The sequence below is a fragment of the Ambystoma mexicanum genome, chromosome 5p (assembly GCF_040938575.1).
Source record: "Ambystoma mexicanum isolate Mex_15411 chromosome 5p, UKY_AmexF1_1, whole genome shotgun sequence".
NCBI classification, from domain to species: domain Eukaryota; kingdom Metazoa; phylum Chordata; class Amphibia; order Caudata; family Ambystomatidae; genus Ambystoma; species Ambystoma mexicanum.
In genome coordinates this window covers 1,029,950,723-1,030,094,901 of record NC_090930.1, presented here as the reverse complement: position 1 = coordinate 1,030,094,901, position 144,179 = coordinate 1,029,950,723, and the positions used below count along the sequence as shown (strand labels likewise).

General features: G+C 44.4%; 1 protein-coding gene across 2 annotated transcripts; it reads right to left on the bottom strand.

Moving 5' to 3' along the window:
- Positions 1-46,854: 46,854 nt before the first annotated feature.
- IRF4 (interferon regulatory factor 4) lies at positions 46,855-125,315 on the bottom strand. Of its 2 annotated transcripts, none has more exons than XM_069613518.1 (9): positions 125,263-125,315; positions 108,068-108,323; positions 84,507-84,693; positions 81,973-82,064; positions 76,740-76,884; positions 75,992-76,099; positions 70,472-70,825; positions 65,349-65,461; positions 46,855-51,829 (listed from the first exon to the last, which is right to left on the bottom strand). In XM_069613518.1, the coding sequence occupies exons 2-9, from the start codon at positions 108,278-108,280 to the stop codon at positions 51,686-51,688; spliced, it is 1,356 nt and encodes a 451-aa protein (XP_069469619.1). In that variant the 5' UTR covers positions 108,281-108,323; positions 125,263-125,315; the 3' UTR covers positions 46,855-51,685. The 2 variants fall into 2 exon arrangements, with proteins under 2 accessions (XP_069469619.1, XP_069469620.1); XM_069613519.1 differs by having other exon boundaries at positions 76,740-76,881.
- Between the last annotated feature and the right edge of the window lie 18,864 nt (positions 125,316-144,179).

The window sequence follows — 144,179 nt, the reverse complement described above, 5'->3', positions numbered from 1 at the left end:
GAGTCTGTGTATGAGTTTCTATGTGATTGGAAGGGAGCGGGGGCTGCCTGGGGTATGGAGCTCTTGGGTAACTTAAGCTGGGAGCCTGGGACCGGGGGGCAAAGAGGCTGGGGGAGGGGTTCACACGCTGGTATGGCTAATGAACTCAAGGTATTGACATGGAATGTTCAGGGTCTGGGAACATATATGCGTAGGAATCGGGTGAAATCCTTCCTCAACAGGAAAAGGGTGGCCATTGCGCTGTTGCAGGAGACCCACCTGACACAACAGACTATGTCTGCGGTAACAGAAATGGGCCGGGCAATGCTAGGGGGCTCCCTACTCAAAATATGCTCGGGGGGTGCACACCTGGATAAATCCAGTGGTTCCCTTCAAATTATTGAGTTGGGTGGCAGATGCAGAGGGCCGGTACTTGATAGTAAGGGGATATGTTGACCAAGTGGAAGTGTGTATAATAAACTCGTACTTCCCCAATCACAGGATCCCAAAATACCGAGACGCACTGGGTGCCAAACTAGCCCAATGCCGAGAATGTTTTTTTATATGGGGAGGTGACCTTAATTGAGATTGGGAGCTAGACAGGTATAAACCTGCGCAGTTAGAAATGAGGCAGCAACGGGGCCACTAAATGCGCTGATAGAGGCTCTGGACCTGGCAGATGTGTGGCAGGAACTGCATCCTACAGACAGGGGTTACTCATACTTCTCCTCGCCACACACCTTGCACAATAGAATCGATTACTTGTTCGTGACTAAAAACTACCAAACACAAATAGAATCGGCACAGTACTTGGGTAGGTCAGTGTCAGACCACTTGCCACTATTGATGACCTGGAAAACACAGGGCCCTAAACCACCCATACCACTGTGGCACATGCCACCAGATGCCCTAACAGACCAGGCTTTTATGGAGGAACTGCGAGGCAAACTAGAGGAATATGTAGAGAGAAACGTAGGCAGCGCGAAAAGATGGGGCAGAGTCTGGGAGGCACTGAAAGTGGTGGTGAGGGGAGAGGCCAGTGCAGGAGTGGGTGGCATGAGGAAAACACTGAGATCAGAACTGAAGAAACTGGAAGATGTAATTAAACACAAATAGTCTAGCATACAGGGGACATGAGAGGAAGAGCTAGAGCTGGCACAGCTGCGAGAGAACTGCCAGGAAGCATGGGGAAGGCTCTCCAAGTTTGATTACTCAGTGAAAACCACCAAATTGCACGGAGAGGGTGATAGGCCAGGCAGGTTACTAGCTTGGCTGTGCAGAAGGGAATACCCACAACATCCGACCATGGAACTCAAAGATACAACAGGCACAGTACACAAATCACAACAGGGGATTAACGACACATTTTGAGATTTTTCTCCCGCCTCTATAACCATGACCAGCAGGTGCCACAAACGGACATACTAGACACACTAGATGGAATAGGTCTTCCCAAAATAAGCTCATCACAGCTAGAAGCTCTGGAGGCAGATGTAATGGGGGAGGATATTTCAGAGGCGATAAAGTCACTTGCCTCAAGCAAAACGACGGGAAGCGACAGACTCACCCCGGAGTTCTATAAAACATATGAGGCAGTTCTGACTACGGTTTTGCTTGAGGTGTTTAGAGAGGCATACACCAAAGGGGTGTTACCAGAATCCATGAGGGAAACCCTGGTCATACCAATACCCAAACCGGGGAAACCAATGGACAAATGCGACTCTTACCGCCCACTGGCAATGCTGAATTATGATGTTAAGATCCTGACTACAATACTAGCTAAGCACCTGAGTAGGATAATGGGGGGCCTAATCCATAGCGATCAAAATGGTTTTATCCCGGGGCGCAGCACGGCGCTGAACCTACACAGACTACAACATATCCTTGCACAAACAGAAGGATCCCAAGACGAATATGCTATACTTTCCCTAGACACAACAAAAGCGTTTGACTCAATATATTGGGAGTGGCGACACTAAAAGAATTCAGATTCGGGGAGGGATTTATTAAATGGGTACAAATACTGTATACGGACCCAATAGCTAGGGTAAAAACTGCGAGGTTGGTATCATCAATCTAGGACATAAAAAGGGAGACTAGACAGGGCTGTCCGCTGTCCCCAATGCTACATGTGCTGGACCTAGATCCAATAGCAATATACCTCAGGAAGCAATACCTGGATGCTGGCATATGGGTTGGAGGAGTGGGACACCTACGATCGCTCTACGCAGGCGACGTGTTACTATATGTGAGAGATCCGCATCTAAATGTCCCAGTGATCTTAGACATACTGGATAATTATGCCAGAGTGTCGGGAATCAGTTTCAGCAAAATCAAATCTTGCATATTCCCGATTACAGGGCTGAGGGGGAGGAGTGTCGGTGAACTACCAGTGGTGGGACTCAGTTGGGAGGTAGACTTGTTTAAGTACCTGGGGGTAAACATAAGACATACTCCAGAACAGATGCATGAACATAACACGGCAAAAGTGGTGAAAGGTTTGAGGAAATCCATTAAATTTTGGTCTATTACTGTTAGGTAAAATAGCCATCACCAAAATGATTATCCTACAGAGATTTCTGTACCACTTCAGCAATGTACACTGCCATGTTAATGCGTCCTTTTTCCGATCACTGGAAGTGCTGCTCCAAGAATTCTTATGGGGCACAGCCCGCCACAGACTCTCGCTCGCAACGCTATACCTACCATACGACAAAGGAGGGGTAAAATTGCCAAACCTTGTAAGGTACTACCTGGCAGCCCAACTCAGTCACGTAATCAAATGGTTGGCTGACGAGTCCACCTCAGAAACTGAACTATTGCAACAATTGTTGGCTCCCACTAAGCTAAAAGAAATACTGTGGGTAACACAGGGTGGTCTGGAACGCACCGCATCGGTGGTGGTATTGGGAAGGAAGGTATGGCGGCGAGCACAGACCTTACTGAAACTTGTAAACCCCTACTCGCCAGAGGTGCCAATAGCGGCAGACACATGTAGAGGTAGCACAGACATGGCAGTGGTGAGAAGATGGGAAGGATGGGGAATATACACATGAGGTGATGTATATCAAGACAGGGTCTTCATGGAGTTCAACCCAATGCAGGAAAAAGAGGAGGTGCCGGGTGGGCAGTTCCTTTATTATGAGAGAGTCTGGAAGGTGGCCAAAGAAAAATGGGAGGGTTGGCCAGAGGAACCACCAGCAGACCCATTGCTGACCCTGATGTACAACCTGAACGATGGTTGGTGGCCGGTGTCCAGGCATATAACATGCTAATAGATACACCCAACCCCAAAGGCATAGCACTGAAAGGGCAATGGGAGAAGGACTTGGGCACGCATATAATGGAGAAGGAATGGGAGAGAATATTGGGATTCCTCAAAGCAGCATCAAGAAACCACTGATTCAAACCAATACAGCTGAACGTGCTGTACCGCACATATATGACCCCGCACAGAATAGCCACATTTAATAATGATGCGAGTCTGCGATGCCCATGGTGCAGGGACGAGGAAGCTGATCTAAAACACATGTTCTGGGGTGTGTGCGTGTGTGGGGGTTTTGGGTACGCATAGAGCAAGCCTGCAGGGATGCTGGGATAGCAAGGTATGAGTGGTCACCGAAGGAATGCCTGCTTGGTGCATACCCCAGAATCAGCAAATATAAACACGTGGTCAAGTTTATGGATAAGGCTTGCATATTGGGCAAGAGACCCATTGCCAAGGCCTGGAAAACTGCTGGGGGGCACAATACGCAAAGTGGCGCAGGGAGTTTGAATGATGGGCAGAGACCAAGGCGTGGATGGAAGGGGCTAGCAGATCAGAGCCTGACAGCAACGATAAGTGTGCGGCCTGGAAGGCGCTGGTCTGGGACATGTTCCACCCATCCGCTGACAAACCCCCTAAACATCCCCAACTAGGCAAGAGACGCTCACTTTTTGACCGGGCGGTGACCCTAACGCATTTAGCCAGCAAAGGCAACCCTTGGGACCCAAGGTGGGAAAGAAAAGTTGGGCCCCGGACACTGAAGCGCACGCTCAACCTGACATTATAAACAAGGAGTAAGGCACATGTAGGAAGTTTGTTTGTTGTTATCTGTTGTTATTAAATACACTGATGTAAATGCATGATGCGAATTGAAGATGAAACATTGAAATGCATGGTTGTATTTATATAAATGGCAATAAAAACATGTTAAAATAAATAAATCACTTTGGAGTTTTTTTTGTGTTGGGTCACTCTCAGGAGCTGGCAGATCTCAGAGCGCATCATATGGAAGATACGTTAAAGTCCCTTGGCATTGAAGGGACGAAGACAATATGGTCTCATGCCCAGGTCGGATGCAGATCCAGAGGTCCTGGGGGGCAATGCCTCAAAGATCAACAGTCTTGGAGCTATGCATGAGAAACATGTGAATAGTGTGGGGGTGCACTACCTCATGTGGGCAACTATCCAGATTCGGGATACACATGTTGATGCTACCAAAAACAGAACCATTTCGCTAAAGTATGCAAATCAAGTTTTCCTATGCCGAGAACGCTGAGTTGGTCGATGCCACAGTCGAGGACGTCCAAAGTGTCAGCACTATGCACAGCTGATGATGCACAATCACGAAATCAAGAAAGAGAGGATGAAGGTGAAGTTGAAGAAGTTGTCTTCATCTCCGCAGTTTGTGGCTCTAGGGTGGGCATATGCTGAACGTCGAGGTGGCAAGTTATAATTCAATTGGGAATGCTGTCAGTCTTCCTACAGTGTGTTGAGCGTAACATTCAAATCTCAGTTCACAAGTCTAGATTTCCCAATCGAAAGTAACAATCTATATGTATGGAGCCCCAACTTCAATGCTTCTGGAAGAGATCATCTTTATAAATGTTCAACATGAAAAAACAAGTGTTAGAATGAAGTGTTATGTGACAGAAAATGCCAAAAACACTCTCCTCAGCTGTGACTCAGCGCAGACAATGGGCCTAATATATTTCGCCTACAGTGGCCATAGATAGGAAATATTTTTTGATTTTGAGGAATTTTTTGGACAGATATTATGTACTTGTACCTTTATGACCTATTTTGAAAATGCTCCTTGTACTTTTTGATTCCTACCTTAATGTATTTCTTTATTATATTGATATTTGTCGCTTGAGTGTAGGCCAACACAGAGACACTGAGTTCCTCTACTCTGCCTGAGAATCTTGGGAAAAAACGCACACTTGTGCCTGCACTGCTTTGCGCCAAAATACGTGAAAGAATGATTCCAAACAAGTCTCTGGTTAGTTTGTTTTTATTTTGTTAAAGGTTTTAGCCCTTTGTGGATGACACGTGTTTCGGCCTCTATACTTCGCCTTTTTCAAATCCGGGCTATTCATAATTATGTCAAAAGAAAAAGAAACAAATACACAATACAAAAATAAGGTTCATGTATAACATACTCATCTGTTATTCAGCACTTAATAAAGAATGTGACTTAATTGTGTTTGAAACCTACACCATGACTCTATGAAAACAATTTTGCAAAAAGCATCACACCTCGTGCAACTTTTGTAACCCTTATTGAAAAAAACATGTGTCAGTGTTCTGGAGCTGGGAGAGAGGGGGAGGAGGATAAGGTGCTCTTGCCTTGTTTATATAGTCACGACCCTTATATCTATTAAGTATGTTACGTAAATGACACCCTCAATGTAAAGCAAAAATGACTGAGACCTACTTATTTTGTGCCCATTGTAATGGCATCTCTTACCCTTTGTAAGCTTGCGATTCGCCCACTGTATAGTCTGATTCTAGAAAGTCCTGGGTTCAATCCCACCTACACAGAAAAAAGATGTATGTTTGAGTACAAGCATAGGTTAAATTAGGGTTTAGTCTATTCAGATTCAAAAGTTAATTGAAATTGGCTTAGCAACATGTCCATGTGCTCTTTGAAGTAGGCTGTTTATGTTAATATTGCATAGCTGGCTATTGTACTTTCCCAGATATCAAGTTTTATGTTATTTGTAGATGTTAGGCATCTGCAAATTACACGTACACTTCTCATTTGCCCTTATTCTACCTCCCTTAAATTACAAAACAGGATCATTTATTTAACATTATGAAAGCTCATTACTGCCAACTTGTAAACACAACGTCCCTTTCATGTCACGCGTATCAGAAATCTGCGTGCATTTCCTTCTGTCCTTGTTAATTTGCCCTTTATCGTTCGTGCGCCACGATTTTTAAACGTGCCTGAAGCCGATGGTGGGCTTCCCACCTAACCCCAGGGCTTACCTGCAAATTCTATTTCTCATGCTCCAAGCATCGGGTTCCTTCTCTCCTAAGGTCCCTGAGTGTTATCAGCATTCGTTTTCCCTGAGTCCCTCCTTACTTTCCTCAACTCCAAAGGTAGCGGCCATATTTTGGGATACCTTCCCATGTTTTACTTAAAAACGGGTTATCTTAGCCCCTCTCTTCCTGTATTCACTCGTTGTGAGTGCATTTCTTTACATTCAGTAATTTTACTTAATAAACGTATATCCTTGCTGACAAATGTTATTATGATGTTGGTCACAGTTATCAGAAATTATATTTATAAGAATCCCTTGCATTGTTTGTATTGTTTATTTTTCGTATGAGGGTCTATTCTAATGTGAAGTCCATTGCGGGGAATTCTGGGTAATGTAGTTCCATCTTCCAAAAAGTTATGTATTGATTTTCATTACAGTCGTGATGCAAGTGGTTAGTATCACGAGTGTTAGTATGAGGATCTATTCTGATGTGGAGTCCATTGAGAAGAATTCTGGGTAGTGTAGTTCCATCCTTAAACAGTGATGTATTGACTTTCATTAAAGTCTTGATGCAAGTGGTTAGCACATCATTCAAAAATCGACCTCTACATGAGTCAGGTCCTACCCTTAGAACTATTATCCCCCTGATTTGAAGGCAATTGCACAAATTCGAAACTTTACTTTTGTTAGATTGTGTTTGTAAGAGTTGGGACTATTATAGTGTGTGTATATGTCTGTGTCACTGATATAAAAAACTTTTTCTTTAGAAATACAGGACATTGCTCAATCTTGATAGGTGCTTTAGAAATACAAAACATAGCTCAGTACCATAATACACATTGTCCATTTGTCTATTTGTTATCATGATACATGTACGATTTTAGGAATGTTAACACTTATTGTTAACAAAGAAAATGAATCATTTCCGAATTCAAACCTTGTTCCACAGTTTTAAAATGGCAAATGAGTCTGGCTTCTTCCTGCCGCAAACGTAATTCTTGATCACCTCCACGTTTGCCCATTTTTATTTTCTTCAGGCCCACAAATTTGATGTCTTTTTTGTTCTGTAATTGATGATGGTTTGCCAATGTTGGGACAATGGAAGGTTTTTGTCTTGGCTTCCAATTATAGATAAATGTTCCCTGATTCTTGTTCTTAGTTCTCAAATGGTACTTCCAATATATATTGAATTGCAAACACATATTATCGCATAGATTACATATTTGGATCTGCAGTTTATTTGTTCATGAATCCGAGTTTTCACCCCGTCCTGATTTGAGAACACATCTGTGTCTGGTACCGCATACTGGCACATTGTGCAGAAACCACACTTCCTAAAGCCGGTCACTGGTTATTGTAACCATGTCTGTGGTCTCATCTCTTCTTTTTCTGGCTCCATTGATGGGTTTAACATCATTTTCAAAGTTATTGCTTTTCTGTAAACTATTGTCGGATATTCTTGGATATGTTTGCTTACATGTGGATCCATTTTCAGTAAATACCAATTTCGTTTGAGAACTCTCTTGATCTCCTTGTTATTTGCACAATAAGTGGTAATGAATTGAATCATATTGTCTGATTGTACTTGTCTAGTCCTTTGGAGTAATGTTGATTCCCTTGAAGTACTTTGTGCTTTTCTCCAAGCAATTGCAATTGCTTTGCGAGGGTACCCTCTAGCCATGAAGCGATCGGATAGTAAGTTGCATTCTTTATTAAAATTTGATGGTTCAGTACAATTCCTCCTTGCGCGAATAAATTCTCCTTTAGGGATGTTCAAAGTAACTGGTTGGTGGTGGCAACTAGTTGCAAAAAGTGTGGAGTTGACTTCTGTTTCTTTCCTGTACATTTTTGTGTAAAGTTGGTTGTTGGCTACATAGATGGTTAGGTCCAAAAAGTTTATTTCTGACCGGCTGCTTTGTCCAGTAAACTCTAAACCATATTGGTTTCGATTGGCTTGATGTGGTAGGGAGTCTAATTCTTCCGATGTTCCATTCCAAACAATAAATACATCATCAAAGTTTCTTGACCATTGTATTACCTTCTCTTTAAATTCTTGCAACTGATAAATAAATACGTCCTCAAACATTCCTATCACTAAGTTGGCTAGGGCTGATAACAATCAGGGACCTTAGGAGAGAAGGAACCCGACGCTTGGAGCACAAGAAATAGAATTTGCAGGTAAGCCCTGGGGTTAGGTGAGAAGCCCACCATCGGCTACAGGCACATTTAAAAATCGTGCCGCACGAACGATAAAGGGCAAATTAACAAGGACAGAAGGGAAATGCATGCAGATTTCTGATACGCGTGACATGAAAGAGATGCTGTGTTTACAAGTTGGCAGTAATGGGCTTTCTTAATGTTAAAACACGTCCATTAATAAATGATCCTGCTTTGTAATTTAAGGGAGGTACAATAAGGGAAAATGAGAAATGTAGTGTAATTTGAAGATGCCTAACATCTACAAATAACATAACACTTGATATCAGGGAAGGTACAATAGCCAGCTATGCAATATTAACAGAAACAGCCTACTTCAAAGAGCACATGGACATGTTGCTAAGCCAATTTCAATTCACTTTTGAATCTGAATAGACTAAACCCTAATTTAACCTATGCTTGTACTCAAACATACATCTTTTTTTCTGTGTAGGTGGGATTGAACCCAGGACTTTCTAGAATCAGACTATACAGTGGGCGAATCGCAAGCTTACAAAGGGTAAGAGATGCCATTACAATGGACACAAAATAAGTAGGTCTCAGTAATTTTTGCTTTACATTGAGGGTGTCATTTACGTAACATACTTAATAGATATATGGTTGTGACTATATAAACAAGGCAAGAGCACCTTATCTCCCCTCCCTGTCTCTCCCAGCTCCAGAACACTGACACATGGTTTTTTCAATAAGGGTTACAAACGTTGCACGAGGTGTGATGCTTTTTGCAAAATTGTTTTCATAGAGTCATGGTGTAGGTTTCAAACAAAATGAAGTCACATTCTTTATTAAGTGCTGAATAACAGATGAGTATGTTATACATGAACCTTATTTTTGTATTGTGTATTTGTTTATTTTTCTTTTGGCATAATTATGAATAGCCCGGATTTGAAAAAGGCGAAGTATAGACGCCGAAACACGTGGCATCCACAAAGGGCTAAAACCTTTAACAAAATAAAGACAATCTAACCAGAGACTTGTTTGGAATCATTCTTTCACGTATTTTGGCGCAAAGCAGTGCAGGCACAGGTGTGCGTTTTTTCCCATAGATAGGAAATAGACTGGTTATCGATGCATACAGCGAGTTAGTCAATGGACTTGGTTGCCTTTGCAATTAACAGGTGTGTTTTCTACATTGACGACCCGATACAACCACAGGGGCATACCCTTTCATTTACATCAGAAGGTGGATGCTGGGCTAGACAACGCCCAGAGCAGAAGGAATCAATAAAAGCGTGCCGGGTCCAGCTCTGTGGCTGTCCCCATTGTAGCGCAAAGACAAGAGACATTATCAAACAATATGATAGTAACTTTAAACTGTATAGGGAGCACTGCAGCCAAATGCCAGCAGCACAAGGACACTAATCTCATACAGACAGTCAAAGAGACAAGGGATAGACCAAGGAACTCCCTCTTGGTACTGTGTGCCCACCAAATGGTACTCGGAGCATACTCGTGTGTTGAAAATATTTTTGCATTGTTAAAAAACATGTACACATATAAAAAAGTTCAATAAACACCAAACGGATGATTTAGTTATTCAATGACTAAGTATCATAACATAACTAACAATGAGGACTCAGACTGGACAGGGACAAACAATGTAAAAATATAATCACAATCCTCAGTAAATCAAAGCTAAACGGTTGTACAAAATTGTCAACGTTAATCGTACATGTATGCCAAATAGCTAGTAGAACATGTACCTGTATTGTCACATAACGCAAATGAATCTCCAATGGTAAAAAAGTCTCATAATAGCTAAATACCAATACAAAAAAGGTTTCAGGAAAAATATTCAAACCAATTAAATATGCAAAGTCAATAGAAATGTGGATGAATAAGTTCCCATTGTGATACAACATCATAGTTACATAGAACTAAAAACAGGAGCCATCAGTGCACGGGTGGTATGGGTATGGTATGTTGACACATATCATAAAAACAGCGGTAGCATATATACAACTCCAAAAATGTAAATGAAGGCAAAACATGGACATTACAAATAGCACACACAATTACAGTCCTCGTGCATCTGTCCTCGTGTCACACAGTCTAATATGTCAATCCAAAAGGTCTCACAGGAATCTAATTTGTTGTGTCTATCGTCATGTGACCTTGTTGTTTTCACTACTACCAAAATTTGAAATTGGATCTGAGCGACTTGGTGCTGATTTTCATGGAAATGTTGCACTTTGAGGAGTTCTGGTTGCTGGTAGGAATGTTTGATCTGTGTTTGTACCGTATAATTTTGGATGGTCTGGTAGATTTCCAACACAGTAAATGCCACATGGCCATCAAATGGCATAGATCGGATTGGAAGTATCGCAAGAAGCATAGCTTCACAAATAGATCTTCTCTCCAAATCAGGGATGGAACATGATATTGCCCATAACAACATAGTTACAATATGTGTGCAATGCAAACACTGAAATCTGGCCACTCTTCTGTTGATACTCTTAGGATTTTGTATAATATCAGTTTTCACCAAGAGGTCTCTCAGAATATCACATTTAAGAATTTTCCAAAGTGTCTTACTAAATGTTTTAATATTATTACTTTGGACAAATTATTTTGAAACATAAATCAACAGTATTTTCTTAGCAAATCCTGTGTGTTCAAAATGGACTGATGTATAATATTTTGTATTTTATTAATCGCTATTGACACTTCTCCATTAGAGTAACCCCTCTCGCTAGGTCTTTGGGCCATGTTCTACAATTCTTCATAGCATTCAGCACTGTCACTGACTATACGCTTGACCCTCAGAAATTGACTATAGGGCAAATTCTTAATGAGATTGGGTGGGTGAAAACTAAGACGAAGATAGTTTCTATCAGTGGGTTTGTGGAGGATGTTTGTAATTGATCCCCGCTCTGATGGTGTAATTTTTACATCCAAGAAATGGATACTTTGAGTGCCAATTTCAGCAGTAAGCTGTATCCTTGGATCTATTTCGTTAAGATGCTCCCAACAAATGATGTACGGTCTCTAGAGGACCATTCCATATGCCAAACACTTTGTCAGTGTTACTTCCCCAGTAATTCAGGTACTTGTACCAAACTGAATGCTTCAATCAGTGATCACTCTCAAACCTAAACATGAAACAGTTGGCATATACCCAGGCTATAGTGGCTCCCATGGATGTGCCCGTAGTTTGGAGATAATGTTATTGCCATGTCTAAAATAGGAGTTCTGAGGATTGAAAATTAATAGTGTCATAATGAATTCTTTGGATGTATCAGTGGGTGTCCCCATTGTAGTGGATACAAAGCTGGATTACCCTGAAGCAATTAGACTATGGGCCTCATTACACGGATGGTGGTAAGGATTTACCGGTACTGGTAAAATACTGGTACCGGTAAATCCTTACCGCCTTACTACGAGGTCCCTTTGCGGGTTGGGGGATTTAACGCCTGCTTTTTGCAGGCGTTAAAATCCAACCCGCAAAGGGACCTCGGAGCTAATTACGGCACCGCAAAATTGCGGTGCCGTAATTAGCGCCTTCCCCATTGCCATAGAGCCCTATGGGGCAGAAATGGGAATGGGGAAGGGCAATGGTGGAAGGGGGATTTACCGCCCCTCCAACCTTGGAATGGGGCGGTAAATCCCCTTTCCACCAAGGCAGTGCCGGTATTTTACCGGCATGAGCCATGGCGCTAATAGAGCCATGGCTCACCGCCTACCGTGTAATGAGGCCCTTTATGTTGACATGCCAAAAAAGGTAGCAGGCGCTCCTCTCCAGAAAGAACATGGCATGATAACCTGTTCTGAGATGAGTGTTTGCAGCACACGCTTTTTGCTCACTGTACCTTTCACAGATGGGAAATATCCATTTGCATGTCAGTCTTTGTCCCGCCCACATGGGTAGTCAAGCACCAAAATGCTATGGCAATTCCTCTCGGAACAAGAGTACCAACAGGTTATCATGCCACATTCTTTCTGAAAAGGAGCGCCTGGTACCTTTTTTTAAATATATGTTGACATGCGCCTACCTAATAGGGCGATAAAGCGGGAGAATCACATTACACAAATAATTGTTGATATCATAGCAGGCCTACAGGCTGCAATGTTTTCCCAAGTTGGATCTGATAATTAGGCACTACCAGGTCATACTGCACGAAGACACCTGCTTCATAAGAACATTATCTTCCTCTTGTTGGTTTATTTTGGTGCGCACATCTCAGTTTTGCTGTCTCTTCGGCCACAGAAGTTTTCCAGCACACCAGGGGTGTGCTGGGGGGACTGCCAGGGGTCATTGCCATGTTTGATGACATTCTGATATATGCCACATCTGTACATGAACATCATAAACAACTTGAAGTGGTATTTAAGTGTTTCAAGGACTACAGCCTGACTCTCAAGAGTAAATGTGAATTTCCACACCCACAAATTGAGTTCTTTGACTTTCTTCAAAGTTCAGACCTGTCGGAAGATCCTAAGAACATTGAAGATGTGCACAAGAAAATCTGCCTCCATCGTCTCAGACAGATATGTCAATTTTCTTGGGGATGGTGAATTTTTGCGCCCATTTTAATCCTGATTTAGGGGCAATGGCAGAGCCGCCTTGATTTCTAACCCAAAATGATTGTGAATTGTCCAGCAAGGAACAGCTGCCATTTGATCAAGTAAAACAAGCCTTGACTGCTAATGCTACCATGGCATCTTTTTTAACCCCTACAAGAACACTGAAGTGGTAGTTGATCCCAGCCTTTGTTGTCTGGGGTAATCCTCATGCAGGTCAATGGGTAAGTGGAACATTGTGTTCGTTATTCGAGCGCTTACTTCCACTGAGTATAGATATTCACATTGTTGTCAATGCACAATTCTTTGCTTCCAATTATGAATGGCGTGGCTTCGCACCCTCTAACAAGAATAGAAAGGTATCTACTTCAGCTACAAGTATAAAGGGTGTCAATTGAAAACTGGACAGGTGCCCATAACCCAGAAGACTAACTCTACCGATGCCCACTGAACACCAGAGATTCCAAAGGAATTGAGGTGACCTTGGTAGTGGAACACATTTGAATCCTCACTCAGGCATTTTTGTCCAAATCCATGTCAAGAGGTGGTATTGCTTCGGGCCGCACAAAGAGGCGAATGTCTGCAAAAAGTAATTAAATGTCTCATGTCAGAGAGATGGGGGCACACAGAACACCGAAGAATCGCAAGACATCATCAAAGAACTGTGGAGGGTGCAGACAGAGTTATCCATGACTGAAGGTGGAATTCATTCACAAGGTTTCTGCAACCTGCCAGCATTTTTTATTTTTTAAGTGGAATCCTGTTAAGAAGATAGCGCTTCCTATTAGCATTGACAACGCCTGTAATACTACTTGCACACTATGGTCACCAGGGAGTGGTGAAGATGAAATCCAGACTATGGTAAACTTTGTGGCTTCCCGGATTGTAGAAGATATTGGATGGGATAATAAAGGCATGTCAATGGTGTAAGGCCACCTCTACAAGAAACAAACACCCACTATAGAATCCTCAACTAAAAGCAGCTCCTTGTGGAGAGACATCATTGTCGACTTTGGGGCCATCATGAACAACAAACATTTCTTAGTCATGATCAGCGACTGATCCAGATAGCTGAAAGAGGAGTTCATTTAACCACAGCTGCTCGTGAGATCACACATATATTGAAAACGTTGTTTGCTGCCCGTGGCATAGCAGACACTTTGGTATCTGACAATGGTCTGCCAATCGGCTCGGAATGCACCCACAATTCTCCAATTTCGCCAATCTCTCAAAACATGCTCTCTCTGTAACACCTGACCAAGGACTAATTCCAATGGACACACATACCAACACCGAGACCTAACAGTACTGCACTACTTTTAAAAGATTCCAGACCAAAATGGCAGCTACCCAAACTCTGTACAATGCTCAGCTGCTCTCGAGCTACTTCGGTGCTTTAAATAATAAAATAAAAAATAAATACATCTTAGGATCAGAATGATTAATATAATTTATTAATAAATAAAGTATTTCAAATGAGGTGTGAAGCAAGGGGGTTTCAAACAGACGCGCTCTGTGAATCTCTAATGGCCCACTGTACCACAACCCATTGGTCCACAGATCTGTCACCGGAGAGGCATTATGGGGCTGCAAGGTCAAATCAGTAATTGTAAAACATCTCTCACAGCCACTACGGATAGTGAATAGTGCACTGGTCAGACAGCAGCAGGTGAAACGCAATCGGAAAGAAAAGGAGAGGCAGAACTGTTTGATAACTGTGTGAAAGTGGGGGAAAGTCTCCTAGGGCAAAACCAAAACCAACACCCTTCTCATAAATTAAGTTTGCCCTATGAGGTCACCAGCATGATTAGATCTATGGTCCCACCAGCAAGGGCCAGCAAAGCATCACTAGAAACTCAGCTGGTTCAGGAAACTACATGGTCTTACTGCAGAGCATGCAGACAGACCTCCAACCAATGAGGATGGTGATACAGGACAGAATGATCGAGGGAGAGCAGAGACACGTTTATGGGATGGGGAAAAGGGGCTCCAAAGAATGCACTTCTTTCATTTGCACTCTTTTCTGAGAATCTGACCCAGTTTGTCTGTTCACTATAGCACAACTACTGTGGCATTCTCACCCTTCTGTGGGGAATATATGGGGAATATATTGATCACATGCAATCCTGAAAGTTGAAATGCATTTGTATACATTTGAGTGCCACAGTTTTTCAGACGATAGACCAGTGGGGTAAGCACTCATTACATAGATGTGTGTTCATATGCCAGATCACCAAATTCCTGCAGGGCCGACTCAGCCTTTCCTATGTCTGAGGTTGATAAAAGTTAATGTATATATACTTTTGTAATAGTAACACCAGCTGCGCTAGAGCTAGCTATACAAAGTAACACAGTGTCAGTATGATGCAGGTCCAAAGCTTGGTCCTCCAAAGGTGGGTTGTAGAAACTGGCAGCCACCCCCAATAAAGAGCAAACACTGTTAGTTGTGAGAGGTGATTAGGAAGTCATATTCAGGGCTGTGATACCAAAGTGTAGATGCTCATATCCTTGTTTTCTGAGCAGACGATACAGTGATCCTGGACAAATCATATTACTTCATATTACAGTTCTCTGCTGCCTCTCCATTAGGAGGTTGGCCTTCTCATATTCTGGTGCCAGTGTTTAGCCAATGTTCTTTTTATATAGGCCATTTCATTGAAGGGGCATAGACAAAAGAGCTAACCAAATGTCACTGGCCTCTGGTGAGACTATTTTCAAGTGCGCCTATCTGGCACAAGAAATGGGTTGCTGTTTTCAAAGCTACTACTGCACATCATAAATCATAAATAACAGTGAACAAGTCTGTGTGTGGGGTGTATGTAAAGCTTTAAAATACAATAGAAAAACCCAAATAAAACATACTAAGCTCACTTCAATTAATATTCAGCTACTTGTATACCTGCCTTGATGATGAAGAACATGAAGACAGAATCCTTTTCCTTTTGCATAACATGCACTTTCCAAATCAGGGCATTATTTTAGATCATGAAAGTAATTGGTTATTTATAACGCACTTAATACCCAGAGATTTTCGAAGCACAGACGCGAGACTTGCTTCTAAGGCGAGCATGTTGCCCCTGAGCTATCCCCCTGAGACAAACGTTCACAAATAATTACACCATGCTCGGTGATAAAAACTGGGAATCAATGTGTTATGTGCCGAATTTCAGACTGGCTCAAATCCCAGCTTTACCTATTGACCAATGTGTGCTCTGATCAACTCATGTAATCGTGTGGTGCCTTACCCGTCAACATTGCCATCCTCTAAAAATGTCAAAAATGTCACCCCTCAAGAGTGATTTAGTTCTCAAGATATGCTCATCAAAAAGGTTTCACTCATGTTTTAGCTAGCTATAGTGTTGCTTCATGTATAATAATAAAAGCCTTGATATATTGCACACCACAAAATAATTTCTTTCTTCTCTGACTAATAGCAAGATCGCTTCAAAACCATAGCTCTCTTCTAATCTCATGGTATTATGATATATGCGCCTTTCTGGTAACTTCACATTTTTCCCCCTATCTATTCTATGCAACGGTATGTCTACCTTTCGCATTGCTTTGAATCAGTCTCCATGCTTAGACACTTTTACAGTTTATGGCAGTGCTGAGATGAGTCCCTGTCTATGGTGGGGTATGTGTATATTATTCATGTGTCTACTGATCTGTGTCCTGCATCTAAGAGTGCATCCATCTCATGGCTGCTATTTATAAAATGTGTCCAGTACCCAAGCGAATACACAGGCACCCCTCATTGTGGACTGCTAATGTTTCCCTTGAAATGCCACTTGTTTCTGTTTGCAATAATTCCCAAGAGAGTAAGGGAACTGCATTGAGGTAGCCCTGCCCCTTTTGATTGCTGCAGGCAGCATATCCAGATATGGGTTAGGATCACATTTAAAGGGGGCATGAACAGAAATTCGGGATGCCATTATTTCTTTAGTTCGAGTGTAGGGGGACAAGGGAGTCTGTGCCCCAGGCCCCAAAACGCCTTAAAAAACACCCTCAATGATGTCTCTTCATAACTGTATCCGAACAAGGAACAAGATGTCCAGGGGCAGTGGCAGCTCCTCCGACAGTGTGGGGGGTGAGCTGTGACACCTCTTTGCTTTGGGTGAGAGATATACACTTTAGATTAACATTCTAGTGTACATTTAGACTGTTAATCCAAAAGTATATCTCTCACACTCATTGGCGTAGCCAGGATTGTCTAACAAGTAGGGCCTGAAGCAAAAGTAGTTGGGCCCACCGCAGTGACATTAACATCTGTAAATGCCCACAGCGCTGCTGCGCGGGCCTTTAAAGACTTACTTACCCGCTCAAGCCCTACCCTTTCTACGCCTCTGCGAGTCACACTGCAGGCAGCACAGCCCACCTGGGTGCTTGATTTTCACGGGGGACTGTATTGCCTTTTTCTGAGCAGGGTCCCGTCCCCCACTAGACATTCTTTTTTAATGTCATGCATAGCATTTTCATCACGCAAAAAATGAAGCACGCAATAAGGAGACACTGGCGGGAGTAGGCAGTCTGGCCCCATTGTCTCTCTCATTATTGAGCTAACAGAAAACACATCCTGGCTGGCTGGAGCTGAGCCTCTTCTGTCAGTCAGTGTTTAGCGTGGAAGACAGGTGGGTCATCCGGTCGTGTGCAGTGGCGGTGTTGTGCTGGGGGCATGAGCAGGTAAGTGAAGTATTATGTTCATACAATGTGCTTGTATGCATGCATGGATGCTTGGGGGGGTGGGGGGTTGGGCTGTCTTGAGTGTGCATGCATGAATGTGTCAGCGCATGAATGCGTGCATGTTTGTGTTAGTATGTATGTGTTAATGCGAGGTGTTGCCTGAATGCTATATGAATGAGCAGGTGAATGAGAGAAGGTTTGTTGTATATATGTGTGTGAATGAGAGTGTGTGTACTATCTGTGTGTGTGTCTGTGTGTGAAGGGGGAGCACATCTCTAAATTTGGGTGGGTTGGCTGCTGGTAGCATGACCTTTTTTACTGGGCATCAAGGGTTAGACAAACATAATAAGTGTTGGTATATAGCTGAAAATATAAAGTGAGCGGGCTAAACCAAGTGAACCTGGGCGCTTAGGTATATAGATTAAGCAGAGAGCAATCTTTTTATGCAACAGGAGATTAGTATATTATTAGAGAGGGGCAGAGTCTGGCACTACTAGGTTAAGCCCCCGCCTAGTAAATTGGCAATGACAAAATATATAAGGTGTGCCTCTAGCTAATGCGCTCTTCCAACAGTGTCACCTTTTATAACTTAATGTCATATTGTGCTAACAAAAATCTCAATTAGTTGATACTAACGCCCTGATTCATGGATTCTTTGCGCCAAAAAAAAACAGGATTTGTGCGCCATTCTGCCCTCAAATCCCTGTTTAACAAATGGGTATTTGCAGTCAGAATGGCGCACAAATCCCGTTTTTGTGGCGCAAATAATCCATGAATTACCCCCTAGATGTCTTAGTCTTTAATTATCTAAAAAGACGATTCTCAATAAACAAATATCCATAGATTGTCCCATATTTCATAAATTGCCAAGAACTGCCTGCCGACACGTGTTACAACCAGTATGGTCTTTTTCAAGGCAATCCATTGAGTTCCTTATTAATCCCACTGTGAGGTGATAAAGTCTTCCCTTTAGGGACAAATAGTTTGGTTTTATTGCTATGTCGTCAGTGTTGCGCAATGTCGCAATGCTTGATTGAGTAATCGTCCTTGGTCTTTCTATATTGTTTCAGTCCAAATTTATATATATATATATGGTAAGGTTCTCTCATTGCGTCCTTTCGGGTCTCTGCCGATTGGCGGCCCACGCCTTCGTCTGGTGTACACAAACAGCACGTGGACGCTTGAATCCAGATAGAATGGGATTGAAAAAGGAGGACTTTTACAAAAAGGAGGAGAGTAGCAGAGAGACCAGTGATTCCAGGAGCTTCATAAGAAAAGGGAGTAAAGAAATGGGGCAATAGCAAAAAGAGAGGTATACAGGGTAGGTTTTTTTAGGAGTGGAATCACCAGAGCGTGTTTAAGAATAGCAGGAATAACAGCAGAAGATAATGATAGATTGACAGCACCAGTCACGGCAGGAGCAATGGCTGCAATAATGGTTTTCATAATGCATGTCTAGACTGGGCTACATTGGTGCAGTCAGTCTTCACATACTTTCTGACTGCACCACAGCATTTCATCCTGGGCATCAAGGGTAAAGCAAACATAATGAGTGTTATTACATCTCTAGACTTGCCTACATTTGTGATGCTAGTCTTCCAGTATACTTTCTTACTCTTGCATGGCATTTTTTACTGGCTATCAAGGGTAAAGCAACACAACAAGGGGCAAGTCATAGGGCCTCATTACACGGTAGGCGGTACGGGTTTACCGGTACCGGTATTTTACCGGTACCGGTAAATCCTTACCGCCTTACTACGAGGTCCCTTTGCGGGTTGGGGAATTTAACGCCTGCTTCTTGCAGGCGTTAATAACCAACCCGCAAAGGGATCCAGGGAGCTAATTACGGTACCGCAATTTGCGGTGCCGTAATTAGCACCTTTCCCATTATGCCCTATTGGGCAAAAATGGGAATGGGGAAGGGCAATGGTGGAAGGGGGAATTACCGCCCCGCCAACCTTGGAATGGGGCGGTAAATCCCCTTTCCACCAAGGCGGTGCTGGTATTTTGCCGGCATGAACCATGGCGCTAATTGCGCCATGGTTCTCCGCCTACCGTGTAATGAGGCCCATAGTCTTTAAATGTTTACTAGGTAGTGCACCAGAATATCTCAAAGCAAGCTTAAAAATGGTAACACCTAAACAAAGCTTACGTTCAAATAATCAGATGTTAATTCAACCACGCACTATCACAAAAAAACTAGGAGGAGCAAGCTTTGCAGCCTGGGGCCCAAGAAATTGGAATGTGATCCCAATTCATCTGAAACAATGTGCAACGCTGCAACAGTTCAGGAAACGGCTGAAGACGTTCCTGTTTGAAGGCTAAAAAAAAAAATTGACGTCTGTTCCCAAAAAACCCTGCCTCTCCTTATGACACTGTCTGTCATTTGATTAAGAATGACTTCTGTACCCTCTGCCTGCATTTATGTCTTGTTTTATGTTATTTTTGTCCATGTGAGCGCCCTGAGACCTTTGGGTGAGAGTTGCGCTATACAAGAAAATATTTAGTTAGGTAGTTATTAGATGGCTAGACTATTCTACATTGGTGCATCGGGTCAGCATTTACTTTTTTACTGTGGCATGGGGTTTTTATTGTGCATCAAGGGTAAAGCAAACATGAACAGTGGTATTACATGGTGAGACTGGCGTACATTGGTTCAGACAGTCTTCATATACGATTTTAGTGGGGCATGGCATTTTTAACTCAGCATCGCGGATAAACCAATCATAATAAGTGTTAATACATGGTTAGACTGGCTTACAGTGGTGGCACCAGTCTGGCCATACACATTCTTTATGTGGCATGTCAGTTTTACTGGTACTGACTACAAAACCAATATCAATAAATTGGTGCATCCTGCATGGACATGTATGGGCACAGCCAGCATGAAAATGTTTTTTTATACTGGTGTATATTGTGGGCAAATGCATCATGAAAATGTGTTTGAAGTTGCTCCTGTGCACTGTTGGTATCTTGCATCTATTGTTTTCTTCTATGTACCATTATGAAAAAAACGATTGCAAACCTTGTGCCTTTTTTCACAATATTTCATAAAAAGTGTGCTGTTAAACGCATGATTATTTTTTACATTTCCTTAGGGGGGGATTCTATCTCCCCCAGACTGCTTGGGTGGTTCAGGCTCCTTCCTGTACTTATACTTGTGGCAAACATTCCCAACCCTCCAATAAAAACATTCAGCAGCCACCACTGATCAGGAGTTCACACAGGTTGGGAGCCAGGACTGATCAACGAATCCGAACAAAACTATATGGCTATGTGTTAGATAATAAATCAAGTAAGGATTTGTATGTTTCTGTTTTTGGGAGAGGTTGTGCGTCATTCATGTGGGTAACGTGATGGTTATATATTGATGTTATAGACACCGTGGTACCCCCTAATGAAGAGGGAGAATAAAAGGAGACACAAGGTGCTTAAGAGTAAGTGCTATATAATAACACATCATTATTGCTTGGCCTTGGAGAGCTGCCTGCATTCAGAGTTATTTGGTAAATGGGCCGATATGCACTGATATGATATGATAGGTTATTTATAACGCGCTTAATACCCAGAGGTTTCTAAGCGCGGACCGGGGATCAAACCTGTCTTGCTTCCAAGGCGAGCACATTGTCCCTGAGCTATCATCCCAAGATACATATATGGGTCCGCCCATGCATTCGATAATTGGAAGGAACAAGATACATATGGTGATCCATTCTTGTATGAAATGTATATCACTTTACAGTGATGTCGTAAACATATTTTTCATAGTGTACTTAGAAACAATGCTATGTGATGCCACTTCCTGTTTTGTCAAGGTTACAAAAAAGGAAGCAGGCGCCCCTCTCTCGAAAGAACACGGCATGATAGCCTGTTCAGTGGTTATTAACCACTTTGAGAGTTTGCAGCTATCTGCTGTTTTCTCACTGTACCTTTCACAGATGGGAAATATCCATTTGGATATCAGTCTTTGTCCCGCCCACATGGGTAGTCAAGCACCAAAATGCTATGGCAATTCCCTTCTGAACAAGTGTACCAACAGCAACCCCATACACGTGTTTTAGCCTTGTTTGGGCCTTATCAGTGAGGTGAAGCTGTGCCTGTCTGAGCACAGTGAGCAGGGAGTTCACGTGTGGTTGCCCCCAGGTGCTTGACTGTGCATGTGGGCAGGACAAAGACTGATATGCAAATGGATATTTCCCATCTGTGAAAGGTACAGTGAGCAAAAAGCGTGCGCTGCAAACTCTCATCTTGGAACAGGTTATCATGCCATGTTCTTTCTGGAGAGGAGCGCCTGCTACCTTTTTTGAACTGTTTTGTCAAGGGGTGACAGATTTTTGTTCCATCGCTTCCAGAGATGTCACTTCGTTGTGTGGGGTCAAATGACATCACTTCCTGTGATGTCATTAGAGGTCAAGGGTTGTGTGACGTCACTTCCGCTACCCTGGCATTTTCGTGAAATGACGTCCCTGGAATCCAGTAGAACCCATATGAACCTAGTGAACTGGAATTTCCATTTGGGAGGAGCATTTTGTTTTTGTGGGACCAGGCAAATGTGTCACAGCATGCAAACGATGAGATAGATAGTTTAAAAACTGAAAAAGGCAAACTGCGAGAATTAAGTCCCCACTTTTCTATCATGAAACCAATGATAGAGATCTTGAGCTCGCGCAAGCAGTCAGACTGCGCACGCACGCGACAGCTTTTCCTTTCACTCACAGCTCGCTGGTGTTTCCCCGCCTCCAGTTGGGTGACAGGCGCGGATGTAAACAGTGTGTGAGTAGACGAGCTCGAAAGGGCACGGGTTTTTACCTGAATCGTGTTGTGTTTTCCACAAACCCGTTTATTTTACAGTTCCCCAGAAAAACCGAAACTTGATTTCTGGGTAACCTAACTTCCCGTCAACCCAGTCTTGATGTTTACGGTAAAAGAAGCCAGTACACAGCAACATGAAAATAAGTGAGAACAACTGACAAGGAGCGCTTTGGAAGAACGTAGCATACCCGTTTTCTACAGTCAGCAACTCCCCAGGAAATACAACGGTGCATTTTTACGTGAGAGACGTTAATGCAGGCAAGAGTGTGACTCTTTGACGTACGGTTGAATGAGCGCCTAACACTTAAATTGCTGTAAGTGGGGGACAATAAGCGGAGAACATGTGAGCATAATATTCATATGACGGATTAACTGTATGTTTTGAAGGGCATCAGATGTGTGCTTGTTTGCAACACCAGACACAAAAATATACTTGTCGCCTGTGAGACCAGCAAATAAAGACAAAGGCCCTCATTAACATACTGGCGCTAAACCATGGCGCTATTAGCACCATGGTTGGTGCCGGTATCGTAACGTGTCCGCCAATGTTCAATGGGGAATTACCACCCCATTCCAAGGTTGGCGGGGCAGTAATTCCCCATTGAACATTGGCCCTTCCCCATTTTCGCCCCATAGGGCTCAATGGGACTGGGGAAGGCGCCAAGTACGGTACTGCAAATTGCGTTACCGTATTTAGCACCAAGGTCCCTTTGCGGGTCCCTACTTTAACGGCTGGTCTAGACAAGCCGTTCAGGTCGGGTCCCACAAAGGGACCTCGTAGTAAGGCGCTAATGGGTTAACGACGCCGCAGCCTTTTACGGCGCTGTTAACCCATTAGCGCCAGGGTCGTAGTGAGGCCCAAAGTGTTAAAAAAAAAGATTGCTGAGAAGGTCTGCTGAACTTACTTGAGTTAGTGTCATGAATGTAAACACACACATACACCTCTATATATTCTGTCAGATGTAGATTGTACACATGATTGCACTGGCACCTGGCCAGCAAGAAGGAAGTAATGTTCTTGAGCACAGCTTCCGGTGCACCCCGCAGCATGTACGACACGTAGGAAGTGTTGCCACCACTGCTCACCCTCAGATTTTCATAGCGGTAATGTGCTAAAATCCACTGCATGCATTGGACAAATAATTCTCTAAAGATGCGTGTGCACCAGCGTGCCCTCCGCTTCTATAACGCAGGTTCAAATTGAGCCTTTGAATCTTAATGGAGTGACAGATGTCACATGCATTTTCTTCCCGGATACAGTTAAGAGGCTCTCCAAATTAGTATATATGGTTTGGGGTTACAGACACTTTAATGATGGGGTGTGTGCTGTGAAAAATATGAAAGAGCACCAATCCCAGTGTGCATTATGTACTTAATGATTCAAGCACATAACCTTTTTATGACAGATATACTTGTCAAATATGAAGATCTGTGATCGATCGTATATTTCCAAAATTCTCTTTCATTTTATCTCAAAGCAGCCAGGAACACTCAGTCTTAGGGGTATTTCCAAACAGTAATATAGGAAGGTGTTAAGGCCCAACTACTTATATTATACCAATAATTCAATGATGACACCAGACTATAAAATAGGTCTTACTCCATTAATGTCATATCTTAACTGCCCTTCCCCAAGCCCCGCATTCCAAGCTTCCCCTCATCATTCCACATTCTACATTCCAACACATTTCTTTATGATATTACTACAATACAACAACCCCCTTTACTTATCATCTAAATTCATACCCGCATACTTATCACCTAAGTTCATATCTATATTTGCTCAATTAAGCGAGCCGACTTGCGAATAACTCTAGAAGGCCGGCTCTGGATGGCCATTTCCAGAGATTCTGAATTCGTGCAACCCACCAACCTCGAAGTTCCAGGGCTCACAGAAACATTATCAGAAAAAGAAAGATCTCCCCCTTCACCCATCTCCACATTAAGGTCTTCTCCATCAGAGTCATCATGGAACATCCTTTGAAAGAAAGAAGCATTCCTAGTTATCTCGCAGTTATCCACCACAGCCATAACCATGGGTCATTTAACCTTCTGGACCACTTGGGGCATCAGCATATACCTTGAATCCAACTTCCTACACTGTCTCTGCTGGGCCAACACAGTCTCTCCCACTACTAGATGATGTTCCTTCGCTTTCCTCTTACGGTCCGTCCATTCCTTGACTCTTCTCCTTTTCACACTATGCCTTTCTCTGATCTCATCTTCTACAGCAGTATAGTCCTCAAGTCGTGGAAGTCGGGTCTGGGCTTGTATCGTATAATCAATTCTATGGGAGAATATCCTGTCATTTCATGAGTCGTTATGCGATAACTCCGGAGCATCTGTGATATTTCCTGTGGCATTGACATGTGATCTACAACAGCCTTCTGCCGAGTTCTTTTTATTGTATCCATAAACTTTTCAAACATACCATTAGCTTGTGGCCACAATGGGGTGATTTTCTGGTGTTTAAAACCCAGATGCAACGCAAACTTCCCAAACTCTTGCCCCTGAAAAGGCAGCCCATTATCAGTTTCAACCACATTGGGGACACCCGACTCATTAAACAGTTCATCCAAGACCACCACCACATGATGAAAAGCTGTAGATGCCACATGCTTGACCAAAGGAAATCGTGAGTACTTGTCTATTGCCACCAGGAAATGTCCTCCTTCTTCTAACGGTCTATAGAAATCAATGGCCACTCTATTCCATGGACCATCTGATAATGGCACTACCTGAAGTGGGTTTGAGTTATTGCTGGATGTAGTTACCTGACAAGCAAAACAGTGTTGCAAAGCGTCTTCAACAATTATGTCCATGTAGGGAAACCATACTTGGTTTCTCAATATCTTTTTCGTATTCAAAACTCCACGATGACCCTGATGTGCCACAATCCCAAGGACTTTTCGCAAACTTTTGGAGCTACCAGCCAATTTCATCTAAGCAATATCCCTTGGTCAGTCGCAGTCAGTTCACTACTCACTCTTGCCCACCTCTGCAGATCTCTTCTATCCACCCCTTCTTTTCCGATTTATTCTGTGTCCAGACATCTCCACCTGCCAGCTCTAGTAAGTCGAACAGCTGCTTGAATCGTGGGATCAGCTTTACACTTCTCCTCAAACACCTCCTTTGTAATAGGTGGTGGCAAAGCATTAAGGGACAAGTACGATATGTATTCCTCCGCCTCTCTTTGCATCTTAACCTCAGGCACCCCTCTAGGATGCCTAGACAAATAGTCTGCCGGATTGGCCTCCTTTCCTGACTTGTGAATGATATTATAATCATATTCTTGCAGACGTATGCCCCACCTCTCCATACGTGGAGGCATTTTAACTGTAGGATTTCCGAAAATAGACAGCAATGCTTGATGATCTGTTATGAGAGTAAATGGCCTGCCAATGACAAAATGATTGAAGTTTTCACATGCCCATACAGGAGTCAGACTCTCCCGCTCGGCTTGCGAATATGCTTGCTCAATGGTGCTCAGTGCCCTACTCGCATATGCCACAATGTGTCTCACCGGGCCCTTTTCTGGCTCTGTCTGAGCTAAGATGGCTCCCACACCAACCGGACTGGCATACACTGTGATTTCAAAAGACTTCCTGCAATCCTCCTTCCAAACAAATGCCACCTCTTTCTTTAACAGCTGCCTGAGAGAATCAGTCAATGTTGCATAGTTGGGGAGATATCGAGCACAATAGCCTGTCATCCCTAAGAAGGATCTCAATTCGGCCACATCCTTTGGAGCCTCCAGTCCTAAAATGTCATTAACTTTATCAGGCACCGCTTTGATTCCCTTCTCTGAAAATATGTGACCAATAAAACGTAAGCTATGCTTATTCACATCACATTTCGGGCCATTCAAAGTTAGACCATTGTCCTGCAGAATTTTACATACTTGTTTCAAGGCCTCATCATGTTGACTTTGAGTAATGCCATATACCAATATATTGTCACTGTAATTAAATGCATCCTTCACTGGTGCTATGTGTCTCCTAATCGTCTCATGAAATATTTCAGCAGCAGAAGAAATGCCGAAACTCAGGCGCTTGTATCAAAACAACTCCTCATGTGTGGTAAAAGTGGGAATAGGCCTGGATTCATGATCAATTATCAATTGATAGTACCCTTGATTCAAGTCTAGCTTTGAAAACCTAGTGGCTTGATTTAGCCGAATTATCATATCCTCAATTTTGGGTCCCGTATGTCTCTCTCTTTGTATCGCAGTATTGGGAATTCTCATGTCCACACACAGACAAAGACGCCCATCTGCCTTGGGCACAACCACTAAAGGGACACCCAAGGTGTAGGAGCATCAACCCTTTCAATGATATCATTGTCAATCAGCTGTTGCAATTCCTGAGACACCTTTGCCTGAAGATAAAAACCTATCCGTCTGGGATGTTGAGGAACAGGACGGATAGAAGGATCAATGTGGAAATGTATAACACTATTTTTCAGTTTTCCAACACCTTAGAACAATTTTGGAAAGGTCTCCTTTAGCTTCTCCATATCCAATTCCTTTCCTGACAGTGGGCCTCATCACGACTTCGGCGGTAACCCTTAAATCCGGCGGTAGCGCTATTACCGCTAGATTTAAGGGTCCACCGAATCAGGGCTTCGGCGGATTTCGCCCCAGCTCTGAGCTGGGGGGAAATCCGCTGAAAATTCGCACTATTACTGCCGGCGGGAAATCCACTGGTGGTATTAGCGCGAAGATTCCCCATTGAGCCCAATGGGGAATGGGGCATTCCTGAATGGGCTCAGTGGGGAATGGGGACTTACATTACTGCCGAACTAGTGATCCGGTGCTATTAGCGCCGGGGAGTTCGCGGTAGGGCTAATACCGCCCGCGCTAATAGCGTTACCGTTACCGCCCAAGTCTTGATGAGGCCCAGTGTCTGTAGATCATGGCGCTGCGGAGGAACTCCTTGTATCATCTCAGACTGATTATATTTGACATCAATGAGTCGTAATTCAGTGGCAGTCTTACAACTAATGAGGCATCTACCCACTGCTGGACTGCTTATGAAATGTATGTCGACTGGTACACAACGACCCTCATGAATTAAATCACTCTGAAATTGTCCTTTAGAGTCTAATGGTTGCGTCGCTCCCCAATGAGGATTTTGAGCCCTTGATGATCGTAAAGGGTATATGTTGGCTAATCCTTCAGAAGCCTTCTCACTCATTACATTCACTGTGGCACCTGTATCAACTAGAAAAGGTATGTGCTGTCCACACAAACTCACTGTAACCTTGATGGCCACTTTGTCATCCCATGTATCATAGATCAGTCTCACATATTCCTTGCTATATCTGTCGTATTGTTGATATTTATCCGTATTCAATTGCTCCTCTTCGATTAATGGATTTTTATAGGGATCCCCACATTGCATTTCCGCTTGATTTTGGACTTGATACAACTGCATAGCCTGATCCTGTTCCTGACCAGCTTGCTCTGTTAATCCTATCTGTAAATTGTCCATGGTTCTGATGTATCCTGGTTGCTGAGCCTGATTGTTCACTCTGGCAGCTGTAATAGGGTTTTTCCTGATATGGTCTCGTATTGGAAATCTTTTGCACATCACACCTCCTACTTGGCATTGTTTGCATGTCAGATCTGTATGCAGGCGTTAGGGGCATCCTTTCTCGGCACATCATCTGAAAATCATTTTCCTGACCACATTGTAGACACATTAGACCTAGAGCCGGGCATTGACCCCTGTGTGGGAATTCAAATCCACAACAATAGCACTGTCTTTCCAAAGGACTTCTACGGTTATAATTCCACCCATCTTGACAATGTGGTGGGCCAGATGGCATGCCAGAATACCTTCTTTACTCCTGTATGTTCAGTCCTATAGCAGCTATGCTGTCTAGTCTTTTTGTATTCTCCATGTTTGCTGCTTGAGTGTCAACTCTCTCATACACTCTCGCCAGTTCTAATAGCTCTTTTAAGGGAAGAGGTTTATTCAAGAGATGCTTCCTGAATTGTGACGATATGCATCCCTCAATAATTCTCCATCTTATTGCCTCATTGTCACCAAAGTTTGCAAAATCACAATATGTCGCTTTTTTTGTAGCCATAACACAAATTGTGCTATAGTTTCATGTGGGCTTTGTGTACATTGATTGAATGCATAGCGCTCCTAGTCTATGTTAGGTGGAATTATTAACCGCCTACTGATTGCTGTTACTAATAGTTGGTATGTCACCTTCTCTTCTGGCGGTATGGTCTTAATGACACTCTTCATCTCCTTTCCAACTAGATTTATGAGAATATCTAATTTATTTGAGGCGTTTTGATTTCCTACCGCCCTCAGAAATTCTTCAAACTCGTCTACCCATTCCTGCCAGCGTTGTCCTTGGTCTTCTTGTGGCTAAAGACTGAATGGGTTTGGGCGCCATAAATAACTGACTGGATTTATAGACGTGGACATTCCAGACATGCCCTGAGATGGGTTCATATCTCCACTCTAATTGGCAGAAGACATGTATCTCAATTCTCCAGAAGTGATTCTTTTATTGTTTTAAATTTATATTTTGTATGTCACTGTTTGCTTGGATACCTTTTAATTATTTCTCATGTTCTCATGTACCTTCCTCGTGCCTCTGCTTATTGTGCAGCTTTGTTTCATTCTTATCTTTACTTGTATTCTCAGATTGTGTGAACTTTATTGACTTTGTGCCATTGAACACTTTGTCTTGTTTCATTAAGTTTCACTGTTTATTGTGCCCTTGATCTCTTTGTCTTGTTTCGTTAAGTTTCACTGTTTATTGTTTACTGTTTCAATTATTGGGAACACTTCACTACGAAGTCCGGACCTCTGATGTACTGCAGTCTCAGTTATACATTTCTAGGTCACATTCCGTTACTATCCTTCGGCATTAAAGTTAACTGAACTGTATATTTATGCTACGACAGCGTCATATTTTCTTCCTATTACGATTAGTTCATTTATTGCTGTGTTAAAACAGCTTTACTTTTATCTGTAGCATTGTTATGCAGCATTGTTATAGCAACCTTTGTGATTTTTCTAGTCAAAGCAAATATGGCTGCACATTTTCTTACGTCTTTAGGTCCCTTCTTCTAACTTCCGAAGCAACGCAGTAGCTCTATCACTGGCTTCAGAACCCTGAATCTCGCGCTTCAGTAAGCTTCAACTTTTAAAAAATGCCTCTTCCATCAGTAACTTTTTCCCTGCATTTACGAACATTTGTACATATGCCACTATAAATTGTCCCACTTTCTGATTCTTAGCACGTTGAATGGCTTGATGAGACGACCACGGTGTGTGTCTTACTGTTTTAACGGTCTTTACTTTCCTTACTTGCTCATCTTTCTCGCTTCCAGTTTTCAGTTCCTTTCTTTGCACATCATTGCGGTTACGATTTTCTTTGTGCGTCGCTTTATCGTCTCTGGTCTGAATTCTATTTCCAATTTCTTTATTTTCACCATCGCGTCAGCCACCTCCTCAGGCTGTCACTTCCAAATAGGCTTCACGTCACCAACTGTTATGGCCCAGCTGCTTATTTTATACCATAAATTCAATGATGACACCAGACTATAAAATAGGTCTTACTCCATGTAATGTCATAACTTAACTGCCCTTCCCCAAGCCCCCACATTCCAAGCTTCCCCTCATCACTCCACATTCTACATTCCAACACATTTCTTTATGATATTACTACACTACAACAGAGGGAACCAGACGTGCTTTGCTAAGTAAGACCAATGTGACATTCTTATTATGATTACAATATATTCACATCAGCACGTATAACCACGTACTATGGCCGCCGCGCACCCTGCACGGTCGCCTAGGCAACCACTAACAACTCAGCAAGAGGAACGCTATACATGCGCTCGAAAGCGTTCTGCTACAGCATTTTGCAGAAGCATTTTACAACAGGTAAGCGTACGATCTTAGTTCAGGTCTTACATTGTCAGATCGCTTACGATTCTGAATCGAGCAATCAGCATGGTTTTCTACGTCCATCTTTTACAGACTAAGTCGCCAATCCACTTGAGTGACACGGCTAGTGCAAGCTCTGCTTTTCTACATTATCAGTAGTATAGCACGAACGCAACCAGCAGTTTAGTAATACTGACACGCGAATGCAAATATTAACATAGTGCCTCTTATTAAGTACTGTAAACCAAGCTTAATCACTACGCCACATATCTCGCTCACTTGTTCTTTTATTATTGTATCTCTCTTCTTCTTCTTCTTCTTCTTCTTATTTCATGTATCTTTGACGATGATCCATGTAATCACTCATCACACAGCATGACATTTGGTAATGTATATGACAATGATTATGTGCAATTTATATATTCTATTCTACGCGCACGAACGTTATCATTTTACTATGTTATTATTTTTGTCTAACTGTTGATGCTGAAAAACGATGCACGTATATGTAATGCTCTTTCATGTATGAATCCGGTTGGAATGCCTTGCCATCAAATGGTTTATTTGTTTATGGACCATATGGTAGTTTAAAGATTTGTGATCACAGGCCCTGAGGAAGGACATGAATGCCCGAAATGCATAGGCCTGCTATGTGACATATCTGCCTTTCAAAAGATATTGAATAATAATCCTGAAAAACCACTTTTGAATTAATTAGTGTAAAAACATTTTTCTTTCAAAAGCTACACAGCTACGAATACCTTTGTGGAATAAGAATTACTTTATTAAACACCCCAGTGTGGTTCTAAGGTGTGCAGCCCACACCGCTGGCCTCACGGCCAAGGTCTTTTTTTCATTAGTTACGCAGTGCTATATCACGGAGGCACTTTTTCCAGTGGGTTTGCACCCTAAACTTTACAAGTTATATTATCCTATGGAATTTAATTGCCTTTGAATACAGAACGTAGTGCAAAGCTCACCAGCATCAAAGTTGTTTCATTTCACATCCGTGATTACATTTGAGCTAGTGCACACAGATATGTCTTATGAAGATATTGAATTCCTTACAGACAAAAGAGCAACAACACTTGGCTTTTCAGCCGCAGAGGCAGATGTCATACTTGGTCTTATCAAAGAGACAGTTCATACCACAACAAACAAAGACCCCCAATGCAAAATTAAACAGCTTGAATATTCCATAAGGAAAATTATCAATCGTAAACTACATGCGGTCACTCTCAGCAGATATTATAAGGCACAGCAAATTCCAAGGGGACTCAGAGACTCTATGCAAAGACAATAGAGAATTCGTTGAAAAGTGGGAACAAATTTTAAATAAATGTTTGCTCGATTTGATATTACTCACGATTAAAGAACTTTCAGGAAACATTGAACAACTGGAAAAAGAGATAGAAACTCTGTCAAAAGACATAACTGACGTAACCGATGCAGAATCATTTGCTGAAATATCAATAGACATCAACACCAAACTCGACAGCTACAAACAATACTTAGAATCTCGGAAAATAAGAACATCTAAGAGGGATACCTATGACTATTTGAATAACGAGGTATATACATGGGCGGATAAATACCTTAGCCAAGGACAAAGATATAATAAGCAAACAAGTGACAAAAGCAGTTGTCAGACAACGCAGAGACAACAGATGAACAAGCAACAGAAAATGCAACAGCAAGTACGTCAGGAACAAATGTTAAACCAAGACAACCTCTCAATCTACAAAGGAAAGATTTTTAGGGGCACGAGGAAGAGGACAAAGAGAGGAAGGAAGAAGAGGACAAGGAATGAAGACACGACTTCAAATTAATCAAAGTTAGTGGTCAACCGATCCAAAAGAAATGTATCAACCAAAGAAACTAAAACATTGGCGAAAGGTCTCAAATGTGTACTGACATACAGTTGCAGTAGGTCCAACACAAAAGTCGAACTATATAAACTAGTTTGTAAATTAAAATTAAAGACGTTTTTTGCAGAAACTGATAACACGTCTATGGAATCGTCACGTGAGACAGAATACGTAGAATTTAAACCCAAAAGCACATTCAATCCACCAGTGAATATCCCTGCAATCGACATTTTCCACAATATGGTACTGAGTGATATCAAGAAAATGCAATTTCATCCACCTAAGAAGAACAATTTGAACAGAGGAGAATTGTCCATCATTAAGAACTTATTTACAGACGATTCAATGACCATCAGACCAGCTGACAAAGGTGGTGCTATAGTCATACAAGATACCAAACAATATAATAATGAATGTCTCAGACAATTATCAAACGCAGAAACATACCAAACATTGACACAAGATCCAACAAAAGATATTAAAGCTCAATTGGACAAAATACTAGTAACAGCACTAGAGAACAACTGGATTAGCAGCAATACAAAGGCATATTTATGGACTTCCTACCCCACAATGCCACATCTATACATCTTACCTAAGATACATAAACAACTCATCAACCTTCCAGGAAAACCGATCGTAGCAGCCACAGAAAGCATTCTGCAACCATTGGGCGCATACATAGATTACTTCCTTCAACCAATCATCCAACAGACATCTACTCACGTGAAAGATACAACTCACTTTCTTCAGATTTTGGACCAAATTGAACTCACAACAGAAGACATCTTATTCACCATTGACGTTGCAAGTTTGTACACTAGCATCCCACATGATTTGGGACAGGAGGCAACGGAGAAACTGCTACTGCATGCAGGACCCATAGGAGCTAATAAAGAATTCCTGATGATCTTACTGAAATTCATTTCCAAAAATTCATGTTTCAAATATAAAGATACATACAATAAGCAACTTACTGGAACAGCTATGGGAGCCACATGGCACCATCATATGACAACTCTGTCATGTATGATTTTGAAACTAGCCACATAATCAACCACCCACAATGGGGGAATTACCTTAAAAAATGGATATGTTACATGTTTTCAGAATATGGTGAGGCAACCAAGAGGAATTAAACAACTTTTTGCTATATCTCAACAGTATCGACAGTCGATTACAATTTACTATGGAAATGGTAAACCCGAATGTTCATTATCTGGATGTACAAACAGCAATTGAAGGTTCAAGGATTTTCACGAGATTATACTCCAAACCGACTGACAGAAACAACTTACTTCACAGAATGAGCTTTCATCCACCCAGTATCTTACACAATCTACCTCTTGGCCAAAATGCTATGAATCAAAAGAATCGTGAGCGACACCCAATGGAATGTGATCTTGAATTGAATAAACTACATAAGAAGCTCCAAGAGAGAGGATACCCAGAGGGAGATCTCATAGCAGCGCGAGCTAAGACTAACACACAAGATTGCACCCAGCTTCTATCCAAAAAACATGAACGGGATAGTCCAGAGTTAGTCTTTGTCACCAAATATTCGATGCAGAGTCGACAAATCAAAGACAGCATTTTAAAGAGATGGAGCATCTTACAGAATGACCACAAATGAATACAGAACGTAGTGCAAAGCTCACCAGCATCAAAATATATTGGAAGTTATCATTATAAATGAACATTATCAAATTAAAAAAGAACCAGTAATTTCCTTTTTTTAAACGGCAAATCTTTCTGGGAATACACACCATTTTGTCTCTCAAAAGGCCTTCTTCTAAGGTTCACACTTAGTAAAAAAAAACAATTATCTGTTTCTTCTGTGAGCACCAAGACAATTTTTAATTGTTCTCGCTGGCCACTGATTATATATGCTGCAGTATGCACAAACACTAAAAATTAATGAACAAACAGAAAATAACAAGAACGTTTTTGTAGACCCTGTAGCCTGGTCCTGTGGTCCCTTATACAATCTGTCAGAACCCTAGCACCCTCCAATAGCCTATACGTTTCCCTCTCACCTCCCCATATAGAAAATGTGCCGTCAGTGTGATGGTGACATTCCTGCAAGACGCATGCTATAAAATGTATGCCTCCAAATGTCCCCACACAGGAGATGCATCTGTTGGTGTTGCCCTGGTTCTACTTTTATTCCTAAAAATAGCCCTCAATGCCCCCTTTTAAGAAATCTGGGTTTTTTCTCTGGTCATGTTGCTGTTATCAATGCTGAGGTGGCACTATCAAATGCACACTTGACAAGAAGACTCTCACCCACGTAAAGCAAGGCAGAGGCAGAGTGGGAAAGAGAGAGAGTCAGGGTAAGGAAATGGGCTGGAACAAGAGGAGCATGGCTCCAGAAAAGTTTGCTAGCCCAGGAAACTCCCAATTCTGTTCTGGGGCCAAGTTTCCACCCATGAGCAGCTACTGCTTCAGAATACTCTGACAAGGGAGGCTGAATACGGAAACAAACAAAGCCTTGCATCCTGTGCAAAGGTTGTCCGGTTTGGTGTATCTTTCTTGTAATTTAAAGAGATTTTATTGTTAGGGTGAGTATTGTAACCAATGAAAAGAGCATAGTCTAACTTCCATTACTTGCTCAAAAGGGTTTCTTGCTGAATCACTATAACAGACATGTTGCACATTTACAATTGTGTTGTCTTTTGTTCCCAAAATGCTCCTTGCTTTAAAAAATAAAAATGTACTGTGTTAGTTTAATATAAAACTTTTACAAGAAAATATCCCACGTTTCCCTTCCCTTCATTAATATAAGTAGCTCCATCTGACAGGATTAGATTGAGAAATCTATGATTCCATTGACTTTCAATTCAATCGCGTTAAGAATGTCTTTCAATCTGCGCCCCCTTTCAGCTCAGGGTGATTCCCTGCGTATCGTCCGTTTCTAGGACCTTGTTCATAAAATGCTCTTTGCGTTTATGCAAATCACCAGACTTGGGTTCCATGAAGAGATACTGTGTTGCATGAACTGGCCTGAGGTCACACCCCTCAACAACAACCCTTCTTCACCTCCCCCACTCCAAGGAGGAGAGGGTTCCCAGAGTATATTTTATTCCATTGCCAGTGATGGAGAGATTGGGGCAGAGCACTAATTCAGAATATGTTATGATGGATAAACTGGTCTATATTCTGTTGAGATTCCTCTTCTGGGCAACCTTCCGTGTGTGATGCGTAGGTAGCGTTACCTTCCCTATTCTTAGGAAACACTTTTCTCGACACTCTGGCCTCCCACCACTTCAGTTTCCCATCGGAGACACACTGAGATTTGGTATTGAAATTAACACAACATGCTTCGCGAAATTGAACGATTGCCACCTTTGTATGCCTGGTATGCTACACCAGTGCACCGGGTTCCCCCACTCTCTGATATTTATTTAAGAGACATCGGCATATGCTTGGCTATGTGCCTTGACCAAAAGAAGGTATGCAACTATACTTTCAGGAGGCAAAACAACAGGTCCTGTTTTGATTGGATGATGGAAAGAATGTGCCTAGGCATTCATTAGGATAGTTTTGTATTCCATACTATGAAGTGAAAGGATATCCTCCAACCCCAATTGTCTACTACCAGAGGTAAGCTTACAGGGATTTTTGTGTGGTATATACGGAAGCTGTATAGCAACGCAGCTTCCTTTGATTTCGCATAACCACTAATTCTATATGTCTGTACCAGAGCTTTTTAACCCCATTTAAATGGCATTGCTCCCAACAAATCTGCTGATTTGGGAAGCAATGCATTTACCTCCTTTTTCCGCGAAGAACTGCCATGTTTTAATTTCTTTTCACTTCCACGTCCCGACATCTCATGACCATTTATCAAGAATCACAGGTCAGCTGAAATGTGCTTAACTCACTTACTTTAGTCATAACCTGCTTAGGTTCTGGCATCCCTTTTCACAGTTCTAATGTGGCAGAACACGCACCATATTAGTACCTCTTCTCTGGACTATATGGATGATTGCAGGGACTTGGCTGCCTTGCGGCCCTTATTAGGCCCTGTCCTTTCAATTTACGACACTTGCAAGCGTCTGAACTATCATGAAAGTAGAAACAGGACAAAACACATTTATCTTACTCAATATTATTTCAGTCTAGTGAGAGGTAAGCAGCATTTTCACATTCGGGGTAGTAATGACACACTCAGCACTTTTTGAAAACAATAATTAAGGCTACTTTCATTAGCACCCAGGAGCCTGGTACCAGTTAATCGGGAGGCAAGGAATGTGGGCTTCAACTGCCAGTATAAGCCAGCATTCCCTTCCTGCCCTCATCACCACTCCTGGAACCACCATATTTTGTTGCCCCCGGCACCCAAGCCCTCCACTTCCTTCCCCCCTCAAAGTTCTCTTCCGCTACCCCTTAGAATACATTTCACCTGCATCCTCGCCACTCCTAAATCCAACCCCATTTTTCCTCATAGCTGATTCGTGATCCATTGCAACCCCAAATCTCCCTCCCATATGCAAATAACAAGAGGATAGTGTTCCTTTACTGTTCCCCAGCCGCCATTTTTGTGTATCGTTTGTGTGTGGAAAATCATCAGAGTTAAAGCTTATTTCCCATTAAAAATCTTTTTTTTTTAAATTACAATTAAAAAACACTGCCAGCACCCCATGTGAAGGCTTTGGGTGCTAATAGCATTCATGGTGCTATATTTTGACTTCCTTGGCCTGTAACAGCCCTCAGCCCTCACTGTGACCTGAGCAGGGCCATTTGTGCATTAATGCTACAGAATTATACCAAGAATCCTCTTGATGGGGGCGTGGCTTGATGCCAGTGAAGATGGCTATTTAGGCGCAGCTCTGGCCCACCACACCATATAACTACCTGCAACTTCGTTCTCTCTCTTCAAACCCTCCCCCTTCTCCTCACCTTATTGCAGCGACGGCTGCGGGCTACTCGCTGTCCGGTTCCGTTGCACTCCAGCGCTTATATAAACATTTCCTCTGTCCTGCAAAGCCCTCCGCCCGTGAGCACAGATGCCATCCGTCACCCGTGAGGAGATCCCTGGCTGCTATAGTGACGCAACTTCCTGAATTGGGCCCAGTCTGGCCTCTCATATTCTACACAGCGCCACCTCATGAACAATAAACAATAATGCCCACAACAAAGATTAATTGCACTAAAAGGATAGAACAAAAGACGAACATAAGGTGAAATTAAATCTTCTTCACCCCACAGCATTTTCTGCCTAGGTTTTGGGTAACATTTTCTCTCCCCTATTTTACTTCATTTGGGGCATTCTTATATATGATATATATGATATATGATATTTTATTTGTATTGCGCTCTTACACAAGTGTTTCAGAGCGCGCCTAGACAAGGGAGGGGAACAAGGGAGAACACAGCACAACATAACACGATCTTACTAGGCCCAGTGACATTGAGAACGCGCAAGTGCATGGGAAAGGGAAAAGGAAAAAATGCATGGAAGGGGGAGAGTGGAAAGTGCAGAAGCCGAGGAGCGCAGATAAATAAAATAAATAGAAAATTGAGGCAAACTGTGGTAGTGCAGCCAGCAAGTGGCAAGTGCTGTGTTTAAGGCAGCAGACTGGGTAGCGCCTCCCTCCTTTTTCTTTGCCGGTGGAATACTTCTGTGCTCATTGTATCAACACTATATCATTGGGGGTCTAATTAGTCAATATGGCCTCAAGCAAAAATAAATAGGAAATTGCCAGATGCTTCTAAAGATGCGCAAACCTCCTCTGCTACACATAAAAGGCTCAAAAGTGGTTCGCTGCCACCTTCACTTTCACAATACCCAGCCTTTGAGCCGATTCTACAAAAAATAATGTCGCTTAAACCATTTATTGAAACCAGCAACCAAAAATTGCAGCAGCTTGATAATAGGTGGACCGTATTCGAGAATGGAATGTGTGAAATGGAAAATAGAATAGGTCTTTTGGAAGACATTTCACCAAGGAGGTCGCAGCTAGAAAATGCGGTGATAGACCTTCAAAAACGTAACGAAGAATTGGAAAAAAGGTGCAACAACCTGCGCATTATGGGCCTCCCTGAGGGATGTGAGGGGAACAATGCTATACCATTTTTCCTGAATCTGCTGCGAGCCCTGCTCCCATCCCAAAAGAAATATTCCTCAATAATCAACGAGCACATCGCATTGGCCCATCAAAAAGCCCACAATCAGCACACCTCCCACCGCGCACTTTGCTTTTTTATCTACTTGAATACACACAGTTGCTGCTCATTCTTTCAAAGGCCAAAGAGTTGAATACCCTCTTCTAGCATGGAAAATGCATCTATATCTCTCAAGATGTGGTGAAAAAAACTGCTCAATGCAGGAAATAATTCCTCTCATATCGACCTGCACTAAAACAACTCAACGTCAGATACTCTACTACCCCTGTTCTTTTAAAGTTACGTATGATGGTTGTACTTCAATATTTGATAAACCGGCTGATCTCAAGACTTTCATCCATTCCCTCAAGATCGACAGCATAGATACATCACTTCCTACCAACCCATCTTTTTCTGGGTCTTGCCTTTTTTACGTTGCTGAAGTGTTACAGTCTCTAATTTGGCCCTAATAATGGTGGGCCGGGCACCGCTTGGTACCCCTCTTCTTCCAGGGCTTTTTTTCCCTGCCCTGTGGGTGTCACCTACTCCTTTATTTCTTCTCCCTTTTTTATTCTCCTTGATGTACTTGATCCTGTCTGCTCTCTCTATATACTTTATGTCTCATTTTGTCATCTCATTCAGAGTAAAGCTTTTCTGTTTTATCTTACCTTACTTGATCAAGTATCCCCTTCCTTCCCCTCCTTCCTTTCGTGTCATCCTTCTATGTTCACCCTAACCGTTTTGGATGTACCGCTCACTCAGAGATTTATTTACAGATGCTACACTTACTACTGTTTTATGTACTGTTTTTGATTAAACTTTCATCCTGAGGTACTTTTTGTGTTCCTGTTCTAACCATGCTGCTTCTGTTCAATGGTTTTTAGATGTGTTACCTGGAACATAAGGGCTGTAATAGCCCAATTAAGAGGTACAAAATTATCTCTCATCTCAAAAAGCTAAACCCATCTGTTGTCTGTATACAGTAAATGCACCCCTCTCTTTCAGAAGCCATAGAACTCAAAACCCTATGGGTCAATGATGTTATAGCCCGTCCAGTGGTTGCGAAGACAAATGGTGTGGACATATTAATTAATAAGAAGCTATCATATAAGATTCTAGGTCAGGACATGGATACCAATGGGAGGTGGGCGTGGGTCAAACTGCTGGTTGGATCTGCTCTCATTACTGTTATGACTATTTATGGTCCCACTCTACCTGAACCCGATTTTTGGGACCCTATCAAACAAACCATACTCAATTCAAATTTCTAGCTTTTAGACATTTCTTAACTGAAACTGGCCTTATTGACACCTGGAGACTGACCCATCCGGTTGACCTAGAATACACATTTCATTCACATCCCCATGATACCCTATCGCACCTTGTTTACATTTTCACTACTAAATCCCTTACAAATAACATTACTAACTCCCTCATCTCTAACATTATTATATCTGATCATGCCAGAGCCATAACTACCTTTGACCACTCTGACATTATAAAACCATCCTCTAGATAGAAATTCAATAACTGTCTTCTTCGTGACCAACAATTCATTCAGTCATTCATGTCCTTCCAACAGAACCTTTTTTGAAAAAATCTAGACAAAGATACTTCCATCACCACTAACAGGGACGCCTTTAAAGCTGCCCTAAGAGGTCATATAATCACCTTCTCCAGTATGAAAAAGAAGCAGTACAAAAAAAGACCTTGATTCTCTATACCTTCAGTTTACTAGAGCAGAAAAAGTAAGATTATCACTACTCCTCGAACGCAGATCTTCGTACCGTCTTGTCCCTAAGCTTTCAAATTAACAAATACTCACTGAACAAGCTGCTGGTGCCCTCTTAAAATACAAATCCAAAATGTACCAAACCTCCATCAAAGCTGGTAAAGCTCAGGCCACCTATCAAAAAAAAGGAAGGAGATAACACTAACCTCCCACATTAGAAATCCCTCTGGTTCCATCGTCACCAATCCCTGCGACATTATAATGGTCTTCAAGGAATTCTACACCAACCTATATTGTTCAGAGTCTTCGGTCCCAGAGGACAATCTCAAATCTTTCTTTGATAACATTAACAGACAATCTTACCCATCAACTCATCTTGGTGGCCTTGATGGTGACCTTACTATTTGGGAAATCATACAGGCCATCAAGGGGTTGGGAAAAGGAAAGGCTCCAGGACCTGACAGTCTATTTACTGAATTTTTCAATTGGTTCTCCAGCTCCTTATCTTCCAGACTCAAAACCCTATACTCTTCTTTTATTTCTAAAGGCTCTTTGTCTGGAACCTTCTCTGAGGCCCTCCTTATCCTATTTCTAAAGCCGAGAAAGATCTAGATCTTCCCAAAGATTATAGACCCATATCCCTCATAAATGTAGAAAGTAAGATTTTTGCCCAAATTATCGCCAGTAGGATCGAATCCTATCTTCCCAATCTCATTAAATCCGACCAAATAGATTATGTCAAAGGTAGGAAAATGTTGGCCAATGCTAGACTCCTACTTAATTCACTACACATTATTTCACAGGACAAAAAAAGACAAATCGGGCTATGCTGCCATCGCTTTAGATGCCGAAAAATCCTTTGATCGGGTCAAATGGGACTATATGTTCCGAGCTCTGCGATGGCATGGCTGTGGTGAGGGCTCCATATCACTTGTTAAGCTTCTGTACTCTGATCCCAAATCCTCAATATGTATTAATGGTCAGTCTTCATCCTTTTTCCCCTTCCAAAGAGGAACTAGGCAGGGTTTCCCTCTATCCAGAATGGGGGATAGAGGACAACCCTGCATAGTTCCTCTTTGGAAGGAGAAAAAGGATGAGGACTGACCATTAATACATATCGAGGATATGTACTATTCTTTTAACCCCTTTTAGAACTCATCCGATCTGATAATATTCCTGGGATTGCGTCTGGCATGCATGAAACCAAGATAGCTGCCTATGTGGATGATATTCTCATTCTTATGAAATCCTAAACAGCACCTCCCCTATCTGTTGGCCATATTACAAGATTTTTCATCTGTATCTGGGTATAAGCTCAATAGAGACAAATCAGAGCTTTTACCTCTCAATTCATACTGTCTTAAACATGAATTAGACGTCTTTGGCTTTATATGGTGCAACAACTCTTTCAAATATTTAGGCTTACAATATTCTTCCCTGGTTAGCAGCACTATCAAAATAATCACCTTACTCAACAGGCTTAAAGATTTATCCTCCAGCTGGTCCCGTCTTTATTTATCCTGGTGGGGTCACCTGGACACAGTTAAGATGATGTTTTTCCCTATCATGCTATAATATTTACAAATGCTTCCTGTACTTTTCCCAACTACATTTTTCAAATCCATCTAATCAATTTTGCTCAACTTCCTATGGGGGAAAGGCAAAAAGCAAAAGAATTGCACTCCACAATTCAGGGACTCAAATAATGAGTAACCTTTGCACAAAGTATGCTCCTTTGAGAACTATTGCTCAGCCAAGGCCTGGTATACTACGCAACTCTTTGAACTAAAAAGGGAACATAAATACCACGAGAATAGATGGTACCTGATGAAATCACCAGAACATGCTCTGGTAGCCAAAACAGCATTGACCAATTACAAAAGAGCTGTCTTTAGCGCTAATCTAATTTTCTGACCAAGAAAATTACAGCAGCGGCAAATCGTCCACAAGAGTTATTTAAAACAATTGCCAACTTTGTTACGCCCAATACAAATATTGCTGCAAATATCTCATCGGCAGACCATGCTAATGGTTTGAATACGATTTTCAGAGACAAAATTATGAACATCCAAAATAACATTAGACTCAGCAGAGATTTAGATCCTATATCGGGTGCTGATGTTGTAGATACACAACTGCCCAGAATACCAGAGAATGGATTGATCAAGACCGCACAGTTTAAGTTTAAACAGGTGACAGAGGAGGACATCCACAGTCACCTATCGCAACTAAAGCCTACTAACGACTCTCTTTTCCCCATCCCTGCATTGCCAAGCGACTCTTGCTAGAGCTTAGCCCTTTTATGACTAGATTCATAAACGGGCTAGTTCCTGAATCACTGAAACTGCCATTAGTGTCACCACTATTAAAAAAGGCCAATCTTGACCCGGAAGATTATAATAATTACTGTCCCATTGCAGGTCTACTGTCGCCGGGAAAAGTTCTGGAAAGGGTGGTTACAAGCCAGCTCCAGAACTTTGTTGAAGGTAATGGTCTTCTCCACCCATTGCAGTCTGGCTTTTGCCCCGAGCATGGGACTGAGCCAGCACTGATGGCGGTATGGGATGAGATGTTGCAGCTGGGAATGCAGGTAAGCTTTCCCTGCTTGTATTGATCGACCTAGCCACCGCTTTTTACACGGTGGATCATGGCACTCTGTTGTGTCATATAAAAAACTTGGTGAATGCAGACTCCTCTACACGGGGCGCAAACAGTATGTACAGGTGGGAGGTTTCTTGTCTAAAATCCTCCACCAGTGTTGTAGTGTACCACAGGGATCGGCACTCTGCCCTCTTTTATTTAATATTTATCTTCGGTTATTAATGGACATTTTGGAGAAACACCATCCTAGAGTCCATTCATATGCTGATGACACACAATTGTTCATTAGGCTCGATGATGTTGAGTATGCCGTGGCCATGGTGGCCATGTGCCCGGAAGAAGTAGGGTTATGGATGGTGGAAAACTGGTTGCAACTTAATCCTAAAAAGACTGAGGTTATTCTATTTGGACCGAAACATCTGCTTGAAGGAAAAAGCAGTCCTCCGCCACCCCAGTTCCTGGGATCCAGCATAAAATATGCTACTAAGGTTAAAAATCTTGGCTGTGCGTGGCAGAGTGACCTGTGCTGTAATGGCCCATGTCAGCTATAATACAGTCAGTTTTCTATAACATCTGTCTTCTCTGCCAGGCACTACCATACGTGACACTGATCATGCCTCGGTGGTGGGAGCTGTGGTCAATTCCAAACTAGATTATTGTAATGAACGTTTCGCCAGAGCTCCGGCTAAGCAGATCCATCGCTTACAAAAGGCGCAAAATGCTGGAGTAAGACTGGTGTTTGGTGTATCTAAAAAACCCCAATCTCAGGCCTTCATCGCGCTTTACATTGGCTTGCGGTAGAAGACTGCATTCTATTTAAGATTGGGTGTTTAGTGTTTAAATGCCTAAATGGAATGGCATCAATTTACCTAACTAATAAATTTAAGTGGCACCACCCTACTCAGGCTTTAAGGTCAGAAGATCAATGCTTGCTTAATATCCTGAGGTCGAATTGTGTTACAAGAGGAGATTGGAGCTTCTCAGTCGCTGGACCAAGATTATGGAACAGTTTGCCTTTGAACTTAAGAAAGGCAAATTCTTTACTGACTTTCAGAGCAGGTCTAAAAACTTACTTTTTTAAATGGGTTTCACTCTCATCATTTCTTGGTAAATTTCACTGGCAGTAATAATCATCTGACTGTTTTCTCTACTTGTATTAGCTAACGTTCCACCTGCGTCAGGATTCGATTTAGTTTGTTGTGTGCACAATACAAATTTCTAAAAATCAAAATCAAACCCCTTATAAAAGAGATGCTGTCAGATTTCCAGATTTTAAACTATATCACTATGCTTCCATACTTAAACAAACCTGCTGTTGATATTACCCATCTGATTTAAATAACCCCCTTCCTGGTAAGTAATTGAAAAACAGTTAAGCTTACCCTCATAATATTACTGACACATTTTATCTCTCAATCGCTCTTCCACTACTCTCTCCGACCCGATCAGAGCTTGCAAATCTGCCCTCAGAGCACTCCTCTTCTAATCCATCAAATCCCTGTGCCAGGAACTATCCCTTTATCTGTGGCATAATACGTCTGTTACGATTAATAACAGAGTACTATACAGGAAGTCATGGCTCTTCAAAAGTATTAGATGTATCTATCAGATTGTGCAAGATCACACCATAACGCATGGCAAGAAATCTGGAAGTACCTAACAGCAATCTTTAATATACATGTTACTCTTGCCCTTACAACTGTGTTTCTGGGAAGTATTGCCACCAAAGTGGATGAATCTCTCTCCTCTCCCATTCTATTTTACCTGTTTATTGCTATTGACATCAGGCTCATTACTGTCAATTGGAAACACTTTCAAAACATCTCAGCTAAGGGCTGGTGGAACAATATCTGCCACACACATAGAATTGAACACTGTATGGCTTTGTATCTTGATACTGTCCCCAAACACAACTTGAAATGGGCGTCCTTTATTAATTACTTGGACCATCATAATATGTCTTCACATGGTTCATGAAGTTTCTCTTATGTCTGTATCACATGAATTTCTGACCATTAACTATATGCAGTGCAAGATTCTTAACTATATATATGAGCAAACTTGTAAACTGTATCCTTTCCCCCATCCCCTTTTCTTCGTGTACCATGTATGTCTCTTGTGTGTTCCCCAGTCTGTCCAAAACTCAATTGTTTATCCACTCTTATGTGAATCACTTGACAGCAATTAATTATTTTATTCTCTTCATGCTTGACCTGGATTATTCAATTCACCTGTTGTTATCCATTCACTAATCTCTGCCTATTAAGATTTTAATATATTGTCCCAATTATTGCATCAATGCATAACACACAGGTCTTTTTATCATTTTCAATCTTACCAATGTTTTGTGATTCATTCGCTAATGCTAAAAAAAATGTATTAAACTAAAAAGAATCCTCTTGATAGTGCTCAAAGAGCATCTGTTTTACATTCTGACCAATTATACATTTCATTTGATTTATTCGGAGTATTGGACGGCGAGAGTTGCACAAAATAACATGGTTTTGAGAGTCTTCTTTTCAGTTCAAAATCTTTAAGATTCAGATTGACTCACTGTTGGAGATTTTCAAGCTGGAACAAGGAATATCCTCTTGATGTAAAGTAATGTAATATGTCATTTGCATAGCGCCTATTGCCATTGGCATGGCCTAAAAGGGCTATAGGCGAACGCCTTTGGTGAACCAAAGCCTGGCTATGAGAGGTTAGTCTGAGGAATTCAGAATACATGTGTGCATTTAGCCAGTACAAAGGTAGGTAGGGGTGGCTAAGTACCTGCTAGCGACCCAAGTAGAACTGGGTTGTAGTTGGGGGCTGTGAAGGCTGTCGAGAGAGTATGCGGGTCAAGGAGACTGATTATGTGCCAGCTAGACTGAATTGTGGGTCCTAGCTGCATTATAGTGGCAAAGGTGATGTGCGATATGGGATCGAGTAGCAGACGATTGCAGATGTTTGGGGTGGGTGGCTGTGCCTTTGGGAGAGATAAGGCTATCTTCCATCGGAGTGTGATACGTACCCGAGTCATGGATGATTACTTGTTTCTTTGATGGATTTCTGGTCCTGTTGTGTGGATCTATGGGAATCCATTTTTTGCTTGCTCAGCACTTTCTTGGAGTCTCCACACGTGACTCATCGATGCCCCTGCCTACCTGCCTGGGGGCGAAGTTCACCTGAGAAGTGGACTAGGTCAGTCAAGTCGCAGGTAGGAAGAGCCAGGTCTTGAGTTCCTTCTGGAAGGTGGGGTCATCCTCTATGTGATGGAAGCTAAGAGGGATAGAGTTCCATATTGTGGGTCCTTGGACAGAGAACAAGGATCCCCCTATTCTGGTTGATTAAGCGGAAGGGATGACCAAGAGGAGAGCTGTGCCTGATCTCAAATTTCTGTTGGGTCTGCAGGGGGTGAATTTTGTTGTAGCTATTCTGGTCCTGTGGGGTACAAAGCATGATGGGTGATGCACATAGCCCTGAAGGTGGACCGTCGCCTGATAAGGAGCCAGTGCATGACACGGAGGGTGGGTGTGATGTGCCCTGTAGGGCCTAGGGCCAGGAGGAGCTTGTATGCAGTGTTTTGTACTTCTTAGTTTTCTGAGTTGAGATGCAAGGGCGCCCAGGTATAGGGAGTTGGCAGAGGATGATGGTCGTGACTGCAGCAACTCTGTGAGTATAGGTGAGGTATGAGAAGATGCGTCGGAGAACGCATAGGTGTAGATAGCATGATTCTGACACAGAGTTGATGTGATAGTGTCAGATCTGCGTCCATGGTGCATACAAGGTTCTTTACTGTGTTGGAAGTATGAGGGGAGGGCCTGGGGTGGACGGCCAAGGGGAGGATTGGGGGAAGAGTACAGTCTTCCCACAGATCCTTATTTCAGTTTTGTGTGTGACAAATTCTTTTGTGCAATTTCTTAGAAATGTAGCATGATTATCAGTGATGTTTTTTGCCTCAAAACCTGCAGAAAACAGTATGAATTATAGTTATTTAACCAGCAAGCCGGATGTGCAACATTAACCCCAAGGCAATTTGTATAGGAATGAACACTGCAAACTGAAAAGCGGGAACTTTACTTTTGCCACCGTTGGCAGGCGGCGGAGTGTCTTTCATGCCGACTAATCAGAATCACAGGAGTGTAAGGGGCTTTTCAGAGCAGTCAAAAATAGTCAGAAGCAGAAGACTATGACTTTATTACACATAAAAACATTTGTGAACAAGATACTATACTTCTTATGAAAAGCAGAAACAATTCCAAATCCAACACTGAGAATCCGCGGGATAAGCAGGAAAGAGGCGCTCATGGGATATTATATCCCAGATTATTTGTGCATCCATGAGATGCAGGTATCATTTCACTGCATTCATAAATACAAACATTTCTGCAGCAAGTTCAGGTCATACTAACAAATAGACATTGAATACAAAATGAGATAAAAGATGCTCTGAAAAGGGAAACACAGAGTACATACAGAAGCAGCAAAATTCTTTGGACGCATAAACAAATTCACAAAAAAGGGCAACACTGCCATTTATATACCTTCTTTAAAAAGGTACACGTGGTTACTATTATTTTATAGCCAGCTGTGTGTTAAGTGCCCATTAGGCTGAGTCAGATGACAATACATAGTATTTAGAGTCATAAAATTCTGGCTAAAATACCGGAAAATAATATACATTTCAAAAGATGGTTTCCAAAGCTTTTTTCAGTTCGAGGTAAGTTGGAGTAATATCTGGAAAAACTAATCATACACGTATGGATGATGTTCATGAATGAGGAATTCCAAGTATGAATGTAAGGCTGCGTGTGTGCATGACGTATGTAACTGATGCATGCATTACATGTGGGCCTCATTACAAGTTGGGCGCTGCAGGTAAAATGCGGTGGTAATATCTGCTACCACAGCATTATCACACCGCCCCACTTTACGTTTGACGGAAAGTTGGAGAATTCACCTCCAGATCAGAGCTGTAGGTAAATCTGCCACCTTTCCGCAGAATTCTGGCAGAATTACCCCAGCGGAATTACCGCTGCGCTAATTACGCCGGAATGCCCCATGGAGTCCTACGGACTACAAGTCAAGGGGGACTAATACCTCCACCACCCCTTGTAATCCGGCAGTAATACCGTCAGACCAAGTGGCGGCAACGGTATTACAGTTCGAAATCCACTGAGATACCGCCAAACTCGTAATGAGCCCAACTGTGTCAATTGTTGTGTCAACTGAGTGATCAAGGGCAGTCAGAGCAAATTATGGTGTACGCTCACAAAGGGGCTAAAGCCACAGCAGATTTAGGGTCTGATTTAAAAAAAATGTAACATGGGACAGGCCCATTGAAGACATGTTTGTAAATCAGGCCCTTAGTGAGTCACAAAACAGGAGCATATGATTTACTCCTGTTTTTCATGAGAGTTGAGTATTCCTGTTTCTAGTACGTGTGTGATTTTACCTAAGTAATACTGACTCTCTTATCATCCCTTCACCACTCATTTTATTAGAAAAGTGTACATTTGCTTATGCAGATACAAATATTATTTTGTTTCATCTTACACTTGGTCTTGTCTAATCTGTCCTGCTCTAGATTTGGGACCGACATGCAGTCCAGTTTCATTTTGTCATTCACATATGTGTCCCTGTGCAAAACGTGACATGTATTTCAATGTAATGTAAAGTAATTTACACCGCGCCAGTTGTTGCTCTACTAGCCCCATGGCGCTGCGGCTTGCACCTACTGTGCCCAGGTGAAAAGGGAGTTGGAGAGTGGGCTGTAGGGGGAGAACAAAAGGAGCAGGTGAGCCAGGCACGGGGCAGAATTTGAGCAGAACCAAAAGTTGGAAAAATGCTTGCTTCTGCTTGGATGAGCAGGATTTAGTAACTGCTTGTTCGGACAAAAGGTGTTGGTGAAAAAATAGGTTGACAATGGTAAGCTTGTTGTTAGTGGATGTTTCAGCAGGTTATTGTTCTTCTTTAAGGTACAAATCTATGAAAATGTTTGTGAATAATCAGCCATGCAGAGATTACTCAAAGACGTATGTCTGAGTAACGCGTGTTGTGATGTATTTGCTTATTTTTGTACCATTGTGAATCGGCACATGGGGTTGCCCATTAAGTGGTAAATCGTGTAACGCAAAAGGGAAGTAGATCCTTCCCATCATAATAGTGGCGGGCTTTTGGTCTTGGCAGGCTCAGACTCTTAACAGAAACTTTGGAAGCTGGGGAGATAGGATGATGATGAAGACCACAGACGAAATACATGTGTATGCTATGCAAGCCAATCGGCTTCCGGACCTGAGGAAGGAGGATGTCACCTACTTATAAACAGCCATGTGTTATCTCATTGTCTCTTTAACACTAATTCCTTTATATCTCATTGTCAGGGCAGGGAGGATAACGCAGGGCAACATGCTTGCCTTGGAAGCAAGACAAGACTGAGCAGAATGGGTTTGATATCTGGTCCAGCGCTCAGAGGCTGTTCTTCAGCATAAAGAACAATATAAAAGGACAATTTTTTTTTCTCACTTTGCCTCGATGCATTGCTTGAGCTAAGCACCTTCACGTCAATTTTCCCAATTGACAAAATGTGCGCCTCAGAGAAATGCTCATGTGAAATCGGAGTGAATCTTGCTCCTTCAAGAACACAGCTCCCTTGTGAATCCTGTCCTTACAAGTGTAATACTAGTCATGTGTGTTCAGGGAGAACTTGGATTTTGGGTGTCAATTGCGCTTACGGGGTGAATGCCACCAATCAATATCAGGAAAGGAACATCATAGACGGGCAGAGCTTGACCAAGCATTAGGACGTCTGGGTATATTTCAAAGTTCTGCGCTCACTCGTTTGAATGACCTCCTCAAACTACAATTGAGACTTGAAGCATCTCCAAAAGACATATAGCCAGTAGTAATGATTGGTGAACCAGTGTAGGACACCGTACATTGCATGCTTAGTCTTCACAGAAGTCACACAAGCCACGCAACTCTGCTGTTGTCTCATGGCTGTCTAAAAGACTTCTTACAATACATGGAAAACCAGCACAATGACTCAGAAATTGAAACTCCCTATTTTGAGCGAACGCACATTCAGTGTTTGGTAGGTCAAGCAACAGAAGAGCTATGAATGTCTGCCGCTCAAAATTGTAATGACGGACTATGTGATTACAGTAAAAATGCCATATGTAGGAGTTTCTCATATATGAAAACAAGGGTGAGTTTTGGTGCGCCAAAAATCTTAAGGAAAACAAAGCGCACGTGATAAGTTGCATCCCCTTCCAAAAGGTCTCTGCCTTTAAAGGAAACGCCTCAAAAGAAGTTAGGAGAGACTTGCCTCAAAAGAACTCAGGAGAGACTTGCCTCAAGTCAAAAGTACTCATTTTAGTTCTTCAAAAGTCCTCATGGTGTCATTACAGAAAAGAGTGGTCATGTCTTCCTGGCTGTAACCATAGTTACTGCACAGCCAGCAATATGACACCTCTGTGCCCCTGATGGTCGCTGCCAGGTGTTTGTCACCCTCCATTACAGACTGCTTAGCTGAGAAGTTCAGGCAATGTGATGCTTTTTCAACTATTTTGTTTGTGTGCGAGTCTGTCTGTGCCTTTCGGCAGTGATCCCGTAGATCCCAATAAGTGATCATTTAAAAACACAGCAACATAGAGATTGACTAAAGGATGGGAAAATGATACCAATCCAGTCCACTTGTGCTTTGATCTTGTTTATTAAATGCTAGTAAGCATCCCCTCTATATAAATATAACTTTTGATGGAACATGAGGACATTATATATCCTTAACCCCGGTGGAATTCTTAGTGGTGCTGCTATACCACTCACGGTTGTGGAGCGACTCCTCCGTACAAGGACGTTTATGGCGGCTATCATTTTCTGGAAATAACCTCACCAGGTGTGTGGTTAGTAACAGGTGCAGCCACAGAACACAATCTGCTCTGTAGCGGATGGCCTTTCTGTAGTTGTTAAAGCACACTGGCTCAATTTACTCACTTCATACATTAGGAGCCATCATGTGTGAAGGTGCTGCCCCCCCACATCAGATAGTTCTGTGCAGAGAAGTGTGGCCAGGTGCAGAGCAGGGGCAAGACGTTCTCCTTAAGTCCTTAAAGCTAATTCATTAGGTAAGGTGGACCAAGCAGATCAAACAAATATACAAAGAATAGACCCCTCCACCCTCCACCCCAGCCCCTGTATTGTTTCCTGCTGCTTCAAGGAACACTCAGCCAGAGGTTGCTGTGTAATTCTTTCTTCAAAACTGAGGTTTAAATAAGGTGGTACAGAAATTGCCCCACCAGGTGGATGTAACAACAGTGCTTGTGTTAAGTAATGAAGAAGAAATAGGCATACTTAGTTCATGCAAAGCTACCCTGAGTATTTAATTGAATTTTGTAAAAAAAAAAGGTGTCTTGAAAAATACATTGCAATAGTACAAGGCTTTAAAACATCTAAATGTTGCACAGCGCAAATGTAAAAAGTGTGAAAGTTTCATGTCTGCTGCAGTGGTGCAATAAGTACACAAAGGCAGTAACAGCTAGGAGTAGACTGTGCTTGCATGGTTCTTGCTGGAAAGACATTGTTACCGGCCCTGAGAGGCATGGGCATAATTTTAGGGGGGACAGGGGTGTCTGTCCCCAACCCCCAACTTTCATGCCACACCCTTTTGTCCCCATTCATTCGGCTGGGGCACCTTTTCTTCAGATGTCAAGTCCCCCCCCCAACATGTTCAGCAAAGTTCCTCCACTGCTGAGAGTGCAAATAAATATCTTCGTGACCAGCAAAGAACACTTGTTGTGCATCCTGAGTTGCATCACATGTTTCGATGAATGGGAACCTGAGGCATTCCGAATTCCTTTCTGTTGGCGCGTCTTACAGCTGGCAGGCTTCTCCTTCAGCAAATAGTGGCTGCCTACTGCCGATTGTCTCTTACTTGTTGGTGCTGATGACCCCTTCCTTGCCACTACACAGAATCTCTATGGTCCAATTAAAGAACTCACAGTAGGAGCAGTCTATTCGGTCATGGAGGAGTGCCGTATTGACCGGTGATAGTCCTCAGGGCCACTGATGTGCTCTGAAAAATCATAGGCGCGTAAAAAGTGTCCACTGTTTTGCTGAGCAAAATAAATGAACTGTCTCGCAAACATAGGCTCAACCTGAAAGAAAGATGAAATGAAGTTAAAACTCAACGGGCCAATTTAAGACAAATGGAAAACATGCAACTTATTTGACAAAACCTTAATAGTTTTTCTGTTTACTGCTCTGGATATTCTTTTTTCGTGGATTGAAATTAAGATTGCAGGAGCGAAAACCAGCTCCTGGGTATCAGGCATGAGCCCAGCAGGCAGGAGTCATCTCTGGGGAACCAGGAGCTGGCACCAATGTGCCAGAAATCTACCACATGAGATGCAAACTTTAACTTTCTGTCCCTTATATACAATCTATTATGCTTTGGATGTCTTCTAGATGATTTGCTTCTTCGCAAGTACACAAAGTCAATGCCATATTGGTAACTTTGCATGGCACCAGTTGGCCTGGGGAGCCAAAGGAAGCTGCAAGTAGTGAGTGCTACCACGCTAACCAAACTCTCCTAGGCTAGAAGCGGGGGCTAAATAGCTCCCATCAATTCTGAGCCCTGCTTTTGGTATTTTATGTACGGAAATGGAGGCATGAATGTCGATGTATTCCAGAGCACCATGGACCAAGAGAGTACACCATAAAATGGGAGAATAAAATTGGCAGAACTTTAAAACCTAAAAAAAACTGAATGCCACATTCGCCAGTACAAATATAAAACCAAAAACGCCTAGATTTTTCTTTATAACAGTGAAGTAAGTTCTTGCATGCACAGTACCCTTACTAACATTTCCGTCTATCTTGCGGCATGCCACAGGATGCAATACGCTCTTACGTTGAAACGTGGGATGTAAGACGACTGATGGAGGAGCAAGAGAACAGGCGTGACTGTTCTGGTAACATGCCGAACAATAATTGCTAATTGAAGAAGTTATCCAAAGGCAAAGTTCTGTAAACGTGACCTGGGTGAACAGCCTTGTAAGCTGAATAAAGAGTAGAAACAGATCCTTCAAAATCCAAGATAACAAGGCCCTGGTAAAGTGGCCTGTAAAAACGGGCAGTCAGTAGGAAGAAGGATTCGGGTATACAGACGATCGCTCCAAGTCCTTCTCAGACAAAAAATATCAACAATGTAATCCTCCAGTTGACCATTGAAAAAGTTCCAGGAACAAGATCTTTTCCATAGCAAATGGTGTTATAGCATGTTATTTGTCTTGTATAGTGCCCTACTTGAGACCTGATGCATTACAAGCCTAGAGAGGGGGAAAAGACTTCAGACGCAAGGTGCCAATACACAACTGTGAAAAACACACGCAGACCCATTTTCAGAGGACAATGTCCAACTACAGGGTGCAACTAACTTTCTCAGCAAAACAACTTAGTACCTGCCACGTGCAGTCCCCAAAATGGTTGCGCTTGAAAGAAAAGGATAAGTGTCAAGAATTCTTCTGTCAAGAATTTGGAAAAATAACTAAAGCTGCGTTTAGTGTAACTGTGAGATACACGAACTTAAAGAAAGAATACATTTCCAGGAGGCCTAACTCATCAGCTGGAGAACCTGAAAAAACTACGGTGCAAAATGATTTTTTATAAATGCATGACAGTGTCGATGGTAAACTACAGAAAGCTATCTCTTGTTTATTCCAAAATCTTTGTGGTCAATGAAAGACAATGCAAAAGAGAGGGAACTATTTCCAAATATAAATGTACGTTTGAAATAGCATGTGGTTTTGGAGCCCCGGATCTCTTAATTGCATATTAAGCTCCCACCTCTGCCTTTGCAGCTAGCCTGACTGGTTTCTCGACCCTTCCATCTGTACGGCTGCACTGCTTCCCATTTCCTTGATTCCCTGCTCTGTGGGTATCAAGGAAACCCCAAGAACGATTGCATATACCCACTTCCACTCGTTCTGCACATCTCGCACTTGAGCCTCACATCCATGTTCACACATGGTCTGACCCTCCAGCATCGTGAGTGACAGTGAGTTGTAATGCTGGCTGAATGTGTGAGGAGCACTGCTAAAGCTGGAAAGACTGACTAAAGATGCTCAGAGACTGCCTACGTGTGAAACAGGTCTGGCTGGTGATACCCAGTGGTTGGCTGAGGGTGACCAGAAACGTACTGACGTTGTGCTAAGCCTGGATGAGGTTGTACTGAGAGTGGGAGGTGAACGGTGCACATCAGTGTGCTGGAATGGGCAGATCAGTGTTTGTTGAAGGTGCTCAAAATGTTGTTGAGAGTATGATTGTGCGGTGCACGTGGCATAGGCTGTGCAATGTGGGCTTAATTTTGTGCAGGTTATGCGGGGGCAGCCCATAGAGTGCAGAGCACAGATTGGGATGTGCAGAGCACAGCCCAGGGGTTTTAAAGGATTCCTTAAATTGTGTAGCACTTATCTGAGGATATGAAAAGCATACATGGCTAAAGAGGTGCAGAGCATGGCACCGGATGTCTACTGTGGCCTATGGTGCGCAGAGCCTGGTCCTGGGTGTGCATTGAGTGACAGGTCTCTACCGAGTAAGGCTGAATGTGACTGTGTGCTGGTAAGAATGTGCCTGCTTGAGTGTGTCGAAGGGAGTTCAGAATGATTGTGGTTGAAATTGTCCCAAATATAGACAAAATCAGCATTGACTCAGGGCAACATTTTGTAGTTGTACCTACTTCCAAATTATAATGATACATGGGAGCCCCCACATCTCTCCGGAGGTCACAGAATGTTGGTGCTCCCTCTCTACTGGTTCCTTGCTCACTGCGCCTCTTGAACCACCTCATCACTAATTCCACCCTTTCTTCTGTTCCCTTCCTGCAGTTATTAATATGGAGAGCATGTAAGACTACATTCACACAATACACCTACAAACAAAAATGACCATTTACGACATAAATTAATGAGAAGCCAACTCACGTGATAAATCGCTTTAAAAAAGCAGCACCCAACTCCCCTAGCATGCCTCCATGTTAAAAGTAAAGTGTGGCCCTTATTTTGCTGTCTTTCAGGTCTCCTATAAAAACATGTTCCTAGATCTTCCTCGAGTTGCATAATCTTATGTCTTTAGTTATATAACTTAACTCAGTAAGTTTTTGATATATAAAAAAACGAAAATAGTGGTGAATTAACCACAAATTACTTATTTAAAACTGCAAATAAATTGACTTTACACAAATACAGGGTGTTATTGACTTCCCCGGTAACTTTGACAATGCCTTTCTCTCAGTCATTTCCATCCCATACATGGTTTATTCAGCTTTTACACATAGAAAATTGAGATACCATACACGTCCATCACATCTCTGTTTTGGCTCCAAGCTGCCAAAAAGCCAACTTAGCCAAAATATTTCTGTGAAGTGTGTGCTTTCGGTTCGTGCAAGAATACAGCTCAGTTCTGTATCCAGTTTCTTTCCATTTATTTAATGAGCCTGACCTTTACATGACAGTATCAGGCACACGCTGATTGGATGACTACTCCTCTCCCTTCGAAAAGCCTTCCTCTGGTCACTCCTCCCTTTCCCAGGCCCATCCTTGGAAGACAATACATGTGCAAAGTCTACATTAAGTATTCAGGGTTGATTGATATAGTAGTTTGTGGCACATTTTGGTTACAATATTCCCTTTTTAGACTATGTTGGGCTATTATTTGCCTTAGAAATGACACCCCTAAGTACTCTTGCTCGGAAGATGGGGAAAGGGTAATTGCATGCAGTGGGAGGGCTATGGTTGGAGGAGGTTGAGCATAAAGGGGAAGAATAGGCAGACTGGCCATTAAACAGGGGGGTTTTGCTGTGGCAGATTTAGATGAATTCGATTTCATCCAATTTATTTTAACAAATGTTGCCACAAATATATTTGGGGATGGGTCTAAGTGAATAAATAATGTAGTGAGCTTATGGAGGGGGGTCTGCGCAGCGTCTTTCCGGCATGTATTGGCAGCAAAATGTACCACAACAAAATCTATAAAATCGAATTCGATCAAATCTTTTCGACAAAATCAAATCGAACTAAACAGAGTAGTCGGCTGGCGTGCAGCATGGAAGCTCCCAGTGTTAAATTCTGCTAGTTCCGAGCTTCCATGCTGCATAGGAATCATGAATCCATTACCTCGTGGCAAGACCATCTGAGAAAGGGGTGGGAAAGCTTTCATTTTCTGATGTAGGTCTTTCTCAGCGGAGAGGCAGGCATAATGAATAGTGTGTGCATAAGGGAATTTAGAGATGCATAAATGGATATACCGATGAAGCTAGAATGTGCTCTTTTTCATAAAGTGGGACAATTGTAAACATGCAAACCCTTCAGGCCTTACACGCGTACAGTCAGAGACTATTGTGAATGTGTAAAGTTCTAGAGTTAGATCCCTCATTCAGCCCATCGTGTGTAATGCTTTATTTAGAATTGTCCCTGGATGCAAAAAGAGAATCAGGAATTGATGGGCTAACACAAGCCTGATATAGAGACCTTCACATGTCATTCCTATGTAATTTCTTTTGCAATGAACTGGAGCTACATTTTTTTCTAAAACATATAGGCTGCATATTTGATTTCACCTTTAAGAAAATACTCCATTTGCTCTATACATTAAATGCGTGTTTCTATGCATGGGCGTAATTTTGGGGGGGGCAGGGGTGTTTGTCCCCCCCAACTTTCATGGCACACCATTTTATCCCCATTCATTTGGCTGGGGCTCCTTTTCTTCAGATGTCATGTTCCCCCCCAACATTTTCAGAAAAGTTACTCCACTGCATGTGTGCACTTATATCACCAGTGTTCAATTGTGGGAGACATATTACACCTTTAACATTGGTGCTGTTGGGGTAGATTCTGGCTGTTTTCTGGCAACGCAGAAAATAATTGTGCTGTGTAGTGAAGGTGGCAATGACAGCAGGTAAAAAGTCGATAATTTGAAGATCAGTATTATAGTTACCCCCAGTAACCACACAGGCACTGAGGTATTCTGCGATGATCCTTCTCTTTCTGACTTAGGTGATATAATATTCCCTGCTCAGTGTTTTCCTGAATCGCCCTTGCAGTTCTTGTTTAACCCTGTTCCCTTCCCTAACTCTATCCTTGGCCACATAAAGAAGTGTGTACAGAGATGCAGCCAGCAGCTTGAAGACCTTTCTTTCGCATCCAGATGTGCCCTCATAGTCCCGCTTCTGAGCCTGGTTTCAAAAATATACATATACCGTTAACCAGGTGCTGGAATTATCTCAATGAGATGAGCAGTTCCACTAAGGGTTTTCTCTTTGCAGCTCAGTGGTTGCTAGGCCACTGAGTTCTGATCCCAGCCATGCCCGTACAAGTGTTTTTACTTCAGACGCCAGGTTTCCCAAACCCTGCTCCCAAGGACAGAAAAGGAGAACTATCTGTTTGCAAGCATGTGTGTGTGTTTTGAATTTGATACAATGTGTGTGCTTGTGTGTTGATGAGGTTTACATTGGGAATGCTGGCATATAGTGCATAGGCATCAGAAAAATGCACTGTTGGTGACCTGTGATGTATTGTTTTTTTTTATGTTGGGCCCTAATAAACTGGTTCTAAATTGTATCCTTTTATTTAATTTTTCTCAAAAATTGTGCTGATCCCCTTTATATTACTTGGGTTCCCTCGCTGTGCTCGGTCATTTGGGCTAATTCAGGGGAACTATTTCTTCCCCTTCGCGGAAAATGTTCACCCACTACTATTTAACTTTGATCATTTAGAATGTTGATCTCCCCTCAGCACCAAATGCTTCCTCTGCCACTGTGAGGGTAGGACACAACAGTGTCAACTGCGTACATTCTAGGACAGGGCTGCTGGCAGAATGAATAGATGAGGTGTACATATCACCCCCACAGCAAATTCAAACTGAGGAGACAGATATGGCAGGGTGCTGCTGTAAAACCTTCTAGCACTCTGGGCTTTCAATAAGTTACCACGGAGGCTATCAACCTTGTACCGTCACACACGTTCAATCTTCCTGCGCACTAAACAGGATGGTCACGCAACGAGGCCTTGCAGTCTGCTTCACACTGCTGCCTTCACATTCTCATCGATGTGCCTATCCTCACACTCATTTATCTAACCCTACATGCTTTTTCAATAAGCCATTCATCCATAATTCACAGATGCATTTATTCACCCATCGATCTTCACAGCATGCGCCCCTAAAATGTGATTCATGAAATCGTTTTGTTTCCTTCATCCCTCCAGCACCTTTCCCTTACCCATGCACCTATTCTCATAAGAGAAAAAGGAAAAGAAGAAACATTTGATGGTCTTGTGCAGTGCAATTAGGAGCCCTTACCAATAAAGAACATTAAAAAGTACCAAAATGAACTGCATGAACCATTAGGGAGAAATATGAATGCTGCAATGTAAGCCGTTGATTTATTAGCACATATATGTCACTTTGTTTATTGAAAAGAGAGAAACAAGAACACATTATATTTTCCTTTACCAGGTAGTCTCCCCAGTAAGAGGATGGATTAGTTCAAAGAAGGGGCACATACCTGGTCCTAGTAAAATGCGATAGTAGGCAGCCAATTAGGGGGAGAGCAGTGGGAGGTCCCAGAACACCTTTTCAAATACCACGGGATCTCCCCATCCCCCATAGGCGGTGGAAGGTACTGCACGGTACAAGAATGCTACTTCATCTAGTGCACCATTACTCCTACCACAGGCCCTAAGTGGGACCTCGCATACACGAGCATGTGTGATATGGTGGCGATTATAAGTTGTTTGCAGGTTAAGGAGGTAGAAATCAGAGTGGTTTTTGGTGAGAGACATCTGCTAAGCTTTCCGCCATACACCTTAGTTCCAACGATGACTATTAAGCCACGTGCTTGCAAAAGAAACCAAGCAAAATATTCCATAAAGTATTTCCTGCAGGCTCACGCTTATGAGAGCTGTCAAAATTGCTGTTATTAGCCACTTTGATGTTTTTCATTTCATCGACCTTGGAAGGATGAAGGACTGCGTCGGCCCTTACCGGACTCTAACTAGCAAAATGCAGACTTCAACCGTGTCGCTCGCCGAACATTCCTCCCGACCTTCCATGTGGATGGTCCAAATGCCAATAAATGAGGCTCCACATTAATCATTCAGCTTATTTTCAGTAACTTTAATTTCCTTTATTTGGGTGGGCATTCCTCTGATCCATCTTGCTGAGCTTGCCTCTGGAAATCTAGCAAATCAAGGTTTCGCACAAAAACTATCAGCACCAACACTTATTGTTGGACACATACTGGAACCATTTTATTCTGCAAGCAGGTCGTTTAAAGGATATCTCAATCACCCCTGAATAAGGGACTGATCACTTTGATCTCCAGTTGCCCATTGGCATAGGATGGTAGGAAGTCACGCTGAACTCTCTTTAGACTATCACCTGAAAAGCACCATCATTGCCCAGTTTAACATCTGCATTTTGTGGATGACCAGAATAAGTCTCATTTGCTGCCCGAGTATCTTTCCTAGGATAACCAAGAAGTCTCATACACACTTGATTTCTTGATATGTCCTTTCAGTACCCTTTCCAATATATTTTAATGGGTTTTGTTTACACTGTCAAAGCATTGAAGCTGAATTTATTTAGCAGTTCTTTTCACTTTATACATAAGGTTCTTTCGATCTACCTTGGCAAACTCTTTAAACTAACTCCCCTAAGTCTCGCATAACCTCCATTGCATCTGACACTAACATATGAGAAACAATTAAAAGAAACAAGTATCAAAATAAAACGAGGCATTTCCCCTTTTGGCCTCTGCTCTGTTCCTACATCGAAAGAGGTTTTTAATAGAGTGATCTTTTCCCTAAGAGCCATCGGAACATCTTCAACACGTATCTTCTTCCACAGACAACTGCCCCAGAACCTCTTATTTTGCTAGTGTTCTCCCGGTGCTTATAAAAAAAATGTCCGGTCTCAATGAATTTCCAAATACTGCCCTACCTCTAAGAAGCAATTTGTGCCTAACCTATGATAACCACGCAAAGTGGTTCCCATGTGGAGAACAATGGCAAGCTTCATGACCATCATTCTGATTTCTTTTCAGGACGAGGTACCAAGTCTGCACTGACTTCTTTTAGGCTAGGCATGCCCCCAGATTACTGAGCAAAGAATACTGCACGCTCCTGGCTAAATCAGCTGTGTTCGATACAGTTGACTATACCATCCGTGCTTACCTAGATCTCTGGTATTGCAAGAACTGATCAAATGGTCCTTAGGTTGATTTAACAACAGCTGCCATCAGGTCCACATGGAACCCCCATTATGTAGCTCTTTCACCTTCTCCTATGGTTAAATACCCCACGGATCAGATATTTTGCCAGTATGTAAGACACCAGGCTTCCTTTATCTGACACTGTATTTTAACTGTACAGATAATAGTTGTGGCAAAAACCACCTTTCCCCTTGCTTTCAGAAATTCTTCAAGTGGATGCATTAAAACTGGCTTTGGTTCAAAGTCAAATATAACTATTTAATCAGGGACAGAATGCCCTTGTCTGACTGGAGTCTGATGTTCTGCTCCACTGCCTCAGGATTCACAACAACTTAAAGCCTAGGACTCAGGGCTATGCTTCAATCAATTCTATGGCTTTCACCCCTGCTGTGGGGAACAGACATGGCCTTTAACGGTCCCCATGCCCTAGGGCTGGGGACTATTAAAGGCCATGTCCGCTCCCCACAGTTGGGGTGAAAGCCATTCAAACCCTAGCGTTTATCCAGGGTGCAAATGCCTTTTTTTCCTCAGGAAATTGACAGCACATGCAACGCCAATCTCCTGAGAAAAAAACCCCAATATGGCCGCCACCATAGGGAAAAGGGACTAAGTCCCTTTTCCATTTCTTTGGCAGCGGCCAGGAGCAGGAGGAGCACTGGGACCAGAGCACAAAGCTCTGGTCCTGCACGTTAGTGGGGACGAAGGGAGGAGTGCAGAAGGGGTTTGTTTTGTTCTGGGGGTTGGAGGTGGTGAGCCAACAGGGAGAGGCTCCATGTTGCCTCCCCACATTTGAAAAAAAAAAGATGAAAAAACAAAAGAGGACACCACCAGGGCATAGGCCTTAGGTGGCTGGAAACAGTGGGCGGAGAATGTGTGTTCTCGCCCATTGTTCCAGCCACCTGATTGGGTCAAGACCCTTTCCCGGGTGCAAATACCCCTTCAGCCCCCTCATTCACAAGGTCATAAAGTCAATACTGTCAAATTCCTTGACTGCTTTATACTTTTCTCTCTTCTTGACAGAGCATTTGCCTTTGTGACATTCATCCTATTTAAGCAATATTCCCTGACAGGCGGGGACTTTATGAATTGGCTGGGAGGCCAGCACATCTGGGTACTAACAAACGATTACATCAGGATCTTGCAACTTGGACTCCCATAAACTATCTATGACTTGCCAAGAACTTTGCAGATGATATTCTACCTATCTGTCTACATGGCAACCAGGCGCTCACTGTCAATGGTAAAATTCAATGTACTAAGTGCTGGCATGGCGGCAATGGGAGAAAATGTCATCAGACTTCCCTCTCCCGTCCCAGCCATTAAGACAGTACTTTGGGGCCACGGGGCATGTGGGAACTTTCACACAAGCACTCGTACCTTGCATCGCTGTTCAACTGGAGCAGTTCAAAAGAAAGCATAACACAAAAGCAAATAAAACAAATGCAGATTAGTGAAATCAAACTGGCTTAACTGCTGGAAGTAGTAGGCAGAGAGGGAAAGGGATGTGGGCACATAGACATGTGGAGGGTTGGCTCATGGCCTGGGGTCATGTCGACTAGTGTGCGAGCAGCTATGGACCTAACAGGAACATCTCTTGACACTTGGCATACCGGAGGAGCTTGTAATAAAGCAGCAGTATGTGAGCATTTACTAATGTAAAGAGTGAGGCAGACACAACAGTGTGCAATGAGCTTTGGGCACATGCACAGACAAGGAGGAGCTTTGGGCACGAGAACAGACAAAAGGGTTTGGGGCACACATTGGAACTTGTGGTGTTGGGCTGTAGCTCATTAGGAGAGAGGAAGACTAGCAGTGAGGGGTGGGGGTACGCAGGGCTGAAGTGCCTTTTTAGGGGTCCTGAAATATTGTTTAAACATGAGTCGTCTGGAGTTTTGACTAGTCCTCTAGCCCTGACCACTGGAGGACAGAAGCATGTGATATGACTACAGTAATGAATGTTTTCCTGACTGGAGCAGATGCTATCGGTTTATTGAGAAGAAAGGATGCTTCTGACCGCACAGGACATGCTGGGCTATATTTTTATTAGTCAGCAAAAAGCTTTATGTGCCATCCACAGAGACTTGAATTTTATTCTAGGCTAGACAGGCAAGGAGCGAAGGCCCGCCAGGAAATGCTCCCATCTTCGTCTCTGCAAAAAACATGTGAGCCAAAGAATGTTCTAGTCTCTCGACCCATTTTAATGAAGATGTTTGCAAATTTCCAGCAATCTGCTTCACAGGCTTATAAATCATGAAAAGTGTCTTTGAAAATAATGTTGGGTTACCCAAGGTGCTCTCTATCTCAGAACGTGCTTTTTACATGAACAATTTGGTGTACCATGACCACACCTTTGTTGAAAAATTAAATTGGTTAAAAAAAAAGTGTATTTGAAATTGTATTTAGGGTTTTATATAATATGAACATACCTTGACAGAGCACTTTACATGTCATTGAATGGCCATATGAGGTATGAAGGTGGGGGATGGAATCGGATGTAGGAGCGCAAGGAGCCTAGCTGGCACCTAGATATTGACTGAAGAGTAAGGTCCAGTTTTCCAGTAGTCAGGAGCATAGCAAGAGAGCGTTTTCCTAATTTTCCTGCAAATGGTTCAATTGAACTACCTGAACTTTAAGGAAATCCCAAAAGGGGATAGATATCTTTTGTTTGCAGAACGAGGTCCTACCTGGGATTCTTAAGGCATTGCAGTTCAGCAAGGGCGCGGGTGTTTGTTCCTGCTTGGGAGCCTGAAAAGTCTGCCCTCCCTGCTGTTGGTGTCGCCGCTGAAGCCCAACCCCCAACTCAACAAATGCAGCAGGCTTCACCCACGAGGGTGTAAATCCACAGGAAGCAAGAGCGCGGGTGTTTGCTCCCGCTTGGGTGTTCGTGCTCTGCTAGTGGAGCGCTAAAGGAAAAAAAACGCAGCAGACCCCAAAGTGCCTATCGGAGTGCCCATCGGACCCGGACTGTGGTAAGGTGAAATAAGCAGTTGAGAGTCCCTTGGGTTCCCTTGTATTGGAGATTTGGCTTGGTCCAAGCTCCGTTGTAGAAATGGACAGCGCTGCAGAAGTGTAGGAACTCTCCCCTCTCTCCCCCCATTTCTCTCTAAGTCTGCCCTTCTGTCCAACCTGCAAGCCATCTATGACTCTAAAGCGAACCGCAAGTTCCAAGTAGGCTGAGGAAAAGGGAGTGGTTATCAAGCAAAGTGACAGGGAAGTGCCAGGGAAGCAGAATTCACTCTGTGGGTACCAGCGCGGAAAGGGCACTTGCCCCAGTGACTGTTGACACTATTCGTGACCCGGGAGGCAGGGGGCAACGAGGGAGTCAGTATCTGAGCATTCCGGCACCCACAGCTTCAATGTGGAGTTTCTCCCACAACATGGATCCATCCAAGGGCCCGCTCTGAAGCATTTGCTTGAACTACCCTAGATGAACATTTTTCCAACGTTAACCTGTTAACCCCCGAAGGATGTCGCCACTGTATGGCCACTGCTGAGCTTCTTGATATCCAGGGCAAGGGCTGCGAGAGGATCACAATGGGCACAGCCATGCTCATTGGGGGCTGCAAACCAGTGGCCCCATCTCTGGCGCCGGTTGCGCCTCTTAAATTTCCTGGGCTGGCACTCAGGCCCGTCTCTGGTGCTACTTGTTTGGTCCCTAATCCACGGACAGCATGGGCCACTGAGGTTCCCCATCCTCCGTTTTCTTCTATCCTCCCGACAGTGGACCTAATGGACCTGGGTTTGTAAGGATCTTGTGAGGGAAAAACATGTTTTGAGCAACCCCCCTGCAGCACTTGGAGTGCTTCCACATTAGCTGCACTCTCTGGGGCTAGCTCCAACCTACGCCTAACTCCACTTAGGGCCCCCTACCCAAGGAAATCGGTCCCTGCCAGCCTCATCACCCAAAGAACCAAACACTACTCCAGGCTGCTCCTGCGATGGTGTGCTTTCTGAACTGGTTGATATCAAAAACTACTATTGGCTTCGTTTAGGGGTGTGATAAAGGCCAGAGTGGAGGGAGGAGCGTGGAGGACTGGAGAGGATCTACTGAGGGACGGGCATAGGGTCTTGGGCTCAACTGTTGATGCAGGGTCATATCCCCTGTCCCCTCGTCCTTCCCTCGCTTCTGGTGCCCCGAACACTCCAACTCCGAAGAGGCAACTATAGCTGTCCAATCTCCAACTCCAAACGCACAGCTGGAGCCCCCCAAGGCCCGCAACCCAGGGTCTGAGCCCTCACCTTTGGAGAACCATGCCACGAGGAATCCAGGCATCAAGTGCCCTGCTGGGAGGGCAATCTCTGCACACAACCCCAGCACTGGGAGGCTTCTGCTTAGGGACAATGCCCATTAAAGGCCCGGAAGAGCCACCGGAAGATTGGTCTTGGTCTGATAAATGCACGCATCCCGGGAGGTCAGCGCTCGTCGGCATGTATTAGCTCTAGAATTACCACAGTTATCCAAGTAACAGATGGGGTACCAAAATTGCCTCTTGATAGAAGAGAACCAAGGGATGCCCTTCGGAAAAAATTCCTACATTGGTTACACTCTGTAGGGGACTGTGCTTATGTGACCAAGGACACTGGTGGAGTGCACTAGATTGACTAATTAAATGTTTCCCGATTCTGTCAAACTTGTTTTTGGGAATGATCATATGGCAAGGGATGTCCTGTGAAAATGCAATGGGCAGAGGTGGACACGAAGAAGCGGAATTGTAGATAGCCCCTCCCCCACCTCTGGTTTTGTGGCCTTTCCTGGTGATTTCACTAGCAAGGGACCTCTCTCTGGGGCGAACCTTACCCTTCTGGGATCCCTGCGTTTTGGGAGTTAAATGGGCCATGGGGTTGGGAGTACTGAATACCGGTCGGTGATTTGTTTTGTGGAATTCAAAGAGGGTACTGTCATTCCCTATGTTGCTTCTTTTCTTTTTTTCTTTAATTGCTGTACAAGTCTCTAGACATGTATTGCTAGGATGTGCTTTGATGGCCTATGGCCGAATAAAGTTAAAGTTGTGTGTGGTTGAGTAAAGAAATCAGCAGTAACACATGGAAGGCCTATCAAACAGATGTGATCATATGTTTTCTTTTTGTGAGTGAAGAAATCACAAATGCATTTGGTGGCAAAAAGAATGTGGAAATTGCCCAAACCATAAATACAAACATAATACGCTACCTTTTGATGGTTGATAATAAAAATCAGAGTAGGAAATTGAGTAGTCTACAATGGAGGGCCAACCAGCCACTGTAGGAAAAAGTTGCCACTGAATTAAAAATGTGTTTGCAGAACAAATCGGGCCAACCTTCACTTCTATTCCCAATTAATCATGTGTATATAACTTTAAATTAACTTTGAATTTTCTTTTTACATCTGAGTTTAAAATAAGCTAAATAAATAAAAAGGCATAACTCACGTGAGCCGTTATTAGCTTCCTTTGCCTTTGCGGGTCTGGAAATTCCTCTCCAAAGCACAGAATAATCTGGAACCTTGGCATGGGGCGGCCATGATGAGCGTACGCCTGCAGTTCTGAGCAGAGAAAACATTTGCAATCATAGTTAATTTGTGTATTTTAAACAGATTTTAAATAATATGGTGTTTTAAATGAGAGATTCCGGTGGGCAGTTAGACGAGGTGGGCCAGTGTTGTTAATTTGGGCTGGTGACCAAACTGTGATTCAGTCACAGTTCAGTCATGCCTGAAGACAGTTCTAAAGGAAACACGGCTCTTTGCCTTCCTGACATCAGACATACCATTGCTGTTGCAGAAGGGGAAACACACATGACTTGCTTCGGACCCAACCATGTGTCACATTTAGTTCTAAAACTATATTCCTGATTGGTTGGATTAAGGCAACCTTTGGCTCTCCAGATGTGTTGGTCTGCAACTCCCACTAATCCCAGTCATCATAGTCAATGGTGAAGGGTCATGTGAATTGTAGACCAAAACAACTGGAGAGTCGTATGGTGCAGATTCCTGGATTAAGCGATCTTGGTAGATGGACACAAAGGTAGAAAGAAGAGAAGTGCCCACTCGACATAAAGTAGAACTGTAGAATGCCAGGAGACCTGTGGATAGGTCATTGAATTCGGTCCCAATGATGTCTTGTCTAGTAACAGGCATGCCCAGCCTCCCAACCTAATGAAACAAAGCATGGTTCCTGCACAAATAAAAGCAAAGCAGTGGACCCACCTTAAAATACGTATTTTTTGTTAACATTAAAAGTCAACAAGTTCCTAAAGTAGAAGGGTGAAGGGTGGGTGAAAACACGTAACAGGGGTAGAAGGAAAAATGACAGTTCTGGCAAGCACCGTGTTCCACCGTGATAAACCACAAAACAATTTAGATTTGTGTAGTGAGCGAGAACAGTGTTCCACTCCTTTTATTTTTTACAGTTAAAAGCTCCACTACTTTATGTAACCATTTTCGGTGTTCCGGAACTGTTCTTTGTGAAGTTAAAGCACACTTCTCCACTTTCCCACCAGAACTCAGTTACAGCCAAACTGAAATCTGCTCCAACTCCACTGGCTCTCAACCAGCATGACCTCAGCCCTTGAAAAACGAGTTGCCTGTTGCTCCCTTCCTTCATACTCTCGCCATCGCCAGAGTCACCGTTCCACTACTTGTTTGGTACACTTCTATCGCTGACGTGCAGACCTTTTGACTGTGCCTTGATGTTGCATTCAAAAGCGGTCATACGGGTATGCAGAGAGTGTGTTTGTGGTATGTAGATCATGGTCTGTGACCAATTTTTGCACAGCACTATTTTTCAGGCACTGGCTCATCGTGAGAGGACTTACAGTATAATTTGGATTTATCCTGGCTTCAAACCTGAAATTCAGACACCACGGTCTTCGTTCTGAATTCCATATGCGTTTGAAGGAGCACATATCAGCAGGGCAGGGAGAACTGGACAGCGTATATGTTTGGATCGAGCCCTCGTGTGCTTCTTTTTCACTTCTACTATTAGGTACAATTCTCTTAAATGTCATGCATCTTGTCAACCTGTAATACAGCACCCCAGAAAGGCTTTCATGCAATTTTGTTTTGATTCATTAATTTACATAAACATATAGTCAGCAGGCAGTCTTCCAAAAAGCTGTCAGCACCGTAGACCAGATGTTTAAGTTGTCTGTACATTTGCAGCAATATGTTTTTAATAAAAAAAAGAGTACTTTTATGTGCTCTTTATCGGTTTAAGGATAGCGTTTGACACAGTCCCATGAGATGAACTTTGGAAATCTTTGATGGCATAAGATGTTCCCCCCATACCTTTATTAAGAGTTTTGTTAGATATGTACCTTGGAAACTCAACATCAGTGAGATGGGAATTGAGAAGGGGGAGGAAATCCATTCCCAGGAGAAAAAGGGAAAGAGACAGAGCTGCATCATGATGTTTACACTTTCCACTCCGTAGATGCGGGAAGCCGCCAAGCTACGGTAGTCAATGGTAAAATCACAGATGCTGTTGAATCCTATTGGTGGAGAGGTCCCATTTACAAGGAGGCAGTACACCACTTGTAGAGACAATGTAGGAGCTGCTCCATGCAAAGTCATTCAACCGTAGAGATGGGAAGCCTTGTTACTATTCCTGTGTGTCTTTGTCAATTTATGCACTTATGACTTTGTTTGACCAACACTATCCATCTCATTTATTCACGCCTTCCGGTCCCCATCATCAGCCCAGGATCACCTCTGAGATTCAGAACCCCAAAGCAAACATGCGCCTTGGCCTACAACGCTGACACAAATCAAGGCCCACACCTTACTCCTAGCCTACAGAAAATCCCTTGCTGCCCTCACCCCTACACTGGACTCTGTCAAATCCTCTTACTTCACAAACCTAATCTCTTCCCTTCGAAATCACCACCACAAATGTCCATCTACCCTCCAGGTTACACACACACCTCCCAAGCAAATATCCATCAACTCCCCCCTTTCTGCTAATAACTTTGCTCACTACTTTTCCTCTAATATCTGTAAAATGTATGGCACTGTCAAAGGCCTCCTCTCTCTCACTCCCTCTTCCCCCTCTGTCCACCTCTCCGCTTACCCATTCTACTCTTGACTATTTGGTCCCTACCTTTCCAACCAAATTACCACCCATTCTCCTCAGTGCCAACCCTTCTTCTGCTCCTATCGACTTGATTGTTCCGCAAACGGTCAAGATTTGGCCTCAATCACCTGCCCTTATATCGCTGAGCACTGTAAACTCTCTCTCTTCACTGAACTCTTCCTGGCCTTCTTTAAATCTGCCACTATCCTACCCATACTGAATAAAACCTCTGATGACCAAAACGTCCTGCAGAACTATCGCCCAGGTATTCAAAGGGCCCCATTATTCAATGGTCCTAGAGTGAGTGGTCTTCAACTGGATCACTAAGTACCTTGAGGATATTGGCCTTGGAGAGCCACTTCCATCTGGCATCCATAGTAATCACTCCACATTGACTGCACTCATGCATGTCTCCAACTTTCAATCTGATGCTCACCACTCCAAACTCTCTTCTGTACTCATCCTTCTAGACTTATCTGCTGCTCTCACCTGGATTGTCTCCTGCTTGGAAGTTCAATCCTTTACTAAAATCACCCTATGCACCTCTGCCCTAGGAAAACATATGCCACTAATTGGCTTTCAATGTCACATTTTTGGTTGCGACACAAACATATTTTTCTTTTTTCCCTCTTTCACCCCAGCCACCTTGGAACAGATTACCAACTGGCTCACTGTAATTTGTCACCAGATGGCTCTCTGCTGCCTCATGCTGAACTCTTCAAAAATTTAAGTCATCTTTGTTTTCCAGTTTATAATGGCATTAGTACCTAGGGTGGGCGGGGGGGGGAGAGGGGTCGCAGTCAATCAGGTTCCGCGGATTTCGGGCTGAAACCTATAATCTCAGCCCACGTTCCACGGAACCCGCAGGCTGCCACAAACTGCCATCTTATCCACCCCTGCCTCCCCGCCCGCCCTCCCGTGTCATTTTCTTTATTTTGTATTTCCCAACCCCCACTCTCCATCCTCACTTACCTGATTCTGGCAGCAAGTGCAGTAACAAGAAGTGCAGAGGAGTTGGGAGGGGGGTGCCGATCAGAGCGGAATGCATTAATGCTAAGGAGGGAAAGAAAGTGCGGGTAGGAGTGGCGAGTGCGCAAATGCTGGAGGGAGGACGGTGGGGAAGAGGGTACCTGGGCTAAGCGAGTACTAAGGAGAGGCCAGGTGGACAAGTGCCAGGGGAATGCAGAGAGTGCAAGGGAAAAAAGGTTCACATGCTAAGAGCTAGGAACATGCTGGTTGGGCTCAATAGGGGTGCAGGCCTCTTCTTACGTGATGTTCTAGCTTGCTCACCTAAGATTTGGGGGACCACTTCTTTGATAGGGACCTCCAACTGCAACAATGCATCATTACACTGCCTCTGCTGCTAGTATTAATCTTCTCAAATTTCTGAAAATGGACGAATTTCTTACCAACCACTTCACAAAAACTCTAATCTCCATAGTTGTGCTCAGCAAACTTGACTACTGATCAAGCCTACTCCTTGCCCTTCCTCTCTTCTCCTTCCTCCCTCTAGACAAAGTCCTCAAATTTGCAATCCGCGCTCTCTACAACCTACCTAGATCCTCCCTCACTTATACTTACCAACAACATGCTGGTTGGCTCATCCGGCACAACCAGTCCCTTGTCAATTTCCTTCTCCTTGTATACAAAGCTATCAATGGTCTTGCTCCTTATTGCCTGTTTTATTATTTCTCGTTTCACTTACCATCTCGTTCCCGCCACTTTTCCTCTGCACTCAATGTCACTGCACCATGACCCACTTGTGCTTCCTCTCGCTGACACCCAAATGTAGATCTCTTCAAAACCTGCTTTAAGTTTTACTTACTTGTTAGAGAGTGAGATCACCCTGCTTTCTCCTCATCCTCCCTACCTGACCCCACCACTCCCTCGAGTGATGTTTAATGTTATTTTGTATATTTATAAAGTACTCCTCTTTCGTTTGAAGCACTGCAATCTTCTTTTTTTACTCCTCTTTAAAAACGGGGTCACCACTTGTTCTCATCTTTTAGTAAAGACACCCTTCAGGGAATTCCTCAACCCTCATTATTTATGGTTAATATAAGTCAATTCGGATCCATCTCTACTACAGCTGTACTCTCATAGCAATTAGTTTGCCTTCAAAGTGTCGCTATGTGACACCTATTAGTCAAAACGAAAAAGACAAACAAATTCAACAGAAGGCCCGTATTGTTTGGTGTATTCCTGCAGTTCCTGGAAGATTTCCAAAATTCTGCAATGGATTTTTGGCAAATATTCCAAAAGGACACACTTGAAGAAGAAAGCAACAACGTTTTGTGGAACTGTAATTCTGCAACCAAATTGTGCCGTAAAATGCCATGGAGCCAGAAAAATCAAATGTACACGGATTTCAGTTAAAACCTAATTCTGATGCATTGAATCGGATAAACGTTCCTTTCTCTTAGTGAAATCATCATTTTTCTTGCATAAATCTTGTAGGTATCAAAGGGCTGCACTCTATTTACCTGACAAAAACTGTTCAGTATCAAAGAGTTTGCAGGCCTGGTCCCTTTCCAGTTTGTTGGGCCTGTCATTGTTGGTGGATAAAGGCCCCTCCCAGTAGATTCGGCTTTGGCAAAGTCTTTTGGCATAGAGACCATCGGGCGCCATCCATAGCAGCACTCCTCGTTCCAAATGGCTCAGTAATTTTTCAATGTTTTTTCGTAGGCTGTTGTCCTCTGGATAGGGAAAGATGACTTGATCAGTACGACCAATATCGTAACTTTGGCCATGGGAGATTCGACAGCCTTCAGGGCTTGAGGTGGTTATCTCTTCGACGAGCGTTGAGTGGTAATATAAGCAAACGTGTAGACGACAATCTGAAATGAAAAACAATGTTTATTAAACTATTGCGCAGTGTGGACAATGATATCATAAGCCAAAATGAGCCAAAAATACCAATTGCAAAATAGCAGTCTTGTTAGCGAAAATGCCAACTTTTGTAAACTGAAATTGTGTGAAATAGTCATCTACCAGGGTTTCTTTACATAGAGGGGTCTGCAACCTGCAGCTCTCCAGAAGTTTTGGACTACGACTACCATGATCCCTCACTGTTGAATGTGATGGAAAGGGCGGATGGGAGTTGTAGTCCAAAACATTTGGAAAGCCAAAGGTTGCGTGCGTAAGCATTAGGGCATTCTACATGAGACACTATGATGTGACGGACGTATCCAGGAAGCACACAAGCTAGGTGTTTTGTGAACAGCAAGGAAGTAAGGGATATTAGAGGAAGTTAATTGCATTAACAAAATGCTGTGGAAGGATTGCAAAAATATCATATCCAAGATTTGGATTTAGGCTTTTAATCAAATTCTTGGATATTTGTCTTAATTCATATCCCATATGAAGTGTCTATGGGATGTGAAAGAATTTCCTTTAGTATCATACGGCCCCACTTTACCAATAACATTACTCAACTTCCACAAAAGAACAACTCTACATGGCAAAATGACATAAGTGTGCTGAGGGGCATATGGATGATGATCTCACTCCTATTGAATAAAAATAATGGCTGGTCTTTTGGAAATCATTTTTTTGACCATGGATGGTTAAAAGGTTGCGTCCACACTGACATTTCAAATCATGGGACATGCACATTGCACACAGTTCTATGCAGTACATATTTTAGCCAAAGAGCCCAAAAGATTTTTTTAACTAGATTTTTTGTATATTAGTTTTATAAGTTTTAAATGACATCTAACAGCCACTGACGAGGGCATCATCATGTCTAGAACTCAATGAGGCAGGGTCTCCATGGCCAGCCGCCAGAGGACTTTACCCTCTCAATCCCCCACTACCAAGCTTGAGGAAGTTGAATTGTGCAGTCCCTCTCTGATTGTGTCATCTTGCCACTTAAGTAACCATAGCGACCGGGTCCACTTAGATTGATAAACCAAAGAGAAAATAAGAAGCAGAGCAAAAGAACACATATGCCCAGGGTAGAACAAACACAATGCAAAACATGTAGGCAACATGAAAAGACTATCGGGCAGTACCGGCCCAGCTTGCAGGAGGCCAACTCATCGCAGCCATTTTGCTGCATTTTTAAGGGGGTGCATGGTTAGAGTACATTTTTTTTAATTTCCAGAGTTGGGAAGCGGTGGGGGGCTTAGAGAAGGGGTATGCGGGCTAACCCCCACCCCCATAAAAATGCAGCAAATAAATGCAGGTAAAAGGTTGCATCGAATTGACCTTCTGCAAGTTTTACCAGATCCTATTGAGCAAGTTGTCATTGGACTGTAAATCTTCCTGGCAAAATAGGCCAGGTCCCCCTCTTCCTGGCCAATTTCCCCCCAGCGCTTTGGTGTAAAGCAATATATAAACCTAATAAATACAAATAAATACAAATACAAACACTATGACAACAAAAAATGCAAATTACCCACCACTTAATGTCTCCTCCCACATGGTCTACTCTTCTTCAACATCATCCTCGACGCTTACACTCGCCTATTCTCCCTGACAATACCCTGAGCAGTGGCCACTCATGCTTTAAACTTTAACTCACTCTTCTTGTCGTCCACATTCCCGTCGTCCAGCTGCACTCCCATCTTCTCTTGGTGTTCATACTACTCCCATCAAACCTCTGTACCACACCCCACATTCCTATGATCCGGAAAATGCAACCTTCTCCCACATCATCATACCGTCATCACTAAGCTCACATATTGCCTATGCACTAAGGTCTATCTGCAACATAACCATTTTCATCATTGGCCAATGTGGCTCTCACTTCTTCCGTGTTTGACTCTGTTACTATCAAAAAGAAATGAATGTAACCTCATGCCACCCCCGCCCCATACACCACACCCTCCACGCACCACATGGACCCAGAGTACTGGCTGCTCCACTGAATTTCAACATATCTCGATCCGTCACCTGTCATCCACCTGAATGAATAGCATCTGTCCCTGCGTCTTCCCTCACTCTGAGAGACATCTTCAGTGAACAAGACCGACCATTCAACAGCCGCCTCCGCACAACACTCTTACACCACTTCAGGCTGTCCACATGCTGCCCTTCCCCACAACGGCAACTTGAATAGATCTTCTATAAGCATCGTTACTAACACCCACACTATGCCCATTCACCCTCAAAGCAATCCTGCTGAGCGTCCTAATTGTCGTTTATATCAAGTATCAAGTATTTTCAGACTTGATACTTGCCCAACCTTTGGCCACCTACTTATCTAAATGACTGCCAATGCCCCCGTCCCCCCAGTGCATTGTACTCCTGCATTGATGCTTTTACCCCGGCTGCATGTTCACCCCCTCATACCTCACCACCACAATCTGCCAAATGAGAACACATGTGAGCATGTGCCTACAGAAGGAAAGTACAAACATCTGAATTAGTCAAAGCTCTCCCTCTGCGTACTCAGCACTTGACCTTTTGATATCCTTCCACTTGCACACCGTAACCTCTTCCCTCTGCAACAGTGCCTTAAGTGGCACAACAAAATGAGCCGGGGCTCATCAAGGTGTTGTGGCTTAACGGCGGGGGTCACCTGCTGGCCTGTTAGGCCACGCCCCCGTGACGAACCCCGGCTCAATGGGCTACTGGCAACCCTGCCAGGCAGCCTTTTGTAGAGATAAGCACCCTCTCCTGCACCGGAGAGGGTGCTGATCTATGCCTTTCTTTTCTAAAGGCGTGCCTGGCAGGGGACAGCGCCTCGCCTATTCAAGCTTAATGGTGGCGTTGCCACTCGCCAGCAGGGGAGGGACAGTGTCACCTTTAAGGCTGAAAGGGTGAGGCTGCTGGAAGCTGAGGCCGTTTCCTGAAGACTGAAACTCCCATGATTGCGCAGAAGCTTCAAGATTTAGCAAACAAGGTCTCTGCTTCCAGTGGCCTCACATTTTCTCCATAATGGTAGCGCCGGCCCACAGGCATCTCTTGCTTGAAGGGATGCCTCGCAAGTGCGACACCACCATTGTGGCATTTTTTTTCTGAAACCTGAAGCTTTCGCACATGCACGATAGATTCAGGCTTTAGAAAAAGAGCATTTTCGTGTAGTGGCCGAGGCTGCCAGGGCAGATTAGTGGGCCCCGGCAGCAGGGCCCCGCCTCAAAACGAGATTTTGGAGCCTGCCGGGGCCTGGACCGGTGGGCCCCGGCCCACTTAAAGCCCTGCTCTGCAACCTCCCAGTCCGAATGCTCCAAATGCTTCTGTATCTCCTTTCCCTTTCTCTGGAAGCTAACTGCTAACCAAAACTCATCTGCCGCAGTACCCCCAACCCATTTTCTTTTCCAAAAGCTTTGCGCGATCCAATTTCAATCAACTCATTCTCCACCTCGCAAACCAACAATGCATTCATCCCCTTGCAAGCTGTGCTCCGTGAAACACAGTCTATTCAGCATCTCTCATGTACACATCAGTACTCACCACGCACAGCAATCATCGCATCTCATCTGTTAATCACCCTTACAACCGAGCACAGCAACATCCTATGTCCTACCCGCAATACCTAATGTAGCACACTCTGGTTCTGCACTCTCCTGAATTTACTTCAATCTCTTTTGTCCCTTTCCCCCTCACCGTTTCACTATTCTGCTCTTGAAATGATATATTTTGTAGTCAGCAGTCCTTGATGTATTGCAGCTAAATCGTCTCCTCATTCGACTCCCACATCTCCCCAGTTTTCTCAAGGCAAGACTCGCTCACCGCCTCTCCGCTACCTGGTACTGGACAGCCCTGTGCTGCCTGATTCTCACCCTGGGGAAAACTAGGATTATCCAATTGCTTTCATTCATGGCACCACCATGCACCCACTTCCTATCTAATTTGATAAGCCACGTACTGCCTTTCCCAGCTGTTTTTCTAGCACAATGCATCTCAAGCATGGCTGTCCACCACTGCCCACCACATGAAATTGAACACCTGTAAAATCTGCCCCCACATCAATGAGCATTCAGCCAATAGTCTGATGAATGCACTGTGAAAAGTTGCGTCCACCACGGCAGGATGATGCAACAGGGAATGCTCTTGGACATGAAAGTGGCGCGCAGCATGTCCATGCCTTCTGCAATATGGGGTGCACACGGTGGTCGTATGCATGCAGCCCACTAACTGGGTTGCATTATGATTCGCAATTGCAGTCATGAACCAAGGCTTATCATGTTCTGAATTGCTGGCCCTCTGAGGGCCGCACCGGGTGCATTTGTCAGAGATATGTAGTGCTGGCTCTGAGAGGGTGAAACCTAATGTCAAGGAGCTGGAGGTGGCTGCCAACAGTTAAAAAAAGTTAAATACCTATTTTGTTTTTTAGGAGCTGATGTGCTACGTCTGTATGTGGGGAAGAAAGAGCTTGGTCGTTGACCCTAAAATAGACACTGGTAATAGCTCAATCGTTCAGCGTTTTAGCAAATATCAAAACTTAAACAGAATTATAATAACATACCTATCACAGCTTCTGCGGTTGATTACCCATGCACGCAGTGCAATAAGATACATTGTCAACTAGACCACTTCCAAGGATGTTGCCATTAGCCCACTGGGTCCAAAACCTGAGAGACTGTTTTGCATTTTTTTTAAAGATAACTGACCCACCTTCCAGACATGACTTAGCAATGGAAGTCCTACAGCTTTCAACACAGCAGACATAGTAAGTCCACCTACTTCTCCCTGGCCTATCTCCACAACAGTGTCCCTTGGCTGGGTGTGTGTTTGTGTGCACTGGGTGCTGGGAATACACCTTGTTCTAGAGCAGGCAATTTCTTGGTAAAAGTCTTACATTACCAAACTGCAGGTTGCTTCGTCGACCTGCCTTTTACCAGAGATGCCCTCTTTGTGAAGTTCGCACGACATTATGTGAGTTTTACAAGCAGCACGAACAACCCTAGAACAAGCCTCTTGCAATGTGCAGGCAATGGAGGAAGGATGGCCGACCTAGAACGCGTCCGCCCTTCCAGTCTAATGACAGCGCCGCGCTCCTATAATCAAGCACTTGAGCATGATTTACCACCAGTCGGAGAGTGCCGTGTACTTACCAGACAGCGCTATGGCCTCACCAGACCTTATGCTTGGCTCTACTGGGAGTCCAGGACTCTGTGCCTCAGAGGGTGCACAAGCATAAAAGGATCCAGTCACCTGATAACCTGAATTCACAAACAAAAGTCAAACAATGTCTTTCTGCGGACGAGCGACACACATTTAAAGGTTGCATCTATAGAGGTTAAACTTGTAACTCCCTAACTCTTGAAACAATCTTTTTATTAACTTTGCCCCAGTCTCATCAATGGAGTTTTCTAACTTGTACACATCCTTGGCACACACCCAAAGGAATGCTATAAAACAAATGGAATCCAGCAAATGCTGTTTGCCAATTTCTAAAACAAAGGTCTGTGTGTGCTCAAACCTTGATAGGTTTTGGTAAATTTTCTGGGGGGGTGACCTAACCCCGCTTAGCTCACATGGTCAACTTGAACACACAAGAGCTAGCCAATTAAACCAATGGCCTGGCTAGGAAATGCCTAGAGACCGATCACATATTGCACTGATGCTGATCAATCTTTTTCTGGTGCTGGGCACTTTTATACCAATATCAGGATATTTTTCCTAACATTTTCTCCAACTGGCCTTTGCAAAATGGTATTTTGTCACTGGCCGGTCAGTGTCAATGCAACTTTGGCACTGATCTGACAGTGCAACTCTGAGCCCTTTGTTCGAGAGTTTCAAGCCAAGGAGTTACAAGATAACGCCAACGCATTTGGGAAAGGGAGATACAGTTGCGCTTACCTGTGTCACAAGCGGAGCCTTGCCAGTGGTGTGCGCGCGTCCCATAGGGGAGGCCGGCACACTGATAGGGGAAGTCCGGATGGGGCTGCTCGGGTGCATAGTCTCTCCACACACGCTCATGGGGCAACATGAAGTTTGGCGCCTGCTGAAATGTAAAAAAGAAGGCTATCAGGTGTCTAGCTTTAAAACATGTACTTATGTGCGTGTGATTGTTTCCACTTGTACTGCAACACCATCACCCAAACAGTTGACCCTGACAAATCATTTTGGCACACCTCAGTGGGAAGGATGACACAGAATGACAATGCCCACTCTGCTGGATGGCATGGGAGTATGCTGGTAATGAGAGAAAAGTAAGTATGTTGACTAAGAGACCGAGGGCCCGATTCTCAAGTTGGTGGTAATTGCCGAAAATGTAGTAAAAAGGGCTAACGACATTTTCGGTAACTACACCCTATTCTGAAGGTGGCGCAATCTTCCGAATTCGGAATGATTGCGCCACTTTTGGAATATGGGTGCCGGTTGCTAGGAAGGGCTGGAAACCGACCCAGCAACGGCACTCTCGTTAACTCTGTCTTTGCATGGTTATTCTTGTGGCACTCCTCCAATTTCGTAAGCGCTTGAAATTGGCGCTGAAGTACGGTACCAAATTGGTGTCGTACAAGAGGAGTGCAACAAGAAGCACATGTAAAGAGGGAGTGCCACAAGAAGCACACGGCTGATTGGGTGTGCAGATGGTGACAGGTGGGTGCAGCACTGCATTTTTTTTATCTTTGTTTCCAGAAGAGTGCATACTGCCATCCATGTGGATGGCAGTATGCACTCTTCTGCAAATAAAGATAAACAAATGCAGTGCAGGACCCACCTGTCCGCATCTGCACACCCAAAAACCACATGCGTTTTTGTTTTCATCTCGGCAGCATTTTCGTTAAATAATGATTCCCTTGTTATTTAACGAAAATGCTGCCGAGATTCTGCCGTGATTCTGTCGTGCTTTGCGAAGACGCCCAGGCCCACATGAGAATAGCAGTGGTGCCTGGGTGTCAAGAAATGGCACAGTGAGTCGTGCTATTTAGCACGCTCACTGCGCCAGGATGAGCATCGGGCCCTGAGGCCCATATTTTCATCAAGGTGTTAAGTACTGAAAAGGACGTTAAAAGGGTTAACGTCCTTTTCGGTACTTAAGACCTATTCTGATGGTGGCGCATTCTTCCGAAGTCGGAAGGAATGCGACACTTTTGGAATATGTGTGGTAGTTGCTAGGATGTGTTGGAAACCAACCTAGCAACCGCCACATTTGTATACTGGCTTTTTGGAAGCCTATTCTTGTGGCACTCCGCCAGTTTAATATGTGCGCTAAACTAGTGCACATATACGGTACGCTTTTGGTGGCGTTAAACTGGAGGAGTGCCACAAGAAGCCTTGTTTGGTGTAAATGAAAGTGTTCAGCAACGTTGAAGCTGCTGGCTTTGGTGTACATGAAAGTGTTCATATACAACACACAGGTGTATATGAACACTTTCATTTACACCAAAGCGAGCAGCTTCGACGTTGCATCCTGCAACATCGAAGCTGCTTCCTTTAAATGAAAGTGTTCATATACCACAAGGGTGTACATAAACACTTTCCTATACACCAAAGAAAGCAGCTTCAACATCCTGCAATGTTGAAGCTGCTCACTTTGGTGTATAGGAACGTATTCATAAACGCCTGTTTTCAGCAGCATTTTTGTAAAATAACGAATATGTCGTTATTTTACAAAAATCCTGCTGAGACTGCATTGCGCCCGTTAAAACTAAAAACAGGCGCAATCCACACAGTGCACTGTCGTGCTCTACGAGGATGCCCAGGCCCACTTGAGAATACTAGTGGAGCCTGGGCGTCCTCTTTTGGCGCAGTGAATTGTGCCAAGTTGAGAATAGGGGCCCTAGAGTTACTTCAGTGAGCAAATTATCATCCTGCTCATAGTCGTGCGTGGGTCTCCTTCACACTTGCAGGTTCCCAAGCACGAGGCTGCAAACAACATCTTTTCGCATGCGGCCTCCGCTCTGCAATTGACAGCTGGAGAATTTCCCAGGAAAACAGCGCTAGAAGCCTCTCACATGTGTTTTAAAAATACTAATAGACAGTGATCTTCGACCGGCCGAACAGTAGACACCAGCTAGCTGATCAGGGTTACCAAAAAACATAAATATGTCAATTATATTCAGGATACGTACATTTTCCCCTTACATAATAATTTTGAAGATCCTCAAAAAAGAAACTGCCTTTCGCTACTTGGTGGAACGATCTGCCACGTCAGAATGACGGCGCCTTCGCTTTGGTGTTTCTTGCTCAACGCTACCTAAAAATATGCCCAGAAGCGATGATGCTCCACCAATGCAGCATTTGACCAAAGCCCCTGTGCCTTTCACCAAGCTCAGCTCCCCTCAGACCCAAAGAACAAAGACAAATTGATTCTGAAGTAAGACCCCAACACCTGGCAAAGTGAACACATGTGCCACGGATTACTTCTAGTGCCCTGCACATGCCACAAGTGGCTTCCAGGTGCCAACAAGCTGAAACATAACTCAAGGGGGGAACTATTTAGAGAAAAGGTGGGTTGTTAGTATTCTAAAGAATACAACATATTAATTATTGACTCATATAGGCAGAGACCGAGTCAATGTTATGAATATTATTATTACTATTATTAGGCTATTTATTAAGTATGCACCTAGCTTCAGGAAGCAGGGGGGGTTGCTTTACAAGTCCTATAGCGAAGCGCACGATGAGGGAATCAGATCACAAGGAACAATACAAGGGAGCAGGGAGCTAAAAACAGTGAGTCGGAGGGTGCGTAACGAGGCAGCAAGGGATCTACAAGCAACCAGGGTACGAAGCAAGGACGAGCAGATCCCGGGTCCCAGGTTAGGTCAGGAGCTGAGGGGGTGCGGACACGAAATGCCTGCCACCAGTTCTCTCCCTCTTGCTTTTAGTACATGGATGAGCATTGTTGAGGCACAGTGGAGACTCTGGGAAGATACAACTTCTCAACTTGTGAAAGGTGGTGCTCCCTTGTTAAACGCTTGATGCACAATACTATGTGACTGGTGCATGGTCCATTGCTGTGGAAGAAGCCAGTGTAATATGTGAAGAGCATGGAGCATGTGGTCCTAAGGCCCCAAATGAAGGGGTGCCAGCACAGGCTTCTGCAGCCACTCTAGACAAGAAGGAATCACCTGGGCGAGGAGACTGAGCTAGATATCAGTAGCCTAACCTATCCAAGAGGTTGCCAAGGCAAGAGTTGTTTGAATTTGGTGGGGGAGGTTGCGATGGTAGAAGAGGGGGGTATTCTTCTGAGCAATGTCTGGATCACTTAAGTCATATAAATTGCCAGTTTTTTTACCACTCGGACTGCGGGTGGGTAGAGTCCCATTGCAGGCACCCGGATCACCCCAGGCCAGGCAGTAGTGTAAACGACTAAGGCTTAAGTATTAGACACATTTATTTTGAGTAGTGGTGTGCCATTGGCGAGTCAGTTTCCAGCAGCCGGAACCAATAATATGGGTACGGCTGGGCGAAATTGTTAGATTCTGTTTTTCCAGCGCGAAAGCGAAATCTGTCAGGATCCAATCCGCTTCGCCCCGTTCTGCTATTCCGCCACAGGCTGCGTATCGAAAAGAGCCATGCAAAGTTTCTCGTGCCGCTGTGCGACCCTGGAACGAATCGAAAAGAGCCATGCAAAGTGTTGCTGCATGAATCTAGCATCAAGAAAAAACTAAAATTCTTGTGAAGAAACAAACACGGTTCGAAAAGAATTGGCCCAAATTTCTCGTGTTGCTGTGTGAAACTAGCATGTATTGAAAAAGACCCACACAAAGATTCTCGTGTAACTGAGTGAACCTAGGACGATTTTGGAAAATAAGTGCAAAGTTTCTCATGGTGCTGCGTGGAACATGGTTTGAAAAGAACTACATGAAGTCCGAAAGTAGCATGATCAAGAAAAACAGGTGCAAAGTGTCTCAGGTCGCTAGATGAAATCAACACAGGAATGAAACAACATGCAACTCATGTGACGGCGGAACCAAAATGTTGATTTTGCGGAACAGGCGGAAGTGGATTCCAGTGCAAATTTTTCACTTTTCGCTTTGCAGGCAGAAATTTCACCCACCTCTACATGTGGGCATTACCAGGAGCGGCTTCCAGTTTGAACAACTTTTGGCTATCTTGAGCATACCGTAATAATAGAAGATGAAGCTGAAAGAACAACACCTCCATCAGGTCAGTGGCACAATCCATAATTCCGTGACACAAAAGTGGGCTCTTCCACATGCACAGTGAGGTTAATCAATGGCAGAACTGTGCATCATCTTTTAATTAAGAAGGCATAAGCTTTGCCTGGGTGGTGTGAAAGGGGGTGGGGATGCTACAGTGGAGTGGGCCGGTGGTTGTGGGGGGTGGGCTCTTGCCGGCTCTTGAAACCCTTGGTTCTGTGGCACAGGTGTTTGGCATTAGCTAAGTATAGACCTTCAATTCCCCCAAAGCAGTCAGCTGCATGCACCCTCTGATCAGAAAACAAAGTGAATCGTGTCTGTGGTGCCTGCGTCTGGTTGAACTAAAACTGCCTATTGTTTGCTGGGGCAGCATTCTGGGCTGTTGTATGGATTCACTCAAGTTAAATAAAAGAGGGTGATCCTCTGCAAGTAAGTATACGCCCAGATCATCTCTCTCCCTGCCTTGAATTTGTGGTGAAATGGGTTGCAGACAGAGGCGTCGGTAGGGGGGGAGCAGGAGGGCTGGGGAGGCTTTGGTTGTAGCACCGGGTATCAGCACAGGAGCTACAACCAAAAGGCTAGCTAGCCCCGAGTCCCGACAGTCCCCACATTAGCCTAGCCCCCGATCTTTTCCAGACCTAGCAACACCCCCGGCTGCAGGAGACGGTTGGGTGATGCTGAGGATCACACTGAATATTTACTTTTACCGAACATGCTTCATAAAAAATAAAAAAATAAAACAGCATATTTCAGAAGCATTTGGCAAACGAACTGGCGGCAGAGGCAGGCCCTGCTGTGATTGCACGTGACAAATGCCACACGCGCAAAACCCCTTCCTCTGTAGCAACGCGTGCTCTCTCTAGCAGCCCCACCAGGCACAGGCAGGCAGGCCCGGGCAGGCGGGAGGAAACTGAGGTGCACTTGCAGCAGGGCGCCCTGCGAACCGCGGAGAGCGTCGGACTGCATGCGGAACTCACCGAGGGCTGCAGGGAAGTGAAAGGAGACGGCGGCGCCGTGTACGGGTGGCTCATCAGGACCTGGGGCTCCTCAATGCTCGACTGTTTTCCTCCTATAAAAAATACATGCGTAGATTAAAACATAATTCGATACTGACTTTTTGTTATACAGAATTAAAGTGTGGCAAACGCCGGTGTTAAGAGGCACCAGGGAGCTATGTGAGTCCAGCTCTAGCAGCGAAGATCTGTGTGTATCATGCAGGCCGCAGGCTCAGATTCTGGAAGTCCTTCATCCATCCGTGGTGGATAAAATAAGGACCCAGACATTGAAGTGTGTTAAACGCCTATTCTCTAAGCGCCAATGGATCAAATAATATTTTTCATTATTTAAACGACCTAAAATGGATGAAAGACTTGTTAAATTAGACACACGTTTCAGCAAAGGGCACATAAACTCACTGAGCTATGTCGCCATGTTAAAATAGTTCAGGCAGAAGGACAGGCCTGAAACTTGCAAATGTTAATATTTTGGTTTACTTGAAAATAACGCATGTTGACTTGGCTGCCCAGGTTGTTGAAGCACATACCGATTCACATGGAGAGGTGTGGCTCCGGCTAGAAAGCCGCTTCAAAAATGCAAATATACATGTGCGGCAACTTGCTGTGTATTCGGAGACCACAATGGCAGCAGGATGTGTGTTAAACTTCAATCGAATGGTAGACCAAAAAAAGAGTCAGAGCAGCCCAAGAAGTGCAGAGAGGGCGAGCAGACGGAAGGAAACCACCGGTTATAGAAAGACCGGAGCCCACTGACAGCTGGAGGCAAAAGTGAGCCCCAGACAGCAGAAAAGGAAAAGAGAAAAGCAGAACAGGCCTGTGAGTAGGTGAATGGGACCACTAGGTATTACTAAGACCAGGTGGACTCAAGACTCACAAAAGTATGCACCCCAGGAAGAGAGAAATGTGAGAAAGTGCCAAGTGAAGGCAAAGGCCCTGCCAGATAGGAGAGAAAGCAGCTTGTGAAAGGAGTGAGCAGAACAGAACACGCAGAGGAGGAGTGAAATGACTTGACGCCGGTGAAATCTAGCTTGGTAGATTGTATGTTTTGGACTAGGCTCTTCTGAATGGTAGTAAAGTCCTGGCACCTTTCTTCTATCCAGTGATGTCCACCTTTTTGCCCTGAGTCAGGGCAGGTGCTAGGGCATGGCAAGAGCAAGTAGCTGCCAAGGGTGTCACCACTAGGAGAGCAGCAATGTTTGCTCCTACCAGTAGAAAGGTGTGCAGAAGGGGCTCGGGTACAATTTCTCTTAGCCTAGAGTGTGAAAACTCCTTGCACTTGCCCTGCCAAATTGACCACCTGCTACAGCGTTACTCCCCCTTTCAGCCCCCAGGCTCATGTATAGGAAGCGATAAATGATCGGGCCCGACCCACCTGCTCTCCTCCCCTTTCCACGGCCCATCCTCAATGTTGCCATTTCTCACCTGTCCTCTGCCTGGCAGCAGAGCACTTCTTCTCAGATCTGAACTTCCTCCCACTGTGTGGGGGAGCACAAACTTGTTTCTCTTCCCACCTAATTGCAGCTCCTTCCAGCTCTGCAGGGTAGCTTTGAATTTTCCTTTATATACAGTTTGTTTCCTATTGAGGCTGCATTGTCCCCGTTCCCTCATACCTCACCCTTTACCAGCCCAAACGTCCACCTCAAAACGAGGTTGCTGTGTTTCCAAAATGTCTGCTGTCTTGAACGCCAAACTGTGAACCAAGATGTAAGCTTGACATCCTGAAAACACGCGCCCTTCCTCTCGGGCTGTTCATGGGGTACAGCCAGCTTCACATTCCAGTGAGTGTGCTCACGAGTATGCATCACATGGAATTGAATTCAGAATCTGCCCTCAATAAATTCGCCTGAAGTTATGAGAATCTCCACTGAGAACCATCTTGATTCCTAATTTGGGGTTTCTTGAATCAACACACAGTGCCTTTTTAATATGTTTACATTTTAAACAAATGTCACACTATTTTCCTCCTGTAGAGGATGCCCAGTAAAAGAGCTAAACCCTTTGGACTGCTTGGTATGATATAAACCAGGAGTCTGCAACCTATGGCTCACCAGATGCTTTACCCTATAACTCCCATCAGTCATAGTCAACGCAGTCAATGGCGAAGGACCATCGGAGCAGTAGGGAAAAACATCTGGAGAGCATTGATCGAAGTGAGCGGGAATGGTCAGGATCGGTGTTCCACTACTTTTATTTTCATCTGTTTACCATTCCTCTACTTTTTACAACCATATTCACTATTCTATACAGAGGATTTGTCCATTCATGTCCCTGTGCAAGTGTAAAGTTGTGATAGGAGCCTTAGTTACTAGTCACTTTGACTATTGCAATTCCCTGGGTGCAACACCTTGTCACACCTACCCTCTCCCTTGCCGAGACCACAGTTCCACTACTTTTTTTGATACACTTCTACCACTGCTGGAGAGTAGGAGCATGCAGACCTTTGCTGTAAGCGAGCACATTCAGGATCTTCCCACTGAACGCTCATCGTTCCCTACCTTTTTTCAATCCCTCCGGTATAATCCTGTACACCTTATATGGATCCGAGATATCGAGCTGGCTCCTGTCTACTAGCTCTTCGAAATCATTGCTCTTGTTCAAAGCGCAGCGCAGCCTGGTTTTCCATGTCGGGGGATCTGGTTTGTCGATGCCTTCCCTGTATTTCCCTTTGAAGAGGGCCCAAGCCTGCATGGAAGCAATTAACACATCCACAATTATTTATTTTTAAAATAAATAAAGCACCACTAGAACCAAGAGAAGGGCTGCTGAGCACAAGAACAAATATAAAAACAAAAAACACAGTGGAAATAAACAGACGAAACAATTATACGAGCAATGTATCTTAAAACTGAATCAAAAAGAAACACAAGGTATTATATAAGGTCTTCTTAAGATAAAAAAAACTCAGCAAGGAAGAACATTCAAATCAATGTACAGGTTAAAGAATAGAAAATAGTTTAAAGAGCTTTTCTAGAGGCTAGGAGAGAAGAGACAAACTGCAGGGAAGAGTTCCCTGCTGCCTAAACCGTAACAGAGAAAGAGTGAGGAGAATTCCAAGCGCGTTTCACAAAGGGGATGGCCAATACTAAAATATCGGAGCTTGGGTTCCTCTCGAAGACCCAAAGGTGGACAGTGTGGCTGCTAAGCACGCGGGCTGGCCGAATTTAACCACCTTGTGGTTAGTAGCGTAGATCTTTAAGAGTGTGTGAATAAGGATGGGGAGCCAGTAAAGAGACATTAAAAAGGGGGTGGATATGGTTGAATTTCATTATATCAGAAATCAGGTGAGGATAACTGTCTTCAGGGGTATCAGCGACAAGGCAGAAAAGCTGCCAATGATGACATTTCTGCTTTCAAGGCCTGGTAGACAGTGGTCGAAGTGTAGGAAAAGAAGAAGTGGAAGTATGTTCCCTACTGGTCTGCCCGGCTCCCTGCCAACCCCATCACAATTCCCCCTCCCATGCACAATACAAACCCCAAAACACATGCGCCTGCTGTTTAAGGGAACGTTCAGTGCAGTGCACTGAAAGTGCAAGTTTCAACTTCTTCCTACACTTTTATTTCAAAAGGAAACCGTTCCGGAACGGTTTCTTTTTAAAATAAAAGTATAGGAACAGTAAAAATTAATTAATGGAAGTAGAGGAGCACCGTTCCCGCCCACTTCGACCACTGCTGATAGAACACGTGTCTGGCTAGAGGAAGAGAAATCAGAGCCGCGTAAAAAGTGTTCAATCTTCCAAAAAAGATTGTACTGAAAAAAACAAGATTAGGATTGGAATTGGCGAGAAATGTGAGTTTAACAATAAGATTGCAATCAAAAGTAAAATCCACTGATCTAACAAGTTGGGGCAAGTTCACTTCAGATATCACTTTAGGCTAAAAACCGATTCTAATTTTGACAGCTGCCACAAATGAGTTTCTAGCAATTTAACATTTGCTAATTTCGTTTCCAAGAATAGAGCATTCAGATATTGTTAGGAACGCATTTTAAATTTCAGATTTTTTCGTTTACCTGCACTAGCCACAGAGATCATTGCATCCAGGGTTGGACTGGGAACCAAAGTAGGCCCTGGAATTGATGTTCAAAGTCGCCCCATATTATACATTTTCAGCAAGCCGTACCCTTTTCCTATGAGAACATTTGGACAAAAAGTGGATTGTCACACTAAAGAGGCCCAGGATGCAGAGGCCTACCAGGACATCTCCGGAGTTCCCCATAGGGCAGTTCACCCCTGATTGCATACCAGCAAACAAAGATCCATACATTGGGCACATGAAATGAACTCCATGCTGCATGACATAGATTTTCTTGAGACACATACCAGAGAGCTATTAAAATAAAGATAAGTCATATATTTAGCTCTCTGGGGGGCACACATGATGCCATGCATTTATATAGAAAATTTAAAAAGGAATCAAGATCGTTACTAATTCTAGAAAGCTGCGAAGGCTGGTAGAATGAGTGAGCCTGGCAGTCTCTGACCCATTACCATTGGTTCCATGTGATAATGTCCCTGCAAAAAGGACCTCTGGCAAGAAAGTCACAGCAAAAAGGCTGTGGTTTGCAGCAACATTATCATATGGAACCTGCGGGGCACAACCCCGCAACCCTGTTTTTAACTTATTTTTTCCCCAAGGGGACAAATGGTCACCATACATAATGTCTCCATAGCCTTTTCCCGGCGACTATATGTATGGCGACCATTTGTGTGGGGGAAATATTACTGGATACCTTACCATTAGGCTTTGAATCGAGTCTTTCCAATTCTAAATCCAATCGATTGATCTTCATAGCAAAATCCCACGTATGAGTGCCGCCTCTGTGCAAATGCATATTTATTTCACAAAATCCCAATTATGAACTTAAGCATACCATAAGTACCAGCTTACTGTAATAGAGCAGTGACGAAAAGTGGTCTTCCTGTCAACAGTGGCTTTTTGCATGAGAGCAGAGGTTGTGATGCTAAAGCTTGACCTTAGATTTCATCCCTTTCCCAGCGTCATCGCTCTGCAAATATGGAGTAGGTGTCTTGGTGAAGCTGCTCGGAACTAGCTGTGCCATAGACCCTAACAGGGTCAAACTGGGGCATAAAATTGTCTCGGGGACCAATGAAAAAGTGGCCCACAGTTGCAAATGGCAATTCATTCCTTTTGTGTGACTGTTTCAGTAGTACCCCTGGGGGAGGTTTTTGATCAAATGTGATGCAAATTGTGCATTTTAAAGAATGTTTATTCAGAATCACTGGTCGAAATTACTAGCAGCATGGTGAAGTAACACATCAATCTGGCCCACATGGGCCACAAACGTAGCCTACTTTGAGCCAAAGAACTGGCCCACGCTAGCATTTTGTGTTTTTGGTTCGGCCATTGCCCTATTGGCCAGTCCGATCCTGGACCCTAAGCACTGGCATGTATTTACTTATAATTGTATTCATTTTATTTATTTTGTCCTTTATATGGCCCGGTAGATGCAGTAGGCACCTGTATCCCAAGATGGTGACACCAAAGAGAAGGTTAAAAAGCCATTAAGGAGGACGCAAGGGAGCACAGGAAAAGCAATATCAGGAATACAGTGGCGGATGTGTGTCCAATAAACCCAGAGCAATACCAGTGGTAATGATTAGTTGAGAAACCTCCATCCATCACTTTTTAGGATTATCTTTGACTTCAGCAGTGAGCAGGGTATGCACAGACATGCTGGCCTGATTGCTGAGCAATAGCAGAGCCAGCTGCACCCCACTGCATGTGCTTCCCAGCATAGAGGGTGTGGTCTAGTAGCTGGGGTTCTACCACTACTGCTGGTGGCAGGACCAAAACTGATTTCAATCTGGCTGCATTCCGTCAATAATTGAGCAGACGGACCAGAAACAGTGGGTTGAAAGGTTGAAGAGTTCAATGCTGGATTTATGATTAAAACCAAACCTTCCATCCATCCTATTTTGGTTTCCATGCGTCTCCTTAAGTGAAAGAGGGTATGGCCAGGCCTGTTGCTGTAATCATAATGAAAAGTAGAAACTATACGTCAGAGTCAGGCACCCGCAGAACTTCTCCTATACAAGTTGTACAAAAATCCTTTAGTGTATTACTAAAAAAAGAAATAGATTAATAGAAATTGGAAACACTCACATCAACAAAAAAATGAATTAACCAATAACTGTACAACCATCATGAATATATGGAAAGGGCATCATCTGGCCCACCCATCTGGACTATTATGCGTGCTAAAAAAGCACATTGCTGAATTAATTTCAACAATACCATTAAATATATAAATAAAACATGCAATTGTATTGTCAAGTCTTGGATGCATATAGACTTTGTCAGATCTTCAATAAAAAATACAACATATTATGATATATGATGATGTCACAGATACACCACATTCTAGGCATGTATTCTATGACGGACCCTCCATGTTTCTGTCCCTATTGCTAGAAATGCTGGACATTCTTCAGGGTTAACATACACATTTTATAGTTTCCTTCAATATGGTCTCTAAATAGATGATCGTCTTCGACTAATCAATTCTTCCAAGGCATAAACAAAACGTTATTAATGTATGTAGGATTGTCTTGTCCCTCAGGCCTGTTGCTGCATAGATTTTGTTAAGACTGTTGTGAAATAGATATTACTTTTTTCATAGCACTCAATACATTTGCAGCCAAAAACAGGACAATATGATGGGTCAAGGGAAAGTTTACGGAAGATGACACAACTCTGGGTTTGTATTCATGCATTTGCCAGAGCAGAGTAATGGGGAAATTAAATGACTGGCACCTGCTGGAAGCGTCAGGCTGTTATTAACAATGATTGGGAAGCATTACGGGAGAGTACTAGCAAACCAGTTTGAATTATGCATTAATGACAAATGGCTTGTGCATTGTTTATGTTAATGTGTAATAGTATCTTTTCCTCAAAAATAAACACATAATAAAGCTTTTTTCAACTGGATGAAGCTTGTTTGGCAATTCATGGCCTCTACGCATTGACAAAAATATATCCTTGTGTGAAAAAACAGAGCACTTCTAGTTACCAGCGAAAACAGACTTGAACCAAAGCCCTCATTGCCTCCAAGTGTAAAAAAGTACAAATATATGCCACCCATAACATGTACGGCAGCTAATGAAGGCACGGGAACTGTAGAAAGCCTAAGCACTGATCATTTTTGTGAATGGGTTGGGGGTGATCAAACTAAGCTACTCCAACACTATAGAATGTGCAGAGCACTACCAGCCTACCGGCTGCAAATTCTTAATGGACCTCCGCTTTCACTACTCGGGATGCAGAAATGTTGTACCGGCTGTTTATAGCATGCCCCAAGATGTCCTTCCTGTGATTAACCCAACATCTCGCTTGAAGTGTCTGAGAGCTCTTGACACTGTTTTTAGAGATAAGCAATGATTTCAATTTGCTTCTACTCTACCAAGGTCTCCCTAAACTCTAAACATAAGTGAATTCAACTGCAACTGCACCACAGAGAATATTTTACACCCGCCAGACTCAACTCCTCAACCCAAACTCAAGTCCTGATTGCCCGAAATGTGGACACGCTCCTGCCTATAATTTGCATATTTTTTGAAAATGCCCAATTGTGTCTGCCGTCCTTCGTCATTACTTTATTAAACCCTATCACTGGCCTTCCCTCCAATAGAATTCTTATTCGAAGGTGCTTCACTTTGCCGCTAGGGACGGCCCTTCTCTCTCTCAAATTCCCAGGCCTGGTGCGCACTTCCCCACACCAGACGTCCCTACCGGGCTGTTAGCCATTATCAATCTGTAGCACCTATCTGTTCTTCAAACTATGACTATAGATGTTTTCCCTAACATGCTGGCTATCTGTCTCCCTAGGGAAGTCCTAGCTTTCCCTCTCCTATCGTTAGTTAGTCTCTCGGGAATAGGGAATGGTGTCTTCTTTCACCCAGTGCCATGCTCACACCTTTCACAGCCTCTATCCTGACCCTTTAGTATACTGAACCTTCTAACTGTTCTCCTCCCACCACATCGCTGTCCCTCCAATCTCACACTCCGGCTTTCCCTCTCCACCCTTCGATATTCCGTTTCTCACTCCTGTTCTTACTACCACTTACATCTCCAACTACTCCTCTATCTTGGTTCCTTCTTCTCCCTCCTTCCTCTCACTCTACTTCTCCGCCTCCTACTGTTCCTCTAATACTAACTCCTATTTTCCCACTCATTGTTATTGCAGCCACTACTATCACAACTACTGTTCCCACTACACTACTACCACAACCTGTCTCTATTACCTTCCAAGTTGCTCAGGGACGTTGTGTGCTGTTTACCCTTCTATGATTAACTCCCACTCTAGTCTCGGGAGGATTGCTCAGGGGCAACACGCTTGTCTTGGAAGCAAGACAATGCAGAGCAACACAGATTCGATTCCCGGGTCTGCGCTTAGAAACCTCTGGGTATTAAGTGCATTATAAATAACTTTGTACAATTACAATTACTACCACTAATGTCCTATGCTGGCTACTCCCAACCACTACTACCTCTGCCACTACTACTACGTCACTCCTCTCTACCTCTACTGCTTACATTTCTCTCATTCTCACACAGACACTCTACAGACCCCTCCTTAACGATAGCCCCCACACTCCAATCGCTCTTGCCTCCTCTGGTCTCTTGGCCTTCCTCCTCCACCTCCGGTCCTCACCCAACTGCAGCCCACACCAAACAACTCCAAAACTCCCTCTTATATATCCCTTCCCCTCTCTGCATCGGCCACTTACACTACCAATGGCTTACCTTGCATCCAAGGGGTGTGATAGGAGAGGGCTTGGAAGGTTACATAAGGGTTTTAAGCCCTGCCTCCGTTTCTACATGGCTTCTCTGTATTAGGGAGTTTCTCTTGGTGAGCTGGGTCGTCTTTTTATCTGGTCTGTGAGGAGGTTTTGCAGCGCAATGCAAGATCCTGCCATGGTACCATCCTGGCAGGTAAGGAGATGGTGGGAGGATGCCTGTCTATGCATTCTGTGACACCCAGGGTTGTTGGGGTCCGGCACCCTCCACCCCTGACACGGCTGGATTAACGGCCCTGTCACAATTGACATGGAAGGGAGCTGGATCTTTATCGCCTGCATTTTGGTTATGAGAATTTACCTGGTGCAATAAATGTGTAATCACCGAATTCTTCTGCCTTCTCCATGGCGCCCCAAGGATATCTGGTATGCATTATGTTCATACATCAAAACTTCAGCCTGGGAGTCTCATGCACCTGAAGAGGACGTCTAGACAGACATTTGACAATTGATGGAACTGCTCTCAATTCTCTGTATCTTTTTGGATGTACCTGCTTTGTATGGGTTGGTTCGATTCTATATTGCCACTATACCATAATTGTACCACAAAATCGGTAGTCTCCTGGGTTATTGATTTGTATTATTTGATGGATTGCATATCTGAGACTTTGTTAACTTTTTCTTCCTGTAGCTTTCACTTCGGTCAAGAAAAAGACGCATTAAAAAAAAGAAAGACTAAGTAGTCAAGATGTTCACCTCATTAAGGACAGAGGGGAATTGATGAAAACAAATCTGCCATGATCAACAGCAACATTGCTGTAAGCCTTTAACAATGATATCAGGAATGTAGAATTATTTAGTCCTCCCATTGGCCCTTGTGAATGGAAGGTGTAATTCCGCCTCCAGCTTCTACCTCCAGCTTCTGCGGATTCAATGAGGGCTGAGCTAGCAATAAAAAGAGGATTTCCCTTGGACACCGAAGAAAATTGCTTGTCCCTTTACGAGCTCCTGAAGAACGGATAGGGTTATACAGAAAGGCCCTCAGCAGAATTGCAGACGCAGCAGAATCATTTTTCATCCAAATTTTGAACTTTTTACTAGTAAACGTGTTCTTACTTTTTTCAGGAATAGAGGAAAAACTGGTCTCTAGTTGTTGAAGGAAACTACAAAAGATGTTTGTGGACATTTTGCTTCTTCCCTTTCTACTCTTTTATTGCATAAATTAACCATACCTATTTATAAAAACAAATAACTGGAACTTTCTTTTGAAAACAAAGATATTTTGCTATGAATTTGAAGATGATACTTTGCATCAACTATGGCGTGTCTTTGTTTTGCATTGCCTTCCCGAGTGGGACGAGTATTCCCAGATATGGGTCCTGTGCCTGCTGTGCCTTGAGACCAAATCTACTCCTCATGAGGCCCAAACATGTCTGGGGATGCTTGAGGTATTGTGCATAAGGGATTGTGACCTAGCAGTTCGGGCTGGACTGCCCCTTTGGGGTTGGGACCAAGCCTGATTTGCATATGGTCTCTCCCCTTTTTGTAATGTCTTGGCATGTGAAGACCGATGGCCTGGAGTGTTGCCCAGAGCGATTGCCAGAGGTTTCAGTTTAATTCTAAACCTTCTAGCCATTCCCTCTTGGTTTTGCGGTGTCTTGCAGCTCTACATAACGTACACATAGCCATTTTGGCATCTTAATGCTTTGAGGTACACCAGACAAGGGATGCAGGGGTAAGTGACCTTGAAGAAATTCAAGTGGAGTTTGACATATTTCTGGATTAAGAACAATGCAAATAATCACAAAGAAAAATATCAGTAGTGGTAAAAAATAAGTCTGTGGGAAAACTTTCATATGTTTCAATACGTCTTTGCTCGTATGCCAAGAAACATCTCTATGGTGATTGGATGATAATCTAAACGTGGCATATGATAGAATACTCCTGTTCTGCAACAACTTGCCACAGACAGCTTTTTATTGCTTTCAATTGTAACAAGGAACACACCTTATCCTTCCTTTGGTAGCATAAACATAGACCTGGGCTCATCTCAGGAGGATAGCTCAGGGGTAACATGCTCACCTTGGAAGCAAGATGACACGGAGCAACACAGGTTCGATCCCCGGGTCAGCGCTACGAAATCTCTGGGTATTAAGCACGTTAAAAATAACCTATCATATCATCCCACCCAAGTGTAAAATCCAGTCACTCTTCAGGACGGTTGGAAACATATCTATATAACTACAGATGAAATGCACTATGTCTAATATTTCTCATTGGCATCCATCTTGACATGCGAAATTCTGATGGAAGCTGTGCAAGTAGAACCTTGCACACAATGCCTAATCCCCAGTCCCCAGCAGGTTTGGATCATGTGTGGCGTGTTTGCATTACTCAAAGGTAATGCATCGTTTTGGCAGTCCTTTGGCTCCACACTTACTTCTTTCTCATAGGGGGGTACTTTAGTGACACCCTTAGTTTTGACTCATATGCAACGCTTTAGTACCGCTCAGAAAGGTTACAGCGTTTTCACTCATTGGTGGTACACAAGGCTACCATTCGTTTTGGCTTGCTCAGGCTCATAGGCGGAGCTTTCATGCCACAGTTAGTTTTGTCTCCTGACTGCACTGAAAGACAGAGTGGAGGAAAGTATGGCGAAAGAGCCCTGCAATGCTCCACTCTTCTCCCGTAGTGGTCGTGCTCCTTGAACGCAGTGTCCCGTTTCTTTCTCTGGGACCTGGGTTAGTGCTTTAAGTGGGATTGGAAATCGAGGGGGGGGGTCTGGTTAGGGGGTGTGGCTTAAGGACACGCCCCCTAACGAGAGCCCCCCTCGATTAAGGGCGGTGGCTAGTAACAGTTGGAGCTTGGGCATACTGGCATTGTTACCTTTGATGCTCTCAGCCCCTCCTTTTAAACAAAAGAAGGGCTGGGCGTACCAAAAGGTGTGACACCAGTGTGCCCCAGCTCGCACGCATCAGGCAGCCCTTTCATTCAAGGAGCCTGCTTTAACCAATGAATGGTCTGTACTTGAAACAGGAGGAGGGCTGGAGGGCTCAGTGTCTCCTTTTGTTTTCGAGTAACTAGTCATCGGCCCAGCATCATGCTGGGTGATGACTAGTTCGTTTCTCGAAACAAAAGGAGAGCTGGGCAGTCCAGCCTTCCTCCTGTTTCGAGTACATAGGCATCAGGCAGCCCGTCACTGCACGGTTACGCCTACTGCCTGCAGCTGTCAGTACTTCGGTTTAGAAAAAAGAAAAGGCATGCCTTTTCTTTTTTCTAAACCGAAGTGTTGACAACTGCAGGCAGCTCGTGTAACAGTCCAGCCTCTACACGGGGTGCCTGAGGTGTCAGCTGGCTGGTGCTAGGCGGGGGGGGGGGGGGGCGGCTGGGCCCCAGAGCCTTTTCTGGAGACTGCAGGGGCCCACTTAAAGCCCTGCCTGGGGTGACGTCTGCATGTCTAAATGGATGCTTTATCAAATCCGAAACAGTTTCCTTTTTCCAGTGTTTGGTTTTTAGACAGTGCTGCAACTATGAATATTATTCGTAAAGTGTTCTGCTGCACTTGATCAAGTGCCTACAAATAATTATGCATTGCCAAAGCCAATTTTTTGGCTTTGGAATGTTCATGCATTTGCAGAATATTCCCCCTTGCCAGTTATTGCCATCACATGCTCACCTTAATGGTCAGGTGTTGCAAGGTGGCGTGAAAAGTGAAATGCATGTACAGGTGCAGCACACCCCCCACCATGTATGCTGTAAGGGCACACACAGTCCCTGCCCCCTCCACCTGCACACTGGGCAGAATGATGTGGAATCATTTGGAACTGCACTTGTTGCATGCATAGGATACCCACAGCCTGGAATGAGCGAGGTGTCAATCTCTTTGGCCCTCTCCATGTACATGACAAAAGGTGACCATCAGTAGCTCTGCCGCCAATCAGCCAAAAGGAGGTAACTGTGGGGCGGAACCACACATCCAACTGGTAAATTCATCATTTTGCACGATGCTCTCCAGTCCCAGAGACAAATTACAGCACGTGTGGGTCACCTTTAGCAAAGGGTTTTCTCCTCCCTATAGACCGCGCCATTGGAAACATACTCAGATGCATCTGGTCTAGCCACATGGGGCATGCTTAGCTGTGGGCGGCAGCAGCCTTCACTGTATCTCATATCTCAATACAAGCTTTCAAAAGAATTGCAGGGTGGAAACGAGGCTTTTTGACTGGGCTACAGAAAGTACTTCATCCATGCAAAGGCTGTCACGTACACATAATGTGCTCAATTGAATTGAATATTTTAGGCAGAGTTCACTTGCTCTTTTCATTCCTCAGGCTGCCGATATAGCTCATTGAACAGCACTTTGATAGCACCTTCTGGCTTGTTAGCACTTTATAAACCACATAAATCTAATCTAAGAGAGTATCAGGAAGAGATGCTCTACCTGTGGCTCTCCAGATGCTTTGGATTACGACGCCCATGATTCCTCTCCATTGACTTTGCAGATGGGAGTCGTGGTCCAAAACATCTGGAGAGCCGAAAGTTACAAACCGCTGGTATAGGGAAGGATTCAAAGGTTTCTTCACTTCAAGACACAGTTGCTGTTTTTGCACCATGCTATTAATATATCGTTAATTCAAGACTTCACAGAGACATAAAATGGGCGACAAATAAACATCCTCTGCAAGAAATATCATTATTGATGCGTGGGGAACCAGCGTCATTGGAATTTATAAATAAAAAGTACTTCAAGAAAAAGTTCACCAAAAGCTATTTAACATGAGCAGGACAGGTAATATGTCTCGCTACACCTTATAAACAGTAATGGTATTGATTAGGTTTTCCAGAGAACTACCTGAGAGAGCCCGGGTCACGTGCAGATTCAGAGAGGTGGACAGAAAAGATTAGAGGTGTTGGGAGCTTTTCTTCTTTTAAGATGGATCTGGGTTCATTGGCGCTGGATTGGGCCTTTGAATATAACAGTGCATTGGATGCTTCCGGGTGCTTCTTGGACATTTCTTTGCAAGGTGTGGAGGGAAACGTGTTTTATATTTTGGGGGCATTTAACCTTTAGAAAAAATGTTTATTGTGGTCGGTGGAAAGATGTATGCTGATCCATGAAAAGTCTTGTGTTGGTGCCACACCGAACCCCAAACTATTAGGGCCTATGTGTCATCCTAGCAATACTGTGCAGGTAGCGCCGCTCGAAGCTGCCTAGAATGGATGCCCTGGGCTTGTGTTAGCAGTAGTTTAGCTCAGGTAGTAAGAGCGGGTACATCACTTTAAAGGCAGGATTTTCTAAGGCAGGATTACATGAGTCCAGGGAGATTAAAAGATGTAAATCATTGCATAAAGTAACTCTTCTAAAGTGGAGTGATCAATCTACATAGAAACCGTTGTCTTAAAATCTGGAACACGGAAAACAGGAGCACGAGGCATTAATCGCCGACTCTGGGGCATCCTGTGGTACTCCCGGCGCTCAGATGAGCCTCCCTCTCTAGCAGGGGTTGCTCATCCATAATGTGTGAGGGGGCGTTGATCCACCAGGTCTTGGCCCCCTCTCGCCAATTATGGAGGAGCCAGCCGTTTTTTAACACAGAGGGAGCACTCTGAACTGTCAAAGGGAAGCACTGTTTCCCTTTGACAGTTACAGTTCCCGAGCCTCGCAAGCTCAATGAGCTATGCAAGACTGGGGACTTTTTGTTTCCCCAGCCTTTCATGGCTCATTGGAAATGCTAGCTGGGGAACTGCATGTCTGTATGTGCAAAGGGGTACTCCTGCACCTCCTTGCATATACAGACAGAACATGCTGAAGTGGGGCTTCTGCTCACCCATGCTCAGGCCCCTGCATGAATGTGCAGGAACCAGGAAACTTCCTGATTCTTGTTCATGCTAGCAGGGACTGGAGTGCTGGAGAGGAAACTTCAGGACCTGTGGCAGAAGGCAAGTTTGTTTATGTTCATGTATTTTTTAATTAAAATGATGTGTGTGTGTGTGTTGTTTATACATTCGTGCTGGTCCGTGGGGCTGAATTTGGTGACAGCGGAGAGGAGGTTTGTACAACAGGTCCATAATCCCACTCCCCACCAGACAAAATAAGCTCTCCTTCTGTGGCGCTGTGGGGCCCAGGAGATAGGGATGGTATTTTTTTACTGGACATCTATCATAGCTGTCCAGTAAAAAAAATACCATACCTTCCGCCCTCCACCCCTTACCCCTGCAGCGCCTTGAATACACACATAATCACGCTGATTGTGAATGTGTGTCTGGAGCTGTGGGGCCCAGGGGACAGGGATGGTATTTTTTTTTACTGGACATCTATGATAGATGTCCAGTAAAAATACCATACCTGCTCCCTGGACACCCCAGCACTTCACATACACACATAATCACTTTAATTGTGTGTGTGTGTTTGGCACTGTGGGGCCCAGGGGACAGGCATGTAATGTTTTTTACTGGGCATCTATGATAAATGTCCAGTATAAATACCATGCCTGACCCCTGTGCCCCTCACCGACTCGCATACGCACAATCACATTCATTGTGTGCGTGCGAAGCACTGGGGCCCAGGAGGCAGGCATAGCATTTTTTAGTGGGTATGTCCGGTAAGGAATGCCAGCCCAGTCTGCAGGGATTCCTAGCGCCTCACATGCAATGTCATGCCTGACCCCTAAGCCCCCCAGCTCCTCACATGTACACACAATTGATTATCTGTGCATGTGAGGTGCTGGAGGGCAATGGAGCGAGGGATGGCATTTATTAATGGGCATCTGGTAGATGCCCAGTAACAAATACCATGACTGGGCCACCCAGCACCTCGTATGCACACAATTAGGCACTCTTGGCCTAAGGCGGAAAGCATGGCAGTTTTTACTGGGCATCTGTGCCCAGTAAAACATGCCATGGTTGTACCCTGGCACTCAAGCTCCTCAGATGCATCAACCCCCCAGCACCTCACAATCACACATATTCACATTCATCATTAATGTGATTCTGTCTGAGTGTAAGGCGCTGGTACGCCATATGGCAAGCATGACATTTTTTTACTGTGCATGGTTGATAAAGCAAGCATGATAAGTGTCATTATGTCACTAGATTGGCATTTTAATGCAGCCAGTCTAGCCATTTCTTATTGTTGTATGACATTTTATATTAGGCAGCTTTGATAAAGCAAGCATGATCAGTCGTATTCTTTCTATGGCATGACATTTTGTATTGGGCATCTTTGATTTAAAAAAAAAAACAAGCATGATAAGTGTTAATATGCAGATACACTGGCATTTCAATGCAGCCGGTCTAGCCATTTCTTATTGTGGTAAGACATTTGTATTGGGCAGCTTTGGTAAAGCAAGCATGATAAGTGTTATTACGAAGCAAGACTGGCATTTTGTATGCAACCAGTCTAGCCAGGTCTTACTGAGGCATGACATTTTGCATTTGGCAGCTTTGATAAAGCAAGCATGATCAGTGGTATTCTTCTTTCTGTGGCATGAAATGTTACATTGGGCATCTCTGTTAAAGCAAGCATGATAAGTGTTAACATGTAGCTAGACCGGCCTTTCACTGCAGCCAGTCTAGCCATTTCCTATTGTAGTATGACATTTTGTATTGGGCATCTTTGGTAAAGAAAGCATGGTAATTGTTATTATGAAGCAAGACTGGCATTTTGTATGCAACCAGTCTAGCCATTTCGTACTGAGGCATGACTTTTTGTATTGGGGATCTTTGATAAAACAAGCATGATAAGTGATATTATGAAGCTCGACTGGCATTTTAGTATAGCCACTTTAGCCATGCTTTCATACTTTGGCATGCATTTTTAATGGTAAAGCTAACTGGAGTATGTTCTTACGTGGGGATCCTGCCATATATTGGCAGAACAAACATGGACATGCTTTCTTATACTATCATTACTGGCATTATGCACAAAGCAAACATAAGTATGGTCTTACATTGGAATTCTAGGGTACAATGGTGAAGTCCACATGGAAATGTATGGGCACAGACAGTGTGAAAATATTTTATACTGGCACATATTGTGGGAAAAGGTATCATGAAAATGTAATGGAGAAATGCTCTGCAGCCCTCTGGTGACTGGCATTTTATGGAATTTGTCATGAGTTACCCTATAAAACCAATTGCAAACCGTAACCATTTTGACCCAATATTTAAAAACATTTCTCGAGGGAGAACCCCCAAACCACCCGCTACGCAACGTGGCTGTCGCATATCTGGGACAAATATTTAAGAACCTCCAGTTAAAAAATTCACCAGTAGTCACGGCTCTCTAGTCCCAACCGCAATGTAATTAATGGCAGAGGGACATGAAGAGTTACCAGTGGCACCCAATATGACGCCCTACTCACGTCTTGTCCATATAAGTCTTCCGATGGGGCCATTAATATTAACAGCGAGGATTCAGTCATCAAGCATGGACTCCTAATGAGTCCTGCCTGGCGTATGCAGACAGTTCTCAATTGTTGTCCTTCTGGAGATCAGAGGTGGGACAAAGAAAGGGAACTGTTCTTACTTTGCCTCAGAACGAAGCAGAGGTGGCAAGAGCAGGAGCAGAGCAGGCATGCTCTGCCTCCCCCACCAACAATGTGAGTCTCTGTAGTGCCCTGCTGCCTTCCGGGCACACCTTGCACTGGGATACATGAGTGGGCACCCGTTTACGGGTCATCTGGAGATTGAGTTGAAGTCCTAAAGTAATGTGACTCATCTCACTGGTGGCCCACCGGCACATCACGCAGCACCTCAGGTACATTGAGCAGTGCCACTGAAGCATCTAACAGCACCACTGGCATGTAGTGCCGCATCTTACGGTTCAGAATTGGGAACTAAGTTAGAACAGAGCTTGATGCAGCTTTATAGATCTGACAGATCTGTTAGGACAAGCAAGAGTGGAAGAGTGTTTGTTCTTGCCTACACCAACTCCGGATCTCTACTTTAAAAGAGGTATTTTTATGTTGCTCTCCCTTCTAAGCTGATCCTAACACCCTCACCAAATCCCCAAAAATTGATGCTGATGCGAATACTTGTCGGGTTCCAGTTCAATAGTTCCCCTTGGCGATGTGAGCCCTTCCAGGTTCTAGTATGGCCCTCTGGGAAGCTTTGACTCCCTTTTACACGTGTCTGCGCTCTCTCTTCAGACTTGTTATGTTCTGGTTTCAGTCTGACTCTGTCGAGAATACGTCCTGACTCTGTCTAAACTCTACTGTTTTCAGCTTGATTGCTGCTTTTCTGCCTGGACAAGCCTGGCTTTGTTTGCATGTCAAATGTGGCAGACAGGACAATACTCAATGCTCTCATGATAGTCCTGGGACAAGCTGAAGGCAACATAAACGGGAAGCACATCAAGTAGGTAAGATTCCAACTTCACAATCCGACACTCAAAGCATACGGGCTGGATTATAAATTATTACAGCTACAGCAGGATTCTGCAACCTTTGGCTCTCCAGATGTTTTGGACTACAATTCCCTCATCCCTGGCTAGCACAGACGATGGTGATGGTTCAAGGGAGATGTAGTTCAGAACATCTGGGGAGCCGAAGGTTGCAGTCCCCTGAGCTATAGTTTTACCAAAGATTCAGCTTAAATTTAGCACCATGCCCTATCCAATTGCCTTTTTCGGAAGGATTACGAAATAGTATCATCAATTTGCTGTCATTCAACAGACCTGTTTCTGTCATTATCACTGTGATCTTTTCAGAGCCAGCATTTAGCACATTTTTCAGAATCTAGGAACACCTGTCACACCTCTCTATGTTTATTTGGTTGCTTTATGTAGTTCTTCCGCCAAAGCAATTTACAAATAAAATGGTACAATTATAAGTCAAATGAATTAGAATTTAATTAATCACAAAACATAAGAATGACATTTAAGACGATGAAACAGAAGAGATAAGATGTTCTGCAAGTAAATAATAGAAATGTGAAAAGTAAAGAAGCAGCACAAACATGAAGGTGTAAATCCAGTATTTTGGGGGATGTAGAGAGAAAGCTCGGAAACGGGATTGGGCACAGAGAAAAAAAAATTGCGACCTTGAGCAAAGAGAACGTGGAGGAATATATAAAGTGATTAGAGAAGAAAGATAAGGAAGGGCTGGCTATGGACAGATTCGAAAATGATGCAAAGAAAGTGAATTTAAACCGAGAATGGAATTTAAGCCAATACAAAGAGGCAAAAGATGAAGAAATAGAGGATAGTGGTGACAGACGAATCAGAAGATAAATAGAAGAATTAAAGATCGATCGAATGAGGGGGAGGGCATCTGGACGGAAGACCAACGAGAAGAGCTGAGCAGTAATCAAGACAAGAGAAAATGAGAGTGGTAATTAGCGAGATTAAGTGGTCTGGAATGTACAGAAAGAACAGATTTCTGAATTTTTGAAGAGGAAGAAGCGAGCAGCACATGCTGTGTGCAAAACAGTAAATGAAAAAGAAAGCGAATTGTCAAAGATAATACCAGGATTATGATCAGAAATGGAGATGGGATGGGGAAAGGAAATGGAAGGTGGGGGTGCAGAGGGCAAACGGACTGATGCAGGAAAGTTAAGGATTTCAAATTTAGAAGGATTAAGGTGAAGAGAATGGTTAAGCATCCACGGTCAAATGGCAGAGAGACAAGTGGGAAAGTGTAGTGACGCAGAGAACGTATGAACAGACAGAAAGACATGAAAATCAGGAGCATAAAAGTGGTGACAAGACAAACTGAATGAAGAGAGTTTTCCAGAAAGAAGTGAGGTATAAAGAAAAAAATAAAGGGCCAAGAACTGAGCCTTGTGGAAATCCATACAGGTGAGGATAAGTGGAAGACTATTCGCCAGACCAAGAAACCGACAGAGTCTGGACAGAAAGAGAAGAAGAGAAAGTTGACAGCAAGTGAAGAACAGTACTGGAGAGACCTGAAGAAGAAAGAGTAGATAGGAGTATTGCGTGATCCACCATGTCAAATGCAGCAGAAATGCTTCAGAGAATGACTGATGGCGAGTATTTAGCGTGGCAATCTGACAGAAGCGAATTAGTGACAGGGAGGGGAGCAGTTTCAGTTGAATGCAAGCATTAGAATCCAAATTGAACAATAGGACGAGTTAGTGAGAGAGTTGGCGTCAAGAAACGGTGAGAGCTGAGAATAAACTACTCTTTCCAGAAGTTTAGAAACCAATGGTAATAGTGATAGAGGATGGAAATTAAGAGACAATAGATGAGTCGAGAGAAGGTTTGCTTGAAGCTGGAATGATAGTAGTATGTTTAAAAACTGAGGAGAAAATGCCAGTGGGGAGAGAGAGAGAGACGGGTTACAAAGAATAATTAGATAATGAATTAAAAGAGGGTAAAAGGTTGGCATAACAGCAGGCGGAAAGGCCTGAGAGCATAGTATGGTATCCAACTAGGAGCCTCCATTCGCAAGCATCAGTAATCCTATATTCCACATTGCCAGCAACCCTCAATTCCATAAGGGTCAACTGGTGCCACTTTCATCCCATTTCGCAGGGTCCGCACCCCACAATTCTACATTATTAGCACCCCTTTATTTTCCATGGACAGCCCAAATCTATGCCCACTAGTCATTATTGTGAGTAACCCTCTATACAATAAGGTAAGCACTCTTCTAGTCCCCAGGCTCCCAACTGCTACGCTGTGTCAGAGGCCCTCTACAGGGTCTGCACCCCCTATTCACCAATGTTCCTTCCCCTCCACTCCACAGTGACAGCAGCCAGTGTCAGAACCCCTAGGCGCAATGCCTCCATCCCCATTTCCATTTCCCAGTGTTGGCCTCGATCATCCTCTAACCCAGAGGTCTTCAAACTGTGGGGCGGTACGCCAATGGGGGGTGAGTACCCAGCTGGAAATTAAAAAACTTTTTTAAAAATGTTTTTTTATTAATGGAGGAAATGGTAGGGGCGGCTCACAAGGTTGGACTGGAGCATGCAACTGTCTCGGGCACCAATGAAAAAGGTCCTCAGTTGCAAATGGCAATTCATTCCTTTAGCGACAGACTGTTTGAATAGTACCCAAGGTGGTGGTTTTTGTTAAAATGTAAGCAGATTGTAATATTTTAGGAATATGTATTCAGCAACAATGGTCGAAACTACTAGATGCATAGTTAAGTAACTCATCAAACTGGCCCACATTGGCCAAAAAAGTGGCCCATTTAGACCAAAAAACTGGCCCACGCTAGCATTTTGCATTTTTGGTTCAGACATTGCCATATTGCCCTATAGGCAAGTCCCAGCCTGGCAGCTCATCCATAATGGGCGAGGGGGCCTCGAGCCAGTGGCCCCCTCACCCATTATGGAGGAGCTGAGGAGCCAGCCCAGTGAAACACTGAGCACTCCCTTAGCAGCTTTTTACAGCTGAGGGAGTGCTCCTGGGCTGGCTGAACACTGTTTCCCTTTGACAGTTCAGTTCCCCAGCCGCACATGATCACTGAGCCATGCAAGACTGGGGGCGTTTTGCTTTGCAAGCCTTGCATAGCTCATTGAAAATGCTAGCTGGGGAACTGCATGCTTGTATGTGCGAGTGGGAGCTCCTGCGCCTCCTCGCACATACAAGCATAGCAACCTGGAGCGGGGTGGAGTAAAGTACTTGCTTTGTGAATGCTGTGTGAATGTGTGTGTGTTTGTGTTGGTCCGTGGAGCTGATTTTGCCGAGTGGGGGGCAGGAGAGGGGGGGTTGTACAACAAAAGCATTTTAAAAATGCCTTTGTTGCACAGTCCCCCTACCCACCTGCCAAGATCAGCTCTCCTGCTGAGGTGCTGTGGATCACAGGCATGGTATTTGTTTACTGGACATCGATCATAGATGTCCAGTAAAAATACCATGCCTTCCCCCTGGGCATACACACATTATCAGGTTGATTGTGTTAGGCACTGTGGGGCCCAGGCGACAGGGATGGTACCTTTTAACGTTAAAGATGTCCAGTAAAAAATATCATGCCTGCCCCCCTTTGCCCTCCCCTCCCCCCCCCCAGCGCCAATTGCAACCTGTTTGGCTTTTTACCCAATTGTATTTTTAAGTATGCTTAAATTTTAACACATTATTTAAAAAACAATTCCCGGGGGGAAAACTCCCTGAAACCCCTTTGATTGGTTTGAGCTCCCAATCTACACTCGGTCGCTAGGGCATATCTGGGGTTAAATATTTATGCCCCTACACTTACAAAAATTCACCAGCCGCCACTGGCCCTGGGACTGTGCTGGGAGCAGGGTGGGGGAGCCCAGGGACTCTGCTGGGAGCAAGATGGGCGTTAGCCATGGAATAGAGGTGGGAGCAGGGTGGGGAGAGCCCAGGGTCTGGGTAGGAGTGGGATGAAGGAGCCCAGAGACTGTGATGGGAGCAGGTGGGGGAGCCAAGGGACTATACTGGGAGTAGGGTGTGGTGACGGTGTTCAATAGTTCATAGCCATTTGGACTTACTGTCCATTTGGCATTTTTGGGGGGCCTGGTCTGCCCACATTTTGCTTGGGGGGAGCAGGCCTAAAACATTTGAAGATCACTGCTCTAACCCATCCCCAATGGAAGCTTCACATTGACGTATCCACACTCATCCATACCTATAGCTATTTTGTATTTGTAATTTATTGTAGACAGCAGTTGTTTTGACAAGAAAACAGCGTACATAGGACAAAGCAGGACACTTGCAATCCCATCGCTGGGTGCTTTAAAATAGAAGAAGATAGGAGGGAAGAGTAACACTAACCACTGAGACTGGAGAGATGTGTTAACGTTTTAACTTAAAGTTAAAAGGTTTGAGTTCCAAATCATTCCTTCAGCGCCTACCCACATTATCAGCCATAACCTTGAATGGTTTGTATCTAGGCAACTTCGTCCTAACATCATTAGACAGGTCTAATAACCTGGCCATTCACTTAACCTTAATTCCCAGCCCGCTGGTCTGCGGTATTTTCTAGTTCTTGACTATTACGAAATTGCATCCTTCAGAATTACTTTAATCAGAAATCTTTTCTCCCTTCCAATTCAGGAAACTGTATAACATTTTCCAATTTTGCGGGATGTGACCCAATACACGTATTATTATAACACTAAATGGATTGCTATAATTAACTGCTTAGCACTTCTAACTAGAATCATGCAAACCAACAGAGTAGCACAACCTATCTGGCTTACTTACGCTCCTACATCTATTTGTACAGAGCAGCACAAAACCCAATGTATGTGGCTAAGAAATAAAAGATCAGGGAAAACTGTGCTGTCTGGAACGTGATCCGCATACAAGGCTACTTTTGCATGCCACGAAAACCCATTACAATAAGTCAACAGAGATTGCCTCAAATTCCACAAAGCAAATTGTCATAACCGTACTCTTGGAAACAGGCCCACTGCTTTCCAATCCACCCGACAAGTTTGGAATGACTTCAAGTCAGGCTTCTAAATGTGCACGCTTGCCTTTTCATTGGCTAGTGATAATCGACTCTTGGTGAGTAAGAAAGAGTGTGCTGTGTGTATGTTGAGAATTGAAGGGGCAAGACTATTTATACTTGGCTAGTAGCTTGCATTTAATAATGTTTACTCCTGTTGCGAGCCATACTTGAGTTTACAATAAACAACAACTATTACAGACAACACTGAAACTGCCCTAGCATAAAGGCACCCCTCTTTAGGCCTAAGTACCTCAACCTTGACACAAGTAATCCCTGAGATACCATCTTTTTCTTTTTCGCAAAATTTCTTTTGATGAATTATAATCACTTTACTCTCTTTGCGCATCACTTCTTGTCGTGGTATCCCCTGCACCCGCCGCAGTATTAAAAAATGCTTGAATGAACTATCTTTTTTTTAAAAAAACTCATTAATTTGTCCTTCAAACAGGAGACAATACCAGTCCAAATAAAATATTCCAAGTTTATACCTCTTCTAAAAGAAACCTCTCTTGGTCCTGAATTACCAGCTAGTTACAGCCCAATCGCTAACGTGCCATTCCCAGCAAAGATTTTGGAGAAGATTACCTCCCAATTATAGGAATTTGGGAAACAAAATCAAGTACTAGGTGACAAACAATTGGCCTTCTTCCCTTCCCTGGGGTATGGAAGCAGCCCTCATTGACATATAAGAGGAATGCTGCAGTGGATAGATGCTCACCAGAAGACCCTTCTGATAATGCTGGATCTTTTGGCAGCATTCAGCACCCTGAACTATCGAACCATCCTTCATAGGCTGGGTGATGACTCCTGGATGTCACCCTTTGTACTACCTTGGTTTCAGTCCTCCCTGTCTGAAATTATATTAGACTGCACCTAAGCATGCGACTAAGACTACCAAGGCTGAATGTGGAGTGCCTCAGGGCTCTGCTCTGCATCCCGTTATTACTGAACATTTACACCAAACCTCTTCATGGCCTGCTTACAAAACTGAATATTGGATAACACTGCGATACTGATGCTTTTAAGTTTTAATTCCAGCTCGATAACAACCAGACACAGAACAACGTGAAGCGGTCTTCGATTATGGACTGTGGTAAGAGTTGAATGGAGGATAACTAGCGCAGTTTAAACAGGTCCAAATCTGAACTGGAAATAACTGGCTCTTCCAATTATCTTCGCACGTTGACTTCTCAACATTCTTTGTTTCAATATAAATCTACAACCTTTTCAACTTTGTCTGAAGTCAAGAATATGTCTGCCTACACTAATCGCGATCAGCTCTTCCATCTAGTACTTGCAGCTCTTAAGAAAGAAGGGACCTTTCTTCAATGAGACCATTTAGCCACAATTGCTAGGGTGCTAGTTCTATCAAATATTGAATATTGTGATTCTTGGTACAGAGGGGCTTGTAAATTGGTTTAATCAAAACTTCTGGGAATACAGAAAATGTTGCCCACATCATATGTAATGTTTCCTCACACACTCTGGATTCTCCTATTCTTAAGGCTTTCATTGGCTACCAATACCAACACACGTTCTATTTAAGACTGCTACATTGGTTCATAATAGTCTCTATGACAATTCCCCTCTGTACTTTAACAACCTTTTTTACTCCTCACAGCACAGGAAGTGCTTATCTTCCTCTGTGGCACTGGTTATGTTACTCAAGTTCAAATGAAACCACGTGTGAATTGGGGGTAGTTCTGCTCACTCTGCGCTAAGGAGTATTTCGGTAGTGTGGACTTTCGCTGGGCCAGGTACTATAAGGTATACCCGAACCTTGCTTTGCATAACTTGGGTTGTGTACCTAAGTACGGCGCAGGTCCCTTCATGTCAGGAAGTGATGTACCACAACACGTTAAAAATTAATGTAGTAAAGTGCCTTTATTGTGTTAAAGTTTAGAAGCAACAGAACGCGGATCCCACTTTAACATGGGTATCGGTATAACGCCGGGGTCCAGGGAATTACCCTACTAATTTGTGTACCAACGGAGCTCACACTCCACCTGAGTGGTAGGATATTATAAGAATAAGTGCCCAGTTTTGATAAAGACTACGGTTGGTCGAAACAGGTGTCACAAAGGGACCCCCTTTACAATAAAGGCACGTAGTACATCACTTTCTGACTTCATGGGACCTGATTTGTACTCAGGAACACACTCCAGCTTATTCAAATTAAACTGGACTGGAGGAAACACTCTGGCATTTTTGGGATGCTAAAATCTGGAATTGCCTGGCCTTGAAAAAGATACCACCGTTTTTTTCAGGAAACAGCTGAAATCCCACCATTCCACCTTTATTTAGAAAATGAACTGGTCTGGGCTGTCACTGACTATTTTGCAGTTACCCACTCTTTATGGATTACAGCAGCTCAACACCCTCTGGCTCAGTGCGCGGTCACCCTACCCTTGCCCCAACCCTCCCACTTCCATGCTGCTTTAGTGGAGCGCCTTCCTCTCCCCCTGTCTGTTCAGGCTTTTACTGCCAGCTACTGCAACACTATTTAGAAAGTGTTCCATATGTTATCAAGAACAGATTCCATCTCTACAACACCAAAATCGGCACTCTGATGGTAATTTTAATACATCGCCATAGCCACCGCAGGGGAAAGATCCCGCCAACGCCAGGTCCAAACTGCCAGGCACGGACTTCCCAAAGAGCCTGCAGGGCAGCCCAGCCCACTAGTCCCCATAAAACAGTTCAAGACTCACCACTTCCTACAACACCCCAACAAATGATCGGAGTCTGCTCCATAAGTTTGCATAACATAATATCCCAAAAGATAAGTGAGCCAGATTCAACGCCAGGCCCTGAGGGGTGCAAATGTTGAATATGAGACTAGAGCAGAGATGGTTAGGCACAATCTGCAGCTTTCATGTCCACCATTGCTTTCTCACCCTCGCCTTCAGCCTGTACCTTGAAGAGGGCGGCGTCCTCATCCTGGTTATAGTCCTGCTTGCCGGCGTGCTTCCATGGGATCCGGAAGATGCTCTTCTCATCGTTCTCCCACACCAACCCGGGGTACTTGATGCTGTCAATTTGGTCGATCAACCACTGTCGCAGTTTGCCGTTGCCACCACAGCTAGTCACATGGGTGGGCATTCCGCATTCGGCCACCACTGGGTTCATCCCAAGTCTACACGGTCTAAGACAATCAGCACACACCGAGCCCCTGGAGAGAGGAGGAAACACAAGAGAAGAATGGGTCACTTTTAGCAGGGCGGGTGCAGGAGAGGTTACTGCAGTCAGACATTTCTGACTGTACCTCAACAAGCCTCCGAAAAGAATGCGGTCAACATTTAAAAGATAGCTTGGGGGACATGGTGGACCCAGTCAGTCAGGCAGTAGAGGACATGTCTTTTTCCCTGCCATACAAAAGTGAGCTAATGTGTTTTGTTAGGACGAATGTGTTAGTAAACTGGTCAGTATAAGGCCTATAGGAAAGCTGTATACGGGTCTCCAGTATCCTAGGAGGTCAATGCCTCAGTTCAGACTTGGGAGAGGATGTTAGTTTTGCACAGAGTGGAATAATTGAGGAGGGGAAACATGAGCGTGAATGATTTGGAGCTGAATTGGAGAAATCCTTTTCCAGCTAGATAGATAGGGTTTGGGGCTAGGGTGCAAAGTGTTTGGGTTTTGGCCAGAAGGGACATCTGAGGCTTTTGGCCTGGAGATGGTTGAGGACTAGACCCGGCCTGCAGCTGATGCCCTGCTGGTGGATAGTAGATAAAGTCAGATTTATTTTTCTATCCTACATAGACTCTGTACTTGGCTTGCAACTCCCTAGTTCATCTGTAACAGACACCAGAAACCGATCAGCACATTGCTGTAATATAGCTAACCACAATCAAATAAAAACCCACTGAGTGTGTGCAATTAATACAAAAGTGCAATCCACTTGTCCCATTTCTGAAAATAAAACTCATACGTAATTTGCCTCTATGTCTATTGTTTTCTTAAAATGGTTAAAATATTTGACAGCTAACATTTTGACATTGAGGGCTTCATTACGAGTTAGGTGCTAGCCCTTAAATCCAAACTAGCGCTGCCAATACCACTCCGCTAGATCACGAGTGAACACAAATACCGCTAGACCCAAAACGTCAGCGCTATTACAGCTAGCACTATCACTGCCGGCGCTAATAGCGCCGACAATACAAAGCGCAATTACAGCCGTATGACAAGTGCATGTACAGTGGTATCAGCGCCAAAAACCGGTGCTAATACAGCTGAAAATTACCTCCAGCTTCCAGCTGGAGGTAGATGAACCCAGGTGCCAGGAATCAAGCCACAGGTGCACACAATGCAAACCAGATGGCTATATAAGACACACCATGGCCCCAAACACTGTTTCAAACACCATGCTGCCATTATTTACTGGAAGCTGGGACAGGCAGCTGCTCATGCTGGACCTTCAGACGCAGGCCAACCAGGCAAGGGCACAGGGAGTACGGAGGGGGGGGGGTGGAGATGAGAATGAGGAGGAGAAGGAGGATGAGGAGGAGAGCAGCACCAGCAACCTGAACAACCATCCCCAGTGTCAGGCCATCACCCTGGGCCCTCAGCGACACCCAGTTTGTTACTGAGTACCACCGCAACAGGGAGACCATCACTTAGCTGCTGGGAACAAATCAGGATGACATAGGGAGCAGGATCAATATCCGTACAGCTGTGCCCCCACTGGTGAAGCTTGTGGCAGTCTTGCAGTTCCTCGGGACAGGCACCTTCGTGCGCCATGTGAACCGGCATATTGCACTGCCCACCAACCCAGCCCAGGTCAATGACATGAAGCCAAGGTTTAATGCCACTGCCCAACTTCCCAATGTCATAGCAGCCATGGACTGTACCCATGTTGCGTTGGTGGCACCCCAGGCACATGAGGCCCTATACAGGAACCGGTAGCACTACCACTCCCTCAACATGCAGGTGACTTGCGGCCCTGACCTCATCATCAGCCACTGCTGTGCCCGCTACCCAGCTTCCATCCACGACTCCATGATCCTATGCAACAGCACACTGTCAGGATACATGGAGAGGCGCAGAGGAAAACGGACATGGATAGTGGGTGAGTACAATCTCTGCCACATATGCACAGGGAAGAGACAGACCAAAAAGGGGGTGATGAAAACACAAAGCATGGCATGACAAGTGGCTGTCCTGGAAGCACCCGTACAGCACCTGCACCAACGACAGGGGGCATCCAAGGGAGCATGCACACCTTGGACACACCTGGACACGCACGCTGACAGGCACACACTGCTGCCATCAGAACTACACATTACACCACAGGTAGCACAATGCATCAATAATGCAGCACACTGCAGATCCACACAGCAGCAACCAACAGCATGACCACCCGTGCCACGTCCACGTGCCCCTGTGCACTCACCTGGGACATGCCACAGAAAACCTGCCATATTGACACAGGGTGCATTTACAGACAAAGTAATGCATTCCATCATTTACAAATGCTGCACTGCCATCACACATTCACATTGCATGGGCGGGATGCGCACATGCATGCAAACGGCTAACAAAGCCGATATGTTTTGATAGCAAACCCAAGTGTGAGACAATTGACTGATGTCTGTATGTCTCTCAGTGCAGGTGACTCTGGATATCCGAAGCTGGCGTGGCTGATGACCCCTGTGCATGACCCACAGACACCGCACAAGACCGCCTACAAACAGTGTATGCATTGAGTGCACCTTTGCACTCCTCAAGGCACAATTCCATTGCCTAGATCGCACTGGTGGAGCCCTAATGTATTCCCCTGCGAAAGTTGGGGAAATTGTTCTGGTGTGTGCAATGCTCCATAGCATTTGTATGAGGAGGAATGTGCCACTACACCCTGACACAGATAGACCAAACTCAGAGGAAGACACAGCATGATGCAGGAGCCAGAGCAGACACTCACAGGGCTGACGTGAGGGAAGGGAGACTGACCCGGCAGGCATTAATAGACATTTATTTGTAGAACAACATCCTGCACATGTGCACTACCAGCACCGTCAAGAAATTGTACATGTACACAATAAGGAATGTCCACGCATTATTGATGTTCATCTAACTTTTATCTAACATTTTGCATGAACTGACCACCATCCCCCGTCCACCACCAACACCCCAGCACACAATTCCCCCACCCCTCACCCACCACCAATACCCCAGCATACAATCCCCAGCCGACCACCAGCACCCCAGCATGAAATCCCCATCCCCGCCCTCCACCAACACCTCAGCACACAATCCCTCCTCCCCCACCCCCCAAAGTGTCCATTGCATGGCCAACCAGGCCAACAGTCAACAAGTCAATCACTGTGGCTGTGCACTCTTCCCCTGACTCCCAACAGCCGGTGATCTGTTGCACAGCTGGCGCAGGGACTGGCGCCTAGGGGTGCATTCCTGGGACTCCTCGTTGGTGTTATTGACCGAGAAGCGATTGAGCCTGCCCCCTGCATCTGTTGCCGGTGGAACTCATTGCCTTGATGTATCTGCTCAGCAGAGGCTGAGACACCCTCTGCCATCTCCTGCACCATTTGCTCAAACGCTGTCAGTGCTACGGTGCATTCAGTAACAGCCCCCAGTCCTCGCATTGTCCTGCGCCATCCTTCTTGTTGCACACCGGATCACACCCCGGATTGACTGCGTATGGTCAGAGAAGGTGCGGCCGATGGCCTCCATCTCCCTTTGCCTTTGTTCCGTCTCAACCAGCCTCTGCATTACCATGCCCAATGTGGCCGTAGGCTGCGTTGGTGTGGGGGTACGTTGCTGGGGTGTGCTGGAAAAAGGGGAGCCAATGGAGGGGGTGTCCGCGTCTGACTCAGGGGTGTGCATGCACCGGTGGCATGGTGGGCTCTGGGGTCTCTGGCTGCGCTTTTGGCCACGTGCTGTGCTCCCCGGTGTGGAGGTGGATTGCCTGCGCAGACTACACCCAGGGGTTGCAGGCACTGCTGCATGGTCACTGTCACTGCTGCTATTCCCCTGTTCCTCCAATGTCATGGTGGGTGGTGGTGTACCCTCTGTTGAGGTGCCCACAGCGGTAGAGGTGTTGTCTGCAGCAACCGGTGTGCTCCTTTGGTGGCTGGGCTGCGGGTGTAGGCCTGCCCCTGCTGCGATAGGGTGTGGTGGGCTGTGTTCTACACCTATGGGTGGCATGTCTGCCCCTTTGCAGGGTGGTGGTGGCTGTGTCACACGACAGTGCACTCCCAGATGGGCCAGCCATCTTTTCCTCCTCCAACACCTCTGGTGTTGCATGTATGCCTGTAGGGGACAAATGTGATGTTGTTTGATCACATACACTCAAGTGTTTTCACATGCATGGCAATGTATACATGGTGATCTTTGGGTCCCCGGGCTATTGTCCTGATGCAGAGGCCTGGTATGGGGCATTTGCAAGTGGATTGACAATGATGGGAACAGTGCAGTAAGAGGGGGTGCACATAGGGGAACTGCATTTGGCTAGTGAGGGGATGGCAAGAGGACATTGCAGGACTTGCTGTTACTTGGCTTGCATGCATCTGATACTCATGCACGCGTGTGTTTGTAGGGGTACATGGCACTGTCAGGTCCCTATGGTGCACTGATGTGCTCCTGCCATGGGTGTGTGGTTCACTGGCACATGGATGCTGCAGTGGATGGCTGATGTGACACCCACTCACTGCCCCCTGTCGCAATGCCCGGCTCATGGGTCTGTCCACTGGTGCATACTGTGCTGGGCTGACATTGTTGCATGCACATGATTGGGGGGGGCAGTTGACTCACCTTCGGCTCCTGCCTCTGCACCTCTGACGCCCTTGATGCCCTCCATATCAAGCACAGAGCTGCACTTCTCCCCCCAGGGCAGCAGTGCAAGTAGAGGCACTGTCCCCCCACCGGTGGCCATGGTATCCTGCCTGTGGTGGGCCAGCAGTCCCCGGACCCGCTGGTTGCTCCACCTCTTCCTGTAGTCTTCCCTGTCCCAGGGGAATGGGGGCAACTGTGGTGACCTTCTGGCTCACCATCTGCCAGCTGTTTGTGTGGCGCTGGGCATAGGTTTTACGCTGCCTCATACCATACAGCTAGTCATGGTGGGCCACAATCACATCCCCCAACACCACCAGCTCCCCCTCTGTAAATTTCGGCTTTCTGAGCCGATCTTGTGCAGCCTTGCCCCTGACACTCTCCTAGGACATTGTAGCTGTTTAGCATAGAGTGGATGGCTACTGGGGGCTCTGATATTTGATGGATTGAGATTTTCAAAATGACCGCCAAAGTGGTTCCTGTTCTGTCGGTGAAATGCGTCACCGGCCAAATGCTGATTGGATGGTAGCGCTAATTGCATTTTTCCAGACTTTCAGAGCTGTTTCCATCGGGCACAATTAGTGTAAGTGCCATGCCCCGATACGCATGCTCGCATGCTTGTAATATGGTGTTATTTGCGGCATGGGTCCCAGCAGTAACGCTATTGCTTGGCAGAAATAGTGCTCGGCTTCCGCTCGGTGTAATAGCGCCGGCTTACCGCACAACTCGTGATGAGACCCTGATCCACAGAGTGCTGTGTTTAAAAAAAAAAACAATTGGTCATTTTATCTCACTTACTGCCGGAGACCGACCGGGTATCAAACCCATGCTGCTGAGCGCTGTGTTGTTCCCAAGATAAGCCTGTTGCCCCTGAGCTATAATATTGTGTTTGTTGTATTTATAAAGCCATGGGGGCTGTAGAAGGGTGCGCTACATGATTAAGGCAAAGACTAAGTGTTCAGGAGACGTTAACAGGCAAAGTATTGACGCTATCAGGAGTTTTCTCAGGCATGATTTGTGGAGGTCAGAGACTATGATGTGCCGGACGCTGACTAGAGTCTCTGGGTGGTCTAACTGACAGGTATTCTGCATGAAGAGAAACTCGTTGTAGAAAATGTGGAGTTGACTACCCAAGTAAAACATTGCTGTAGCAAGTTACTCCAAACAGCTACTCAATGATCCAAAGCCTCTACTTACTTCTGTGAGGGGTCAGTAATGTGAGGCGGACAAATGTTTTTTTTCTCGCAAAATCAGACATTTTTATTAAAGTAAAAATCGGATAATCAAACCTTGCTTGCCCTACTCGATCAGGGAATTCCCTACCTAGTCTGAAGACTAAGGGAATCACTACTAACATATGTAAACTGGCCCCTACACTAAGCATTGAAAGATACTCATAAGCAACATAAAAAAATAAACAATAATTAAACAATAATTATATGACCTTCACCTGTCCTCCTTAAGTGCCTTCCCCAGGGTTTTCAATCTCAACTTCTCCAAATTGTTCAAAGGAAAAGAAAAGTCTTGAACCAGTTCTTATTGGTTCTTCAAAATGTTCAAAATGAAAGAAAAGACTTAAATCAGTTCTTGTTAGTTTCAAGTCAAAACAATAATTCATCAAACCAAATCCACTGGTAATAGTTTTTCAGTTTTCAGTTGAAAAGATTGAGTTCCAATTCCAGCCAAAAGAATAGCACCAATGGTAATCCTGGATATTGCCTTTCCAAGATTAATTGCCACAATTCCGAGAATAGGTTAACAACTTCTTCTTCTACAGCTCTACAATTGGTTAGGACCTCTGCAGTACAATGGGTAAAATTGTCAGGATGCTTCTCTTTGGGTTGTTGCCTTCCTCTTCACAACCACCCTTCTACAACTATTTCTGTGCGAGCAGTCTCCTTTGTTCCACAGTATGCCACAACTCCAACCAACTTCAATGTCACATCCATTGACAGTTTTATACTCTACCACAGTCCAGGTACTTCTGCTTCTTCTACAACTTTAAACTTCAGATGTATTAGGCAACTAAAGACAAGACACTTCGACCTCTACAGGTAGGCAAGACACTCTTCTTTCCTATACTCCAAGAAAAGGGCAGCCTCTTTGCCTCTTCTGTCTGCTTAACTGACTCAAGTATAACCTACCTCTGCCCCAAGACTGACTTTGTCTCCACTTCAGCAGTCTTCAGCATTACAGATTACAACTTCTTCTTTACAAGCACTCAGCTCCCTTCCCCAGCTTTGTTCACTCCTTCTTGGTTCCAATAACTAACCTGAAGCTGTAGTGCCATTTTTCCAGCCTCAGGTAACAATGCCACACTTGTATCAGAGGACACTGGACCTTTAACAACCTCGCAGATCAGATGGATGGTTCTAAATAGGGCTTGTTTCACTATGGAAAGGGTTCGCCTCTTAGCTTGGGTAATGCTTGTTCTCCTCATCAGTACAACAACTTCTGGATGTAAAGAATATATGTTCTACAGGGTTCAATTTTCAAAGAAAACCCAGATTTAGGCATACGCCAGCACTCTTTAAGATACATTTTTAACCTTGAAGGGATGAAAATGATTGTATTCACATTTTATATCACAGAGATGCATTTAAACTCCTTTCGGGATACACAATTGGCCACACTCGACCTTCCTCTGATGCTGTGTTTAATTGAAACTCTTGCGAAATTCAACGTTAGGATTCTTTGGAATGTTTTAGCAGGCGTTCCCTCTCTAATTAAGGACATGCGACCACTCCGGCAACATTAAAGAGTTCAACAATGGAAAATAAGAAGCTTTTCTACTTACGCGATCACTATGGCTTTCACTATTAGTGTGCATGCTACATTTACATTGTTGGGAATGCTTTTCACAATGATGAACATTTTATACTCACTTTTACACTTATGCCAGTTACTTGAGAGCTGGTAACAGTTACCAGCAGGGCTTGCTGAGTGAACCTGAATGGCGAGCTTCACTCACTAGCTCCAGGAACACTGCGGATGGGAGCTGCCTCACTCTCCCAACTTCTCCAACTTCTAATACTGCTTTTGACAGACGTGGGACCCAGACGCTTCAGCAGCATGGGTGTATCCAGTCCGGCCACACCAATTTGGAGTCTCTTCCACACCTCAGTCCCTTGGTTTGCCTTCTGCTAAGGGCCTCGGGCTTCAGCGCGGTCACGGCTCTGCAATCACAGCCACTTGGCGCACATGGGGAAACTCCACTCTCAGTACGTCTTCCTCAGTGCAGCCACAGCAATGCAGAGTGTGAGAACACAGCACCCTCTCAGAACTTGCAGGTGAAATCTGGTATATCCACGTTCCGGCGTCCCTTCTGTGATCACATTTCCTCGTGAATTGCCAGCCTCGTGCTCTGCTAGTACTACTACTGCTGCCAGCCTGCCAGCCTTCCAGCTCCTGCTCCAGCTGCTTCTTCCTCTCCTCTGCTGCTGCAGCCTTTTATGCTTCACAGGTTTGGCAACTGGCTTCAGGTGTGAGCTACTGATTTCCTTTGCCTGACCCGTGCAAAGGCTGTTAGGCCTAATTGCCTACTACATCTACATGCCTCGTCAGCCCTCTTCTTCATCTCGGTCCCTATAGGATTCTGGTTTAAATTATGTTTTTCTACTTCTTGAGCAAATGTAAGGGTAGATTTAATTCCCTTAGTATTTTAACAGAGGGGCTGTAGGTTTTAACTTTGCTAGAGGATGGTTATTGAGAAGACAACATTTCCTTCCTTCCTTGTAGTCTACTCTTGATATTGAGGGGGGTATTTGATTTTAGGAAGCAAAAAGATTCTTTCTTTGGTATAATATGCTTTGGTGTTGCAACCTCAGGTTTTACCACTTATATTTAATAGGAGGTTGAGAAACATTAAAATGACAATAAGCCATAACCTCTTCTGGTACAGTGGTAAGAGTCTCCCTGTTAGAGGAACAACACTGTGTCTCAGCCCACAGATTCTCCCCACTACCCTGGGCCCTGTCCCCTTTCTCCATCCAGGTGATCCTCCCGCAGTACACCAACCCCAGGGTTGGGATCAGGAAGCGTCTGCCTTCCCCATGCCATGTGGGAGGAGACTTTAGTCGAGCTGAAATAGACACCTGCGGCAGCACAACAGAAATTTTACATCAGTGTAAGCTAAGGGTGGACTGGGAACCAAAACTTTTTCTGGAAAGGTTTTTCACAGTTGCTTCAGATTAAACCATGCAAGCAAGCCCAACGCCTCTATGCAGGGTATCATCATGCAAGCAAGCCCAACGCCTCTATGCAGGGTATCATCATGCAAGCAAGCCCAACGCCTCTATGCAGGGTATCAGCATGCAAGTAAGCCCAACGCCTCTATGCAGGGTTTCAGGGGTTTCTACCACAAGAAGATGTGGGATAAACGGGTCTGAATAGTGAATTTCACCGCACATTTGTTCCACATATGGGTTACACATTAGTTAGACATAACAAAACAATGATATTTAACATTTGTTAAGCGTGTGGAGTAAACATACTGGAAGCTTTAGAACACATTATTCATCATCAAATGGATGTGGGGCATGAGGAGAGATGGATGGAAGTGAGCGGGTGGATTTCAGAAGGTAAGAGGAGCAAAAAAGAGGGGACCCGCGCAAACGAGGTCCACGGCGCAGAGGCTCACCGTGAAATCTGCAGTTTCCTGTTGGCCAGCCCAACCTTGGAGCAAGTGCTATTTTGCATGGAATTAGCAGTTTGGAAAACATTGCACTAGTAAAAATATATATTCTTTCAATGTATTTTTTGTTTGCCCTGGTGCTACTGTGGTACAAAATTCCACTTTCACTGATGCCAACTTTCTGCAATGAGGTCCCTGTATTATATATCTCAAGCGAGTCTGCTGCACCTTGCCCCGGGTCAGTTGTGAGATCCGAGATGTTGCTGAAGTGTAACTTAAACCAGTGGATGTTTTCTTTTGTAACAGTTGAGATTAACATAAATTGACTGGGAGAATAGCTCAGGGGCAACGTGCTCGCATTGGAAGCAAGACAACACTGAGCAACACAAGTACGATCCCCGAGTCTGCGGCTAGAGACCTCTGGGTATTAAGCGTGTTATAAATAACCAATCATATCATAGAATGAAAGTTGTCCATACTTAGGGGAACATTTCCTGACTCTAGTTTTGAGAAATTGACACATACAATGGAGAGTTTGGGGGTGCAACTCCTCTCATTGTTCCTGCGAACACTTATGGAAGTTCTGCCACTTGACGAAGGAAGTTAAGCTGAGAGCAAAACAGACATTTTGCTTGGGAGCATGCAGACCTTTTTGTGGCTCGAACAAGTGGCGAATTGAAGCGAGCCATCATTCTGAAAGTTGAGAGTAAATAACACCACAAGTGAGAGCAACGCATCACAGCCCTTTTCCGGTTAACTGGCCAATTTTGTAAGAAAAATTAATCAAACAAATGTGACTTCCTGAAAAGGTAGTGAATCACTTGTGATTCATGTTTGAAGGTGTGGCGTGCCCTTCCCAGAGCCCGCAAGCTTTCTGGTGAGATTTTGTGTGCGGATGATGGAGTTGCACCCCCGCCACAGCCACTCTTGGTACTCCTTGCTCGTCTGAAAGTCATATACAGAGGAGGACCTACATTTCCTTCCTCATTTTTCAGCACAAAAAAAGTTGTTCTGGTCCTCTAAACGTTTGGTGCAGGTCTGCACCTCTCCCGGGAGTATTTGGGTAGAATAGGTGTGCCAATGGAGTTTCAGAAATGCCGCTCAGGGTCGCAGTGTTTGTTTCAGAAAGATGTGTATTAATGTTGGCATGCTTATCCAGAGTTTTGGGAAAAGCCATTGAGCAGGTGGTCTGATGTAAGAGGAGAGGGGTTAGGGGCTGGGATGGAGAAAGGCACTGTTGGACCTAAGGCACTTGGATCCCATTGTCCATGTCATCAGCGCCAGTGGCAGTGGGGGCCAACACACCCTGTGGCAACATGATCTGCTACTGCCCCAACCCTTGGTAAACAAAACTGAAGTCCTTTTCTTCCCTTCCAACACACTTCCTCCTCCCTCCCCCCTCCTTCCATTCTTTTCCCCCAGCCGATCTTCCTCTTTCCACCCATGCGAGGAATCTAGGAATCTACTTTGACTCTTCCCTGTCCTTTACTTACCACTTTTCCCTCACTACTCGCTCTTGTCGCTATCACCTCTTTAATATCCGTAAAGTCTGTTCTTCTCTTACTTTCCATGCTACTAAACTCTTAATCTCTTCCCTCATCTTTTATCGCCTTTTCTACTGTTCTCCTATCTTTTTCGGTCTCCCCTCTTCCCATCTCGCCCTCCTTAAATCCCTTTACCATTCTGCCGTCCGTACCCTCTGTCTTCTCTCTCCCTATGATTCCATCTCCAACTCACTTGCCAAACTAGGCTGGCTTCCCTTCCACTCCCAACTTAAATTCCACTTCCTTTGTCTTGTTTGTAAATCTCTTCATGACCTTGCCCCTCCTTACCTCTCCTCTCTTCTCTCTTTCTAGGCCCCCTCTCGCTCTCTACGCTCTTCTGATCACTTTTTCCTCTCTGTTCCCCCCCTCTCTGTGCCTCCTCTCATTTCCGCTCCTTCCAACTCCTTGCCCCCTTACATTGCAACTCGCTCCCTTTCTCTATCCGCTCCATCTCCACCTATTCTTCCTTCCGTTCCTCCTTAAAAACACTCCTTCACCCCCTCCCTGACTTTTCTCCCCTTCCTCCTCTTCCTTCTCCTCCCCACTCCACCTTCCTGTTCCTTTACTCTTCCTGTCTCCCCCCCTTTGACTTCCACCCTCCCTTCTACTCCCTCTCCCCTTTCCTCCTTCATATACCTCTCCTCTTCCATCCCAAATGCAAATTGTTCTACATGCTGTTTTTTCTGGTTTGAATCATGTATATTTTATTGCTTCTATGTTCCATGTTTAATGTATTTTGGTTGTTATGTTGTAAAGCGCTTTGGTGTAAAGCGCTATATAAATAATAAAATACAAATACAAATAAGCACATCGCTTGGCCATTACTTCCCATGGCAACAAAAACGAATATTACACACTGTTTCCATTCCCACACTCATTTATGTCAATCAAGGTTAACTGCGTGTCAAAACAGATTTTGCAAAAACTTTTTTAGAAAGGTAAAAACATGATTAAAAAGAGTATAAATGTACAAAACAATGAGGCTACGGAATCCAATGAAGCACCCCTTCACAACAGCCTTAATCCCCAAAGGGGCTCTCGTCCCTATGTTTGCCCCTCTACACCCCTGAAATAAGGAAGCCATTGAAGATGTTTTCATGAAAGGGACAGGCGGCGGTGCTCGCCCTTGAATGCATGCATAGGGCGAGCGCGAGAGATCATCAACAGGATGAAATATTGCACTGTTTCTCACATCCTTAAAGAGGTGGGGGGGGGGGGCGTCATCAAAAATGGGGATTTGGTTTCACAAATGTTGTGTAATCTAGACATCTTTGGGATTTTAATGAGACACCGATTTAAAGAGTTATCAAAGAAACGGTCACCATGAGAAACCTGTGTCCTCTGTGGGTGCCCTATGTATATTGCACCGGTGGGGAAAGCTCTGCCGCGAGTCCTGGGATTAGCCCAGAGTAAATCTGCTGACAAGAACATTCTGATGTAACCCCAGAGACCCATGTGACTAACTTTGTTGTATTGTTTTTTAAAATAGCAGTAAATAAATGGTAACTAATGCTCAAATTGTAAGGGGGAGTTCGATTTTTAGTATGTTTGATTGTCCTTTTAAGCAGTTATAGGAACTGCAAGACCAACATTCTGCCAGCTAATAGTGTAATGCCAGTGGTTATGGTTCATCCCAAACCCTCCAGCCATCACTCTTCATTTTCCACCCAAGATGATCCACTCTAGACTGAGAATTGCAGCAGCCTTGTGTGCAGAAAACACAGAGGGGTCAATACATCCTGCCTTGACATGAATTTGGTAAGGTGTAGTTTTGTAATCAAGCTTAAAATGAGAAGCCGGGGATGAGTTGCCAGCACACTGTTTGAGGTGGAAAACATATACTTAAGACGTACACAGCGCCCAATTATCACCTTGGGTAAGGGGCGAATGTTACATGAAGCTTTGTAGGAAGATCAGGGGGGAGCCTGTCCATTTTTAATTCTTTGTGTGTTTTGGGCAAGCAGGAAGAGAGCAAACGGGTATTGTCCCTAGCTGGCAGTGGAGGCTCAGATTTGCCTCTCCTGAAGGGGCAAAACAGCTTGTGCAAGGTCTGTAGAGCGTGTAAGACTGGCAGAGCGCGGTCAGTGTCAGTGTAGAGTCCAGTGACTGCTTGGCACAGGGCAGAGTCGGTGTACACGAAGAGTATGTGGAAGTCCTTGTAAATATGGATTTCTGGCACATGCCAGAATCGGTATGAGCACAGGCGGCTGCATTCAGTTTTGACTGCCTGCCACCGAGTCGGTGTGCATGTTGAATGTGTGAGAGCCTCCCACGTGGCAGTTGGTGTGGGTGCAGAGTGTGTGGCTCCCTTGCAGGGGGGAGAGTCGGAGTGAGAGACTACCTGCCACAGGGATTCATTAATTATTCTTGTATAAGGCGCGGGGGACCAGGATTTGATCCGTTGTTGTTCTGTGTTGTCTGCTTCCAATACAAATGCGCTGCCCCTGAGCTATCCTCCCGGCCCATGTATATAGTTGGTGTGCACGCGCGTTGCATCTGGACTGCCGGGAATATGTAACTGCCTGGCGCATGGTAGAGTTTGCGTGCATGCAGAGTGTGTGACGCCCTGGCACAGGGGATAGTCATCTGTAAGCCTGCTTATTACTGTCTGGCAAAGGAAGGACTTTGTGTGCACCTAGAATGTGTGACTGCCTGGCACAGAAGACTGCTGTGTGTAAATGTAGATGTAACTGCCCGGCACAGTGAAGAGCGGATGTGCATGCAGACTGTGTGACTGCCTGGCACAGTGCAGAGTTAGAGTGTCTGGCTGACTTTAACTACAGGAAGTCCTCGTGATTGACAGGGTGTGATTTCAGGATTTGACTGCACAGTGGGGCAAGCGGCACTGAGAATGCCAAGAAGTGTCTCCCTCTCAGAGGCATAGGGCCTCATTCCGAGTATGGCGGTAAGGGATACCGGTCACCGTTAACGAGACCGGTGCCGGTAATTCCTTACCGCCACATTCCGAGTTCCCTTTGCGCCCTCGTCCCTAACGCCTGCTTTTAGCAGGCGTTAGGGACGAGGGCGCAAAGGGGCTTTTTAGCCAATAACGGTGACCGTAAAGAACGGTCACCGTTATTTGCAATTTCCCCATTCCCATTGAGTCCTATGGGGGCTCATTTGGGAATAGGGAAGGGCCCTGGGGAATGGGAAATTACCGCCCTGGTCAACTCGGAATAGGGCGGTCATTTCCCATTCCACCAGGGCGGTGCCGGTACGGGTCCGGTGCCGACCAAGGCGCTACTACCGCCATTGGTTAGCGCCGGACTCGGAATGAGGCCCATAGACATGGTAGGGCCTGAGCGGGCTAGGTCCACCCAAAATCTGTAAATGCCCACTCAGCAGTGCGGTGTGAACATTTGCAGATGTTAATGTCACTGCGTTGTGCTCAACTGGATTAGCTTCAGGCCCCACTTGTTAGACAATCCTGGCGACGTCTCTGCTCCCTCTGACTGGAACAGAGAAGAGTCGGTGTGAGGGAAGGGCACGTCAGCAGCATGCCGCAAATGCATGCCTGAGTGTTTGACTGCCTGGTCCCTGGAGAGCCGACTTGCAAAACCAATATTTTGTTGCTTCTGCTGGGGATTTTCCGACTTTGCTGATTTTGTCAGTATTCAGACAGGTGCCCTTCTTTAAACCCAGCTGGCTTAGGTGACGATGGTGGACTGGGTGCATTGAACAAAACCCATGAAACGCCTCCATGCGTTTTTTTCCTCCAGTGCCAACCATCGGGCTACCTGAGCTGCGAAGAGAGCGAAAGAAGCAAGGACCAGAGGATGACCCTAGGAGGACATCCCTCACCCGCCGGCTGGCACGATATACTGCGGCTGACATAAAAATATCCACATACACAACAGGACAGTATCTCCTCTACAAACAAGCAGCTGCCTCCACACACTGGGGTAGTCAACCTGTGAGAAAACTTGGTTCGTTCTCCTAAAAATGTGTCACACCTCCCCTGCTCTAGTGGATTATGCCTGGCAAGCACCTGAGGTGACTTCTCAGTGCATCAACAGCCGTGTAGCATCGTCCTGTACAATGTACAACTCTACCCCTGCCCGGCCACTCGCCCGCTACATGAGTGCTGTGAAAACAAGCAAGCTGTGCAAGGTGCTTCTGCTCCCCTGCAGGAACAAGTGCACTACAATTACATTATTATATTATAATTGTTATTTTATAATGCGCTTAATACCAGAGATTGGTTCTTACGCATGGGATCAGGATTCCAATCTTTGTTGCGCTGCATTGTCTTTCTTCCAAGACAAACGGTTTGGCCCTGAGCTCATTAACAAGGGGAGTCCTGGGGGTCCCTCTGCCAGACATTAGTCCTGGTTATGAGAGACTTACCCAGAGTCTTTCGCTCACTATCTTTCACAGAGAAGAAATATCCCAAACACATCAGTCTTTGTCCTGCCCTGGGGCAGTCCAGCACCGAAATGCTAGGCAATTCTCCTCTGAACAAGAGTAGCAACAGCATCCCCAGACACGTGTTTCGGTCTGTTGAACCTCATCAGTAGGGTGTAGCTGTGCCTCTCTAAGGATAGTGAGTAAGGGGTCCACGTCTGGATTCCCCTAGTAACTGAGGGTGAGACCCAAAGTTACTTAAATATGCAAATTAACAAGGGCGGTCCTGGGCTCACAAGCCTCTTGAGGATACGTAACCATGCTGGGACAAATGAGTGCCAACTTTTGATTTTTGCTATGGGGGCAAATGTTTCCCCACCGAGAGAAGCGAGGGAGTTGTACCAATACCAAGGTTGAAAAAACTGTTTTCCAACACATTTTGCAAGAATTGGAGAAAAAAAAAGCCACAGGATTTACAGGCAGCTCTAAACATATGAAATGTCAGCAACAGCCAACTAACCTGCTGAGCCGTCTTTTCTCAGCTTTCTGCTTTTGGAACTCCCTACTTCTTTTGCGCCTGATAAACAGCGTTGGCTTGTCCAGCCCTCTCCTTGCCCCTCCACCCTGCAATTAAGACTCAGGTGGTCCATTGATGAGCCGGTCTTTCCTACTTTGAAGTGTACAGCACTTTTTAATTTTGCAAGATGCATGCAAACACTTCACTGAGCCACGCATTGCAGGAGAGAACCCAGAAGCACTGTCTCAGAGAGTAATTTAAAAGCATACAACACTTCATCCTTTTTTTTTCTGTCGGCCCCATACAAATACATGCTGAATGTCTAAGGGGGCAAAATAACACTCCTGCCCACGTGGTTCAAGGAGTAAGGGGTCAACTGCTTCCTCTGCCCCCATGTACTCTGCGCCTATGCTGGCACTGCTGTAATTTGTTGCCATCAGCACTTCCAAAGATAACCAAACTCTGCTACCAGCCAAATCCCAGTGGTCCATCCAACCAAACCACTATCGTGTAAAACTGTGCATGAGAGCACCTCAGCAATGTGTACCCCGCCCCTTTGGAACGCATCATAAATAATGAGTGAGGCAGCACCAACTCCCTGTCAGACCCACATGTGCAGCTACCCAATCTCAGTGGCACCTTCACCCATAGGGTCACTATTGGTGACCAAATGTTGGTGAGGAGGGATAGCTCAGGGGCAACGATTTTGTCTTGAAAACAAGACAAACAGCGCAATACATGGTCGAATCCCAATCCCTTTCTTAAAAACCACTCATTGGTATTAAGCACGTAATACAAGAAAAAATATAATTATAATCCACTCAAATTGGTAGAGGCCCTGTGACTGTCACAAAAGGGAGGAGAGTTTCATGGTGCCCCTTGCCACCGATATATACTGGCATCCCAAACATTTTTTGGACCCACAGCTAGGATTTTGTAACAAGTGGGGCCTGAAGCTAGTGCAGTTGGGCCCACCAGAGTGGTAGTAACATCTGTAAATGCCCACACAGCGCTGCTGCTACGCATCTGCCCACACACAGAGATACCCCACCCATGCGAACATTTCAACTCATCCACCCTTCCTGGAAGCCCCTTTGGGCACCCTAATACTTGCTGGCTCTTCCACTCCGACTGACCCCACACCCTGGCTGCTACCAAAACACCTGCTGATACTCTCCCTGCTAGCGACCCCTTCCCTCCTCAGCACCTGTGGCTGCTGCGTAGTCTGTGAGTAAATGCCTCAGCTGAAGAGGCGCGCAGTGCGCCCTGTGCCTCGGCTCCCCCCTCTCACCTCTGCACCGGGCCTCCTGCGTCGCTTCCTGAAAGTTTTATCAGATGAACCAAAACCAGAGTGCTGTGTGGGGCGGCCGGGCGGGAAATTGGTTTTTATAAGGCTGCCAGAACCGGTGGCTGGGGCGGAGCGCGGGCTGGAGGGGGTTCTGCGGCTGGGGGGGGCGGGGACAGCGCGCAGCCGCCCGATTTCTTACACACTCAAGGCGGGGAACCCCGGCCACGGCGCCCGAGCGGAGGCCTGCAGAGGCGTCCTCACAGCCGTTACCGTAACACGCGCCACGGCGGCCCGGAGAAATCCCTGCGCGCGGCAGAAGCAGGCCCTGCTCGTTCATTGTAAAAGGTCAACCTTCTGGCTTTCGCCTACGCCGTTTAATATTTAGTATGTCATAGCCCTCAACCAGGGTCCGACTCGCCTTCAGGGCCAGCCTACCTAACCTGACTAGAGTGCGCCACAATGGGGGCCAGTTTGACACATTAATGCACCGTGCAGGCAGCAGTTTTGACCAATGTGAAAATGAACCTGTTGTTCAAATGTTATTTTTTTTTTTAAAAAAAAAAGGCTCCACAGATACTACTAAAAAAAGTAATGAAAATCGATTTGCATTGGTGGACCACTTTTTGTAATCGTGTCCAACTTTTTATTTATCAACCCCCAATGTATATACATAAATAGTATACACATTATAAAGGCAAACCACTTACACAAGCACACATATTATGTATATGAACAAAGAGGACTTGCTTTTGGGTAGCGCTATATCCAATTCTGTATAAATATATTACAATTATTGTCCAAAACCAATGTTTTTGACCCCATAGTCATTTCCCATGAACTACTGAGCTGTAACCAATGGGAAGTTACAAACATATTTTTTCATGTAATCTAAACAATACATATTGTTTAGCGTGGGTGCGTCCTATATTATAAGGATGTCTGCAATACCTATATTAAAATCCTGTTCATCATTTTCTTGTCTCGTTACGGCATCAGCACTCAACGCCAATAAGGAGAGGGCATCGTTTCTCTACTGTAATTACAGCCAGGTTCCGACACAACGATGCCAGCTTCCAGAACAAGGAGAGAGTGTGAATGGCAGCTCCCTGAGCACTGTAGCAACTTGCACTCAAATACTTAGGAGGGTGATTATTACTTTCCCATTCCTTTCTCCTGCTCTGCCAACTCATTGTCATTAACGGATAGAGGTTTTTGGTGTTGGGTTAATGTATTTATTTCACTGCTGTAGTTCAGCACAAATAAGCAGATATGTGAACTGCGTTCCAATTTAAACTACAAAGCTATATTTGAAAGGTGCTTACTTTGCACGTCTTAAAATTTCACTTTGCATATTGTTGTGTTGATTCGCATAATATAGATAAAAACAAAACTGGGCTAACATGCTTATATTTAAAAATACAATGTATTTAAATACATTAAGTGCGGACTAGGGTCGAACCTGTGTTGCTCCGCATCGTCTTGCATCGTCTTGCTTCCAAGACGAGCGCATTGACCCTGACCTATCCTCCCAAGACGAACATTGTAACGAAAATTGCCCATAAAATGACAATAGCAATAAACAAGGATTCAAATGACTAATGTGCAATGGTGGAGGATGACACACACACAGCTGATATAGTGCATATTAGATGCTGACATGATGTCGAGATTTTTCACCAGAGTTGAGATTATGTCACGCTCTTCTCATCTTCCTGAGGACATCTTTATGGATCACAGCCAGCTCTCCAGCGAGTGCCCAGATATCTTCTAAGCAATAGCATTCCTCTCTCAACTCAGTGGCTCAAAGTGTTATTGCCAAATCTAATCCTTCACTCGTAGGATCCAGTATCCCAGAGTGAGGTAAAGTCTGCGTGCGGCAGTACATGCCTTCTATAAAAGATTAATCCATACATGTTTTTGAATCCGCAGTTTTCGTTCCGTCCAGTTACTCACTCATGGTCAAGGACTCCGCTGGACGACACTCTTCCTAAAGCCTTCCCCGGAGGGAACAATCCTTCCTGCTTGATGCATGCAGGCTGGTGAGCATATAAGTGTGCTTGCCGTGCCGCAACGTGCTTTTGGCCTATTGTCCCTCGAGGCAGGGCGCGGGACGCCCTGAGGTGATCACACATTTATTTGACATACATGTTACTACTCCAAAGTAGGGGAGTTGTTCTGATTGCGTGGAGATCTGACGAGTGTTGTAAGGGATAGCGTATGACCTTGCATTTGCAAAGGGGATAACGCAAGTCCCCCCACTGTTCTACGACCATATAAAGGAAATTGGGCAATGTCCATATTTCTCGTTAAGGTCACAAATGCTTTTGGGATACCTGCAATACACACTGCCCCACGGCTACACGTGCTTTTCCCATATGTAATGCTATCACTAAAAACCTGACCATCATCACTAATGTGTGATCATCAAGCCCAGATTTTCAGACTGATGAAAACATTACTAAACTATTAAGATTCCCATTAGTTAAATGTTTTCTTACATATTCATTGTGGATAACATGGAACCCTAGATGCATTTTACTATTGCATAAGTAGCTAAATTCCAACTCTCCAAATGTTTTGGCCTGCAACTCCCATGATCCCTCACATTTGAATCTAATGGCTATGGCTTGTGGGAGTTGAAGGCTGAAACATCTGAAGAATCACAGGTTGCCTACCCCTTGCGCTGTTTGGTGCGTCAACGATCCCAGCTCTAGTCACTACCATTTAATAGGCAAAGTACGTACCCTAACTTGCTTGATCCCATCAATTCCGAGAGGAGGTTTTTTTTGCATTGGCCGTGGGTTGCGGATCTTACCCATTGCCTGCTAGAAACTGTGTTTAAGTGAGCGAGGAGAGTGTACAAATCAGGCCGCCAAAAAAGAAGCATCGAGGAATAGCAACGTTCCTTCAACAGGAGGCTGCTCTCGTAAACCTGGCCCCGGGTCGAAAAGGTAAAGAAAGAAAATAAATGAAAAGTCTACAATTGGTTGGACTCATTAACCGAAGATTGAACGATGGGGGGTCTTGTTTTGGGCAGCAGCGCCCTCTGTCTATCATTAGTCTGGCAATGCTGGTCAGCCGGTATCTGAGTAGTTGCGTTGCCCAATGCATAACTCTGTGACCTCATATCTTCTCATGAAATATTGGGTGTGGGGTGGTATTCAGAGAGGTTGCTGCGTATATGGTGTGTCCACAATGAAGTTCGCCATGTGGCAGAGCACACGCAGGCAGCCCCTTAATGCTTACAGCAATCCCGTTACTACCAATGGCATCTTTCATGCTACGCTGGCACATTCTAAATCAGTGCGTCGATGGCCAGGCTCCAGTTGACCAGTTCTAAATGGTTTCAATCGCTGGCACATGAGGTTTCGGAGCATCAAGCGATGTTTTAGAGAAAATTTTCCATTGATTTCAGTTCTATCTTGTAATTCGGTATTTATTTATTTATTGGGCTTTTAAAATGCGCCTATACACTCTGTGGGTGTCAATGGGTTTTAGTTGCAATTCTGATCAAACATGAGACTTTCCCCAGAGCCTTCTGCAGGACAGATCCTTACGCCAAAAAAAACAAAAACTAATGCCAAAACTGAGGGACAGAGGAAACCAGTTCTAAGTGACAACTAGAATTGCAATGGGTGGTAGGTAGGATTTCCAAAGGCTGCTTGCTTATGGACCCCATTCCTCGTGCCACTCCCAGAAGAATGACCAGGTCTGGGATCCTTGAAGAGCCCTCTCATTTGAGCCCCATTTATGCAGGGCTGCCAACTTTCTAGTTTCCCAAAAAATAAAAACACGGTCCATTCTACGCAACACTTGCAAACGTCGAGCCTCTGTGCACAGCATTACCCGTAGTTAAGTGTTCTGGATTCATTCTTCTGCGTCCAAAGCCAAAACTGCAAGATTTTCTTAACCTGCTGTTGCCAAACATAAGATGAACTGAGCTTTCCTTAACGTGAAACAATACAGACAGCCGTGGAATTGAACTTTTAGTTAGGTTACTGAATTAGTGGGCCTGTCGAAATGAAACTGGCTACAAGTGGAAGAGCCCAGCACATTCTGGGGGAGAAGCACTAAGGAGCAGAGACCCGGCTCAGGCTAGAGTGGTTTTACAGAAACTTTGCATCGGTGCACCTGTGAATGGCTAGGGCAACATTTGACGTAAGGCAAACAAAAAAAAGTATTGTTTGCAATGCATTTTTGCACCACGACAATATTTGTCATAGTCCTTGTCCTTTGCCCTGGTGGAAACATTTGCCCGTAGCCAATTTTTGCCCTAATGCAGCATTTCCCCTAGTCCTTTGCTCCCGTGTGTGCATTGAAGAATATGATTTTTGCCCTGGGGCAATGTCTGCACTTATGCCAATTGCACTTGCATTGCTGCACAGTTTCTGTGCTATGGCCTTGAGTGTGTGCGGGTGTTGCACTCTCCGCGGACGGAGACGTGCCTATTCGCACCAGGTGGCGATGCTAGAGTTTTAGAAATCAGTGATGCCAGCCTCGGGGAGATCCTGCCGCCTGCAGGTGCGTGCTCGGCTTTCGGAGACCAGAAACCCATGCTAAAGAGTGGACCGATTCCTCCATAAAACGACCACCGGCTAATTAATTTATCACACGATGCAGTCGATAATTAAAGATGTGCTATATCTCGTGGTCGATGTTAGAACAGCGCCACCTTCTGGTATGGACTGCCGCAGTCATTGCAGTTATTTTGTGACCTTTGGCTAGCTGTCATGGTTTTCAGACCTGATTGTGAACAACGGCCAGCCCCGCTGGCTGTTAATTAGTGCTGCAATACTTGACATGACATTGCACTACAACCCATAATAACTTTGGCGCATACGTGATTCAGCATCGGCTCACTACCGTGTAAAATGTCAGCCTGCATTTGATAGCCTAATGTCCACTGTCTAATACGTGCATTATCCTGGGATAACCACGTGGCCATAAATGTTTCTGCATGTTATCCACTGTGAGATATTAGCTTCAACCTGTGATGACTACTGTGTGAAATGTGCTGTGGTAAGCAACTGTTTGGTATGCGTGTACTTAAGCTGTTATGGTCTCACTGATGTGATCGTCAAAAGTTCAGAGATGTGTGCTTCAATATTAAAAGCACTGTGTGATATGTGCCTCAAGGCATGTAATAGCCACTCTATGATACTTGCTTCGTCCTGTTATAGCTACTCTGATATGTGGTTTAATAAGTAATCACCACTGTAATATGTATTTCACATTGCGATAGCTACTGTACTCTCTCTGGCATGGTCTTTAATCCTGGGATAACCATAGTGTGACTGTGAGGAATTCGACCATCCGAACAGTGGGTCTGCGCTCGCCTGTACGTTTTTGAAATTTTAAATGAAATTGGATGATAGTAGATCAATCTCCGCAAAATGTGTGGGGCTAATCTGCACACATTTTCTAATGCTCACTGCACGACATACGCATAGGCATGTGTTCTCTGGGTGGACACAGCCGATGCAGTCCACCCAGTGGGATATGACAGGAGGAGTACACGATGCATCTCCAGAAGGGGGAGGAGGGGCAAACCTTCCCCTTCCATGGCCTGCCTAATTAACTATAAAAGGCTCAATGGATCTGCTATGTCCTTTTGTTGAGCCATGTAGCTGGTGCCAGAAATGTGCATACTAATCAGAGTAATTCAAACAGGCCCACATGGGACCTGGCTGCAGAGGCTAGCAAAGGAGATAGGAAACCCAAAGGCCCTTTTATATGCACTAATTCAACCTGATGCGAGCTCCCGCCCTCAATATCGATTGACAGTGAAATGTCATGTCTGGGGTGTGTGCTCACAGTAGTCATCCCCACAGGGGGGACCCCGTTCAGAAGGTATGATTATTTGGTTTGACAGAGCCAGAAAGTCTTGTCTTGCCGCAGCTCCAAGGTAGACCTGCCGCTTTAATCAGGAACCACAGAGAGCTCCATTAACCAAAGAGACTATTTGATCGACAACAGACAGGAAGATGGGTGGGACTTAGTATTACATGTTTTCACCCCTTTACCTTTGCAAAGCACTCCGATATGACCTCACGCATACAGGAGATTGTTGGTGGGGACCCATGGTTGGTTCATTGAGGTAGGCTTAGCCTACACCAATCCCTGTGGTCTATTTGGATTTAAAAGAGGGATGAGCCCCTCTTTTGTCAGATCATCTGAAGGCTTCACCAGGAGCAGAAAGAAGAACTGATCACTGTCCCTGGCTGAAGGTACAGTTTCCCTTACATCTTCCCGCAGTGAAGGAAGGCCGGGAACTCCAAAGAGGGAAGCAATATCCCTCCCCTAAACATCTCTTAGGGAACAAAGGGAAATACTGAATCTAGAGTACCCTCCATCACATCCAGAACCGGTACCCAGCCAGTATACAGAATGCCCTGCTACGCTCTGCAGCGAGCTTCCTAGGTGGGATGTGAACTTGAAACCAGGGACAAGGCAGCTGCCTGCAACACACGCCTCAGCTTTGCGCCGTCTGCCTTAAAAGGATGAAACAACCCCAGTGAAGAAGCCAGGAGAAGTGCATTGACGAGCATCTACCGATGTCCGCCTTAAAGGACATTTTCGAGCCAGTCGAGTTCCTTGAGCTGAAACCGACTGCAACGCTAACATTGTTACGCTGCAATAGCTCAAAGACATTGGAGACGTATCGACCAATGCTTCAGAACCACCAACCAGCACTGAGACAATGATTCCTGACCCCAAACCACCGTGTAGGCCAGCCTGCAGCCGTCCATCCAGCTTCACTTGCCGAACTGTTTGCCGCCTGAAACCCACAGCTGTCTTTCGTCTTGAACTCTGTTGCAGAAGTTTCCAAGCACACTGAAGCTGACTTGACTGTGTTGAGCGCCAAGAACACCTACAGCACACGGTACATTGTAGTTCTGTCCACCTGGTCCTTCTCCGAAGCCCCCTGGAGACATTTCAGGACCCATTGCTCCCTTTGTGCTGAAATCAAGTAACCGTGAACTGTTGCAATTATTTACTATACTGACTACCCTCCTGTCAGTATCCAGGGCACATCCCTTTTCCTTCTTTGAAACTGTCATCTGTCTTCCTTTACAGGGTGGATTGTATTTCTTGGTGTTGCTAGAACTATCTGTTGTGATAAAAAAAAAGTCTATATTTTTATACAACCTTAACTGGACAGTCCCTTTTAGTAATAGTTGTATTTTCGTTGTGTTGCAACTAACCATTGATCCACGACCTTTCGTAGATAAGTCTGGCTGCCGTTCCATCTTCGTTACCAAAATTGGACAAGGAGGTTTATAATTTGCTTGTGTTTCCAATCTGTTAGGATCCCCTCTGGTGTACTAGAGGTGTGGGGCTGATGGATGGTTTAGAAACCGATGCTCATCCTGGATCAGTGGTGCCCCGGAAGTTGATTCCTCACACTGACATATTCCCCAACATTTAAGAACCACTGTGTGATATGTTCTTCATCCTATAACAGTGTGATAGCTACTGTGCTCTGTGACATGTACTTCAACATTGGATAGACACTGTATGATAAGCACTTCAGAAAGTCTGAAGCATTTCGAGATATATTTAGAGGAAACCGTCAAGGGGCCTTTTAACACCAGCTGTGTCATGGTTGGAAGACCCGGCAGAAGTCTTTAGTTCAGCAGCACACTTTTGTGTTTTTACACATTGCTTAATAGTCATACATATTTGATCCTATGATTGTCTATGTGCTGACAATTTTTACCCACGAGGGAACTGTGGCATTGTAAGTTAAAGAGGCTCGCCCAGGATCACACAATGCGGTTATGTTAGGAAGCAGGATTTATTTCTTAGCTCGCCTGGCTGCATACTTGTCCATTAAGCTACTAGGCCGCATCTCCGCTGGTGGCACGTCCCTTCAAAAATAGTACAAAATATATCACGCAGAAGTGGCACACACACACCTGCATTCCTATTTGGCTCCAATGTGAGTAGGGACGGCGTTGCTCACTTCTACACCAATCTTGTACAACACCCTCTCAATCAGTGAACTCTGCACTAATCCAAACAGGGATACAAACCGCTCCCAAACATACAAAATCATGCAATCACATTAGAAATGCAGTTAAAGTTAAACTGCAATGTACCGCAATCTCAATTAATAAAACCGGCCATACATATAATACATTGAAGACGTAAGTATTTAGATATGAGAATATTACTCCTCGGATTTTAAAACAGATTTTTTACAACAAAAAGTGCTATTTGCTATTCCATTTAAAGACAAGTATGAGAGGAGTTACACAAAATAGTGTGTGAGTTGTCCTTAATTGTAGCAAATAGCACCCAGTGACTATGGGCAAGAAGAGGAAATAGTAGCAGCCAGCACTGAGCGATGGAATGATTCATTGAAGTACAGAAATGGAACCATGGTCAGTAGGCATAATGTAAGGGCTTCATGTTCATGGTGCGGAAAGGAAAGTAATTAGCACATGAGGTGAGAGGATTCAATGCATGCATTATATTCTGAGCACTTGTGTTCCAGGAATGAGGAAGAAAGCAAATGGCACAGCAGCCAGTCGTGGCGCTGGAGGGCTTGATTACGCTTCAACCTTGTGATCTTGGGAAACCAGTATATTCTGGGATCATATGCACTGGTATGAAATATGACCCAAAAAACTGTTCACAGGCTCGTCTTTCTGTGCGGGGATTCGTCCTCGACCTCACTCTGTCGCTTAATCTGCTGATGCTTTCACCTTTGTCACGTAAAAGAGCCATCGGCACATCAAAGCCGTATCTGCAACCTGCCTGCTTACCCCAAGGTGACAAAAGCAGATTTGGAACTTGTAGACCTATCAGTGGTACAATCGAGACTTCATATCAAAAGCATCAATGTTGACCACCAGCTTCAAGTACTCTCTTGTAATCTACATTATGGAATGCTCTCATTATGTTTCTATGAAACATTACACACTGTGCTCAGAACCTTTTACCTTTTTAATAAGCTTTACTGCAAATGTTAAAGTGCAAAATTGAGCAACAATTTTAAAACACTTACGTCAATTTCTTTTTTTCATTTCTTTAAAAAAGAAATCCAGGGCAAAAGGCCTACTGGATAACTCCTTGGACAGTGTGGCCCTAGGCAGAAGGGCCTCCAGAAAAACCACTTGTGCATGCCTGGTGTACTCATTGCCATGAAACTGTAGAAAGCTGCAGGAGAGGTGGGGTAGCGTGCACATCACTTTTGTTAAAGCAATTCGGGATGAATCTAGCCTGGGTATGATACAGAGCAGAGTCCTTTAAAATAATACAAATGTGCACGTGCCTGAGTGTGTGTGCGTGTGTAGTACGCGAGTTCTCAAATAGGTCAAAGTCGAGCTGACCGTGCACTGCCCCATCCACCCAACTCTCTCCACTCCTCACTGTTACCTACCCCATGTGAAGATATAGCATGAATAACAGGAATAACTAAAGCAGTGTCTAATCCAAACAACAGGGCTCCAGGGGTGTGCTAAGGAGACCTCGCTGATTTCTGGAGCAAACATGAGAGGGAAATACAAGGCTGCAGAGCAAACAAAGTGCTCGACAATATGGCATGCGTTGTGAGGTGGATGCTAAACGTTTTATGTAAACTGTAAAGCAATAAATAAATAAATACAAATTCACAATTCCTTTTAAGGAGAAATCTACAATAAGAACAATTAGCAAAATCAGTAAACTCTGACTTTGGAAATAGGGAAGGTAAGTACTTTAAAAAAAGAATTTACATGTTTTTATTGAGTGCATCTGTAAGAACTTTGTCAACCTTTTACACTGTTAGAATTAATAAAATACAGTTTTAAACAATACCTTCTACACTTCTAGATTTTCTAAAACAATACATTCATTACAGTTTATTACAGTATATTCTTAAAACAATACCAACATTCACTCATCATCCTATAAACGTCCCTTCCCTAAAACAATTTAAAACTTTAAAACTGCGCTTATGTACCAACATTTCTGCTGTGTGCTATTACATCACTTGTGAGACTGTTACCTTACTGGAGAGTTAAAAGGCCCACTAGTTTGCTGTTCTATTAGTCAATTTATCTTTGCCAGTGCCAGTTGCCAGATATGTCGGGCAGCAGAAGCTACTACCAGGGATTCACCACTAAAAATCATGCTCCAGCCTTGTTCTGAGGAGAATAGCCTGAACTTTGCGTAACCCTTCTCATATTCCCTAGTAAGGGCTCCACAATTAGCGAGGATATGCCTCTGGGTTTCCACTTGATTGGAGCACAGTCTGCATACTCGGTCTCCCCATGGGATACCCAACCAGGATCCAGTTTTTTCTAACACAGGGAGGGTGTTCAGGCGTAGGGCTAGAATGAATCTGGTCAGCCGGGGAGTGCTGCGTTTGGTCAAGTAGCTCCTGGGGGTATCGACAGTGAAGCCCCGGTGAGAAAATTCTACATATTTTCTCATCGTGGATATGTGGTTAACAGCTTGAAATATATACAGGGATCTTGACTATCGTAGACACACCATAAATGCCAACTCTCGACACCAGCCATTTTTAGAGAATTGTCTGGCATGCTATATCGTCATATTCAATAGGGTCGCTTCCACAGGCCCACTGAACTGGATCTTTGCCCATAGTTTACATGTCGCTACCCTCCACAACGAGGACAGCGATGGGAGACCAAGTTCAAGACGCATTGCCTCAACTGGTACCATTGCTGGTACACCCAGCAAGGAGCGTAACATGTTTGCCCCTAGCTTAGGTACCCAGTGGAGCAACCTTGCTGGGCAGGCTTCCAAAGCGTAAAGAATGCAGGGTATAATTGAAAGCCTGTAGGCCCTAATTTTTGCCTCTATGTAATGACCACGGTATAAATCAATGGTCTTGTTAATTGCCAACCACTTTCTCCATGCTTTCTTGCTGATACCCTAAGCAAGGTGGGCCGAGGTAATTTTGGAGCTGATTACCACCGACAAATAGTTATACTCTTTGATCTGTTCTAATTCAACCCCGCCGAGATTCCACCTAAATACTGGGGCACCATAGTACTTTTTGTCTAGAGAGGGCTTTCCGAAAAAATATGACCCTATACATTTATAAAACTAGGCCTTTGGGCTTTCCCAATGTATGCTATGCTTTGCGTCTTCCCTTGCACCTGTTCCAAACAGGCTTAGCGGACTCTGTGGCTTTGGCATGCATTTCAACAAGCACCCTGTTTGCGAACACAGCATTCATGTAATGCTTGCAAACGCCTTCTCTGACTGCTGGATTTGTGCACCTAAGGTGTGTAAAGGGCAACAGAATGTGTGCATCCAGGATGCACACATTCTGATGCCCATTACGAAAATAACAGATTATTTGTGCTGGGGCACCCCTTCACTTGCAGGAAGAAATGTTTTGAGATGCAGCCCAAACATTTAAGGACAGAAAATAGATCTACCGCCATATTTTGAAGGAGACCAATACTTTATTTCAGGATATGAGACCATAAAAGCATAAAACACAGCATTAACAATTCAAATTAATATCAATACAAAAAGAATAATTTGAGAGGCAAAATGTTCGGAATCCCGATATATTTGAAATGTAACACATTTATTCAATACCAAATGTATTTGGGACCCATAATGGTGAGTGTCAGAAAACAAATGCAGTGAGGAAATCTTCGCTCTGGCCATTTTGCATGGGCTCTCCCCCTGCTCCATCTATGGAAGCCAGAAACCTCTGAGTCATCTTCGACTCCTCTCTCTCCTTCGTCCCTCATACTCAGGACATTGTCAAGAAGTCGCACTTTCAGCTTTTCCTTCTCAAAGGAATTATACCTTTCCTCACCTTCCCCCAGAGGCTCAACGTTACCTGGGATCTGGTTCACGCTAGGCTTGACTATTGTAATAGCCTCCTCCTTAATCTTCCTTTGACCACTCTGCAAACCCTCCAGCTAATCCAGAATAGGGCAGCAAGACTTATCCTTGGCATCAAGCCCAAGGACAGCATCTCTCCTGCCCTACAGTCTCCAATGGTTCACGTTTACAGTACAGATTAAATTCAAATCCCCCTGCATCATCCACAAGGATGTCTGGGGCCAGCGACCACTCTACCTGCAATTCTTTCTGTCCAAATACTCCCCTTCTAGACATCTGCGCTCCTCTAATGCTAACTCCCTGCGGGTGAAGTGGTTTGCGAAACAGAGAGCAGGTGGTCGATTGCTCTCTTCAGCGGGCTTCTGTCTCTAGAACAGCCCCCTGTCCCCACTTCATCTTGAGCAGGAATTCCTTAAGTTCCGGAAATGCCTCAAGACCTTCCTCATCACCTCTTCCTTACCTCACCCTCCGCCTTGCTAATCTCACAGTGGCTTGATTGGTGTACAGGACCCTTATGCATCCTCAGGGCCCTGACCTCCCACATCTTATCTTCCCAGCTACTGTCCGTCCTCTGCACTTGCATCGGCTCACACTCCGCCACAGCAAGTTACTTTTACACTTCATAGCACTTCACCTGCTGCTCTCCTGAGCATCACAGCACCTATCCCAACACCCTCTCTCGTCTGCACTTGCACGTTCTGAATACTCAAACAGCAGAGTAGGTTCATCTTCCCCTTCCTATTGCATCTTTTGGTTTGTATTTAATTAATTATCGTTGTTGTAATACATTGTCTATGTTCCCTTGTTGCCCTTTGGGCACTTTGAAACAGTATTTGCTTCCTGTATAAGCGCCTAACAAGTGACCAATAAATAAATAAATACTGGATGTTTTACTGATAGTGCTCACCCAACAGTAACCCTCTGATGCACATATTTTAGTAATAAAATGGATGTCTGACTCTATTGGAATTTCAAATTCCATTTAAAAGAAGAGCCCACTTAAATAAAATGTTTTTCTGACATCAAGTGCTTTCAGGCTTAGGTGGGAGTCAGAAGTCAAACTCACTAATGAATGCAAAATCTTATCAATCAACATAAATTCAAAAGTGTCGCTTTGAGACACAATTCTGTTATATAAAGCGGCTTACAAATGATCAATAAAATAAATATATAAGTAAAATAAATCCGTGCACAACAATAAAGCAGATTTTGCTGGCGTTCCATGAATCTTACACAAGATAGCATCCCATTCACTTTAACTTATTTGTTACACTTTTAATTGAGAATATAGCGTTGCTGTGCTGCCCAATGATAGCAAATGAGAGAAATGTGGATGTCATTATGCCGTTTGCACTAACAAATTGAGTTACCGCTGGTGGAGTAATTCTGAAATCTCAGGGAGTAGGCCCTTCCTTAATGGTGAATATCAGTAAAAACAAGAAATAAAAACAAACTGCATACGTTTGTTGAAATCTTAAGAGACAGGAAAGGCCTCAGGACCCGCAGTACCTTGCCTTCCCATGCTGGACCAGAAATATGATTTAAAGCGTTAATAAATATTTTATATAAATTCAACCAGACCCATTGAAATAGAAAAACAAAATTTTAAAAGATGTTTATTAACATTCATATGGCTCTGCACAGGACCAAACACAGGCCACGTTGGAAATAGTATGTGTTCTCCTAATCAGGATTTGGTTGCTCCTTAAAAAAGACTAATCCCCTCCTGCAAAGGACCCTAGATATGATTTAAACCATTAATACATAATTTTAAAGTTTAAAGAGCTCATCCCAATCGATTACAAAATGATATTTTATTCTATTTCTATGGATCAGAACAATATTTAAAAATAGTTATCGAGATTTATGAAATAATATTTAATGTCTTGTGCATGAGGGCAGGCCCCCACACATCTGTGAACTTTATAGTTTTCTTCACACCACAATGGAATCCTGTTAGAATTAAAAACAAGCAGTGGCAATGGCAACAGTTTGGGGTTTTGTGTAGGCACAGGAAAGGCACTTGTCAGGTAATGCCATAGTGGTATTAACTGGCCTTTGATGGTAGCAGGTGCAAAGAGGTACGAGGGTCTGAGCATCTACTATCAGTGCTTGGCAAAGTGAAGGCCACGCATAGTGTTCTAAATCAGGTGCTGAGGGCAGACTTGGTTAAGACATTTTTATTACACTAGTAGCAGCTTTACAACTCTAATTAGTACCCAGGGCGGGAGGGGCAAACAATCAGGTTGCTTGGATCCCAGGCTGAATCCCATGATCCAAGCCAGTGTTCCAAGCTACCTGATGGCTGCTTCCCCTGCACTGCCATCTTCCCCCACCCTCCCTTCCCATCAATTTTCCTGTCCCTACAACCCCCCAGCCCACCTACATGCTTACTGCAGCGGCGGCCGCATCTGCTTTGCTCCATCTCCCTGCTGCCCCACCATTGGAAATAGAAGAGGGGCGCCGCTTGGAGCCCAGTCTTCCAGCTCTCTGGCGGCCATCTTATTTAAGTATTTTCTTCCAGTGAAAGAGCCTCTGTGAGGCGACCCGTTAATTGAAAGAAAATACATTGCTCATAGCACACCAGGTTACAGGGGGCTAATAGCAATGGTAAGGCTTGCATAAAGTGAGCTGAAAGAGTTCCCATGAGGAGGTGTTTTCGGAGGGGAGGTGCAGTAACTGGGCAGGAATGGCCATAGTGGTTAGCATGGCAGTGGGCAGTCAATGTGTAGGCAAATAACCAAACAACACCTACAAGCTGTGTGTCCCTCCTCAAATGCAATTTCTCCCTATCAACTCAAATGCAATAGTTTCGGCTTACAGGAGTTGCAAACAACAAAATCCTCCATCTTCATTAGTCATTAGGATAGCTCAGGGGCAACACGTTTGTCTTGGAAGAAAGACAACACAGCACAGCACAGGTTCGAATCCAGGACATTATAAAAGAACAATTATATTTATAATCCCAGTCCTTCATTACAGTCTTACTCCTTTGGTACATATCCTCATGACAGCACTTCTCCTTCATTACAGTCCTTCTCCTTCGTCACCGTTCTTGGTCATATACCTTCTGCTTCAACATAGTCCTTCTTCACATTCATTCTCCTTTATTACATTTGTTCATCACAGTCCTCCCTTCTGCTTCTTCCAAGTCCTCCTTCATAGCTCTTTTCCTTTTCACAGTCCTCCTCAATCATAGTTCTTCTCCTTTGTCATAGTCTTTTTCCTTCATCACCGTCCCTCTCCTTCATCACAGGCCTTCATCACAGTCCTTATCCTTCATCACAGTACTTCTTCTTCATCACAGCCCTTCTCATCGATCATAGTCCATCTCCTTTGTCATCCTTCTCTTTTGTCACAGCCCTTAAACATAGTCATTCTCTTTCATCACAGTCCTTTGTGTCAGTTCTTCTCCTTGGTCACAGACCTTCATCACAGTCCTTCATTAACGTCATTCAAATTAGTCATAGTCCTTCTTTACCACAGTCCTCCTCCTTTGGGTTCTATGTTCTTTTGCCACCAGGTTTTATTTCAATGAGTTTTATTGGGAACATTTTTCATTGAACAAACTCGTAGGGCCCCATTCCGAGTCCGGCTGTAACCCTGCTGGTGTACCAGCGGGTTTCCGCCAGACTCGGAATGAGTTACCAGCACCCCACTTCCCGGTGCCACCGGGATATTCCAAGTCCGGCGGCCGGGGCGGCAGGCGCCAGCAATTTTGTTAATCCCCATTCCTATATAGTCCTTGTAGACTCTAGGGGAATGGGGACACAGGAGCACCGGCACTGTTAACAATGGTGCCAGTGCTCCCGTGACAAGTCTGCCTACCATGGCCGCTGGGTCATTTAGGGTCAGACCTGTCGGGCACAGCGGCTCCGGAAGGCAGACTTGTAGTTTGCCGGTCTGTAAATAACAGGGCTTACTGGCACCGTTGTTTCTGCACTGGCAAACTTATAATGAGGCTCATAGACTTTTTTTATATTTGGGGGGTTTCCTCCCAAATCCCCTGTCAATTTTATTTAATCCCTATCCCCATCCCTTTTTATCCCCACACGCACCCCCTTTATTTTTCAATGAGTTTTTTCAATTAATATTTTTGGGGGAAAAACTAATCACAAAGAAACCTGGCGGCAAAACAACTAAATACCTCTCCTTTGACTTCATCAGTCATTAATCACAGTCCTTCTCTTTCATCAGTCTTTCATCAATGTCCTTCAACAACATCCTCCTTCTTTGTCACAGACCTTGCTCTTTGTCACAGTCCATTTCCTTTGACACAGTTCTTGTTCATCACCCTCCTTTGTCAATCTATTCCTTTTTTAAAGTCCTTCATCAGAGTCTGTTTCATCACAGACCTTCTACTTGATCATATTCCTTTAACTTCATCACAGAAAGTGTGCTTGCCTCTCTGGTAGAGAATTTGGCATGCCTTGCTGATCAGGGTGGCGTGGGGGCACTGATTTTACTAGATCTATCAGCTGCATTTGATAACATCGACCACTGCACCATGCTTAATTATTTTTCTAGCTTAAGCATTTCTGGCACAGTTTGTCTTGGTTCCACTTCTTTCTTACGGATCGTGTGCAGTCTCTTTTCTTGCCACCTTTTTGATTGGCTCCTGCTTCTTTGACCTGTGGTGTTTCCCATGTTATTTAACATCTGCATTCAGCCCCTGGTTGCGCTCAGAAAAATCTCACGCCTCTGATGCTACTCTAATGTAGACGAAATGCAAATTATTGTCCAACTAGATCTTCTTGACTAGGGCAATGCATCTCAGCTGAGAAAGTGTCTGGAGGCAGTGGGATGCTGGGTGAGCGACAGCTGGCTCAAGTTAAATGGGGACAAAACCGAGTTGATGGTTATGGGCCTATCTTCAGGGGCCCCTGGACCTCTTCTTTCTGGCCTTCCACCATAGGCCTTCTACCCACCCCGGCACCTCCAGTAAAATAACGTGGGCGTGAAACTATCTGCATCTTTTTCCATGGCAGCGCAAATTAGCACAGTCTGTCAGTCCGGTCATTTGCAGCTGAAGATTCTTCAACAAACCCTTTGCTTCCTTCCATCTCGCCTTCATGCCCCTGTGGTTTTGAGCCCTATTGATTACTGCAATTCCTTGTATGTAGCTCAGCCCAATTACTTGATCAAGCGTCTTCAAAGTTTGCAGAACTCTGCTGAGCGGTGAGCTACGGATACTTCTTTTAGGAACCCCATTCTCTGTTCTCTACATTGGCTGCCTGTAGCAAAGATAGTTCAATTTAAATCTCTCTACTTAGTTCACCGAGCAGTTGCTGGGTTGGGGCAGAATACTTGCAACTTAAATTCCTCCCGTAGGTTCCGCGCCGCTCTTCGCGCTCACTGGAGGCACACCATATCCAAGTCCCCAGATTTAGATAATCTCAGATTGGAGGACAGGCTTCTCTGTTGCTGCAGTCAATCTTTGGAACACTCAGGACCACCTATTATTCCATCATTCTCTTAAAACCTTACTCTTCTGAGGCTTTCATTTCTTACCCTGTCTAGCCCTTGTTCTGCCACCTGGAGTTCATTAGTGCCAAGATGCCTTTGGGTGTGCGTTGCACTTTATAAAATTGATAACACATAAACAGTCCTGCCTCATCACCGTCTTTCTTCTCCGCCATTGCCCTCTCTCATCAAAGGCCTCCTTTGCAAAAGTCCTTCTCTTTTCTCATAGTACTTCTTCATCACAGTGCTTATTCTTCATCTCAGTGCTTTTCCTTAGTCACAGTCATTTGTAACACTCCTTCTTCTTTGTCATAGTCCTTCCACAGTCCTTCCCCTTCATGATAATCCTTCACCTTTATCCTAGTTCGCCTTTGTCACAGTCCATCTCCTTTATCACAGTTAATCTCCTTTGCCATAGTACTTCAACACTGTCATTCTGCTTCATCACAGCGCTTATTGTCAGTCCTTCTCCCTGCTCACAGTCCTTCGTCACAGACCTTAATCAATGTCATTTTCTTTTAACAAAGTCCGTTTATTTCCTCACAGTTCTTTTTCAAAGTCCTTGTCAGAGTCTCTTCTTTAAAACAGTCCTTCTTCATCACAAGCCTTTCTCTTTGTCAGTTTTATTCGTGCAACCCCTCTCCTTCATCAATCATTCACCAGTCTTCCTCCTTCATCAGTCCTTCTTCACAATCCTTCATTTTCAGTCTCTGTCCCTGGTCACAGTCTTTCATCACAGTCCTTCATCAACATCCTTCTCCTTTGTCACGGTACACCACCTTTGACATAGTCCTATTCTTTTGACAAAGTTCTTGTTCATCACCCTCCTTTTTCAGTCAATTCCTTTATCACAGTCCTTCACCAGAGTATGTTTCATCACCGTCCTTCTACTTCATCACAGTCTTTCCTCGCCACCATTGTCCTTCTCTCTCATCACAGGCCTCCTTTTCAATAGTCTGTCTCTTTTCTCATAGTATGTCTTCATCATAGTGCGTATTCATCCTCCAGTGTTTCTCCTTAGTCACAGTCATTTGTCACAGTCCTTCTGCTTTGTCATAGTGCTTGAATAGTCCTTCTCCTTCATGATAATCCTACTCCTTTATCATAGTCCATCTCCCTTGTCACAATACTTCTCCTTTGTCACAATCTTCCTGCATCACAGTCCTTTTCCTTCACCAGAGTCCTTCTCATAGCTCACAGTCCCTCAACCCAGTCCTTCTTCATCACAGTCTTTCTCCAGTCCCTCATTAGAGTCCTTCTTCATCAAGAGCTTCTCCTTTGTCAGTTCTTTCAGTCCTTCTCCTTCACCAGTCCATCACATTCCTTCTCCACAATCCTTCTTCATTAAAGTCCTTTCACCTTCATAACTACTCTCCTTTATGACAGTGCTTCTCCTTCAAAGCCCTTTTCCTTTGTCACAGTCCTTCTCCTAGTCAGCCCTTCTCCTTCATCAAAACCCTTCTCCTTCAGCAGTCCTCTTTCCTCACAGTCCTTTTTCAAAGTCCTTGTCAGACCCTCACTTTTAAAGCAGCCCTTCTTCATCACAATCCTTCTCCTTTGTCAGTTTTATTTGCACAGTTCTTCTCTTTCAACAATCATCCATTAGTCTTTCTCCTTCATAAGTCCTTCATTGTCAG

Coding starts and splice junctions, on each gene's coding strand:
- IRF4 (XM_069613518.1), bottom strand. CDS start 108,280: ATGAACCCAGTGGTGGCCGAATGCGGAATGCCCACCCATGTGACTAGC. Junction 84,694..108,067: donor AGGACGCCGCCCTCTTCAAG/GTACAGGCTGAA, acceptor GCTTCCATGCAG/GCTTGGGCCCTCTTCAAAGG. Junction 82,065..84,506: donor ACCGGAGGGATTGAAAAAAG/GTAGGGAACGAT, acceptor TATTTTTTATAG/GAGGAAAACAGTCGAGCATT.